Below are 138,582 nucleotides of genomic sequence, written 5' to 3'. Positions count from 1 at the left end.
ACGGCCGGTGGAATCGGGGAAAGGAACGAGGGGCTGCGGCGCTGCGCGCAGCGGAAGTTGGATCCGCCGTGGAATGGCCGCGTCAAGTGTGTGCGGCCAGCCGGCGGGCGGGCAGGCAGCGGCGATCTAGCCACGACGCGCGCCTCACGTGGCTCCGTCGCTATGCGTTAGCCTTGTGGGCCCCTGGTGAGAAGTGGACTGGAGTTTGCGGCTCGAAGAGGCCGCGGCCCACGGGTGACTTCGACACGAAGTATCTGAAAGACTGAAACTGCAGTAGGAAACCACGAGCGTGCCGTGCCTTCGTGGGCCTATCTCTGCAGAAAACTAACACGGTAGATTCTTTTTCCATTTTATTATACATCTCAGTTTCTCAATTTCGCATATAGACCCTTTTTTTTGTTGTCACACACACAGAGAAAAGGAGACCTCTTTTTTTTCAAGTCTGTACAGGATCTAGTTAGTCTGGACACTTCGGTTCTCTGGCATGCTGAATATGACCACATGTCGCGAAGAGCTAGCACGACCAAGCCGCGCCGCCTATCGTTTCTTTGCCGGCACAGCCGACAACGAAACGTATTCGTTCAGTAGGCTCTTGAATTGCTCCTGCGCCTTCTCAAGCTCTTGCCGTAGATTCTGTTCCTGTTCGGCACAAGGACGCCAGGTTTCGTCAGACTCATAGTCGAGTGAAGATGCATTCTTATATATGTGGTCTAATGATCATCACCACACTGCACAGGGTGGGCAGAGAATTTACCTTGAGTCGTAGTTCCTTCTCTGCCATCTCAAATTCTGAGCACCTACAGAAAAAAAAATGCAAAACAAAACATAGGTATTTAGAAGCTTTGCCAAAACCACTATATAAGAAAAGGATGACACCAAAAAGATTGTCAGGCTCACTCTTCACGAAGCATCCGGTTTTCCAACTTCATGAATTTAAATTCCTTCAGCTCTCGCTCTCCCATATATTTGGATACCTGTTTTGTCCAGAAAAATCAATACAACATATACAGATTGCATAAGAATCAAGGCGACAAAGTACGTGCACCAACAAGGTACTAGCAAGGACGAACAGCAAGGTGGTTGTCTGTACTCTGTACTAACCTGATCAGTAGCGGAGCTGCTGCCAACCAAATCCTGTGTAGCCTTCTTTTTAGACGCAACCGTCATAGTAGCATCGTCGTTCCTCCTTTTTCTTGTCTCTACCGAATCGGTGCCAGGCGCCATGGAAGGCGATTTTGTCTGGTTGACTTGCATGGTCTGCACGTTTGGCGAGGAGGACGGGGAGTAGCCCATAGGCGATCCTGGTGCAACAGCCTCTGTTTTGACAGGTGCTGAGTGGAAACCAGGGGGCGCAAAGGCGATTGGAACTGCATTCACGTAGCTGCCGTGCGATCTCAAGGGTTGCGTCAGAGCAGGAGCAGGAGCAGGTGCACTCCTCTCTGATGGTTCAGCGGCGCCATTCGCTATAGGCAGCATTACTGGAGGAGGAGTGGGAGCTGCACTCACGCGTGGCATTTTCACGTATCCAATCTTCTCACTGTAAAGATCCCTGAGCAAGAATCGAGGCATTTACATGGTGATATTTGAGGCGAAGCAAAAACTGGTGCTAATAGATAGATTTGGGAAATTGGGAGGAACAGGTATCAAGAGCCTGGAACTTACCAGTACTCGTTAGTCATTTCCTTCAGGCGGTTGATCAGCCTCTGAAACAGCTGTGACTTCTCAAAGTCCTGTTTGTCATGAGTGGGCTTGATGAAGTCTACCTCCAATACTCCAGAGACGCTTCTACCTTTGCTGCTCGCAGTACTCAGAACTCTATGAAATGGCTGCAGTAGATTTTAAACAAAGATAATCATGTAAATCTTATTTTTATGTGTATGCATCCTTAAACAAAGTGAATCAATGCAAGGGTCAGGGAGCTCACCAAAATGAGGCGATTCTTATGATAGATATTAAATCCGTGCACGCTAATAGTTGGGGCACCCTTTAAGAATCCAATAGTTGTAAGGACCTCAGCCTGAGTCAACCAAAGAGAGTGCATGCAAAAAGGAGAAACAAGAACAAGAATATGAGACTCTTAATTCATACAGTATAAAGAGTAAACCAACAAGTTATGTGGTGAGGCTAAGAAAAGATAAACCAAGGCAAACCTCTTTTATTCCGCAACTTTGGGGTTTATAATTGATGCATTCAGGATATATTAGGTCAGCGGCAATGCGATGACGCTTAACTTCTTGCCCTCGAAGTATGATCCTAAAGTAATCTGGTAGCTGCAGATACAACACAGAAGCATACACCTGCAGAATGCTATGTCAGCAACCAACTCACTGGTGTTGTGCAGGAGTGTTAAACTATATGATACTCACCCTAAGAGAATAGCGTAGTCGATTTGCCAAATGGTTCTCATTAGCCCTTTTTACAGCGTTACTAATTTCTTCTGGATTGGGTGCTCCACTAATCATAATATCCTGAAATACAAACAAACAACAAGAACTTTGATGAGCAACCCAGCAGGGAACACCAAAAATCTGTGAGAACGCACTCTGACAGTATACAACATAAACAACTACAAGAAAATAAATTCCCATTTATTGAAAAACAATCAACAAAACACAGCAAATTTGATAAGATCGGTTTTACATTGTTGGCAACAGTATTCCAATAGACGCAATCATCAGAGTTAAGGATGTTACTTTAACAATAAAAACAATAATTAATTATGTTAAATCATTGAAGTGGTATATTTGATGGTTACCTCCGGATTCGTGTCAAAGTCGAGCTCCAAATTACCATCACCGTTGGACCATAGATTGAACACTATAATCTTGGTGCCATGTGGACCAATGTCACAGAACTGCTCATCAACCATAGATTGGAACAACCATTAGGATTTTAGATAACCTATATATTACTAACAAATACTAAATGAGGTTGTAGTAGCTACATCAAACTGTTGAATTTTACTATTTTAAATGTTTTTAAAACACGGTTGTCATGTATTTATATGGAAAACAATTTATCCAGCTTATACCTTCAAGTCTAAGTTTATCAGTTTTATAACCTAGTGTTTTCTTAGAGTAAATAAAACATTGTATCTCTAGACTTCAAACGGATGGCAGGTTTAGCATACATTCTGCATAAGCTCTTCTTCTGTTGCAAAAGGGGACCATTTCAACAACACTGACAAATTTGAGGAGAATTGCTCCGAACCATGACGCTCCAATCGTTGAGTTTGTCCTTTCATTAGATTGCATTTATAATCCACCTAAGAAGAGAAAATGTATCATCAGAAACAAGGGAAGTGGTGCCAATGCCAAAACAAATAAAAAAATCACACAACATACCATAGGAATTACAACATCTGTATGTCCAGTTTCCACCAAGAAAGTGTAAGAGAGGAGACCAATGGATTGTGTAGGCCCACTGAAAACAAGTAATAACTTGTATTATTTCAATTGACAAAAAAATGTGGTTCACAAAAGGAAAGGAATTTAAGTGAGGTTATATGGTACCTGCTCTTAGTGCAGCAAGTGAAAACAATAGCATCTGCCCCGAGCCGCATTGTGCTAGTCTTAAATCCATTTCCATCTAATCAAAGTGATAAATGCCAAAATGTTAGGCAATGGTTTCAGGGGATGACTTGCAGATTATAAAACAAAAGTTGGCAATACATTGTCCAATTGAAGATCCTGATTGTTTCTCTGAAAATCCAAAGCTCATGCACCGCCTCAAAGAATCAGGATCCATGCCTCCACCATCATCTGTATGGTAGCCGGAAATTACGCAGTCTGTCAGTTTTAAATTCATATATACGTGTATTATCCATATTTGCCTAATTTTTTAAAGTAAGCTTCATTATAGTGCAAGCATGAGCAAACTCTCTAGTTCCTACAAACTCCATAAAAAACCATGAAGTTTATAAGTTTGTATTTTAGTTTATTAATCCAATCAAATATCATTTAAAATAATGCTATCACATTAATTATAATATAACAATCAGAACCTTGAATTAGTAAAGCTGGTGATCCATTCCTTTTGTCGATGACTTTGTCCAATAATATTGTTGTAGCACCACCAGTTTCTATCTGTTTGTCAAAAAAAAATCCAGTCACACATTTACCTATGAATAATCAAAGTGTATGGCTCAACAATAAATCTGTTTAAAATTAAAAAAAACAATAAATATGTTTAATTACCTCATCCACCGCATTATCCAACAACTCTGCCACGGCTGTAACAAGGCAAAGAGAATAAGACACAATGCAACAATAATTAAGATTATAATCCAAAACCACACAAAAACGTACCTCCGAATGGCCATTTATGTGAAGTAGCGTTGGAGTGGAGAAATTCAGGGTGGACGCACATGCGATTCTGAAGACCTATAAGGAAGCAAAGTGATCAACATCGAGTGTAAAAGGTATACTACGGAGAATTAATAGAATTCACACGAAAACCTTCAGCATTACGACATACCCAGAGGCTGTGGCGCAGACCTCCGCGCCGCTGCATCATAATCGCCAGCGCCCCAGAACTTCCTACTCAGCCGTGGTGGTGGTGCAGAGCAAGGTCGACGAGCCGAGGTACCCTCGAGTGCCTCGTCGGCGCTAATGGACCGGTCGCTGACGCCACCCGATAGCTCCGAAGCGGCCTGGTTCAGGACGCATGCCGCTTGAGGCTGAGTTTGCGGTAACACTCGAGTGCCACCGCGCTCCAATGACAATGTTGTTGGCTGACAAGCGCAGGGGCCGCGGAGGTTCCGCTGGATGGTGGTGGCCACGATAGGGGAGGCGAAGGGCTTGATGTCTCTCTCCGCGTCCATGTAGTCCGTCGACACTTCCTCGAGACGGTTGCTGTTCAAGTGAGAAGCGGTGGGAGTGATTAGTGAGGACATGCACATGCGGTGCGGTTGCAAACCTGCAACCCTCAGGTACGGTAAAATCGAGCATGCCAAGAGATACATCATAACTACGACATTTATCTAGATAGAAGAAAAAAAAACAATTTCTTAATCATAACTACGACATTTAGAAGAAAAAAATAACAATTCTTATTAATAAACCAGAGAAAATTAAGAAAGCTAGCTCAGTATTGGCAGAAGTGTTCCATACAAAGAAAATTCGCAAAAGGTGAAGAAATATCCAGAAAACAAAATCAAAACAATGTCTCGCCGTTCAACACGTTATGACGAGTCCTTAGATCATGTCCCCACCTCCAAATCTAGGTGCCTAAATTTTTTGGTGTATGAATTGTTTGACCAAACTTTGTCAAAATTTAGCAAGAAAGTGACAAGAGAAATATAACTATTTCAACCATTAGCTACCAACTAAACGAGTACCAAAATCCTTAGAGCTTGCCAAATTTCAGCAAGGTTAAATTGTCACAAACCAAATAGGCCATTCTTTATTTCTCAACACTATTTAGTCCTTTAGATTAGATTTTTTTAGGCAAACAATAGAAGTAAAGCACCCCTACTGAAATTTTATTTTATTAAAAAAACAAAGCAACAATACCAAGAAATGAAGCTAAGAAACAAGAAAGAGAGAAAGAAAAATGAGAAAGAATACAATCGAGCTTCTAGCCATAGACTAATAAAGGGGAATATTTCATCTTCTCCCGATGCATAACCATGGCAAACTCTTAAGGGAGAGAATTGGGATTTATGACCAATATCCTACTTTCCTCTGCTTCTCTCCAATCTCCACTTCCATTACCAAATTCTCCATTACATGTTTGCTCAATCCACCTAATTTGTAACCACTGCCCCTTCACTTGATGAGACATAGCTCCGCTACCACGCACCCAATTGTGTCCCATGGACGTTCTCTTGCAGAGCCCACCGCACTTCTAGCCTTGTCGTCTCGCCCCTAATAGCCATCACAACTAGGTGGAACTTCTCTTCCCTTGTCCTTGAACCTAAAAGGTATTGTGAACTCTAATCCCTAACCTTAACCCTAACCCTAACCCCAAACCTTAAATTGAAACACTAACCTTGTCGTAGACGAAGGTGGAGTCACCGAAGATGGGGAAGATGGTATCAGATGTCGTCGGAGTTCGATGAGAGGGCTAAAAACCGTCGAAGGTGGAGATGGTAGGATCGGATCTCGCTAGAGTTGGAGAAGGGGAAAAGAGAGAGGGAAAGAGAGAAATAGTCTCAAGGAAGGAGTACTAGGATAAAATATAGCTTTCCCTTTTTGCCCCCGTGGTTCGGTCAGATAAAAGCCAAAATTTGCCGACCTATAAATCGAGTAACTGCAGTCTAACTGCATGTGTCCTAGAACATCCAAATAAGCATAAAGGGAATAAAGAAAGATAAAGCTAACATTTTAATAGTTTAATTTATTTATTAGCTAAGACATATTGTCGGGGACCAATACTAGGGTACCCGAAGAGGAGAGGCTAATGATCGTTATACGTTAATCCATCCAAGCAGTCAAAGGTGTGACTACAGCTCCAACCGACACCGAAGGCCGTGGGCTCCGCCTCGCCCGACCCCAATGTCGTGCGATCCGCCTTGCTCGACGTCTGGGGGCGGGCTCCGCCTCGTCTGACACCGAGGTCGTGGGCTCCGCCTCGCCAGACCCCCATGGGCGGCCACCGCCTCGCCCGACGTCTGAGGGCTGGCTCCGTCCCGCCCGACGTCTGGGGGCGGGCTCCACCTCATCCGACATCTGAAGGCGGTCTACGCCTCGCCCGACGTCAGAGGGCGGTCTCCGCCTCGCCCGATCCCTCGGGCACGGATCCTAACGGAAGCTTATGCCGTCGCCAACCACTACGGGCCAGAAAGTACAACCCATGGTCAAACTTCTAGCATCGTGCAGGGAGCGGTCACGTCTCAACACGACACGTCCCCGCGACATATCATTCTAGGGGACTCACATCGCCTATAGTGACGGACGTGTGGTCATTATGCTGCCTACTCCCTGTACGGCCACTGATCAGCATGTTGGTTCGCCGCGTCGCCCTCTGGGGCGGAGTGGGACATCACCACCCGCTGACAACGCCAGGGCATGGCATCATCAGCCTATCCCTATCACCACCTGCCATGTCAGCGGGGCCCGCATAAAGGAAAGGAAAGGCCCGGCGACTCTGAAGGACTTCCTCTTCCTCTCGTTCACCTTTTTTCTCCCGTTGTAACCCGTGCTTTCCCATGGCCTATAAAAGAGAAAATAGGGCATCGCATAAGGGGGCATGACACAACACCGCATCGCACCGCATTAGATCAAGACCACTAGCATCGAACCTCAAACACATAGCCGAGCAGCAACCGAGCTCTCGGTACCCATTCATTCTTTCCACCAGAGACTTGGGACCTGTCCCTCTCTCGCCCGTTTGTAACCCCTACTATAAACTTTTCAATGCTAGTAACACGAGTAGCAGCAACAAACTAGATGTAGGGACATTCTACTCGAACTAGTATAAACCTCGTGTCCTCTTAGCACACCATCCGAGTCATACGCGCAATATTAGAAATTTACTTGTTGGTGCTTATTCGAAACACTGACAGTTGGCACGCCAAGTAGGGGCCTTTGTGCGTCTCGACATCAACACCAGGCCTCGGATGGCTAGTCACGACATCACCTGGGTCTCGGGCACGCGCGTGCGTTTCGGAGACATGGACTTCATCATCATGACGGAGGGAGAGCTGGCGCGGGCACCCATCGACATTCAGCCTCTTCACTCCGCCAGCCTCGACGCGATCGCCGAGGCGCTTGAGGAGCTACTGCTGCACGCACCAGAGGCCCACGCCCCTAGGAGCAGCCAGCTCCTCGGCTTCGACTACGGAAGGCTAGAGCGCCATCTCGGTGCCTTCTTGGGACCTCGACCGTTGAAAGGTCCTAATATGGCTAGAGGGGGGTGAATAGCCTATTTAAAAATCTACAAACCAACTAGAGCAATTTGATTAGTATAACAAATAGCGAAATGCAAACTTGCTCTAGCTCTACAAGGATTGCAAGCCACATATCCAATAATTCTAGTTACTATGATCACTAGACACACAATTTGCTAAGTCACTACTCACTAAGAGCTCTCACACTTGCTACACCAAAGAGTTTCACTAGATGAACTCAAACTACAAAGCAAGCTCTCAATTCTAGCTACACTAAAGAGCTTGCTACAACTAGTTTGCAAGAATATAAATGAGTGAGTAGGGTAATTATACCGTCGTGCAGAGGAGTGAACCAATCACAAGATAAATACTAAATCAATCACCGGGAGAATACCAAAGGGCAAGAGACAACCAATTTTCTCCCGAGGTTCACGTGCTTGCCAACACGCTACGTCCCTGTTGTGTCGACCAACACTTGGTGGTTCGACGGCTAAGAGGTGTTACACGAACCTCGTCCACACAATTGGACGCCACAAGAACCTACCCACAAGTGAGGTAACTCAATGACATGAGCAATCCACTAGGGTTACCTTTCGGCACTCCACCGGAAAAAGGTACAAGTCCCCTCACAATCACCGGAGATGGCCACGAACAATCACCAACTCGTGCCAATCCTCCTCCGCTGCACCAAGCCATCTAGGTGGTGGCAATCACCAAGAGCAACAAGCGAATCTAGCAGCGAAACACGAACACCAAGTGCCTCTAGATGCAATCATTCAAGCAATACACTTGGATTCTCTCCCAATCTCACAAAGATGATGAATCAATCATGGAGATGAGTGGGAGGGCTTTCGCTAAGCTCACAAGGTTGCTATGTCAATGCAAATGGCCAAGAGAGTGAGCTTAAGCCAGCCATGGGGCTTAAATATAGAGCACCCATGAATAGAGCCGTTGGCTCTCTATTCACTAAAAATTCGTGGCGATTGGGCGCACCAGTCAGATCAACCGGACGTAGGACCCCAGTGTCCGGTCGTGCGATGCACGCCACATGGCCCCTGCTTCAAATGTTGATCGCCCGATCTCAACGGTCATCAGTACATTTAAGTTATGACCGGACGCGCTGCTCAAAGTGACCGGATGTAGGACCCCAGCATTCGATCATTTCTAGTAAAGTTCCACTCGTGATCGGACGCGTCCGTTCACCACCGACCGGACTCACCCAACGTCTGGTCACTCACTGTCTCCTCTGTGCGCCGCCACATCAGCATGACCGGACGCTAAACAGTGTTCAGCCTACGTCCGGTCGCCTGTGTCCGATCAAGAGATCGAGGGCGGCCTTCACTACACGCCACTGACCGGACATAGGACCAGCATTCGGTCGCTACGTAACCAGCGTCCGGTGCACTCTGTGAAACCCTGTCTTTTCAGTACATGGCGCCAGTGGCACCGTTGGACTGTCCACTGGTGAAGTTTCAAACCTATGCTCCCAAGTGCTAAACACAATGTGTATCACCTTTGTGCATGTGTGTTAGCATATTTTCACAAATATTTTCAAGGGTGTTAGCACTCCACTAGATTCTAAATGCATATGCAATGAGTTAGAGCATCTAGTGGCACTTTGATAACCGCATTTTGATACGAGTTTCACCCCTCTTAATAGTACGGCTATCGATCCTAAATGTAATCACACTCTCTAAGTGTCTCGATCACTAAACCAAAAACTCCTATCAATTTCACCTTTGCCTTGAGTTTTTTTTCTTTCTCCTTTTCCAAGTCCAAGTATTTGATCAATACCATGGCATTACCATCATCTTGTCATGATCTTCATTTGCTTCACCACTTGGAGTAGTGCTACCTATCTCATAATCACTTTGATAAACTAGGTTAGCACTTAGGGTTTCATCAATTCACCAAAACCAAACTAGAGCTTTCAACCGTCCCGGGAGGACCTGCGCCACCTCACCTTCTCGTTCGCCAATGTCATGGCACAGCTCGCTGGGGGAGAGCCCCTCCCCCCAGAATACCTCATTCGGAGTGCCCCGACAGTGCTCCTGTTCGGTCTCCGCAACGTCGCAGAGACCGTTGGCCACCTTGGGGCGCCACGCATGCCTCCATCCCCCGTGAACGATGAGTTCGTGGGGGTGACCAAATACATCATGGAGTCTTTCCATGACCTCATCGCGGGAGAAACGGAGTCACCCTCTAGCTCTGACTCTAGCAGGGGAAGCCATCACCCCTCTCGTGAATGCTTCATGGCAGGTACCTCCGAAGGACACATCTAAAGTGTCCACGAGGAGGAGGCTACCCCGATGAATGACGTCAATGACGAGGTCGAGGGTGATGTAGGGGCCCCACCCAGCCTACGGGTGGAGCAGCTGAAGGCCCAGCACCGAGAGCTCAAGGAAGCACGACTCTATCTCGAGCAAGAATGCGCGGAGCTCGATTGCGAGATCAAGCACCATGGAGACGGTGGACACGCACGCACCATGGTCCGCGACGTGAACCGGAGGATCATCGAGGATGATGAAGCCCTCCCACACTTTGCCCGAGCAAGCCAGAACATCACTGTTGTGGTAGCCTTGCTCTATGGACTTCCGGGGGGCCGCGACACCCGATGAGCATCGGGCTCATCGTGAGATTCGCACGCTGCTTGAGCGTGTGGCAGCGCAGCAGGCCGAGAGCTCGCTGTCTCAGCGACGCGAGCTCGACGCTAGCCAGCACACACCCTTAGAGTGACCTGACAAGGATGCATCAGTCCACCAGGCACCGTAGGGCGGCAGGCCACGCATCACGGTTCTGGTGCATGAGCATCTTGGCCACAACCATGACGCGCGTGACACCCTCGACGTCCGCAGTTGTACCCATGGTGACATAGGGAGGGGCTAGCCATGGCTACCACCCTCGATGGGGTAGACGCTACAACAGCGACGAGGACCGTAGCCCGAGCCCCAGCTTGCCGGGACCTCAGGCCTTCAGCCGACACATCCTCAACGCCGCCTTCCCGCTAAGGTACCGACCACCAACCAACATCCTGAAATACTCTATGGAAACAAAGCCTAAACTGTGGCTCGAGCATTATCGGCTTGCCTGCCAAGTCGATGGGGCGGATAATGTTGATTTCATTATCTGCAACCTTCCATTGTTTTTTGTTGATTCGGTGCGGACATGGTTGGAACACCTTCCGCCCAACAGAATTCAAAGTTGGGCGGACTTGAAAGAGATCTTTGTGGAGAACTTCTAGGGCACGTACAAGCGTCCTGGGAACCCATGGGATCTCAAGAACTACCGACAGAAGGCTAGAGAAACCCTTTGTGGGTACATCCGGCGCTTCTCTCGGCAGTGCAATGAGCTACCTAACATCGCCGACACCGACGTTATAGGAGCTTTTGTATCTTGGACCACTTGCGAGTCCCTGGTTCACAAGCTAGGACATAAGGGCCCGCGAACCACCAAGGAGCTCCTCGACATGGCCACCAGCCATGCCTCTAGCGAGGAGGCGGTCAGAGCGATCTTTGACCGCCTAAAAGGCAAGGCGAAGCGGGATGAGGATGTCAGCGAAGGCGCCTCCAATAGTCCCATCAAAGAAGAACAAGTAGTGGCATGAGGGCTTGCTCGTGGCCGCCGCTGATCATAGAGGGGGTCGGAAGCCCATGGAGGGTACTCCAAACCACTTTGAGAAGCTGCTCGAGGGGCCATGCCCAAACCATGCCTTCCCCATCAAACATCTGTACAAGGACTATGGCCTCATGAAGCGATTCTTGTTCGAAGGCTCCAACAAGGGGGAGCACGAGAAGGACCCTGACCCGACCATGGACGACGCCGAGGGGAAGGACAGTGGCTTGTCCGAAGGCTCCAACAAGGTTGGTAGCCTATGACTTCAAGTGCCGTCAGAAGCTCACGCACCGTGAGGTCTATACGACCGAGCCGGCCGCGCTTACTTTCCTCTGGTGGTCAGAGTCCGCTATGACCTTTGATCGGACTGACCACCCGGAGAGCATCCTAAAGCCGGGGAGATATCCGCTCATGATTGACCTGATCATCAGCACGAAGTGGCTCTCTAAGGTACTGATGGATGGAGGCAGCGGCCTCAACATCATGTATGCCGAGACTCTTGATGCCATGGCATCGACCGATCGCACATCCAGCCAACCGATGTGCCTTTCCATGGCATCGTACTTGGAAAGCAGGTCGTGCCACTTGGGCAGATTGATCTACCCGTCACCTTTGGGGATCCATCCAATTATAGGATGGAGACCCTCACCTTTGAGGTTGTGGGGTTCCATGGAACCTACCACGCCATCCTGGGATGTCCATGCTATGCGAAGTTCATGGCCATCCCCAACCACACCTACCTAAAGCTGAAGATGCTAGGCCTAGGTAGGGTCATCATCGTCGGCACCTCCTTCCAGCGTGCCTATGAGTGTGAGGTCGAGTGCTGTGATCACTCCACACCAATCGTCGCCTCCAAGGACCTTGCGTCCATCAGGAAAGAGGTCGCCGAAGAAGCACCTGACCCCAAGCGATGAACCAGGTCTTTCGAACCAGCAGAGGGCGCTAAGGAGGTCCTCATAGACCCCAACGGCTCCAAGAGCAAGGTGGTGCGCATTGGCCCTGCGCTCTTCTCCAAATACAAAAGCGCGCTCATCGACTTTCTTCGTGCCAACAAAGACATCTTTACGTGGAAGCCCTCAAACATGCTAGGCATTCCAAGGGAAGTCACTGAGCACACCTTGAAGATTAAACCAGGCTCCAAGCCGATGAAACAACGCTTGCGTCACTTCGATGAGGGAAAGCGTAGGGCCATCGGCGAGGAGATCGCAAAGCTTTTGGCAGCTGGGTTCATCAAGGAAGTATACCACCCCGAGTGGTTAGCGAATCCCACTCTTGTACAAAAAAAGAGTGGGAAATGGAGGATATGGGTTGACTATATGGGTCTTAACAAAGCATGCCCAAAGGATCCATTCCCTTTGCCACGCATAGACCAAGTAGTCGACTCCACCTCAAGGTGTGAAACCCTTTGCTTCCTTGATGTATACTCTAGGTACCATCAGATCATGATGAAAGAGTTCGACCAGCTCACGACGTCTTTCATCACCCCATTAGGATCGTTCTGCTATGTCACAATGCCGTTCGATCTAAAGAATAATGGGGCTATGCACCAGCATTGTATGCTCAAGTGTTTTGGTGGCCTCATCGGGTGAACCATTGAGGCCTACATAGATGACATCGTGGTCAAGTCCAAATGGGCTGACCAGGTCATAGCCAACCTTGAGCAAACCTTCACCAAACTCTGAGTGAATGACACTAAGCTCAACCCCGAGAAGTGCATTTTTGGGGTCCCAAGAGGTATGCTGCTGGGTTTTATCGTCTCCGAGCGTGGCATCGAGGCCAAGCTAGAGAAGATCTCAGCCATCACAAGGATGGGCCGATTCAGAACATAAAGGGGGTACAGCGAGTTACAGGGTGCCTCACTGCACTCAGCAGCTTTATCTCGCGCCTTGGTGAACGAGGTCTCCCCCTTTATTGGCTTCTGAAGAAGGCCAACCACTTCAAATGGATGCCCAAGGCCCAGGAGGTGCTTGACACAGTCAAACAGCTCCTAACGAAGGCCCTGATCCTGGTTTCTCTGATCGATGGAGAACCGCTTCTGCTCTACATTGCAGCCACCATGCAGGTGGTCAGCACCACTTTGGTGGTGGAACGAGAAGAAGAGGGGCACGCCCTCAAAGTACAACACCATGTGTACTTCATTAGCGAGGTCCTGTCTGATTCCAAGACCCGGTACCCCCAAATCTAGAAATTCCTGTATGCCGTCCTCATCGACAAGAGGAAGCTGTGCCACTACTTCGAGTCAGATCCGGTGCCAATCATGACATCCTTCCCCCTTGACGAGTTCATCCAAAACTAGGATGCCACGGGAAGAATCGCAAAGTGGGCGCTTGAGCTGATGGGTCAGGGCATTTTGTATGCCTTCCGAACAGCCATCAAGTCCTAGGTGCTGGCTGATTTCTTTGCAGAGTGGACCGAGGTCCAAATGCCGCCAGCAGTCATCGACCAGGAGTACTAGAGGATGTACTTCGATGGATCGCTAATGAAGAAAGGCGCTGGCATAGGGCTGGTCTTCGTTTCGCCTCTCGGAGTACACATGAGGTACATGGTTCGCATCCACTTTCCCTCCTCCAACAATGTGGCCAAATACGAGGCACTCATCAATAGTTTGTGCATCACCATCGAGCTCGATATCCGACGCCTCGATGTTCGGGGCAACTCCTAGCTGGTCATCGACCAAGTCATGAAGGAGTTGAGCTGCCACAACACCAAGATGGTGGCATACTGCCGAGAAGTCCACCAACTAGAGGATAAGTTCGACGGTCTCGAGCTCAACCACATCCCAAGGCATCTCAATGAGGCGGCCAACGTGCTGGCAAAAGCGGCGTCCGACCGAGAGCCGGTGCTGATAGGCGTCTTCGCTAGGGATTAGCACCAGCCCTTAGTCCATTACGAGGAGCCAAAACAAGCTGGTGGTAGACCGCCTGTCCTAGGCTTAGGAGCCAGTCAGCCATCGGCTCCATCCGACCCTAAAGTCATGGAGCTCGACAAGGATCCAACGATAGAGCATGACCATCTGGTCGATTGGAGGGCTCCTTACCTTGACTACCTCCTCCTTGAGGCGCTATCGACGGACAAGACAGAGGCTCGGTGGCTCGCACGATGCACCAAGTCCTTTGTCCTTATTGAGGGCAAACTCTACAAGCGAAGCCACACCAGGATCCTACAGTGCTACATCCCCACCAAGCAGGGGAAGCGGTTGCTAATTGATATCCACGGTGGGATTTATGGTCATCATGTCATGCCCATAACCCTGGTTGGAAACATGTTTCAATAGGGCTTCTACTAGGCGACCGTGGTGGCCGATGTAGAGCATATCATGTGCACGTACGAAGGGTGTCAGTACTATGCTCGGTAGACCCACCTGTCGGCCCAAGCACTCCAGATGATCCCCATCATGTGGCCGTTCACGGTTTGGGGGCTCGATCTGGTCGGACCTCTCAAAAGAGCGCCTGGGGGCTATACCCACTTGCTTGTCACTGTAGACAAGTTTACAAAGTAGATAGAGGCCCGACCAATCTCCACGATCAAGTCTGAGCAGGCTGTGTTGTTCTTCTTCGACATCATACATCGCTTTGGAGTACCGAACTCCATTATCACGGACAATGGCACACAGTTCACCACACAAAAGTTCCTCTGATTCTATGATGAATACCACATCCACGTCGATTGGGCCACCGTGGCGCACCCCCTCATGAATGGGCAGGTCGAGCGTGCAAACGACATTTTCCTACAATGCCTCAAGCCTAGGATCTCCAACTGGTTGAACAAGTTTGGCGCATGATGGGTCACAGAACTTCCCGTGGTTCTCTAGAGCCTGAGGACAACCCCTAGCCGGGCCACCGGCTACACGTCGTTCTTCATGGTCTAGAGCACCAAGGGTTAGGGTGTACGACAAACAAGGGGCCGAGGTGTCTCTCAAGGACGCCATGGACCAGCTAGATGAAGCGCGTGACGTCACCCTCCTTCGCTCAGCCAAGTACTAGCAAGCAATGCGATGGTACCATAGCCGTCGAGTGTGGGGTCGGGCCTTCAATGTTGGTGACCTGGTGCTCCGCCTTGTCCAGAGCAACAAGGACTGCCACAAGCTATCTCTGCCATGGGAGGGACCATATGTGGTCATGGAGGTGCTCCGACTAGGCGCCTACAAGCTCAAAACCAGCGACAGCGAGGTTTTCGTCAACGCCTGAAACATCGAGCAGCTACGTTGCTTTTACCCTTAATAAACGCACACCCTCTCTTATCAGTTTTGTCATCGAACTCCCTAATCTTTAGTGATGCCCGACCCCAGCAATGGCAAAGGGTTGGGCCTCACTCGAGGGCTAATAAGAGCATACCTGTCCGGTAGACATTCTCTACGCCCGGCCCTCTCTCACATTAAGACCTAGAAGCAAGGTTTGTGGAAACAAACCCTGAGTATAACTGGTCGGACTGCGAGAAACTTACGCCCCAATGGCTATGGTGCCTTTGCTCACCAGTGCGATCAGAGTTTTTTTGCATCCTGAGCTTTTTGGCCTTTGCTACGGCAAGAGTCGATGCCCATCTAAGAGTATATCCACCTAGCAAACATTTCTCTATGTCCAACCCCCTCTCATGTTAAGACCTAGGGGCTAGGGTTATGGGAGCAGACTCTGAGTATAACTAGTCGGACTACGAGAAACCTATGCCCCAACAGCTACGACGCCTTTGCTCACCAGTGTGATCAGAGTCCATTCAGCCGCACCCCAAGCTTCACAGCCTCAATGACGGAAAGGGTCAGAACGCACTAACCTTTTTATATGAAAAAGGGGAGAAAGGCTAAAAACCTGTTTGGCCATAATGAGATTTAAGAGCTTATCCATTTATTACAAGTTCGCCGCCGGGCTTATCTACCTAACTAAATTCTTGCTCGGGATGTTATCATCCTCTGTCTTCACAGGTAAGTCCCATCCCAACGGTTCACACAAGTTGACCGGATGGCTTAGCCGCTGTCGAGGGACGGGTAGGGAGCAGCAGGATGCCCCATGTGGGTTATGTTGACCCTGTTATGAACGATGGACCGATTTCCGCTCGAACATATCCGGTAAGAACTCTCTGGACCCGTCACTCGTGCCATCAAGGTAAGTCCTGTGCTGGCGGGTTGCCTAAGTTAATCGAACAATTCGTGCCGCTACCGAGAGATAGGTCACTCTTACTTTATGCGTGTTCTCTCTAATTATTTTCGCTATCGAGCCCCCGACCCAGCAACGGCAAGGGCTCTAGCCTCGCTCGGGGGCTGGCGAGAATATCTGTTTGCTAGACAGTCTTTATGCCTGACCCCTCCTCACATTAAAAAACTAGAGGCAAGGTGTGCGGAGACAAGCACTGAGTAAAGCTACTCGGACTGCAAGAAACCTATGCCCCGATGGCTATGGTGTCTTTGCTCACCAGCGTGATCAGAGCTTCGGTCCCCACACCCCGAGCTTTAGCCTCCACCTTCTCGGGAAGGGTTTGGAGGGGCCCACCTATGAAATCTCCATTGAGGAGAGACCGGTAGGTCACCCAAACTGATCGCATGGCTCGGGCCACTACCAAGAAATGGATAGGGAGTAGTGGGATCCACCATGTAGGTTACGCCAGCTTTGTCTCGAACATCAGACCCAAATCCTACACGGACATATCCGGTAAGAGCTCCCCGAACCCATCACTCGAGCCATCGAGGTAACTTTACCGACCCCCACCTTTTCTCTCCATTGCATGATCATTCATTCATCCATTCTCATGCATGCATTCATACATTCATTCATTCATCCATTCATTCATCCTATGCATCCAAGCATTGCATATGCAATTGCAACATCACAATGCTTCGTGTCACGTCACAAAGCAGTATACATCTCATTTGATAAGAGCGGTGACTGACTGAGGTTTGAAGGCCAGCCCACAAAGGGCTCAAGGACGCCTCACGTCAAACAAAGCTAGGGGAGAAAAACCGAGATGAGCCCCAGTGGCCTTACCCGACCCCGCTCAGAAGCGGATAGGGACATCTCGACCTTTCTCGTTCGATTCTAACCTCGAGCCAAGCCCACAAAATCTCCATCGAGGAGAGGCCAGTGGGCCACCTGAGTCGCTCTAAAGCAACACGGGCATCTACCGAGAGGCGGGTTAAGGAGCAGTGAAATGCCACATGAGGGCTATGCTGACCCCATCAGCGGATGACGGACCTGGATTCCACTCGAACATGCCCATTAGCGAGCTCACCGAGCGCGACGCTTGAGCCATCGAGGCAAGTGTCGTTAGCTCAGCCCCTCTAATTATGAAATCCGAGGATGGGGTGATGCATGAAACATGGCCGACCCCTACCGAGCCCCACGGGGCTCAGGGGCTCAAGCAACCCGACCCAAAATTGGGAGACCGGGGTTCAAAGGCTGGCCCGCGAAGGGCCTAAGGCCACCTCGCGTCGAACAGAGCCAGGGGAGAAACATAGATGAGCCCCAGCGGCCTTCGTCTGACTCGCTTAGAAGCATACAGGGTCATCTCAACCTTCTCGTTTAATCCTAACCTTGAGCCAAGCTCGCAGAATCCCCACTGAGGGGAGGCCATCGGGTCACCAGAGTCACTCTCCGGAATGGCTTAGGCATCTGTTGGGAGGCGGGTTAAGGAGTAGTGGAATGCCATGCCAGGGCCATGTTGACCCTGTCACAAATGATGGACCCGAATTCCACTCGAACATGCCCGTTAGAGAGCTCACCAAGCACATCACTCGAGCCAACGAGGCAAGTGATGATAGCTCAACCCCTCTAGTTGTGGAAACCACGGATGGGGCGATGATCACAAAGATGAGATGACCCTCGACCGGACCCCTGCTATGTGTGGGGGCTCGAGGCAAGTTGGACTCACAAGGAGACCGACTGCGCGGTCACAGAACGATGGCTTAGAACCTAGGGAGGGGGTACATGCGAAAACAAGAGACGTTTTCTCCTACAAATTTCACTATCCTCTCCTCTATCTTTAGTGACACTCATGCCCAGCAATGGCAAGGGGTCGGATCTCACTTGAGGGCTGATAAGGGTATAAATACACCCTTTTTGAAACAGTCCCACGCTCGACACCCTTCCTCACATTAAACCTAGTGGCAAGGTTTGTGGGAACAAACACTGAGTAAAACTAGTTGGACTGCAAGAGACCTACGCCTTGACGGCTACGACATCTTTACTCACCAGCATGATCAGGAGTTTCTATCCTATACCTCAAGCTCTACGGTCTTAACAAATGAAAGGGTCGGAATGCATTAACCCCTTTTCACACATAAAAAGGGAGGAAAAACAAATTCGATCAAATGAAACAAAATGATAAGTTTGTTCAGATAGTACAGAGGGGTCGGAGCTTGTTCGCTTGTTACATGAATGATTGCCCAACCTATCTGACTAACTAACCTCTTCGGGGGAGAACTATGCTCTCTAGTCTATCCGCCAGGTCCTGTGAAAGGGGAGTCACCGCCGTCTCCATCTTGTGGGCTTCATAGCCAGGCGCGAAGCCATGGCTCATCACCTCTAGATTGATGTTGTCCCCATAGTGAGAACGAGCAATCACAAAGGATTGGTTCACCCTAGCACAAAGCGTATTCCTCTCAAGCTGGCACACTCGAGCTGTGATCTCGACGGCATGGGCCGTGAGCGAGCTGGTCCCCTCTGATCGCACCACCTCAAGGTCGTCATAGACCACACCAAGGGCGGCTCTCAGGATACCAACCTCATCGCTCTCCGCCTAAAGATTCCTCCTTGCCTCGGTGAGGTCCACGGCCAGCCCCGCAAAGATGCTCTCAGCCTCTAGCTTCTGGGTTGTCATGTTTTCGAGCTTGGCCTAGAGGGAGCCGACCTTTTGCTATGCATCATCGTGCTCTTGGCAGGCCTGGTCATGCTCTTAGAAGGCCTGATCATGCTCCTCGCGAACCACGCCATGCTCTGAGTGGAGCCTCTTTGCGGTCTAGAGCAACTCATCCCACTCCTTACGTAGCCGGGCGAATGCCTCGGCATCCAGGTTCACCCACTTCTCCAAGGTCGCGAGCTTCTCCTCGGCCCCCAGCTTTAGCTCCCTTTCCTGCCCAACCTCGGCCAAAAGGTCAAGGATCTGCTGGCGGGTCTCGTTGTCCTTCTAGAGCAGCTCATCCTGCTCCTTCCTAACCTTGGTAGCCTCCTCATCGTCCCTCCATGACCTCGCCGATAGGGCCTCGAATGCCCTTTCGGCCTCATCAGCGTGCTGGCGGGCCTCGACCGCCCGCAACCAAAGACTATTTGCCTCCTCAGCAAGGGGGGTCAACTCGGTGACCCTCTACTGGGTGGCAACAAGCTGAGCAGTCACCTCCCCGCACAGTCGCGCCTCCTCGACGAGGTGGTCCCAGGTTTCTTTCTGCTCATGAAGGAACTGATACTTCTCCTGGCTACGAGCAGTGAGGGACTGAAAGAAGACGATGGTTAGAATACAAAAATATGCAGAGAAAGGAAAGGATCAAGCAAATACATGGCTAGCGGGAATGACAACGTCGGCTAAGGCACCCCGGGCATGATCCAGGGCTTTCGAGCATGGACGCGACTCCCACGTCTTGGCTCTCCTACTCCATGCTCTTGGCGGTGGCGTCGAGGGTGAAGAGTGTCGATGCTAGGTCCTACAGATTTGTCCACTAGAGCAGGGGCTCACCCACATAGGCGAGTCACCGCCCATCGACGTCAGGGCCAGAGACGACTCCCCGCCTGCTCCAAGCATCACCGAGCCCTCTCACCACGATGTTCCCCTCAGGATGCCCCCTCCGATGACGAAAGGGGTCAGTGGTATAGGCACCGACCTCTCTCCCAGCACCATGACATCCGGGGACCCTTCGGTCGCATCCCCCTCTGTCCAGCCCATGCCAAACTCTATCACCTAGGCTTCCGATGGCATGGGTCACACTGGTACATCAGGCGCCACCATGATAGCATCCAGCTATGACCCACCAGTCACAGCCACCGCCACCTCCTCCTATGTTGGTGGGGTCATGACCGGCCACATCACGCCCACTGTGGTCGGCGCCACAAGTGCAGCTAGCAGTCCTGTATGTCCCATCGATGGCAGTGGTATCACCACCATCGCCGGCTGCTCTGCGACCTCCGAGGGTGCCCCTTGGGCCCCCACATCCACCCGTCCCACCGAGGGCACGGGCACCACCGTAGGCAGCGCCTATCCGACTAGAGGCACGGCCACACTAGCACCGCTCCTGCCTAAAGGGCGACGCTCTTCTATGGCGCCAGCACCAATGGATTATGCTACCTTCTGACGCTACAAGAAACAAAAAACATAAGTCACGATGAAATCCACCCAAAATAGAGTAGGCAGGGGAACTAATAACTAACCTCAGTGCCTTCGGGTGGCATATATGTTTGGGGGATGAACCCCCCGACCTCTGCTCTGCCTTGTCGGGGTGAGGCCGCTTCGAGCCCACCGCCTGCTCCTGGGCAGAGGGGCTCACTCCCCTTGACTCTTGGGGGGGCGGTAGTGGAGCCGCTCGCCTCTGCTGGCATCTCAGGCGTGGCGGCAGGGCTGCCCACCCCTGTTGTCTCCTGAGGGAGACGGTATGTCCTACCTCCATCGAATCCCCGGACGTACCCCTCCCCTTCGTTTATTGGAAAGGGTCCTGACTCCTGCAAGGGCAAACCGCTACCTGTCAGCGCATCTTCATTCTCCAGGATGCCCCACTCGACATCATTGGCTACCTTATCGTCGTTGCCATCATCATCATCGTCATCGTTGTCGGTGTCCTCCCCCTGTTCCCACGCTTGCAGCTTTTGCTGCCTTTTCCTCCTTTTGTCCTCCATCACCTTCCTCAGTCGCTCACCCTCGGCGTGATTCATGGCCCTCACAGACAAATCCCTCGACAATGGAGCTGAGTGATCCATGAGGAAGAGGTCCCTCGGCTGGTCCCGTCCCCTCAAAGTTAGTATCAAGAGGTCAGGAAATCAACTAAAGAAAAGACACAGAAAGGGGAAACTTATGAAGATGATGTATCCAGGCTCCGGCCGCATTGGAGGATGCCCTAGCACTAGATAAATGAAGTCGATGAGGGCACCTGTGTCATCCCACGAAGGCTCCATCGCCTCCTTGATGCGTTGCATGATCTCAGATTTGGAGAGCGCCCCCTCGGCAAGCGTCGTTCCATCGGACGATGCCTTGGGTGCCATCACGTACAGTGGGAGAGCGCGCGCCATCAACGGCACCACCCTCCTTGTGTGGTAGGCCCTGATGATGCTTGACCCCTTTAGGATGCTCTCGTTCAGGATGTGGATGGCGGCGATGTGATCTCGGATCTTCTTTTTGTCCTTCTCCGGGACGCCCCACTTCCTCCACGACTCCGGGGCCTCCTCGATCAGGCACCCGGTGAACTCTAGCAAGGCGGCGGCATCGTTCTTGAGGTAGAACCACTGTGAGTGCCACCCCTTGTTGGATGTCGATAGCCGCATCAGCAGGTACTCACCGACCCGATTGTTCTAGAGCTGGATGCCGGCGTACCCCATCGGCATGTGCAGCTCCTGCCTGCCGCTTTTCTCCCTCTTCTTCTAGAGGGTGATGGCAAAGAAGTACCTCTAGAGATCGAAGTGGGGGCTGATCCCTAGGAATCCCTCGCATAGGGCGACAAACGTCGCCATGTGCTGGATCTCATTGGGATTGAGGTGTTGCAACTCGATCTTGTAGTAATGCAGCAACCCCTAAAGAAATTTGTGGGCAGGGGTAGCGAACCCGCGCTCATGGAAGTGAGCAAACAACACCACGTAGCCGTCGGGCGGCGACGATAGCTCCTTCTCGCCGGGTAGCAGCCACTCCTCGACCGAGGTCCACGCGCGGAGAAGGCCACGATGGATGAGGCACTCAATGCGCTAGAAGGTGATGTCAGAGTGGCACCACGAATCCATTGGAAGATGGGGGCGAGAGGATGCGAGCTCGACGGCGGTGGGGATGTGGATGTAGGAAGCCTAAGCGATTGGCGGTGGCAGTTGCAAATGCGAAGGCAAGAAGGCAACGTATGAAACCCGGGGGGTGAACCCTTTGGTTTTATAGGGGCGACGGGCGTGAGGAAACCAACCGTCCGGCTAGATCTCCACGCCTGCCATGATCTACCACAACATCACACCATGGGATATGCGCACACAATCTCTATCTGTTCCCTCGGAAAACTCGCCGAACATTTCGCCTTTCCGGACGGGTCACAACTCATCGCAAATACGAGGAATACGGATCTAAAAACACCTCTACGGCCCATCTAGGCCTAGGAGCTCAAAGGTTGGCCCATCGACGGGTTCGACAACCACTCTGGGAACCTTCAAGATAAGGAAGTAGAAAGGGGTGGTTCCGCTAGCGACCAGCACCTAGGCGCACAAGCGCTACGGGCATCCTGACCCACATTCAAGTCTCGGCCAGATACGATCCATGTTTTTTCCCTAAGGAAGGCAGAGAGCCCTCGGGACCGGTCGAACGGACCCGAGAACTATATGGATTGACCGCTAAGAATCTAGAGTCGGTCACCAGCTAGCCCTAGCCGGATCCCCGTGAACAAGATACCGGGGCCCCAATCAGGAAAGACCTTTTCCAAACCACCAAATCTCATGGCCATACCCGCGAAGGGTCTAGTCTCGATGAAAGGGAACCACCGTTCCAAGGTTATGTCATGGGCTATAGAAGAAGGCCAAAGCCCTTAGAGTTCTCCCGTTCGAAAAAGCCTCCGAAGGAGTATTCTACTCCTCCAAAAGCTCAGGGGCTATTGTCGAGGACCAATACTAGGGTACTCGAAGAGAAGGGGTTAATGGTCGTTATACGTTAATCCATCCAAGTAGTCAAAGGTACGACTACAGCTCCAACCGACACCGAAGGCCGAGGGCTTCGCCTCGCCCGACCCCAAGATCGTGCGATCTGCCTCGCCCGACCTCTGGGGGTGGGCTCTGCCTCATCTGACACCAAGGCCGTGGGCTCCTCCTCGCCCGACCCTCATGGGTGGCCTTCGTCTCGCCCGACGTCTGAGAGCTGGCTCCGTCCCGCCCGACGTCTAGGGGCCGGTGAAAGGTCCTTGTTGGTTTTGGTAATTGAGTGACAACCTAGGTGGACTAATTGTGTTTATGTGAGATACACAGGTGATTAGTCCACAGGTACATGTGTGTGAGTAACATATGCCATGAAGGTGAAAATGGCTTGGAGATGTTGCAAAGCTCACACATATGATGATGAAGGAGCTTAAATGCACATGAGACATGACATTGAGTCATGTGATCAAGGTGGAGAAGATCAAGACAAGACTTGGCTTGATGGACCGGTTGCAAGCGTGAAGGGCAAGTCGGAGGCTTTGGAGTGATGGACCGCGTGGCGGTGAAGCTTGAGCAAGACTTGGCGCCGATGGACGATGGCAACGGTGAAGAGCAAGTAGAGTCAAGATCGATGAACCAATATGATCATGTGATGATATGAAGTGGATCATATCATTGTTGATCGTGTTGGTGCATGTGTTGCATCGACATTAAAGGAGATGGAATGGAATGCGCAAGGCAAAGGTATAACCTAGGGCATTTCATTTCACCGGTCATAGGTGTGTAGAGAAGTTTATGACCGGGTTTAGGATAGATGGCCGTACTATCAAGAGGGGCAAACTTGTTTGCATATCAGTCATCTAGTGCCACTCGAGTGATCTAACTTTGCATTGTCGCTAGGATCGAGTGGCGTGGCAAGTTGAGTGGCTAACATCCTTTGGGAAATGATTGTGAAAATGCTAACACACATACACTTGGTGGTGTTGGCACATTTACAAAGGAGGTGGTGTTTGCAGGGGTGAGATGGGTTTGGGTCCCTCTCTCCCTCCCGCCGAGCTTGTGAGGCAGGATTCGGCGCTTTCGGGAAAATGGAATGTCTATTTTCTATTGCGCCGGATGCAAATTCTTGTGGTTAGCACACTTGAGCAAGGGTGAAGAGAATGGAGAAGATGCTGGCGTCGGTCAACTGACCGGACGCTGGATCTGAATGCACCGGACGCTGGCAGGCTGCGTCCGGTCGCGCTGTCGTGAAGTGTAGCAGTAGCTGGAGAGTGACCGGACGCTGGCTGCGTCCGATCGCGTTCGACCGGACGCGTCCGGTCATGCTCGAGAGCTTACTGGAAACGACCGGACGCTGAGGGTCCAGCGTCCGGTCAGTTGAAGTGCTGCGTCCAGTCGACAGATGACCGTTGGGATCGGAAGATGACCGTTGAACGCAGGGGACACGTGGCGAGTATCGCGTGACCGGACGCTGAGGTCCAGCGTCCGGTTGATCGGACCGGAGCGTCCGGTCGGCCCGAGTTTTGCCCAGTGAAGGGGTAACGGCTCTATTTGCCCATGGGGTTATAAATAGAGGCCATGGCCAGCCTTGGGCCGGTAGCTGAGCACACTAGAGCCTTGGTGGCTTGTGTAGTAGTGCTTGAGAGCCCTCCATCTCACACATACATGATAGTGTTCATCCGACAGTGTGAGAGAGCGATTCTAGTGCGATTGCATTGTGAGGTTGCATCGAGTGGCACTAGGTGATCGTGTTGCAAGCCGGTGGTGCTTGTTACTCTTGGAGGTTGCCACCTCCTAGACGGCTTGGTGGTGGTCTCCGTCGAAGCCCGCAAGAAGATTGTGCGGAGCTCCGGAGAAGAGCTTGTGAGGGGTACTTGTGCTCGCCCCGCGGGAGCCGCGAAGAGCAACTCTAGTAAAGCGTGTCATTGAGCTACCCTCACTAAGGGGTGGGTTCTTGCGGCGCCCGACGTGCGGGCTTAGCGGGTGATGCTAATTAGCCGCCGAACCACCAAGTGAGCGGTCGACACAACGGGGACTAGCGTGTTGGCAAACACGTGAACCTCGGGAGAAAAATCATCGTGTCAACCTTGTTCTTCCCGTTGGTTTGCATCCCCGTTACACAAGCTTGCGTTTACTTTCATATACATTAAGCTTGTGTTGTTGCTCTTGTAATTAGATAGCTTGTGTAGCTTGCTAATTACCTTCTTGCTTGTGTAGCATAGAAGTAGCTCCCTTGCGTGGCTAATTTGGTTTTAGTAACCTTGTTAGTCACATTGCTTAGTTTGTGTAGCTAAGTATTTGCGCTCTCTAATTAGGCATTGGTTGCCTTGTTATTGAGCATTGCTAGTGAGCTTAGTTAGCTTTGTGCTTTTGCTTACTAGCATGTGTAGGAGCTTCCTTATCGCTTAAAGTACTAGTGGCATAGGTTTGTGTAACCTTGCTCCTAGAATTGTTTAGGAGAGCTCTAGCTAGCCCGGCACCTTTGTTGCATAATTGTTATCTTTGCAAGGTGCTAGTGAACATATATAGTGGGGTATAGTCTTGGCTAGACCGATAGTTTTAATTCCGCATTTGTATCGGTTAGCCGACGCGATTAAGTTTTAGAAAAGACTATTCACCCCCCCTCTAGTCGCCATCTCGACCCTTCAGCCGGCTCCGCCTCGCCCGACATCTGAGGGAGGGCTCTGTCTCGCCTAACATCTGGGGGCGGTCTACGCCTCGCCCGATGTCTGAGGGCGGTCTCCGCCTCGCCCGATCCCTCGGGCACGGCTCCTAATGGAAGCTCACGCCGCCACCAACCACTACGGGCTAGAAAGTACAACCCAAGATCAAACTTCTAGCATCATGCAGGGAGCGGTCACGTCTCAACATGACCCGTCCCCGCGACATGTCATTCCAGGGGACTCACATCGCCCACAGTGACGGACGTGTGGTCACTATGCTGCCTACTCCATGTACGACCGCTGATCAGCACGTTGGTTCGCCGCGTCGCCCACCGGGGCGGAGTGGGACGTCACCACCCGCTGACAGCGCCAGGGCATGGCATCGTCTGCGGACAGGCGCCCAACGTGGAGCTGTCCCTGTCACCACTTGTCGTGTCAGCGGGGCCCACATGAAGGAAAGGAAAGGCCCGGCGACTCTGAAGGGCTTCTTCTCCCTCTCGTTCTTCTTTTTTCTCCCGTTGTAACCCGTGCTTTCCCTTGGCTTATAAAAGAAAAAGCAGGGTATCGCATAAGGGGGCATGACACAACACCGCATCGGATCAAGACCACTAGCATCGAACCTCGAACACATAGCCGAGCAGCAGCCGAGCTCTCGGTACCTATTCGTTCTTTTCACCAGAGACTTAGGACCTGTCCCTCTCTCACCCGTTTGTAACCCCTACTACGAACTTTTCAGTGCTAGTAACACGAGCAGCAGCAACGAACTGGACGTAGGGACCTTCTGTCCGAACCAGTATAAATCTCGTGTCCTCTTAGCACACTATCCGGGCCAGACGCGCAATATTAGAAATTTACTTGTTGGTACTTACTCGAAACACCGACACTATATAATCTATAAACTTTTAAGTGGGCTGTTCAAGAGAGAGCATGAACGTTACATCATTGAGCATTTAAGTAAGAGAGTCCCAAACTCCATTGGAAACAATTATTCCTAGCCGCTTAATAAGTATCTTCATCAGGTTATTTAGAGCCCAGCTAAGCGTTCAACAGCAACTCAGCACCCAATGCATAGGCTCCAACATTTTTTTTCTTTTTTACTTTGTTAGCCATTCTAAATTGAAAACTGAAACGATAACAAAAGTCGTATTTCACATAGATTCAGTGCTACAGTACCTCATGATAGGACGGAAAATGGCAGGGTGCTGCAGCTCGAGAAAGGAAAGAGGCCCAAAGTCCGGCAATTTATTATTATTTTTTACTTTAGAGACCATCTTTCATCTTTCATGAGAATAATCAGATCACAATTTACCAATTAGCTCAGATGACAAATGTATTAGATGTCCATTCAGTTAGCAGGGTTAATATTGGTTAAAAAAATCATTCAAGCATCGGCCGCTCGACCTCCAAAGACTGCTTCACGCCTGAAGAACTATCGTCGTTGGGCGAGCGCGTCAACTCCGACGCGGAGCGCCGCGCAACCGCGATGGCAACCGTCCATGCATAAAGAACAGTTGAAAATACAGAGATCCTAAAGAAGCGGAAGGGTCCTAAATATAGATTAACTTTGAGGATGGAAGACAGAGAGAAGCAAACATGAAGAAGGAACACAGCCAAATCATGTCTCAACTTGAGGATGGAAGACAGAGAGAAGCAAACATGAAGAAGGAACACAGCCAAATCATGTCTCAACTTGAGGATGGAAGATAGAGAGAAGCAAATATGAAGAAGGAACACAGCCAAATCATGTCTTTCAAGAACAGAAGAGATAAAAAAGGCAAACACACTCTAAAAAAAACTTACCTCTGGAATGCAGTTCAATCTTGATCTTTTCCCTCTGGAATACAGTCTTTTCTTTTATCCTTCCAACTGTATGTAGTTTGGTATAGATTGCTAGATCAGATAAAAGAAAAGACTCCAAGGCTTTGAATGGTCTTAGTATGACTAGATCTTCTTTCTTCTTGCCTTCCAGATCTTACTTTTGATATGGATCAGATGAAACAACCCCAAGGTTTTTAAGGGTTCTTGATATGATCACTCCTTCAATGCCAATTTGCTTTTGGCACTTCACCTTGATGGCAATGACCAAACAAAACCCTAGGAACCTGCTAACATGTAATTCTCTAAAGAAAGGGCACCAGGGAATCCAAGTTGCATATTTATAGGCTATCCGAAACCACCCCTAAGTCTTTTCTTGGTAGGAACTAAATATAGATCTGTTGGGAGTCCTATACTAATTGGAATTAGTATCAAACCTGAAGGAAAAATATCTTCAAGAATCTGATGGGACAAGCAGAGTCCAAGTCTATCCCACATGAAGAAAACTTAATTACCAAGAAAGCCAGTCCAGTTAGTTTCCTTTATGTGGATGTCAACTATACCATATATATTTCCCTCTCCCTGGCATGTGCAGGTTGTTTTATGCTTTCATGACTTACCCCTATATATACTTCAAATTCATCTATCTATATTTGACAGATCTTGTACAGCAAGGACACGTATTTCGTACCTGACTCGGAGACCGAAATTCGGTCGAGATCAACTGAAACTCCGCTGGGAGATAAACTGACAAATCAGATGAAGAGCACTAAACGGACCTCTCTTCTGCAGCAGTGTGCCCTTGTCGACTGGGCGGCCCACATGCGGCCCTACCGTCCCGACCCAATGCCAACGCTGTGGGCCGAGCCACTGGCCACGCCTGCCCTGACGCCAATCCGAATACGCCGCGGCGGCCGGCGGCGCCGGCGCGGGCCGCGCCACTGCTGTCTCCCCATGTCCCTTACTCACCACCTCACCGCCGGCGACATCCTCAACGCCCTCCGCGGCGCGTCCTGCCCGTACTCGGCACTCCACCTCTATTCCCTCCTCCGCCTCCGGCTCTGCCCCTCGGAACCATCCTACTTCGCCTGGCGCGCCGCCGTGTTCACCTTCAAGCCGCTCTCCGCCGCTTCTTCCCTCCCACTCCTCTCCCATTTCCACGGCCACCTACTCAGGTCCAATCTCCTCGCCTACCCCCACGTCGCCTCCTCGCTCCTTCGCTCTTACTCGCTCCTCTCCCCGCCCGCTGCCCACCAACTGTTCGATCAAATACCCTCCACCACCTGCAACCTCTACGTCCTCAACGTCATGCTTGCGTCACTGTGCCGCTCCTCTGACCTCGATTCTGCGCGCACATTCTTCGATGGCATCCCCGACAAAGACGTTGTGTCTTGGTCGACCATGCTCGCTTGCTATTTCTCCAATGTTCAACTCGCTGATGGGCTTGCATTCTTCCGTACAATGACATTCACCACCGATATTGCTGTGGATTGTGCCATGCTCGCCACCCTCCTCACGTCCTGCGCGTCAGCTGGCTTTCTACCGCTGTTCTGCAGGGCCATTCACGGTTATGCTGTACGCCACTCCATCCCTGCCAGTATGCACCTTGGAACGGCACTCATTGATTACTATGCCAAGACCAACCGCATTGAGTACGCTACCCGTGTGTTTGCTCGGATGACTAAAAGGAATGTTGTGCACTGGACCATTATGATCTGTGGTATGGGTTCACAATTGCACAACATCGAGGCTGTTCATCTGTTTGAGGAAATGTGTCAAAGAAGAGTGCAACCAAGTGAGATGACATTTACAGCTGTGCTCAGCGCATGTGTGAATGCTGGGCTGGTGGATAAAGGGAAGGAGCTGTTTAAGCTTATGGTTGATAGATATCGCCTTGAGCCGAATATACATCATTATGGGTGCATGGTTGATCTCTATGCGAAGGCAGGGTTGTTGGAGGATGCTTATGAGGTTATCAAAACCATGAAAGTGGAACCAAATGTCATCATATGGACATCATTGTTGGCGGCATGCAAGAAGGCCAAGAATTTTGAGATTGCCATCGAGGGAATGGAGAAAGTATTGGCATTGGAGATATCTGATGAAAACGTTGGATTATATATGTTGATATCTGACCTTTATGCTATGGGTGGACGGTGGGACAATGTGTTGAAGATTAGGAGGCTGGTGGAGGAGCGTGATGTGTGGAAGAACACAAGGCCACTGTCAACACGATGGAGTCCTCCGGCTCCAGGTATGCTGAAGATCAACTCCGATGGCGCCTTCCTGCAGGATCGCGGTACTGGAGCAGCCGGGGCCGTGGTCCGTGATAGCAGCGGCAACTTCTGTGCGGCATCAGCCCGGTGGCTGGGCCCTGTGGGCTCGGTATTGATAGCTGAAGCAAGAGGTGATTCGAGATGGCTTGCGTCTGATTCCACAAGGAACCATGGAACACATCATCGGGGAGACTGATGCTCAAGAAGTGATGACGCTGTGGAAGAATAGGACCAGGCAACGGTCCGAAACTGCAGCAATCCTGAAGGAGATAGAAGAGATAGTTTCAGCCTTCACTTCTTTCGAGTTGATTCATGTAAGACGGGAGGCAAATTTTGTAGCGCACATATGTGCCCGTTTTGCGTCTTCTTCTCTAGATTCTCATGTTTGGTCCCCCCCCCCCCCCCCCCAAGCTTCCTGCAGCGATGTCTGCAGTCCGATTGTAATGAACTCTCCTAAGTAATGAAGCTTTTGTCTCTCTCTCTCTCTCCCCCCCCCCCCCCCCCCCCCCCCCCCCCCCCCCAAAAAAAAAAAGTTTGAGCTCTGTCAAAGTGGACGTTCCATACTTCTAAATATTGGGCGGAAATAGTGAACACAAGACTCTTTGATTTGTTTAATTGTGGAGGTATTCATAGGACAGGTCTGCTTGTTGTTTGATGTAACCCAAAAGTGGAAATTAACAAGATGAATACAAACTTCCACTCAAATTTTGGAATTATATTGAGATGGATTGTTCTTCTATGGTCCAGTGGGATGATTGATACACTGAAATATTGGAAGAAGGATTTAGGTGTGCATACGAATAAACACTCGAATTTATTTAAGCAAGCCCAGCTCATTATTGAATTCCTTGGCATCTGGATGACTTTGAAGTTCAAATGCACTTTCTGCAGTCGCAGTTCTGTGATCTGGGTTTCACTCTTCTTATTAAACTGAAGTTGATAGATGAAATTTGAGCTTGAAATTTCATGTTGCTGATATGGTCTTCAAAAGAATACTCAATGGAAAGTAAGTAAAATTTGGGTTCAGCTCCCACTATTGTTTTTTTATGCACGACCGTGCTAAGGCACGTAGCTCCCGCTATTGTCAATAAACTATATTGACGTGGTTTTGTTGCTAACAGTTTCCAGCTCCAGCCTCAGTAATAGTACTTCTGTCCAGGTGCCATCTCTGCCAGTCTTTTCTAGTTTTATTGGACTATATGGGATTGGTTGCAGATTCTGTGTGCTACACTCAAAGATAGTCGTATGTGCCTACTGGAAATTACTTTGTACAGTAGATTGGTAACCTGGAATTCTCTTTTCTATACTTAGTCGTTGTATCTGTATCAGAAGCGTTCTCAGTAGCAGGTATATAAACTGAGGACGTCTTTCTCTTTCTTTTTGGTCGAGAATCAGCATTGGCCTCTCGGTCATTTTTTTGGGTTCATGGGCAGTTCAACTCATCTCATCTCAGCAGAAAAAACAGCCATCAGTATATCTATGCATATCAAGAGATCATTATTTCTTGAGGTTTCCTCGTGCTTTGGGGGCACAGTCTTGTCAGTGTAGCCCTGTTAAGCTAACAACCTGTATAGAGTAGTTTGGGCACAGGATTATTGTGGGAATTTATAGGATCTATTACTTCAAGAATTTGGATAAAGGCATTTTCCTCCTGATACTTGAATTATTATTATTATTTTTGAAACGAAAATGTTGCTTGAGTTATTTCAAATCTGTGTTAACTGTCACTTTACTTCGATGGAAATTTGATTCGATCGGAACGTGACCTGAAAATTTGTGACATCCTGAAACTTGGCCAGAACTCGTTCGATTACTACTGAACTAACGAAACTTGCTCACACATGTTTGATGGTTTACCTCAAAACCTGATACCCCCTATCCCAAGAGAATGCGGTGCAGTAGCAGCTCTCTAATGGATAATGATTAATGCGATCAGGGCAACGTGGCTGGCCAGTTCTCTCTTATCTCTGTTCATACTGATACCAAAATTATCGCTGACTCCCTTCGGATAATAAGGCCCCGTTTAGTTCCGAAAATTTTTGGCTTTTGGCTACTGTAGCACTTTCGTTTTTATTTGGCAAAAATTGTCCAATTATGGACTATTTAGGCTTAAAAGATTTGTCTCACGATTTCTCGGCTAACTGTGTAATTAGTTTTTTTTTTCGTCTACATTTAATACTCTATGCATGTGCCGCAAGATTTGATGTGACGGGGAATCTTGAAAATTTTTGGTTTTTTGCTTGGAACTAAACGGGGCTTAAATCATAGTAGCTTGACTACACGATGGCGTGACGCCCTGGTGTTGTTCTGCGCTCGTACATCACCTCCTCAGTTGATATGTACTGGTGGACAGCGTTCACGCTAAGTCGTTGTTTTAATTTCGATCCCCATAACCGTAGGTTGTTTTCAGCATCATGCTTGAAATATTCCGAGAGATCGAAGCATGCGTATATGAGAATTCGTGCGCGTTGAGTGCACAAACAAACCACCTGTAAGATTATTTTGGGTTTTTGCACTGTCGATCCTGCTCTGCTCCCAGCCTCGCGCGGAGAAGCATATTCTGCAGGATCGTCGAGCCGTGCCAAACCGGTGAATCCGCTAGCCAACGAGTACTCCGCCTTCAATCGTCCCCATCTGAAAACCACCGCCTGTCGCGACGACAAATTAATGCGCCTCTCGCCCTCTCGGCTCGTTTCGCCGCCTAAGGTTGGCACGCACGAGTTCTATCTGCGATCCGCCTGCGCCTGCGCGTTCGGTTGAGACGTTGTGCCATCCTAAAGCGTACACATTACACATACAGACACAGATGGTCCCTCATGCCTCATCGTGTACTCCTAGGTGCCATTTGGATATTGGAATACAGGGGTGATAAGGAAAGGGAAATGAATGAATACCTAGGATTAAATGTATGGCTAAGATATAATATTACTTTTTGGAGCGTGGGATATTATTTTTCTATCCCGTTTGCCAAACATTGCGCTAGTAGTACTTACCAGTCCGTCACCATCAAACTACACAATTAATTAACGCAGTCTGTGCACAAATCAGACTACCCCTCTTTTTCCGTCGTCTCGCCGGTTACCATTTATGTCGGTCGCCGTTTAAGACGATGGTACATCCATCAGACGGCAACGTACGGGGACGTCGGGGAGCAACGCCAGGGGAAGGCTGGCTGGCGACTGGCGTAACTGGTTCGTATATAAGCCCGGCCGGCTCTCTCTAGTGACTGATCGCGACGCCCGGACAAGGAGAGGAATCGGCAGCTCCGCCCGTTCCCACCGTGTTCGTGTTTTTCGTGGACGCAGCAAGGCTGCAGGAGGATAGATCGATCTCAGTCCCTCCGCTGCCCTGCCGCTGAGAGATGCGTTCATCGTCTGGCTAATTGCCGTCCACACGGGCCAAGAGGAGACGTGACGGTGCCTCCGTTGCCGTGGGTGCGGCCCGGGCCCGGCATATAACCTTCTCCGGCCGCTCCAGGCACTCCATGTTTTTCGCGCGCGGCTGCACGAAGCCACCACACGCAGGCCGCGGGCGCGCAGTCGCAGTCGCTCGCCATGGGTTTCTTCCAGCAAGGCTCCTGCAGCTCCCCGCTGCTCCCCGTGCTGCTCGTGCTCCTCGGCCTGTACTGCGCCGCCGTCTCGTGCTGGGCGGCGGCGCCTCTGCCGGCGCCGGAGACGGTGATGCACGAGAGCTACGCGGGCAAGTCGGAGTTCAGGACGGTGAACCGGAAGGAGCTGGACTCGTGCCTCAACCCGAGCCCCTACCTGGCCATCAATGTCAGCATTACCGGCGGCGGAGGGGCCGGGGCGGCGCTCCCCGACGAGGCGTTCCTCCAGGTCACCGTCTCCGGCGTCCGCAAGCCCGACGCCTCCGACTGGGTCGCCATGATCACGCCTTCTAACTCCAGGTACCGATTTTAATTTCATCGTTGTTGCATGTTCTCGTGGATCGTTCTCTTCTCTCCGATGCATCGACTTGCATTGATGCAATGATGCGTGCACGCGCGCAGCGTTGCTGGATGTCCTCTGAGTGGAGTGAACTATGTGGAGACCGGCGACCTGGCGAATCTCCCGCTTCTCTGCCACTACCCTGTAAAGGTGAGTTTCTTCTCCACCTTTCGTTTTTGTACTCTCGTTGCCTGCTCCTTGCTCCCAACTGTCTCCAACAATCATCTTATATGCGTATCCAAATTCAAAATAGACAGTAAAGATCTAAAATTAGCCTCCAACAGAATATCTATATGGAAGACATATTTTGATTGTCTAAGAGGTACAATCCAAATATAGGCATCCTCTCTCCAGAAAATCTATTTGCAGAAAGGATTATCTACATCCTCTCTCTTGAAAACCCATTTGCAGAAATGATTATCTTTTGGGTCTTGTTGTTGGAAAAGATGTCAAATAGATATTGAATATTTAGTCTGTAGCGCTACCCAAAAGACGAATAAGTCTTGTATTTTGGGCGTTGTTGTTGTTACTTGAGATAGCGAAGCTACTAAAAGTACTGGTGGTTGCGATTTGCGATTTGCTTTGCATGATATATGAACCTCTTCCTCCTATCTCTTCAAGTACAAAGATTTGGCTTTTTAAGAGGTTGCTGAGTTTATGGGAAGACAGATGCTAGCTTAACTAAGTATTGACAACGACATAAAAGATATAGCGTGATAGACAATCCGTTCGTGCATGGTTCAAACGGGCAAACTGGTAAATACATTTTTTTTAGAATCAACCCGTAAATACCTTGCACGTGATCTTTAGGGATGTTCTCATCTATTGGGCCTAGAGTGTACATCGGCCTTTTAAGCCCAATTCTGATCCAGGAATAACACTTGGAAAAAAATCCATTTGATGTCCTCCAAATTTTAGCAAAGCATAATTTGCTTCCCTCAATTGAAAAACGTTTTTTTTTACCTACTCCGACTTCTAAAACAATCCAAATTTGCTCCCCCAAATGGTTTTGACAACTATTTTGGCCAATGCGACGCTATGCCAATCATCTTACATGACGCCACATCATCATAATTCTTAATGGAGCTAAATTAGACTATAGGTTGATAGTTTAGGGAGATCAATTAGCCTTTATAAAAAAAAAAGGGTCATAGATACAATTTTAGAAAAATATTCAAATGATTTTAGAAAAAAACTACGCATTTAAAGTTTCTAAGATTTTTGAAATTTTGTTTTAGCTTAGAAAAATATGAGATTAGTTTCAAATTTCTCAAAATCATGCTCTATCTTATCATACGAGCATGAAATTATTTGAATAATATTTATGCATTCTTCTTTTGGTGTTTATTTGTTAGTGGATGCTCTCGTTATCTGGTATTTAGTCTGACAACACAAATATCACGTAACCACCTCATATTTGATCTTAGTTAATACAAACATAAGTGAATGCTCGGCATCTAAAGATGGATATGCATGGTTGTATCCTTTTGTGTTTTGGATAGGAAATGAACAATCTAGTTAGTTCATGATGCTAACTCAGGCAGGCCCACTAGCTAGAGCATCCTTTATTTCCATATAATATTCATGCAAATGGATTTTATTTGGTGAGATCTGAATTATTAGCACAAAATTGGCACAGTCTCACAAAGAATAATGTGAAAAAGTTGACAAAATATTGTGAATTGTCAGCATCGAGATTTCTGTTATGACTTTATCAATCTCAAAATATGTTTGCTCACAGAGGATGAATTTGTGTTCATAGACGTGAGTATGGATGTGTGTTTGTAAGCATGCATGTACAAGTGACACATGTGTTCATACAAAATAGGACCAAGTGTGAGGTAGTTACATGACGCGTGTATTGTTACACAAGTTGCTTCAATTTTAGTCTAGGCCATCAACATAGACCGATTACAACAGATAATGGTCATCAACATAAACTGATTATAACAGATAATAAGAGTATCTATCAGTGAATAAACACTAAAAAGAGACTTTTCATTTAATTTCAAGCTAGGCATAATATTAAAGACCATGACTATTAAAAAAAGTTTGAAACAAGATTTATATTTTTTTTAGTTAAAACAAGTTTTCTATAAAATTTATAAGATAAATTAGATTTTGGGACTTTAATTGCATAATTTTTTTAAAAAAATATTTGGATATTTTTTGAAAACTTATTATAATTTTCTTGATAGTCTATTTAACTCCGAACTACTAATGTAATCCAATTTACTCCCTCCACCCCAAAATATTTGACGTTTTTGGTTTGGACACAGGGATTAAGAGGAGTGAAAAGGCGTGGTGCAAAAAATGAGAGAGATGTATTAGGAAAAAAAAGAAAATATATATTTAGAAAAGAGAAATGTACATTAAAAAATAAAAAGGTGAAATGTTTTAGAACAAAATTTACATCATATAAAGTTAAGTATTTTAGGATGGAAGGAGTACCTCTATTGCATCTAACGTGGCGCCATATAGGACGGTCGATGTGACATCATGTCGGCCAAAATCGCTATCAAAATTTTCCTTTCAAAAGTTGAAAAAAAAACTGGCTTTTCAATTAATAAGGAGCCAAATAACGTTTCAAAAGAAATAAAGGAGTTGAATCGAACTTCCGCAAAATTTTGTAGAGATCAAATGGATTTCTTCCATGATACTCAACTTCGAATCTTTCTGACGCGGAAGTGCAGGCCCAGTACCTGACAAGCGACCCCGGGTACATGGGCTGCAAGAGCGCGGGGTGCGGGAAGCGCGACGCGTCCGGCGCCTGCAAGGCCCGGACCTGCGCCGCCACGCTCACCTTCCACGTCGTCAACTTCCGCACCGATGTCGAGTTCGTGCTCTTCTCCGGCGGCTTCAAGACGCCGTGCCTCCTCAAGCGGTCCGGCGTGCTCCGGTTCGCCAACCCCGCCAGCCCGCTCTACGGCCACCTCTCCAGCATCGACTCCAAGGCCACCTCGGTGAGCAGAGCCATTCCAGGAACCCACCATTCGATTCTATTCCACCGTTGCTCTCTGCAACAGCTGAACAGCACCCCTTACCTGGGCGTTTATTGTCGCAGATGAAGCTTACCTGGGTGAGTGGAGACGGGAATCCACAGCAAGTGCAGTACGGAGACGGGAAGTCATCTACTTCTGAAGTCGCAACGTTCACGCAGGATGATATGTGCAGTGAGTAATCCATACTATGTTATACCTTATCTTCGGATAATGGAACTGTAAAATGAAATGTCGCGTCGCCGTGTCTGATTCCGCGTTTCCTCGGACAAAATTGCCTGCGTGCAGGCATCGCCGTGCTGCCGAGCCCTGCGAAGGATTTCGGCTGGCATGACCCCGGCTACATCCACTCGGCCGTCATGACTGGGCTCCAGCCATCTCAGTCCTACACTTACCGCTACGGAAGGTAGATCTTGAATTCTTCAAACATGACTAAGATCCTTGAAAAAAATGCTCTACAATTAGTGGCTTTCTTATTTGTGCAGTGATTCTGTGGGCTGGAGCGACACAGTTAAGTTCAAAACTCCACCAGCTGCTGGTTCAGATGAGCTATCCTTTGTGATCTATGGTGATATGGGGAAGGCGCCACTAGACCCATCAGTGGAACACTACATTCAGGTAGATGGAAATATTTTTTGAAAGTGAACTGGCAGGATCTGCCGTTTATTTTAATCAATAAAGGGGATAAGGTAGATCAAAATACAGTGTTGATGCAAACTGCTCTAAGGCTGGATCTTTTCTGCGAAGACTGTACATTCTCGTATGACATGCTATGGTTGTAGTAAGTCTGCGAAAATATGAACTGGGTCTGGTTCTAATGGTCATGGGACGCCTTTGCAGCCTGGATCGGTTTCTGTGGCCAAGGCAGTGGCTAAAGAGATCCAAACAGGAAACGTGGACTCCATTTTCCATATAGGAGACATCAGCTACGCCACAGGCTTCCTTGTTGAGTGGGACTTCTTCCTTCACCTCATCACACCACTCGCCTCTCAAGTTTCCTACATGACAGCTATTGGTAATCACGAAAGGTGATTTTCTTTATTCAGAACAATTTTGCACTTCCAGTGCAATTTTCAGTAATAGTGAACTTACACGGTGACATAAATAAATATATAATGCACAATTGCTATCATGAACTGATGGTGTTTTCCCCAGGGATTACGCGAACTCTGGATCTGTGTATGTGACTCCTGATTCAGGGGGTGAATGTGGAGTCGCCTACGAATCATACTTCCCCATGCCAGCTGTCAGTAAGGATAAGCCATGGTATTCTATTGAGCAAGGGGCCGTTCACTTCATTGTGATGTCCACCGAGCATGAGTGGTCGGAGAAGTCAGAGCAGGTATGATCTTATCTGTACATTTTCTACTTCTGTTTGAAGTCTTGGAAACACCAAAACCTTCTCTGAAAACTTTGTTGTTTGAGTAGTACAATTGGATGGACGAAGATTTGTCATCAGTTGATAGATCAAGAACACCATGGGTGATCTTCATTGGGTGAGTGAATTAGTCATTTCTCTCCTGACAATAGCCTGGCTAAAGACTGATCAGGTGGGGAAAGAAAGGCTGCAGCATGAGACCGGACCCTTTTTTTTCTTGTAGTGTTTATGTTGTACTCTGGATTCTGGAATCTGTTCTGCAAGATGCAAGAAATAACAATTGGCATTTCACTGGCCATTGCAGACATAGACCGATGTATTCCTCCCATGGTGGTATACTGCCCAACGTGGATTCCAACTTTGTTGCCTCTGTTGAGCCACTCCTGCTCAACTACCAGGTAAGAAATCACACTTAAAATTCAAAAAAGTTAGAATGGACCACACCACATTATTACTAAGAAAAATGACAATACGGTGCCTATAGTGACATATTGACATGTTTGGGTTCTGCGGGGTGAGTAGGTGGATTTGGTTTTCTTCGGCCATGTACACAACTATGAGAGGACCTGTGCGGTATACCAGGGCGATTGCAAAGGCATGCCAACGAAGGACAAAAGCGGAATTGACGTCTACGACAACAGCAACTATACCGCGCCTGTTCATGTCATTGTTGGAGCAGGAGGGTTCAGCTTGGACAACTTCCCTAACAATGTAAGAGTCATGGTAACAATTAACTAGGCCTGTATGTTGAAAGCAGGCACCGCATAATCTTGAAGATGTAGGGTGTTAACAATGATTCCGTTAATGTTAGGAATCGAGAGAAGATTTGGAATTGATTATCTTGAATGATGTTGATATATGCTCGTTAATGTTCTTTCCCATTGTCCAAATATTTAGGGGGAGGCCTGGAGCTTATCAAGGGTTTCGGAGTTCGGCTATGGCAAGGTGCATGCTACAAGAACCGATATGCTGGTTCAGGTGAGTTCCTCCAGGTGTTGTGTTTCCGTCCCTCTATTTTAGCATATTTAAAAGTACTCCCAATATTGAAGTGGTTGAATAAAGAAAATGCCACAGTTAAGCGTTAACACAGCTAACTCCTAGAAAATGTTGGAAAAAAAAGAAACGCCACTTTAGTGTTTTAAAATGGTTCTGCATTTGCATTCAAGTCTGAATAATTGTTAACCTCTTTTATTCAGTTTGTAAACTCAAGTTCGACGGAGGTACGAGACCAATTTAGGATTGTGAAGGGAGCTACGGTAAACAAGACACCGAGCCTGATACTTCAATAATAGCTGGTGCTCACAACAGAAAGAAGATTTAACTGGACCTTATTCTCCCTTTTTTTGGAAGAATACTATTTTTTTTGAAGGAGAAGAAGACTACTTTTTTTGTATACTGTAAATAGGTGCTAAATAACATATTATTGTATATTCTACAGATACCTGTGTATCTACAACATTTACATCAATAGATGATCCTTTTAAATTAGTCCCTTACTAGTCCATCAGCTCGTGCGAAAGGAGACATAAGTATTATCTAATGTTTAATGCCTTTGACTAATAAAAAATTACTTATATTAAATTGAATATTTTTTCCTTTGTTCATTTCCGACCACAGTAGCCATAATTGATACTTTGTAGTCTCTATTCGGTTTTATTTTTAATCTTATTAATTGTTGCAGATTTTTTTAAATTACATATTTTTGTCCTCAAGTTAAGTTGAAACTATTGTGCTTATTATATATTTTTATTAAATTACATATCTTGCATTTATTACATCAAAAGGCTTACATTAAATTACATATTTTTTAATATTAGTAATTGTTGTAAAATTTTTATCCTCAAGGTAATTTGAAACTCTTGTGCTTATTATATATTTTATTAGCATCTCTTTTGTAGTTTTAAAAATAAGAATTTTAGTTCAGAGACCATAGCCTTAAGCACTAAGATATCATAAATCCAGTCTTAAGTACTAAGATATCATAAACAATCATTTAAAACCTGCATCATGTCGTTTAGGGTCGATGGTAAAGCTTGGGGGTGAGATCTAGAATGGGTTAACGACGCTAATCTCAAGAGAATATTAATGGTCATGTTCGCTTCTCTTATAATCCGTACTTTTCAGCTTGTTTTTTCAGCCGGAATAGTATTTTTCTCTCACAACAAATCAGCCGGAACAGTGTTTCGGCTTGTTTTTTCAGCGAAGCGAACGGGGTCAATATTTAATTCTTATAATGGTTGTTTACTTAGTTTGCTTCATTTGAAACTTCTTAGAGTGACTAAATCCTCTGGCCTAAGATATATAGGTAACAGGAACTATATGGTTGGATAATGTAGTTCAATAATACAAAACAGAAGAACAAAGAGATGAAACTACAATTTGGTGCATCATCAATTTTGTTGTCAAAGTGGTTATCTCTAGAATCCTTTTACTGCTCAAACTCTCATGAGTATAGAAGCTCTAGATATTTGATTGTGCCTCTTTTACAGATTTGGAGCTTCAAAGGGAAGACAGGTGCGTGGGGAAGGTCACATTGGTGCTAGAGGCAGCTGGTGGATGGAAGGAAGTTAACGGTTCCGTTGGGGGGATACCTCCCCATCCGTGTCTTTGTCCTCGGGAACACTTAGGCCCCGTTCGTTTCCCGGGGAACAGACACCGCGAAGAATTCCTGGCCAGATTCGTTGCTTCATTTATATACGAATTTTCTTGGCCGGAACTATTCCTGACGTGATATGCCCTAATCGAACGAGGCCTTATAGGGGAACTTCTCCTCCTATCTCCATTCCTGCGCGGGTAATTTATTCCCACGGGGAACCCATCCCTGTTATGAAATGTAGCATTTGAAGAGGAAAAGCTAGTCCATGGTGTCAAACGAATATAAATTGAACAAGTAACATTTCATATTACAAGAGACATCTAGTTTAAGAGTTTTTCTAAAACTGACTCTCTAAATCCTCTAAATCATCATTTGGAGAACAATTTGAATAAAAATCATTTTCCATAACTTTTCGCTATCCAATAACTTTTCTATATCATGTGTGCACTCTAGAGAGTCAATCTCTCTATTCTATTTTTGGCTAGCAAGAAATCTAGAATGGAAGATGTCTATATTTGGATATATAATTAAAAAAGTTGTTGGACAATATTTTTTTCACCAAAATCTCTATTTCTAACAATTAGGAAGGATACAGAGAGACTCTTGGAGATGCTCTTATATAGGGTATAGTTTGCTATTTGTACCAGGCTATATGTTGACCTTTTCAGTAAGATTTTATAGGCCAAAGATGTAATTCAGAGTAAGAGCGTCTCGCAGGGCGGACACATGGGAATGGGGTTCCCCATTCCCATCCCATTGAACCAAATGAGGATTAATTTTCCACATTTCAATCTCCGTGAGGACTAAATCTTTCACATCCCTATCCCTTATAATAGGAAAAAAATTTTGTGATGAACCAGTGATCAGGGCCAATTATCATCTCTAGGTGGGTGGGGCGGGTGGTGAGAGAGTGCCACAGGTCTGGACGAGGGAGGATTGCTGACCAGCAGGGTCAAGGCGGGGGCAACTTGTTCCGACAGGTTAATGGGTAGTAGACCTCTCGGTGTGGAGGGGGGGGGGGGGGGGGGCTCTAAAGACAATGTGAGATGGGTGGAACAGGGGCGAGCATGTAATGGTTGTTAGTTTGACCTACAGACGAGAGAGCGAGATAGTGAAGAATACAATACAACAACAATTGGATCTAGATTTAATGGTCGAAAATGTTGTTAGCTTGACATATAGAGGAGAGGGTGAGATAGCAAAGATGACAATATGATAGCAATTGGATTGAGATCTAATGGTCAATTTAGGTGTCTAGAGGCAAAATGCCCGTGTGTATGTATGGACACTTTGGAAATTAGCTACGTACTCTTAATATCGCACTCCAATATCAAAAATGCGAGTGTGACACCCTATGGATACCATTCCATTGATATGTAGAAATAAATTATCTAATGCACAATATCATGTTGTTGTTTCTTGCTTTCCAAAGTTAATTAATTTTTGTGCCCTTTGTGAAAGAATTGTCCACATGCATGCTCCACCCGACTCAAAATAAATCAACCTCTATAATTGCTCTAGTCAAACTATTTTTCAGTTTGACTAAATTTATAGAAAAGGGCACTAGTATTTATGATATTAAATTAGTATATCACTAGGTATATCATTGAATAGATTTTTATAATGTATTTATTTAATGTTATAAATGATGTTAGTCTTTTTATATGTTGATCAATGTTAAGACAGTTTGACTCTAGGTGACTTCAGGAATTGATTTATTTTAGAATGGGGGTATACAACTCAATGCAAGCTAAGGAATTGATTTATTTTGGAATGGGGTATACAACTCAATGCAAACTAAGCAATTTGTTACTGGATATCGAGTCAAAGCTATAAATGTCAATGAAGATACAACATCTAGTATCTTTTTTCTTTTTATATTCAGTCAAAGCTATATCCCCACGAATATAATAGTCTAATATTAGGAGTATTATTATATACATACATAGGTACAAGCTGTAAGCCTGTAACTGTCCTTTGAGACCCAGCTCATGGGCCGAATTACGGTTGAGCCAGGCTACTGTAGCACTAGAGTTTAGTATCATACCGTGAATTCATGGTCCACCAAACCAACTTAAATAGCCAGACCAAGGACACGTAGTAACCTTCGGTTAACCGTTTTACGTGAAGTGAGGACGAAAGCGCAGATAAGTTGCTACGTAGGTGGAGCCCACCCCTCGACAGAGTGGGCCTGGGTCATGTGTCGGGCCTGAGGTGTTATAAATGGTATCAGAGCCAACTCTCGTGGTTTCACGCTTCGTATGGTCTAGAAGCCTGGACAGGCTGTGCATGGTTCCAGAGAGGGCATGGCGCCTGGGCCGGGGAACTGGAAATACGAATGTGGCCAAGCGAATCGATCCTAAGCATTTGTTCCGTATGGGGTAAGCTGGTTGGATAGCTCGACGAGGACGTCGAATCCATTAAGGGTGTGTGGATGTGAGACTTAGCCCATGGGCCGAATTGCGGTTGGGCTAGACTACTGTAGCACTAGCGTTTAGTAACATACCGTGAACTCAAGGTCCACCAGACCAGCTTAAATAACCATGCCAAGGACGATTTGTAACCTTCGGTTAACCGTTTTGCGCAAAACGAGAACGAAAGCGTAAGCGAGTTGCTACGTAGGTGGGGCCCACCCCTCGACAGACAACATGTTCGCTTGGTCGTAAACGATCGTGGATTATAAGACAGAATAATATTTTTCTCTCACATCAAACCAGCCAGCAGTAATAATCCACTGTTTGTTTCAGCCAAAACAAACATGCTAAGAGTGGGCCTGCACCGTGTGCGACCTGGGGTGTTACACTGTCCACACGGGACAAGGAAGACATCCTTGTCAGTGCTGGTGTGGCCCTAATAGTCTCCTAAGCGCCGAGCCGCACTCGCGCCTCCTCGATCGATCAGCTCCTCCCGGTGCTTATATATAATCATAGCTTGAGGCACATTTCCTGCGCGGCCGTAGCCACACGCGGTGCGCACTTTGCGATGGGTCTCTCCGGCTCCGGCGTCGCGTTGCTTGTGTTCCTCGGCCTCTGCACCGCCGCCGTGTCGAGCTGGACGACGCCACCGCCGCCTCCGCCGGAGATGCTGCACGAGAGCTTCGCCGGGAAGTCGGAGTTCAGGACGGTGAACCGGAGGAGGCTGGGCGTGTGCTCCAACCCGAGCCCGTACCTGGCGATAAGCGTGAGCACCGGCGGGGCGCCGCTCCCCGACGAGGCGTTCGTCATGGTGACCGTGGCCGGCGTCCTCAGGCCCGATGCCGATGACTGGGTCGCCATGATCACGCCTTCCAACTACTCCAGGTAAATTTAGAAACAAGTTCGCAATATTTTGACTGACTGCTAGCTGTTTCGATCGTTTATTTATTTTTGATGATAACGGATCGATCGTCGTCGATATCTCCGTGAATTGGTGCATGCGCAGTGTCGCCGGATGCCATTTGAGTGGTGCTAACTACGTCCAGACCGGCGATCTAGCGCATCTCCCGCTTCTGTGCCACTACCCTGTCAAGGCAAGTTTCACATTGCATATGCACGTACGGCTGTTTGCTTCACCCTTCTGTTTTCGCTGGTCCATATCCTTGCCTACGTACTAAGTGTACTAGTTGCCACGAATTGCTATACAAATTTCTTTCTGCCATGTTCAAGTCGTTGTCGATCTTCATTAAGAGGTTGCTGAGTTTACGAAAAGGAAGCTCTAGGTGGTTAAGTATTTGATCATAGCGACATTTTTAGGTACCCAATGCAACATGTCTCACAAGAATGGGCATCCATGATGAATGAAGCAAACCTAAGCTAGCGTGCAAACATTGGTCATCCGTATGGTATGGTACATCACTACATTGCGTAACGTGCGTTGCATGGTTCAAATGGGCAAGTTGTGTAGTTGGAGCTTAGAAAGTAGTAGTAGTAGTAGAATCGTCGTTGTCGTGGCAGCGTGTAAAGAGTCTTGCACACCCATGATCTTCAAGGCCGTCCCAAATAATGGGCCAGGAACACTCCTACACAAAACTTTACCAAGGCGGACAAAAGCGCTTAACCGAGGCGGGCAAGTCAACCGCCTCAGCCCAAAGGTCATGGTTAATCGTGGCCTTAACCGAGGCGGTCGGCATAAGACAACCGCCTCAGTTAACGCTATTAACGGAGGTGGTTGAGTTAAGTAGCCTGCCTCGGTTAATAATTTCACAAAATAAAAAAGCCCACCAAGTCCGGTAGCCCATCGAGCCAGGTACCACGTGCCGTTGTTGCCCGTGGTATAGGATCCGTGCCGCCGTAGCCATCGGTGGCCGAATCTGTTCGGTGGTGGCCGGATCTGTGCCCCCACCGCTGCTGGTGACTTGATCTGTGCCCCTGCCGCCTCGATCCGCCGCCGGTGGACCGTTGGAGGCCGGATCTGGTGGCCAACGCACGAGGGACAGGGAAGGGGTGTCGTGCTCGGAGGAGAGGGTGGGGCGCTGTCGCCGATGCGGGCCTCCCCGTGCGCCGCTGCTACGTGTGGTGGCCGCCGCCGCCGGAGGGGGCTGGCCCATGCGCCTCCTCCTCCCCATGCGCCTCCTCCTCCCCGCCAGTCGCCTTCACTGCCTCCACGCGGGAGAGGGAGGCGTGCGTGGAGGGATGGATAGGAGGCAGAGACCGAAGAGAGAGACGAGAGAGAGAGAGAGAGGGACGGACGAGGAAGAGTTATTTCCGCTCCACTGCACGCGTGGCAAGCCACGAGTGGCCACCAGCCCCGCTTCCAGATCGCTGACGTGGAGCAGCACACGGATCATCCTAGCGTGCAGCACATTTGTGCTTCTCACTGCAACCGACACGCGGGCCCCACTCCCACTCCCGTTCCTGTGTGCCCGTGCCTCGAGGTCTGAACGCAGCGCTGATTAACCGAGGCGTATATTTGGAAGCAACCGCCTCCCGCCTCGGTTGCATTATAATGCCCGCCTCTGTTAATAGACATTAACCAAGACGGATGCATTATAATGTCTACCTCGGTTAATGTATTAACTGAGGCGTTTACGTTATAATGCTCGCCTCGGTTAATAGGCATTAACCGAGACGATTGCGTTATAATGCCCGCCTCGATTAATAGGCATTAATCGAGGCTGTTATATTACATTGCCCGCCTCGGTTAAGCATTAACCGAGGCGGTTGTTGGGCCGGCTGCCCGCCCGCCCGCCTCCGAGGCCATTTTGAAAACGCCTCGCAAAAGATGTTGTGTAATAGTGGAAACGAGTTTCAAGATGGCACGTTGAGGTTTTGACTCATCGGCTGGATGATTTGGAAGGAGCGGAACGAGAGGACTTTTGGTGGGCCATCCACGCCTCCTGCTCAGTTGCTGGTAAAGATTATTGAAGAGGCCAAAGAGTGGTCCAGGGCAGGGTACGGTCATATCCGGATGCTACTACAGTTGTTGTAATGGGCTGCGCTATGTAGCTAGTCGTTAATAGTTTTGCGTAATATCGCTAATTTGTTGTCAAGCTAGGGTTCGGTTTGGTAATCATGCAATTACTAATATGAACTTGTAGTGTATATTGGACCGTTTCTGCCTCCTCTTAATGTGCCTCGCCACGGTCGGAACTGAGCTTGAGCTATTTAACACGGTCCTCCTACGGGGTGTTGTGCGTGCAGGCCCAGGAGAATTTTTATTTTTTAATTATTTTTATTTAATATTTTAATAATAACCGTTTCAATTTTTTTTTTGACCCTTTAGGTCGCGCCAGTCCTGCTGGCGTGACCAAACAACACTGTCGCGTCAACGCATGTGGCGCAACAACATCTGCCATGTTCGATGGTGTCAAAATAAAGATACATTTTATATCAAAGTTGTAGTCCTTAGTGAGATCTACAAGTTTATAGTTTTGAGTTTTCATATTTGAGGTCATTAACATACTCTAATAACTAATATAAAGTTTTAGCAGCATATTAATCGTGTATCAAAGCCTATCTTTTAGAAAAATCGTATATTTCTTATTTGATGTCACATAAAAATACTTTTTAAATAAAAGTTGTAGACTTCATTGAGGGCTCCAATTTTGATATAAAATATACCTTTATTTTGACACTATACAAAAACGATATTATTTTTCTAATGCGACAAGCGCTAGTACGTGATTATTGTGCTACTAAAATTTTATATTATTTTTTTGAGCATCTTAACGAGTTATAGATCTCATTAAAGTGTCTTTATTTGACAACATACAAAAAAAAAGATATTATTTTTCTAATACGACAAGTACTTGTACGCGGTTGTTATGCTTCTGAAATTTTATATTATTTTTTGAGCATCTTAACGACTCCAAATGTTAAAACTTAAAACTAAAAAGTTGTAGATCTCATTGAGAGCTACAACTTTCATGTAAAAAGTATCTTTATTTGACAACATACAAAAAACATATTATTTTTTTAATACGACAAGTAGCACGCGGTTATTATGCTCCTGAAATTTTATATAATTTTTTGAGCATTTTAACATCCTCAAATGAAAAAACTCAAAACAACAAAGTTGTAAATCTCATTAAGAGCTATAATTTTTATATAAATTTCATCTTCATCCAACGTCGTATCAAAGAGTTACGATTTTTTAAAGGTTTTGTCTTATCACGCCACTCCCAGTGACGCGACAGTACGTCGCGTCAGCAGGAGTGGCGTGGCGTGACAGCGTTTTTCACGTCGGAAACGCCGTCTAACGTGGCGGATGTTGCCGCGCCATTGCACGTAGCGCGAGAACGTTATTCGGTGACAAAAGGGTTTAATTCACAATTTTTTTAGGAGCAATTATTATTAAAATATTGAATAAAAAAGATTTAAAAAAATCCTCAGGCCCAATACCTGACGCGCGACCCTGGCTACCTGGGCTGCAAGACCGCGGCATGCCAGAAGCGCGACGCGTCGGGCGCCTGCAGCGTCCGCACCTGCGCCGCCACCGTCACCATCCACGTCGTCAACTTCCGCACCGATGTCGAGTTCGTGCTCTTCTCCGGCGGCTTCCGGACGCCGTGCGTCCTCCAGCGGTCCGGCGCGCTCCGGTTCGCCAACCCCGCCAGCCCGCTCTACGGCCACCTCTCCAGCACCGACTCCACGGCCACATCGGTGAGCACGAGCAGTCCCACCGTTGTTTCTTCGTTCATTCTACGGCGATTTTCTGCAAAAGCAACAGCTTTACGGCAACTGTATCTGAGCGCTGGAAGCATGCATTGGGTGTTGCCAGATGAGGCTTACCTGGGTGAGCGGCGACCGGAGGCCGCAGCAGGTTCAGTACGGAGTAGGCAAGTCTGCTACTTCTCAAGTGGCAACGTTCACGCAGAATGATATGTGCAGTAAGTTGTGATCGTCCATTTATCAGAGAGCAGACGTTACTTAGGGAAATGTGACACTGTTGGATTCTGGAATTGCTTCGGCAAACTTATCTCCGTGCAGGTAGCCCCTTGTTACCAAGCCCTGCCAAGGATTTCGGGTGGCATGACCCTGGCTACATTCACACGGCCGTCATGACCGGGCTCCAGCCTTCTCAGTCCTACACCTACCGTTACGGAAGGTAAAGTCCTCCTGTGACTAAGATCCATCCTTGCAAACAATTGATCAGCAACGCTTCAGAATTAGAAAATGCCATGGATGTTAGTAAGGTTTCTGACTTTAAAATGTCAACCAGTTCTGCAGTAACATTCTGGCAACCAAAGGAGATGGACGTTTCATGTGTTCACTCAGCTTTTGAGTTTGTGTTTGTGCAGTGATTCTGTAGGTTGGAGTGACACAAACGAATTCAGAATGCCACCAGCTGCAGGCTCAGACGAGACATCATTTGTGATCTATGGCGATATGGGGAAGGCTCCACTGGACCCATCAGTGGAACACTACATTCAGGTAGACCAAAATGTTGCCTCGAGCAACAGAATCGCTTAACTCTGGGTTTTGTATTCAGATTGCAACTTTCCTTCTGAGGTTTCTGATTGCATTAATTCCAAATTACGAATTTATTTAAGTAGTAATTCTCATGGCATGCATTTGCAGACTGGATCGATTTCTCTGGCCAAGGCAGTGGCTAAAGAAATCCAGACAGGAAAGGTCGATTCAGTCTTCCACATAGGAGACATAAGCTATGCTACGGGCTTTCTGGTTGAATGGGACTTCTTCCTAAACCTCATAGCACCAGTCGCTTCTCGAGTTCCCTACATGACCGCTATTGGTAATCACGAAAGGTAACTGCTACTTTTATGTTTGCAGTGTAATCTGAACAGTTGATTTGCGTCGTGAAATGCACCATCGTTGACCATGAACTTGCGTTGTCGTCCTCAGGGATTATGCAGAGTCTGGTTCTATATATGTGACCCCAGATTCAGGTGGCGAATGTGGAGTTGCATATGAGTCATATTTCCACATGCCAGCTGTCAGTAAGGATAAGCCATGGTATTCAATTGAGCAAGGGAGCGTTCACTTCGTCGTGATGTCAACTGAGCATAAGTGGTCAGAGAAGTCGGAGCAGGTATACAATCAATTGGAACTTTTCATGTATTGTTCAGACTTAGAAATGTATGTATTGTCTCTCTGAAAAGTTTATTGTTTGAATAGTACAATTGGATGAATCAAGACTTGTCATCAGTCAATAGATCGAGGACACCATGGGTAATTTTCATTGGGTGAGTACATAAGCATGTTTGTTTTGAAGTAGGTTGGCTATGGACAGATCATGCCGACCCAGTAAAATTACAAACTTAAGTTCTTTCGTTTTATACTTTGTTTCTCTTGAATCTGTAATATGTGCTATTCAGATACAAGAAACAGAATCACCATACTTCAATGAAAATTGCAGGCATAGACCGATGTATTCATCCCATGTCGGAATACCAGTTAATGTAGATCCAATTTTTGTGGCCTCCGTTGAGCCACTCTTGCTCAAGTACCAGGTAAGAAATCACACTTGAAAACTGAAACTTAACTACGTCAGGCTGGTATGAAAAGAAATGACCAGCTGATCTGAATATGCTAACCATAGTAGCATGTTTTGGTTTTTGGGTGAGTAGGTGGATTTGGTTTTCTTTGGCCATGTACACAACTATGAGAGGACTTGTGCAGTATACCGGAGCATATGCAAAGGCGAGCCAAAGAAGGATGCAAGTGGAATTGATACTTATGACAACAGCAAATATACTGCGCCTGTTCATGCCATTGTTGGAGCTGGAGGGTTTAGCTTGGACAAGTTCCCTAAGATTGTGGTAAGTTATAGTAACAAGTCTTTTGTAGTCCAAAGCAAGTAGTGCATGATCTTGAAGAAGTATGATATACATGAGATTTCTTGTCATAATTATTCAGTGAACATTAAGATTTGTGAGATAGTTTTAAGTTTATAACGATAAATTGATATCCAATACTATACATGTTTGTTAATAATCTTGCCTTGATTTCCAAATAATCAGTTGAACAAGTGGAGCTTATCAAGAGTTTCAGAGTTCGGGTATGCCAGGGTGCATGCCACAAGAGGTGATATGCTTGTTGAGGTCGGTTTTTGTACTCCCTCCATCCCAAATTGTAAGTCATTCCAAGAATCTTGGAGAGTCAAAGTTTTTCAAGTTTGACCAAATTTATATAACAAAATAATAATATTTATCATACCAAGTAAGTATCATTAGATTCTTCATTAGTTATATTTTCATATTATACCTATTTGATGTCATCAATCTTTGTATTTCTCTCTATAATTTTAGTCAAACTTAAAAAAGTTTGACTCTCCAAGATTCTTGGAATGACTTACAATTTGGGATGGAGGGAGTATTTCCTTTCCTTTTCTCAATGTTTTCTATCTTCTCACATGTTTGATTGAAATAGTACTTCGGAGATTAAAGTGGCATTGAATAACAAAAACTCCAGAAATTTCCGAAAGAGCGCCATTTTGGCATTTCTCTCTGAACAATTGTTACTCTGTTTTTCTTCAGTTTGTAAGCTCAAGTACGATGGAGGTTCGGGACCAATTTAGAATTGTGAAGCCAGATCCGGCAAGGAGGCTACGGAACCAGCCAGTTCAACCGTAGCTGCAGTTTATGGAAAAGAAGATGGAACTGGAGCTACTTATATTTTTGTTATGCTATAAAAAAATGGCGCTGAATTACATATAAGCGCATTGTCTAATTAAGTTCTACAGTTATCTGTGTAGTGTATGGTTTTTTATGACATCGCTACATCGATATAGTTCCATCTCCCTCTGTGGAGTATATTGATCCACAAGTGCCATTTTGTAGTTGTAGCTAACAGCGTAACACGGGCTCCTGAACTTTTAAGTTTTAATTTACGGTTTTGTTACTTCTGAATTTCTGAAACTTCAGGAATTAAAACCAACGTTCCAAACTAGTCCTAAACAAAACTTTGAAGGTTAGCCGTTGTGTATTGGCATTGTATACACAATTGAAGAGAACACACGGGAAAAGAAACCGACATCTTGGTACATCGTAAACCTGCACCGCGTCATACTGCCATCCTGCGACTAACACCGCTCGGCGCTCGCCGCCATTCTCCCTCTAAACCCAACTGTTACTAGCAAAGTTCTTATAGAAGTCCCTTTGATTTTTTCGTTACTGCATTTTATTCTCGACGTGCCTTTGATTTACAAATATTTCATTTGACATAAGAGTAGTGGCGAAGCTAGAGCAAATGGGTGAGGGGTGCACAACTTCATCACGAATATTGTGACCCATACGATGTTCAAACAAATAGCATAACTAATTCGTAATTTTTAACAACAAAGTTCAACTTTCAGTAATGGCAATGTGATTTTTGTCAAAACAATTGAAAACTGGTAGGGGCAAAGATAATAACAGTCACCATTTATAACAAAATAAAGACGGCATTCATCGCTGTAGTGTAGTGATTGAAAGAATGCCAAAACGATGAACAAAAGATATCCTATATAGCAAAATATGTGATCCAGCCTAACGAAAAGCGAACAAATAGGTCAATAATTTAGCAAAAAAATGTATAATTATCCATTGAAAATAGATGCATTGCATTTTGCATTACCTCTTAGATATTATATTGTGCCATTTTCCTTCCACGGTCATGAAACGACGAACCACAACCTCAACGCTAACTTTCTTCATTCCTCTAGATAAGAAACAATGAAAGCAATATGCTCTATCCATGATTATCTAGAATTCATTCATTTGCATAATCAAATTGTAGTTCACAAATTCACATATAAATAATTTGATTGAGGATGAACTTGAGGATAAACAAAAACACTCACTAGCAGCAGCAGGGGGCTGCAAATTACAAATATATGTGACCCCAGATTCAGGTGGCGAATGTTCCATTGTAAGGAACTGAACCAGCTGACCTTGGCTCAGTTTGGAATCATTGAAAGTAGGGAACCAAAATTTGTTTCGACATCAAGTATGCTAAAGCATTACGGCAACATCTAAGCTCTGCCTAATATACGCCAACACAGTTCGACTGTCGTCCAGCTGCGCTGACAAAGAAAATGAAGCGAAAGCTACATCATGTCTCCTGGTCCCTGGAGTGAACTGAATTCAGTGAAGGAATCGACATACGCCTCGTAAATATAGCAGATCTTCCATCATCTGGTCACCAATTAGTTTTTTTTCCTGTTCGGAGTTGCAACGACATGTTAGTGTCGATTTCTGGAATTTAATTTGGACAGATGACGTATTAATTAGTTTTCTGTGAAATGGTGGATAATTCAATACTCTTCACTTTCTGAGAGAACGGAACACTGTATTTCAGAATATCATAGGACTGCTGGAGCCATGGAATTAGTTTAGTCATATGCCTCAATGGCATTACCGTACGAGCCTGCATGATGGGGATATACCAAGGTAGTATAGCTAGCGTCGAGACTCGAGTCAAGCGTGATCATCGGCTCTGACGATTTTTCTATATACCTCCGGCTCCGATCTGTGCTTTGCCGTGGCAGCTGGACGGCTGAACTTGCGGTAAACCAAAGGCATATGCGACGCAAACACCATTGTACTGTCTCTTGTTATACGGGCCATGATGCCTATATAAGCCCAGTCACTCATTCGGCAAAACCACACACCAAGCTAGTGCAGGCTAATAGTTACAAACTGACACTAGCGGCGGTAGCAGCAGCAGTGCCCGTAGCAACCATCAGAAGCATGGCAAGGCTGTTCCTGGCGTGCATGGTTCTGCTTGGCCTTGCAATGGCCGCAGCGGCGGCGAGGCCGGCGACGACGACGGGCAGCTGCAACCAGGACCTGCAGGACCTGATAACCAACTGCCAGGATTACGTCCGCTTCCCGGCTGATCCCAAGATCCCGCCGTCGGCGGCCTGCTGCGGCGTGGTCCAGAGGGTGAACATACCGTGCCTCTGCTCCAAGGTCACCCCGACGGTGGAGACGCTCATCTGCATGGACAAGGTCGTCTACGTCGCCAGCTACTGCAAGAGGCCCCTCAAGCCTGGCTCCCAGTGCGGAAGTACGTAGCCTACCGTGTGTATAACAGTAAAAAGCTTATATACCACATCGATCTGACTTGAGATTATTGTGCTTGTTTTTTTGAAGGCTATCACGTTCCTGGTGCGCTTGCTTAATATGCTCGTGTATTGGTCCACTATGACGAACATCGGTGCTATTTCTCCATATCTGAACAAGTGCTGTGTACATCCTCTGTACCTTCGGCGAAGAGACTTGGTCTGTTTGTCATACTGTCTCCTAAATAAGTTTGTATGTGTTGCATTTACACTTGTATAATATAATATAATATGATTTATATTTATATTATGATATAATATGTATGAAGTGATCCTGGCCCTCTATTTCCCTACTCTGCTTCTCTTCTCTACTCAAATTCTAATGATAGAGGGAGGAAGGTTTCAGAACCACCCGATGAGGATCTGACAGATCCAATCTTTCTCGATCCCTACGAGTTAGAGTAGCGTATCCAAAAACGGTGCAATGTTCGATTCTAAAATGAATTAGAATACAAAGAGTGTCCATGGTCCGAAACAATTTCCCGTACACATATGAGTCAGCGCAGAGTGTACAGCAATGTTACAAAATCCTATCCCAAAATAATTGAAGTACGTGACGCAATCATTGATAAATCTCTAAGCCTCTTGTAACCATATGAGTTAAAGCAACACACTTCTAGGTACAAAACGTGGACGATTTTGAGATGAATTGAAAAACATGACGTGATTGTTGAATAAATCTCCAAGCCACATGTTGTACGGGTGATCACGCAACAAGTTGTGTGTCCCGTTGGAACGCATGGGGATGTTTGCGAGCTATTGCTTATATGTGAAGGAGTGCTTTGGCAAAGCTCCCAGAATAGCTTCTAAGGCCTGTTTGGTAGAGCTCAATTCTGTGATTCTCTGATGGAGTGATTTTGGTATAGGAGCGGGGTGGAGAGCAGATTTGAATTGCTCTAGCTAGAGTGATTCTGGTGAGGATTAAACAGAGAATAGTGGGGAGCGGTTTCTTAGCTCCCAGCTTCTAATATAAATGGAGAAGTGATTCTTGTCTAATCCCTACTAGAATATTATACTATTTAGTAAAGCAAGAGTGATTCTTATGGAGAATCTGCTCCATGGAGCGCTGCCAAATGGAGCTAAAAAGAGCCTGTTGATAGGCGGGTAACTGAAAGAAAGAAAAAATAACTACCATGCTGACAGAGAAAATAGATATTTCTCTTTGCATGGAACTTACCAATATGGCTGCATCTACCACCGCTGCTAGCTAGTACGATGACTACCATGCTGTTATTCAGTGACCAGTGATTTATTCAGTTTTGAACTGATTTAGTCGAAAAAGTCATTGAACCAAAATTGTCGTGGTCTGTTCTGTGATCGGTGATTTATTCAGTTTTGAAGTGTTGTAAACCAAATTAACTAATTTAACCAAATTTCTTTATGCTTATTACATCAAACAGTAAAATTATGCTCATTTGTATATTTAAATTTATGTCCAAGTGACTTTATTTGTTAGAAGCATTTTTTGTTGCTTTTTCTTTTGTTTTATTCCAATGCATTGATGTTGTTTGTATTATCTCTTGTAGAGGTATATAATATATATTACCGTAATAGTAACCGATTAACCAAAGCCAAATTTGCTTAGTTTTTAGTGTTTTGGCAACAAATTTGATTAACATTTAGCAAAGACCCCCAAAAATCTTTATACCCTTTGATGAAAGAAGATCTTCCCCTACGGTCGTATCTCTAGTTTGAAGTATACCTTTTGTTTTCCAAAAGATATTATGCGCCGCACTCAAAACAAATGTATGCAAATAAACACTTGGAGTCCAAAATATAGGTGAAGTGCCATTGTCTCCATTTTTATATCATCATTTCTTATATTGGGGTTCACATTCCGCACTCAAAACAAATTAATGAAATATGTGATTCTTGCGTTACATTTATTTTCATTTATGTCTTACTTCTGTTTTCACCCGAACAACTTTTCTACATGTCATCATTGACCTTTAACACTTGTGAATATAGAAGCCCTAGTTGTTTACACTTGTCTATACAGTAGCAGTAGTTTTGACACTTGTCTGACATGCAGCTCTAGATTGACACATGTATTATATAGCATATAATGTAAAAAATGACACCTGCCTCACATGCAACACTAATTTTGACACTTGTATAACATGCAACATAAATATTAACATTTGTCCATATAGCTCGACTCCATGCCATATCAATATATCGAGCATGCAGCATAAAGTTGACACAAAGTTGGGTGACCCTCCCTCACCACATCTATAAAAACCCAGGTGCTCTAAAATCATCTCACAACACAGTTCTTTTAGTAACCTTCAACAGGCACCCCCAAGAACTAGTAAACATGGCAAAACTTCCGACCTTGTTCTTAGTCCTCTCTTTTGTAGTAGCCATGTCCGTCGTAGGCTCTCAGGCTGATGGAGGCTGTGATAATGACCTCCAAAGCCTGATAAGTGAATGCAAGCAGTACGTGATGTTTCCAGCGAATCCAAAGATCCCTCCTGCAGATGGCTGTTGTGGTGTCATCAAGAAGGCAAATGTTCCTTGCCTGTGCGCCAAGGTCACCAAGGAGATTGAGAAGGTCGTGTGCATGGAGAAGGTTGTGTATGTTGCTGAGCAATGTAAGAGGCCATTTGAGCATGGCTTCCGGTGCGGAAGTAAGTGTTTTATGTGTTTATTTATATGATGAGTATAGTGTAAATTGTGAACTTTAAATGTGACTATCCATGGTATTTCTTTTAATTTGAATTATTTTGCAGGCTACACGGTTCCTAGAAAATGAACAGATCACAAGAGGGAAGTGCTGGACGTAGTCCTTAGATCTCAACAGCCATAGCTGATCTACCTTCCGATGGTTGTACAATATGCGGTCATGTTGAGACTAATGTAAGGTGTAAGAGCTCCATTGATGTAACGAAAATATTCTGAGCTAATAATAAAGCCTTCTCCACAAATTTCGTGATTCCTCGGGAACTGATTTGTGACCCATATTTTTTCACGAATAGGAACAGAAAGATAAATTAGGAGACATAAGTGGTACGCTGACATGCTGTGCATGATCACTCGGCTGCAAAACAGCGTGGAGTACTTGTCACGTTGTCAGCGTACACCGCTCTCTCGGCGCGCTCCGTTCGAAGGCTTCTCCTCGCACGCCACGCGCCTAGCGCACGCCGCGCCACCGTGATCCTGCCCGACCACGTGTGCTCCACCCGCGCGCGCGCACCGCCCCGCGCCCCGCACACCCTTCTCCCATTGCAACCCGTTCCTTCCCCGCATGGCCGCATCCCTTGCCGTACTCCGGCGTCCGTACGCTCTCGGCCTCACGCTGAACGCTGATATAATAAACGCAGTGACCGCGAGAACACCGAGCTACTTACGAATACGAGCTCAGCCAGCCACCCAATCTGAGATGCACGACGAGGGCGAGGCGATAGCAATGCCGGCGCCGCCGGCGCCACCCCCGTGGGAGGCGCTCCCCCTCGTCGCGCCCTTCCTCGACGCCGCGTCCCTCGCGGCGGCCTCCTGCGTGTCCACCTCGTGGCACGCCGCCTTCGCCGCGGACTACCTCTGGGCGCGGCTGTGCGTGCAGCACTTCCCCTCCGCGCTGAGCCTCCTCCCCGACACCGACAGCAGCGCCGCCGGCAGCGACGACGACCGGCGGTGCTCGTCCTCTCCGCACCGGCGCCTGTTCAAGCTGTTCCGCTCCGCGTCCGTCCGCTGCCGCGCGCTCCCGGCCCCGCGCCTCGCCCTCGCGGACGTCTCCTTCGCCGTCGACATCGTCACGGCCGGCGGCGACAGCACGCTGTCGTTCCTGGTCGCCGCGGACAGGGCCGCCCCCGCCCATGTCAAGAACTCCGCGGCGCTGTTCCTGTTCGGGGTCGACCTGAGCGACCGGAACGCGGCGATCGGGCCGGGGGAGTGGCGCGTCAGGTGGACGGCGGTGCGGACGACGGCGCGCCGCGGGGAGGAAGAGGAACCCGCGGCGGCGGTCCTGATGATGGACGCCAAGGTGCCGGCGGCAAGGGCGGCAGGCGCCGTCGCCTTCGGCGGCAGAGGCGAGGCGGGGGTCGCCGCGAGGCTGCCCGCGCCCGGCTGCGGCGGCGCGAAGCTGGATGCGGAGGTGGTCGTGGAGCTGGCTGGGGAGGAGATGGTGGTGGAGAAGGTGAGGCTCGGAGTGATGTGCGAGTGTCGGTACGTGTGCGCCGACGAGGGGCTCCGATATCTGCAGCATTTCCTCCTGTAAAATGCACGTGCTTCTCCATGATCTCGTGCACGGTCGAATGGGAATTCCGGTTCAGAGAAGCAGAGTGTAGAGTAGAGTGTTTTTTTTTTGGGTTAATTTGAACCATGCCATTAGAAATATCACGGATTGGAGATCTACCATTACTATTCGTCTATTTATAAATATACCATTATAATTCACATTTTACTTGAAGCATGCCATTTTCTACATCTTAGATGTCTTTGGACCCGGTTGCAGACCACTATTGCCTGAAATGCCCCTTTCTTCCTCATCTGTTTCTTCTCCTCAATACAAGGCATGGAGGTATTGTCGGCGGCGAACATGGTGGTTGCAACGTCGGCCCTCATCCCCAACACCCTCGCCACCGCTTCCCATGGCATGGTTGCCGTCGAGCTCAACCACCACTACCGCTCTCCTGGATCCAAATTGCCATCGCACCAATCGAGCTCGTGGAACCTCGCTGGCGCCGGCGATGGCCTCCGCCCTGTTGGGCGGCGGGGGTGCACTGCAGCCCACCACAACAACTCTGCGGAGACAACTACCTCGCTCGTCCCTATACCCCTGACCCTACCACCGAACATCCCTAACCACGCGCCGACGGGTCCAAGCAGCGGGTGGTGCCCTCGCCGGCGGTCGGCTACATACGTTCCGCCCGACGTCCCTGGGCCAGCATGAGGCCCACGTGCTCCGGGACCGCCTCATGGAGCAGCTAGGCTAGGCTCTTGTGCCCTCCTCTCCCGCATCAAGTGCTCGGCAGGCTGCCATGGCGCTGTCGGCGGACTCAGCCGCACTGGCGCCCGCAGATCCGGCCACGCCGCCGCAGTAGGGTGGGGGCCCACACACACGAAGCGCCGCCGCGACCGCTGCAACACCGCCGCCCTCCTCTGGTGCGCCGGATCGTCGGGTTCACGGCCACCCTTGTGCCGGCCCTGTTGCTTTCTTCATCGACGGCGAGGGAAGGGAACGAGATGGTCCGCCGTTAGCTGGTGGCATGAGCTATAGAGAGAGAGCGAGAGAGATGATGTACGTGGAGGACTGCTGCACCCGCGCTTCACCGGCAGTCGCCCCCACTCCCACGCCTTGCGCTGTCCACACACCTCATGACGCCATTGTTTTGAGATTTTAGCTTCTTGACTGAGGAAGAAGAAAGGGGCAGTTTGGGTAATACAGAAATACATGCGTATATAGATGGGCCCAAGGGGTAGTCAGGTGTATAAAATGGCACGGTTCAAGGAAAGTAGAAATTGTAATGACAGATTTCCAATATCGTGAATAGTAGTGGTAGATTTCCAAAACGTGACATTTATAATGGCATGGTTCAAATTAACCCTTTTTTTTTCGACATTAGAGTAGAGTAGGCAGTGCAATGAACTGAACCGAACTCTCATTTGTTGTTTCCCGTTTAATAATGGTTTCGTCTTGTGTTTATTAGTGTGGTGATTGTCGAATTACGCTAGCCTTTGCACCATCTTACCCTTTCCGCTTTGTTCGTCGGCTCCGTTTTGTTCGTCGGGCACTCGGGCTTAGTGGCGTCGGAAAAAAAAATAGGGACGTAGCCACGGAGGCCGTAAGACCTATCGCAGATTCACGTGTTCCATACACATCGACTCCACTGTCTGTTTGTGCCTCTACTTTGCCTATGACATTTTCTCCCTTTATAGAAGGAAATCAAGAAAAAGGAGTTGGCGGATGGCTCATGGTTGAGCTTATCGGCGGCGTATTCCGTATTGACGTGAAGTCGTGAACGGATCGACTGAAACAGAGTTTCAGGCAAAGTTTTAAAGAGGGAAGTATTTTGAGTTCTAGATGAATGTCGGGAGGGAAGATAGACTTGTTTGGTTCTGAACCAAGCTGTTTGGATTAGATCATGAGAAAACTGTCTGGCCCACGCATGGTCCAGTCAACAATCTCATGCGTCTAATTTTTAGTGATCTAGAGTTGAATAATGTTGCACAACTTAGGTAAGTTTTTATTTAGGGGAACAGTTTAGGTAGTCAGGCTTCCAACCAAACAGGCCTACAGTGCTGGGCTTGCCAGGCCGGCCGGGATAGGAGTGCAGCCCATCAGAGCGGTACTACCACGCCAAAACGCGCCGCAGAGTCGCCCTCGCCGGCTCTCGCCCGCACGGCCACCCGGGCGCCCACAGGCCACAGCCCACTTCGGCACTTCCTCACGCCGAGCCGAGCGCAGCGCACTCCTTTTACCGCTCCACGTCCCGGCGTCTTCGCGCACTCGCTCGCCGACCGATGCCGCTGCTGCTGCGCGGCGCCTCCCTCCTCCGCCTCTGCCAGTACGGTACTCATCTTCCCCCCACCCTCTCTTGCTCTCTTCTCTCCTATGGCGCATTTTCTGCCTTCTAGTCGGTTCATCCCATCTGGTCTGCGTTACTGCGTCGATTCGGTTCTTCGCGATCCAAGGGGCACCCTCAATAGGGGGACGAGCCCATCGAGGGTTTGGCCACGAATGGAAATACCCGTTTCTTTTATTGTGCGCTTTGAATTGTCAAGTGTCAACAGCGTCATTGATGTGGATTATGTAATTTAGTCAAAGAAAATATGGTCAGGGTCTCAGGGAACATATGTCACAAGCGCGGGTGCGCTTAAGGCTTTTTCTTTAATAATGAAGAACTTATTACTTCAGCTCAAACTCATTTGCACATAATGTGAAACCCAAACCCTATGTCAACCTTGAAGTATCCATCAGTGCAAGAGGATGTTTGTCCACAGTTATCTCATACCTGGATTCATTGTCACAAGAATCGTTTAGCTTGGAATGGCGCAATTCTACATCAGTAGATGTTAAACATTGGCTTTTCTTCTCTAATAGGTATACCTGTGGGCTCCGAAGTGCGAATTTCAGTTCAAGAGTACCTGCACTAGTGAATCTCATCACCACGAGGGACAGAATGAGGGCTACATATTCGCGTAGAGCTGCCTCTAAGAACAGTGAGGTCAAGAAAGATGAGCAGACAGTCATAGAGAAGGTTGGTCTGTTTCCCTTGTGCTCATACTCTCTGACCGTTGTATTGTAGTTTTGTTTCATACCTTTCTGTTTGGATCCTAGGAAGATGCTGCTGAAAGTGACTTGGAGATAGAGCGAGTGAGGAGCAACCCTAGCCAGCTCCAATCAATGACTGTCAAGGAGCTTAGGGAGCTCACGAGGTTTAAACTTTGTCACTCTTCCCTTCTTGTCCATTGGTGATAATTGATGTGTTCTTTTAACTCTTTGTGCACTAAAATCTTGAAGGAGGATGGGTGTTTCTGTGAAAGGTACCAAGAAAGATTTAGTATCAGCCCTGATGGATTCTCTGGGCGTGGAAGCAAATGGTATGTGTTAGTTCAGACTTGTAGTAGTATCTTTGAACTAAATCCTTGTTTTTTGTGTTAGAACTCTTTAGTTTCATTCATTATGCCCTTTGCAGCAGTAAGATAAGACTTTGGTCAGATTTGCCCCAAACTTACCATGTCGTTAGCTAGTGAAATAGTGAACCAAATATGTCAATTCTGAAAATTTTGCTTGCATGAGATCTTCAAGCTCTTATGGCTTCTCTATCGACGTAGCAAGGTTTTATGATGCAGGAACAGGAAATTCAGGGGCGTGGATGGATCCTTTATAGACCATAGTCACTCATATATGTCCTTGTTTAAATAGTGTTTGAATGAAGCTTATTAATAGCCAGAAACTTGTTTTCTTTCCACAGGTGAAGAGGGAAAGTCATCCATTGAGCTGGTTAGCCCCTCGGAGGTACCTTTAAAAAGAAAAGGTGGTGCTTCTGTTGTGATGGAACAAAAACTAGAAAGTTCTGAAATTATTTCTGAAACACCTAGCAAGAAAAGAAGTAGAACAAAACAAAAGTCAAGCAAGTGCACCACTCTTGAGGAGAATTCTGTGACTAATGTCAAGCTAAGTAAGACTATTGTCCAGAAGGAAACATTTGTCGGTATGCACATTTGTTGACTTATCTTTACTCCTGTTGAAAGATCACTTTCCCCTTGGCTAACTGTTTGTTACTCTACCACACAGTCCAAGGTGCTGTTCCTAATGATGATTCAGAGCCTTGGACTGTACTCGTGCATAAGAAACCACAAGCCGGCTGGATTCCATACAACCCTAAGACTATGAGGCCTCCACCTCTTAGCAAGGATACACGGGCTCTGAAGATTATGTCATGGAATGTCAATGGATTGAAAGCATTGCTCAAATCAAGAGGCTTCTCTGTGCAGCAGTTAGCACAGAGGGAGGACTTTGATGTGCTATGCTTACAAGAGACAAAAATGCAGGCAAAATCTTAGTTATTTTTGCTAAGTTCATTTGGAGTTATCCTAAAAAATGTTAATGACAATATAATTTTTCTAACATTGCACATTCTATCCTTTCTAAATTATTTTCTGACAGTAAATTCACTATATTTGCTTTGTTCTGGGCAGGAGAAGGATGTTGAAGTTATTAAGGACACTTTGCTTGATGGCTACACAAATAGTTTCTTTACTTGCAGTGTGTCAAAGCTTGGCTATTCTGGCACTGCAATAATTTCAAGAGTACGCATCACCTACCCAATGCCTCATACATGTAACTAGTAGAAACAGAACATCTATGAACACCTATTGGTTTGTTCTGTTTTAGTTCTTTAGAAGCAACTGCACAGAAACCTGAAAGAAATGGAAAGAAGGAGCAAAGTGCCATGATGCGCTCCCTCACCTAGGAACCATCACACCTATGTCTCTTCAATTTTGAGATTTCAGGGTTTTCCATTTCTGAAATCTAAAGCAAGCTTCACTGTTTTTTTTTCTCTCGAACAATGCAGGAGAGCTGCATGTCATTTTATTAAGAAAAAGGAGTCGCACAACCGGGAGTGGCCAGAATAAACCTTCCCAACACACCCCACTCACACTAAGCCATGGCTAGAAAGAAATTTGTGCCACTCACACTAAAGCAAGCTTCACTGAGATATACTTTAATAAAAAAAGGAAAGAATCATTTAAAATATATGATTAATCACTATTACTTTCCTCTTCCCTTGGGCTATATTGCAACCTGGTTAACCACTGTTCGATTTCTTCTGATATTTAGTCCAATACTACACAAATATATTTATTGTATTGTGATCCTGGGTCCTGGGCTCCTGGCTTGATCATTGTTAACCTTTCTTCTGCTCCAATTTGTTAAATGGTAGCCTTAAGCATAAACTTCTTGATTAACAGGATATGCTAGCATCCTGCAAGATTTTTGTGAACATTTTTGTGTTTTATATTTTCTTTCTATCCATCATGTGTCATGCGTTGCCTGTAGGTCAAACCACTCTCGATCAAGTATGGGCTTGGTATACCAGACCATGATACAGAAGGGAGGGTTGTGACTGTAGAGTTTGATGACTTCTACCTGTTAACTGCTTATGTACCAAACTCTGGTGATGGTCTAAAAAGATTGGTAAACAATTAGTATTTTTCTTTCTAGTATAAATCATCTGAGGTTACAATCTGAAGTCCATGAGCATGTATTTCTGTGCAGACTTACAGGGTCACGGAGTGGGATCCATCCCTTGGTAACTACATGAAAGTATGTGTCTTATTTTACTCCTATTATTATTTTGAAGTAGCTTGCTCATGCTACTTATCGTCTATTCCTCTTCTTCTGTCAAAGCGTTAAGTATGTTTCTACTGAAACAGAAGTACAGAACTAATTTTGCGTGCATTTTGTTCATGTCATTTTTTCATTGCATTGATTCTATTTGATATGGGGGATTTGGATCCAAAATTTCAAATACATAGGATTTAGCACTGGTTGGACTAAATTTCTAGAGCAATCACTTCATCCAAACACTCTTTTCAATGATGGGTCACCCTTGTATAAATTTGCACATAACAAAGCCTTAGTAAGAACTAAGATTGAAAGAAATGTTCTAATTAGGGGCAGACCCAGAAAATATGTATCAAGATGTCCAAATTTAGTTAGAGTGGCAGTTTTAAATATTTTAATACATTAAGCTCTCCGCACTGGGTACGCCCTTTAATTTTGGGTCTATTTTAGGGCACATCCTATTTTCTTTATTGTCTATCATCAATATCCTTTTATTTTGCTTTGCCCTTTACCAATCAAGCTAGCATATTGAAAGATTCCCTTTCAAATCAAGGGGATTTTCGAAAACCCCTAGTGTACTTTTTCATAGTAATGGCCATCTAATTCTTGTGTTTTCCTAGTTACCAAAGTAATGACCATCTAAAGTTCTAAACCCTAGTATTCTTCACGGCTGTTGTCCTGTGCAAAAAGACACAACATGCTACTCAGATATGCATGATTTTTCAGACACAATCACCTCCTTCATTTACAGGCTTCAGTAGTGATCGTTGCACCGCTAACAACAAATTATTTTTTAGATCTCGTGCTGCTAAGTTCTGGTATGACCATACACATCTCTTATGATTGTGCAGGAATTGGAGAAATCGAAGCCTGTCATACTAACCGGTGACCTTAATTGTGCGCACCAGGAGATTGATATACATGACCCTGCTGTGAGTAACCATTTGTTTGAATTCTTTTATGCTGAATGTATTGTAAATTTGTAGTCTTACACTTATCTTCTCTAATACGATTTACGCACCAAAAGCGAGCCAGTGAGTGTGGCCACGTCGATCGCCGTTCCCGACCGTCGGATCGGGCACGTGGACGGCCCAGATCGAGCCGCGATAACGCAGGCGGGTGGCCAGCGGCCCCAGCGCGAGCGGGGTGCGGGCGCCTCCTGCGCCGTTGCTGTGGCATTCCCGGCCATCCCTGGCGGCCTTGCCACGGTCGTGACCGAGCTGCGCCGCTGCAAACACGCCTGTGCACGTGGCCAGCGGGCCACGGCCCCGCCTGGCATCCGCACCCTGTGTGCGTGCTGTGCTCTGCTGAGCGCTCGTGGATGAGGAAAGGAGAATAGAAGCTTTTCCAGGGTTCCCAATGCTAAACTCCTGACTCATTAAAACAATTATTGACACATCAGAGCATGTTGAGAATAAGGAAAAGTACAGGGGCCTAGGTGCAAAACGTTTGTCCTATTAGGTTTTCCTTTTTCTTTCAGGTTTTAATCAGCTAAAAGTTAAAAAATCTATATAAAATCAAATAAAAATCATAAAATAAAATAAAAACAAGTTCTATTTTGTTTCTCATAAATAGAACTATGCAATAGATATATACGTAGTAATATCGTACACATTAGTGCAGCTTCAAATATTCAACACTAACAATTCAGTTTCTCCATCTATATCCATTTCACATATTGAAGTATTTTTATCATTTACCTTCAGATACTCATGCTCCAAATTTCAATTGGCATCTATATAATAATATTTGAGAAACCAAATCAACCAAAGGTTTATTACCACCGGTTAAAATCCATGCATGTGTTCGTACTCTTAAATAACCACGTCTATGAACGTTGTTGAGCATTTACAAAATTCGAAAAAAAGCTTGCAAATTCTATACTTCATATAAAAATTGCTTATATGACTAACACAATATATATCAATAACATCCATTGTTGTAGGGCTACACAGATAATTTAAATACATACAATAACATTTGTATATATTCACGTGTACACATAATTTCCACTGATAATCTTTTCACGTACGTTTTGTTGCAAACCATGACACCTAAAAAATAACGAAGCCAAGTAGCTTAAAAAAAGTGTACTTCTACCTGCATACAATTATTATTACTCCGTACATGAAATAAATTCTGTATCAGCTATAATACTTCGACATAATACAGGCACTGCGCGGCAAGGCCGCGCGCCTTTCTAGTTGTGTCCTATATTTGGCTATTTGTTTTATGCTACAAACATCATGATCCTTGTAATAAAGTAGAATTACAGAGAAATTTAGCCTTGGTTTTAGACCCTTGTTGTTAGATCTGAGAGTTCTTATCCGGTTTAATTAGAAAGCTTGAAGAGTAAAGCAAATTATTGCCCAAGTTGTGAGAAACAGATACCTTAAATTGCATTGCCATGGTGCTGTTTTTTGAGCAACCTGTACTCCCTGTTGCTCATATATATATTTATGTATATGCTTGGTGCCCTCCATCGGATTGGAATATGTGGCAAATGTTACCACTTACCAGTTTTGCTTTAGCTGCTTCACCTATCTTTTCTACATGGTCTTAACCCATTTTTAATACCTTTTTTCCAGGGAAATCGTAAAAGCGCAGGCTTCACAAACGAGGAAAGAGAATCATTTGAGACCAATTTTTTGTCCAAAGGGTTTGTTGATACGTTTCGGAAACAGCATCCTAGTGTTGTTGCCTATAGTTACTGGGGGTACAGGCATAATGCGCGGAAGACAAACAAAGGTATGTACTATGACTGGTGATTTGGGTTTTGCCACCTGTTATTGTGTGTTTATGACTTTATGTGCTGTTTCAGACACATCCTTGAGATTATGTGCCACTTACAAACATACCTATGATTTTAGCAATTTGTGCCACAATACATGGAAGCTTCTGTAATTTAGCATGGTTTCTGAGCAATCTTACATCCATCATGCACAAGCACTATGTCAAAATTGGTATATTCATTTGTTGTTCCAACATAACTGACGATCATGCTCATCATTTCACCTCTGTTTTGATTTGTGCATTGGATCCAAGTATGTCAAAATTGGTATATTCATTTGTTGTTCCAACATAACTGACGATCATGCTCATCATTTCACCTCTGTTTTGATTTGTGCATTGGATCCAAGGTTGGCGCCTGGATTACTTTCTTGTGTCGGAGTCAATCGCTGAAAAAGTCCACGATTCATATATTCTTCCGGACATCTCTGCCAGTGATCACAGTCCCCTTGGCCTCGTACTGAAGCTGTAGGCTGTATCACATCACTGGCTATGCCAAACATTCAATCTGAAGCCTGTGCCCTAATTCTCAGACAGCGATGCTTATTCCAGAGGGTTTTTTTTTGGTTCGTGCAGATCCATGGCAGGATCAGCGATTTTTGTATCAGACTATTAGTGAAACAATGAGGCTTTGTAATGCACTGAGCAGATTTGAATATCCATCAAAATGACTAGTGGACGACTACTGTTAGTGATGCTGCACCTTTGTAGTGTAGATATGCAGCCCGATCAATGGATCATATCTTGTGCTGCAGTTGTGCAGCTTAGCATGAGCAGCAGGGAAAGCTCATTATCTGGTTATGAAATTATTATACTGACCTTAACCTGTTGAGCTCATTAAGCTATCCTGTCATGTGTTGTGCCGCTGATGGCGTCAGAAAAACTGTGCCATGCAGTTTCACGCATAGCCGAAACTGTTCTTCTGACGTAACCTAGGACTTGAATGAAGTGTTACTATGTGCTTGGTAAAACTAGCTAAGCGTCACAATTAATCATTTTTTTAGTAGAACACAATTAATCAATTATGTTGTGTATATGAGCTCACGGACACCGCAAAATGGTGAACGTTTATCTGAACATCAAAATGCAGGTCTTTTTTTTGGTTATACAAGAATTATTAAGCAGCACTTTTTTTAACACGGGTCCAAACCGAGACAAATCAGAGGATGCCGCTGGCGTACTCTTGTTGAACAGATCTCAAAGAGTAGGCAGCAAGGCAGGGCCCCTCTCGGCTCTTAACAGATTTTCTGGGAAAAAAAACAAACAAACTTGAGTCGGTTCGGGCCTCCGGCGAAAGAGACGCGCCGAGACCGAGCCTACAAATATCCGCGAGCCACTTTCGCCAAGATCCCCCATAGGTTAAAGAAGGCGTTAAGCCCTGCGGGTTTTACAAAACCAGAAAGAAATCACCTGCTCGACGGCATCATCGGCAAGACGGGTACCAATTTCCTCCTGTGCGTCTTTCCTCTCTCTCTCTATGCGATTGCTTGCTTGCTTCCCAAGTTCTGTGAATTCTAGATGGGAAACGATGGCGATGGATTTTCTTTGTAGCCTGCTACCTATATAGAGCCCGATCGGCTGTGCCACTTGCCTCGCCCGTCCCCGGTCACCCTGCCTCCCTCAGGCCCAGGACCGCCACCGCCTGCTCCGCCCCCCGCCACTCCCGCCGCTCGCAACCCTGCGCGCGCGAACACACGCCGCCGGAACCTCTCGCGCAGACGCCCGCCGTAGGACTCGCACCTGTGCCCGCAACCATGACCATGGCCATGCACGCCGCAGGCCTGCGCATGTTCCGTGGCAGCCATCTCGCCGCGCTGCCCTGTCTGCAACGTCTGGGCTGCGCCGCCGCCTTTGCCCGCGGCCTCACCACTGTCGCCTATGGACGGTTGGGATTCTATCTATGGGGCTGTATTTGGTCAATGGGATTGGGGAACTGGGTAGCAGATGCACACCTTTGTTCTGTATATGAAGTTTGCCTTGTGCTTCGGGATTCTTCTGCTTAGGTGGTGTTTAGATGTGAAATGGGTTAAAACTTTCTGCAAAATGTTTTTAAGGTGAAAATCTAATTCTGCAAAAAAATTTCAAACCCTGTTTAGATATACCTGAAAACTTTTGAGCTGTAATAAAAGATGACAGATTTATCCATAATAAATGATGCTTTTGGACCATTCATACCAGCCATGCACATGCATGCTATGCATGCTGCTCGGCACATTTACATGCACAGAATCACTCATACACAGAAACCATATAACTCATGTACAAATGTTCAATGTCACAAGTCCATTACAACTGAAGGCACAAATCACTCATAAGCATTACAACATATAACAATCACTCATACACAGAAACCACATCACTCATGTACGAATTTTATGTCCTATTCATCAAAGCAAGCGCAATTGAGTCACGGAAAGCATTCATCAACACAGATTCATTCCTTGACGACGAGGCCTGAGTTTGTGGCTGCGATGCCAGAGCTTCGGGTGGCACATAATTCTCATCACAATCACAACGATCAAAATCCTTGTCCACTATGCCACCGCTCCTAATAAAATTATGCAATGCCATGCAAGCTACTATTATTTGGCTTTGCACATGAGGTGGATATCTCGGCATACTCAACAAAATCCTCCACTTTATCTTCAAAACCCCAAAAGATCTCTCGATGACATTTCTAAGAGACGAATGTGCAAAATTGAAGATTTCTGTTTTACCTTGAGGTTCCTGGGCATGACGATACTCCGGCAGATGATACATGGTTCCCTTGTAATGTGCAAGGTATCCTGGCCGGTTTGGATAGCCGGAATCGACCAAGTAGTATTTACCTGCACATCACAACCAGTTAGTTAGTGACCTCGATCACAAGTAATCTGGCCATTCCATCTTGATGGGTGCTTACCTGTTGGTGGGTGTGGAAAGACATGACCGAAGGTCGTAGTGGCATCAGTGAAAACTCTCATATCATGCACTGATCCAGGCCATCCAGCAAGCACAAAGGTGAACTTCATGTCGAAGTTACAAACAGCCAACACATTTTGGGTTGTCATTCCCTTGCGACATATGTGTTGAATCACCTTATGACTTGGCACAACACAAGGTACATGAGTGCCATCAATTGCTCCTATACAATCCTTGAAAAATGGATAGAACCGTGGACTCATCAGCCTAGGATGGATTGCTGTAAAATCTGAGTCCTCGGGCTTAATGATGTCCTTAGCTAGTTTTGTCAGGCATTTCAACACCTTATAGAAATTGGTATGGACTGTGCCTAGTGACTTCTCTAACCTGTCCTCAGCTTGCCTGACTGGCTGGGGTGCACCAACCATCCACAGAAACATTCCTAAGGCTTCAATTGAACTAGACTTCTTACTAGATTTCAGGCCATATGACTCTGTAAGCAACTCATGCAACCTATAAAACATTGTTGGGCTTATCCTAAATATTTTGTAGCATCTATCTCTATCTTGTAATTTATTTTGCACCCACTGAAGCCTAGACATGAAAGGTTGCCTATATGGGGCCCTAGTACAGTATTTATCATAATGCATGGCATACATAAGCATACCAAACATAAATTCTGAATTGCCATCCTCAGCAATAAGTGACAATATCTCATCATCACTGGAATCCTCATCTTGATCATCACAAATGACCTATGGCCTCACTGAAATTCCAGCCTGATCATATAAATAACAATAATTAGTACAAGTCACTGGAATATACCAAATTGGAACCATATAAGCCACTGGAATAAAAGTTCACTCATATATCAGCATAATATAAGTCACAGTTCATTCATCACAGATTTCAGTATAATAAAACTCACAGAAACCACATCATCCATCACAGATTTCACATAAACCACATCATTCATGACTTCAAGTTCAACCGATTAAATAACAGAACATAGTTGAACTGATTAAATAACACAACATAGTTCAATTGATGGAACTGATGCTAGATAAATGAAATTGCAGCCTAGTACCCTAAACCCTTGCAAAGGACTCAATAACCGCACGTCTCCCCTCATTAGTATCAGTTGCAATGAAGAAGTCACGGACTATTGGATCCTGGCAGATACGAAGCACAGCCAACCATTGAACAGGATCTGACTCCTGAACCCCACATTCCTTAGCTAGACGCTAAACTTGCTTAATCTTCTCAAACATGACATCTTCCTTGGATTGTTTGGCACTGATCTTTGCTTCCACAGCCGCAGCAAGGTATTTGTTCCTTTCCTCTTGTATCCTTTCATTGTTTGCCATGAATCTGTTTATGGTCCTCAAGGCTGGACTCTTTAACTTGGTCTTCTTAGGACTTTTGGCAGTTGTGCATATGCTGCTAGCTCTCTTGAGGCTACCATTGCTGCTAGGAGTGACTGGTGTCGCTGGGGTAACTGAATCATCATTGCCATCATCTTCTTCATCATCTTCTTCATCATCCATTTCCAGAACTTCTCCTTGTCCAGGGACATATGCAGTGGATCCATCAACAGCTACTCCATGAAACATATGCTCTAGGTCTTCCAAGTAATCTGGCCACCCATTCTTCAACTTTTTCCATTCTGGGTGGCCCTGCAGATGGTACTCAAAGTTTAGAAACCTACAAACATATCACTACTGTCTACAAATCTAACAAAGGAGGGTACAAGTACCTTTGTATTATTTTCCCACCAATCTTCAGTTGCTATGACACTCCCATCCTCTTTACGGCCAAGGCCTGATTGAGTCTTTAATTTCTTAATGAACCCATACAAGGATTTCAGTTGCCTGTACCTACTACCAAGCTGTTCCTTATCATGAACCAAATTGGTGGCTGCTCTAAACCGAGTTAGAACCTCATCCCACCCTTTTTTGGTCATGTTCCCTCTCACGCAATTGCCCTTATTGATCTGTTGACACCACAGGGTGCACAGGACACCTGTGTTTGGCCCATTCCAATTGCATTTATCTTTTTTAGCCTAAACCAAATTGGAACATAGATACGTACATACACATCATGCATTCAGCAAATGAAAACACGTGAAAATGGTAAGCCAACGAGGGAGGATATGGTTCATACCGAGGCTCGAGCGTTCCTAGTGGGCGTCGGAATCTCTTCGAGGTCGTCTTCTTCACCATCTGCGACCGGATCCACGTTGAAGTTGTCATCTGCCATGGCTGCCGGATGAGTTGCCGGAGAATGGGACCGGCGACCGCTACGGGGAACCGATCCAGAAGGTGCGGTGGACGAAGATCCACGCGTGCCGCTGCCGAAGAGTGGAGGCGGCCGTGGGGCACGCGGAGCGCCGGAGTTGAGGCCCGCGCAGCCGGCCATGCCACCTCCTCCGCCGCCGGATCGAGCCGTCCGAACACCAAGGGTACGCCCGGAGGCACGGACGCGCACGGGAGAGGGGGAGAAGCCGCCCTCGCCATCTGCTTCGTCCTGGCCGTAGCGTAGGAGGTTCTCGTACCTCCCCATTCCGGACCAAGCCTCGCCGTTGGAGTTGAGATCGAGGGAGGAGAGGCCGGCCCGTTGAGCGCTGATGGAGCTTGAGCTAGGGAACTGCGCCGGCGGGTCGGAGTAGAGGTTGAAAGCCGACGAGTGCTCCGGTTGGGAGAAGAAATCGCGGGTGCCGTCGTCGTTTCCGTACCCGTCGCCGTTGCCTTCGAATCCGTCCATGAGCGCTCGGACGCGGCTTGAAAGCCCGATCTACGCGCGGAGAGGGCACGGCCGGCCGCGGTGAAGGAAGTGTGGGGAAGAAGGTGAAGGCTGGCGATGGAGGAGGTGGGGGAGAGACCGAGAGGAGTGGCTGCGAGGGAGATCAGCGCGGCGGCGGTGGAGGAGAGTGGCGGAGATGGAGATGGGGAAAGGAAGAAGGAGAGTGGTGGCCAAGCGAATGGATAGGGTAGGGAGGGAGCGGGCGAGGGGTCCAGGAGCATCCAGGCCGCGGACCGAGGCGAAAAATTTCGGATTCGGGAGTCTGGAGTCCAAAATGTGAAATTTTTTGGAGGGGAACTTTTTGCACTTTTCACACCCATGTTTAGTTACATTTTGCAAAAAGATGACCCAGAATCCAAAATTATTTTGCAAAATAGAGGAACTAAACATGGCCTTAGATTGAATCACTTGATGTCAGATTTACAATGTTTCCTGATCAGCTGTCACCTACATTCTTGTTTTTATCTGTGTGCCTTGTTAATTCCAAGGTCCTGAACTCCTGTTTCTGCAGTCCTGGAATCAAGCGCATCGCGGCGAACATGAGCTCCACATCTTCTCAGCGTGGTTACCCTGCCCAGAGGTCTGCGGCGAACATGAGCTCCACATCTTCTCAGCGTGGTTACCCTGCCCGGAAGTCTGAGCCCTGGACTCGCCTTACCCACCAAGAGAGACGACCACAATGGGTTGCTTATAATCCAAGGACAATGAGGCCTCCGCCACTTAGCACTGATACCAATTCTATGAAGATTCTGTCCTGGAACGTTAATGGACTGCAAACTATGGTACAGTCAGGGTTTTCTGCAGATGAATTGGTTGGCAGAGAGAACTTTGACGTCTTATGCCTTCAAGAGACACACTTGGAGGTAAGTTGTTTTCGTGTTTCCATTACTACTCCCTTTTATGTACAGCTTCATCCTGGGCAGTGGGTTGGTTCGATTTAAATACATGGGGTTTCCAATATACCATGATATGTTGATCTTTCATTATGATGCACATATCTGTGTCATGACCAGGTTTTCATTCTCTTTTCAGGAGCGCAATGTTGACCTTTTTAAGAACCTTGTACCTGAATATGATTACACCTATTGGTCATGCAGTGTTGCAAGGTTTGGTTATTCAGGAACTGCTGTGATATCACGGGTATGTTCTCTTCTTGCTGTGGCTAATGCCCAGCACCTCCCTTTTGTACTGACTAAAAAGTCAGTGGGAAGCAGCATTGCAATAAATCTTTTGATCCGAATACCATCAGTTGATACATAGTATATCTAACCTCACTTTCCATGTTCTTCCGTATGCATTAACAGGTACAACCAATCTCAGTCCAATACGGGCTTGGCATACCAGAGCATGATCAGGAAGGCAGGCTTATTACCTTGGAGTTTGATGATTTTTACTTGGTCAATGCTTATATCCCAAATTCTGGCCGTGGTTTACGTAGACTGGTAAAATCTATTATTCCTTTATATTGTTAGTGTTCATTTATGTTGTGCTGCAATTGCTTAGCATATCTAATTTTGTTTTGTTGCCTCTTGGTCTTCAGAATTACAGGGTCGATGATTGGGATCCATGCTTTAGCGACTTCATAAAGGTGCATCCACTTATCTTTCCAATGTCCTTATTTAGTATGACCCATTGTTATTTTTTATGTCAATTGAGGAGCTGTACTGTGCTTTTTATTATTATTCTGTGTTGTTCTACACCATGGCTTGTACTCCAACTTCTCAATTTGTCCCTCGAAATATAACTTTGCAAAGTGCAACTGAGATGAGCTTTTGGTCTGCAGAAACTGGAATGTTCCAAACCAGTAATTGTTGCTGGGGATCTAAACTGTGCTCGCGAAAGTATTGACATTCACAATCCTCAAGTAAGTGTATTTGCTCACCCTTTCCTTAGAAACATTGTCCAAACGTTTGAACATGCTACTGTTCTCTTTTCATGGTTCTCAATGACAGGATACCATAAAAGACTAGTGGAACTTTTTTGGGAATCTATATAATATATGTACATTGTTATAGGTGCCAATTTTTTTAAGGGGAAATCACAAAAAAAAATTAAGGGGAATTGCAGATTTTTTTTCTCCCTTTCTGAGGAGATATGCCTCCTGTTTTTTAGTACATACTTTCACTTAAGAGCTGTTATATCCTCTAGAGAACATGATAGGCAGAGGCAGGTATACCATGCTGTAGTTAGAAGCAAGTTTTTGTTTAGGATGTTCTTGTGTGTCGTGTCTAAATATTGTTATCTACTAAAAGAACAATTAGATATGAAACATAATTGCCTTTCAAGTCCTTGTGACTTGTGAGCATTGTTCTCTTTTTTTTTTTTTTTTGTCGTCTGACATGTATGGTTCCTCAACAACAACAACAACAAAGCATTTAAGTCCCAAACAAGTTGGGGTAGACTAGAGTTGAAACCCATCAGAAACAATCAAGATTCAGGCACGTGAATAGCTGTTTTCCAAGCACTTTTATCTAAGGCTGTCTTTGGATATATTCCATCATTTCAAGTCTCCTTTTATTCCATCCTTTCAATGTATGGTTCCTCATTCTGAGAAAATTTCAGAGAAACTAAAAGGTGTTTATTGGCATCTTCCCTTGTTAGGGTTACAGTATAACTTTTCTAATGTGCTAGGAAATACTTTTTTTATATCAGTGCTAGGAAATATTTTTTTTATATCGGTGCTAGGAAACACTTTGAGATCTGTCCATGAGCATGCCAGTACTTCATAGAATCATAGGCACACAAAGCTTATAATCTTTTTCAGCAAAGACAAAAGAATAAACACATAACAGAAAACTCTGAAAGATGTACTACAAAACAGGCATATCCAGAACCTGACATCAAAACATATGAACTTGTCAGTTCTCCATAGCTTGATATTGAATATGCACTGTTGCTAAAAGTTAAACACGGAAGTCTCCTGTTTGCTCTAGGATAATATCTGTGCATAAAACAGTCTATTTGAGTCCCATTTACTTCCCAGTTTTCTTTCTTGTTGTACCAGTCCCTTGCTCTTGCCTTTAGGTGGATAACTCATTTCAAATCTGTTTTTTCAGGCAAAAACCGAGGCTGCAGGTTTCACAATTGAAGAGAGGGAGTCATTTGAGGAGAACTTCACTAGCAAAGGCCTTATTGATACATTCCGCAAACAACACCCGAATGCTGTGGCCTACACTTTCTGGGGTGAAAACCAGCGCATTACCAACAAAGGTATCGTGTAGTGTGTTGGGGTGATTATCCAGCAACTTAATTTCTCAAATTTGGTTGTCTTTGCATTTCATACCCTTTGTTTTTTAGACTAAATTACAACGACGGAGCAGTCCCCTGGCCTCATTATTTTGGGGTGACACTATCAATCGTAATTATTATAGCAGCTAGCATCACCAGCCTCGCCGCCGCCGCCGTCCGGGCCTCGCCCACGCCGCCGGCTGTCGCCGCCCCGGCCTCGACCACGCCGCCGCCCAACAGTCATCGGAGGGCGCCGCTGGATCTGCTCACGACCGGGGCCATCCTCCGTCATCCCGCTCGGCAGCAGCAGCATCTCTGCTCGTGAGCCCGGCGCCGCATCTCTGCTTGCGAGCGGCCCTGCCATCCCCGTCCGCACGCTCGGCAGCAGCAGCACCACCAGCGAGTTGGGAGCAGCGCACCCCGATGCGTTTGCCGCCGCCGCCGCCGCCGCCTCGCGTCGCGCCCGTCGCCGCCCCGACCGACCGCCGTAGCCCGGATCTGGGGTCTTGCCCTCTTGGACGAGATGTAGAGCCCGCTGGTGGAGGCACACGAGGCGGACCGTTGTGATCCGTCACGGAGAAGGCCGCGACGTAGTCCGTCGCCACGGAACCCCATCGTCGACCGCCGCCGTCCCGACCGCCAGACACTGCCCTCATCTGCATCTCTTGCACGAGGGCTGCCGCTGCCCCGAGGGGGGCTCCCTAGTCCCTACGCCCGCTCGTCAGCCGAGGGGATCTCTGACGACCGCGACGCCAGCAGACGCTGCACCGAAGGGATCTCTGGCGTCCACGCCGCCGCCGTCACGAGGGGTACCTGCTGTGGCTGAAGCCGAATCCTGCTGCACAAGCTGCAGTCGGGGAACGCGGCCTGCTGCAGGATCCGGCGCCGCCTCCTTGGCGGAGGGTCTCGTGAGGCTCTCCACCGCCCGCTGCGCCTCCAGGTCCTCTGCCGGCTGCCACCTCCAGGAGTTTGCTGCTGGCATGTGAGGAGCCATGTCGTCGCCACCGTCGGCCTCTGGGCGTTTGGCGCCCAGTGAGTCCCCGTTTGCACAACTCATCCTCAGGCTGCAATGTGCAGCCGTCGCCACCGTCATCCAAGTCAAGAAAGGATGGTTCACAGAGTCACCCTTCGCACAGCTCATCGTCGGGCTACAGTGTGCAGCAGTTGCCACCATCGTCCAGGTCAAGTAAGGGGGTGGGTGTTTGGTTCTTCGGCCTAAAATTTATTTCCCTCCGTTTTCCTTTACTTGTCACCAATCTTTTACTGTAGCAAATTTGACCGTCTGTTTTTTTCTGCAAAAGATTTCTAGATACATCAAGTTTTCACATATATGATTCTTTATTGAACATACTTCATCAGTGTTATATACATTGAAGTATCTAAGATTTTTTAGAAGAAAAAAACAGACGGTCAAATTTGCTACAGTAAAAGGTTGGTGACAAGTAAACAAAAACGGAGGTAAGTATGTCACATTGAATATTTAGATACTAATAAAGAATATTAAATATAGATTAATTATAAAACCAATTACATAGATGAAGGCTAATTTGCGAGACGATTTTTTAAGCCTAATTAATCTGTCATTAGCATATGTTTACTGTAGCTCCACGTTGTCAAATCATGGACTAATTAGGCTTAAAAGATTCGTCTCGTAAATTAGTCGCAAGTTATGTAATTAGTTTTGTAATTAGTCTATATTTAATACTCCATGTATGTGTCAAACATTCGATATGACAGGAATTTTAGGTGGTCCTGTAGAAACCAAACACCCCCGAAGGACCCTAGCCTTGCCTTCAAATCATGGAAATGTGGAAGATGCTACCGTTGTCTTGCTCGTGATCACTAGGTCAGCTCGTGTCGGGACTCCTTCCGCTGCATTCGATGTCATCGCCCTGGGCATAAAGAGCGACATTGCCACCTCCAGTCCCCCTCGGCTTCACCACGTTTTGGCTCTCCTTCCCACCATAGCCATCTTCAAAATGCTCGGAGATGGGCAGATGTTGTGGCTACATCTCCCCAAATGGTTGTCGTGATCCGCTGTCGGTTTCGACTAATCGCCATCCTCGATGTGCTGCATGTGGTTGCCATTGTCACGCTGGACATGGTTCGTCCACCTCTGACCTTCAATCTTTGTTTGGGCCTTCGATGAAGTCGCTTCGTTCAGATCTCCAGGAGTTCTTCGTATCTCGCCTTGAGGAGGTGGTGCGTCCTTTTAGGGATGAGATATCAACCATCAAGTTGTGGCTTGCACGGATGGCCAACCATCTGGAATGAGGAGGGCCACCTAGCGAGGGTCATTTCATTGCAGACTTGGTGGGTCTTTTTGGTCCTTGTTCCCCGGTTCGGTAGTCTTCGAATCCATTATTTTCCACAACAAACCCTGTAGCCGATGAGTTGGAGTTTCACACAGTGTTGAACCCTGACAGTAAGGAGGTGGCCACAAGGACAATTGATGCAGAGATTCGCCAAAAGATGCCCTTGGACAAGCCACCGAGGGGCCTTCGGTGATGTCATCGATCCTTGCTTCTCCTGTGGAGGTTTGCACGCCTGCTGCCTCCTTGGTGTGTGAGGACACATGTGATCTTCCATCAATGGTGAGATGACCATAGAGAAGGTTGTTGCTATGCCCTCGACAGCCTTGTTGCTACAGACCATCACCCATGTTGAGGATTTTGTTCTGGTGGGGGATGTATCCGATGATGAGGAAGCTATCTCAAAAGTGATAGTTGAGGACCCCGTCTTTCTCATCACTATTGAAAACAACCCTACGCATTCTATGACGGACGTCAAGGAAGAAGTCTTCACCATCAAAGACAACCCATTGCATTCTACGACTGAGGTCAATGAAGAAGTGTCTAGATCGATAGAGGATCCATCAATTAATGCAACATCTTCTTCAATGGCCACGGCTATGGAGGAGAACGAATTGACATGTCCCCCTATACACCCACCTTCACCATCGGCTACACCTGCAAGACGCCGACGCAAGTCCTATGATAGAGCTTCGCTTCGTCGAAGTGGCCGCATTGCACAACGCAATGTGTTAAAGGATTTGGGTGTTGTTGGGAAGGATGGGAAGTTCAATGAGGGTGCAATGTAATACATTGTAGTTTGCCTGAAGGAATTGTTGCCACCAGACCTCCTCAAGCCACTGATGAGTTTAAAGGGTCGTGCCTTTTGGGACTTTGTGGCGGAGGCCTCTCTGTCTCTTCGTTAGGAGTCATGAGCGATGACGCAAGTGCGACTTTCGTGTTCTAACGACGACTATTGTCCATGTGATGGGTGTCACTTGGCTGGCTATTGCGGAGGAGTTTGTGGAGGTTTGGATCTTTGGTGTCCAACAATGTTTGTTTTAGTTGTTTCAGTCGCTTTAGTTTGTGTTGTTGTCGTTTTTTGTTGTGTTGTACTACCCAGTCTGGGTTTTCTTCTTTTTAATATAATCGACAGCTTTGCCTGATTCGTTTAAAAAATCATAATTATTCTTATTTTGAACAGCCTACTAGTAGTAGTAATAGAACTATCTCCTCTTTACTAGGCTTTTTTGTTCTTTGCTGGAAATATATAATGATCTGTTTTCACCTTTTGATCTAAATTTTAACAGGCTGGAGACTGGATTACTTTCTTGCGTCAGAATCTATTGCCGACAAGGTCCATGATTCCTACACTCTGCCAGATGTATCGCTCAGCGATCACAGTCCAATTGGCCTTGTGCTGAAGTTGTAGGCTCCGATGCATCTCTCAGCTACTTGACAACTGAAGCATGAAGTTTAAGCATCATCCTAAATAAAAAGACTTGTAGAAAGATTTTGCTTATGTAGGCTGAAAACTATTCAAATTCAGGTGGTGGTACTTCGCGTGGTCTCCTGTGGTCTGTGGAGGTAGTGGATCACCTATTCACGTTGTGTTCGTGAAGTTAAAAGATAGCCTAGAGCAATTAGCTGATGTTCTTATACGTCGTGAATACATCCCACCGAATAACACATCGTTTTACATTCACAATTTGGCATCTTGAATTTAGAGTGTTTTGCGAGGGAACTATCTTTGTTCTACTATATTTGTTCTCCTATGCATATATGTCTACTTGCATTTACCCGTATTCATGACCACCAGACAAAGGGTCAGCTTAGTCCACATAACTGATAACTCCGCATTTTGCTCCACATGGCGTTGCTCTTAGTCCACATTTTTTAGATAATGGATTCATTAGTATGGCCTCTATACCCACGAAGGGTATACATAGCTAAAAGGATACAAGAGCACTTAGCTCATACTTCAACAAAGAAGAGAACACACGATCAAAAAAGGAAAAAACTATGACCTCGACATATCCTGCTTCCTGACATCCTCTGCTGCATTATGCTCCACATGGAGTTGCTATTAAAATTATTGTGTAAATGTTGGGCACACAGATTACACCGCTTTCCTGTCATGTTTGTGCAGTTTCACAAGGGTTTTGCCCGTGTTCATATTTAACTCTTTTTTTTTTTTTTGCGAAGGGCGGGCTGAAAGCATCTAGGCCTCTAGTTGGGTTTCGGTGATTAATGACAATACGCGATTACTATGACTAACGTGTGTTTTACAGAGGCAATTAAGTTAGGTCATGGTAATGGAGATCGATTGGGCTATCATGGTGGTCATGCCCCTACGATGAAAATCGTTTTGGTTTTCAAAGGATGGACGACAAGGTTAATGATTGACTAGTTCTAAGTGTCTATTGGAGTTGAAGAGATACTTAGAGTAGTTTAGGACTTTGTTTTTCCTTTGCCCGTACTATTAAGGGGGGTATGGACGGATAGCTTGACCTAGGTGAGTCTAGTGAGTTAGGTGTGGTGCACACTTACTAAACCTAGCACTAGGTAGCTCCTAAATTGCCCTTAGATCCATTGGAGCAAACTTTATTCACGTATGATCGAGAGTTGAAAGTGAATGGAGGGTCAAATACTGACCGGACGCTGGCTTCGATGTGACCGGACGCTGGCGCAGAGTCCGGTCAGTTCATTTGATCAAGGTGAAGTCGTCTGGAAGTGACCGGGCGCTGAGAGGTGAGTGACCGGACGCTGAGGGCTAGCATCCGGTCGACTCCAATAAGGTTCTAGAGAGGAAAAATCACGACCGGATGCGTCCGGTCAGTGCTGACTGGACGCTATCCAGCGTCCGGTCACCACTTAAACACTGGAGTTCGAGGAGAACTGACCGGAGTGTCCGGTCACCCCGCAGAGGCACATAACGGTTCGTTTTTCAACCATGGTTATAAATACTTCCTCCATTCGTGTATGGGGGCACTTTTGCTCATTTCAACAGCTGAGAAACACCTTTGTGAGTGCCAAGAAGAGCAAGGTCCTAGTGAAGTGATTGAGATTTGAGAATCCCAAAGAGAACCCTCATTAGTGAGATCAAGAGTAGCAAAGTGTGCATCCACCCTTCTCATTAGGCTTGTCGTGGTCAAGTGAGAGTTCATGCTTGTTACTCTTGGTGATCGCCATCACCTAGACGGCTTGGTGGTGATTGGGAGCTTGGTGATCAACCGGCGGAGCTTGTGGATGACCCAACTCAAGTTGTGAGCGGTTGTGGGTGATTCACCGCGACGGAGTGTCGAAAATCAACCCGTAGAGAGCACTTGATCCTTGCGCGGATCAAGGAGGAGCTACACCCTTGCGCGGGTGCTCCAACGAGGACTAGTGGGGAGTGGTGACTCTTTGATACATCGGCAAAACATCGCCGCGTTCCTCCTTCTCACTTTACTTTGAGCATTTACTTTGAGCAATTCAATTCTTGTCATTTACATTTATAAAATTGCCATGCTAGAGTAGAATTAGAACTTAGGTTGCTAAACTTTTGTGCGGAAGATCAATAAAAACACTTTCTAGACACAAGGGGTTAATTGGGCTAACTATAGGACTTAATTATTGCAAAGAAATTTAGAATTAGCCCAATTCAACCCTCTCTTGGGCATCTTGATCATTTCACGGGCCTGGTGCAAGCGGTAGAGTCTTGCCGCATGTGACCGGAAGGTCCCGGGTTCGAATCACGGTCTCCTCGCATTGCACAGGCGATGGTAAGACTTGCCACTAACACCCTTCCCCAGACCCCGCACAGAGTGAGAGCTCTCTGTACTGGGTACGCCCTTATATTTAATGTTTTTTTGCCTGTTGTATAAGATAATAACATCGTAAAGACAAACGAGTGCATAGCTTTAGCATCGCAAACAAAGTGTATCTTAGTTCCATGCAATGAACAGTTTAACCCATAACTTTAAGCTAGTAGTAAAAAATTGACATAATTCGCCATGCCACGACACCGCACAATTTTTTACCGACAGCCTGTTTGTATAATGAAGTCATTATTATTAACATGTGATAACCCCCTCAATTTTTGTAGCCAGATAAGTAAATCTTGAAATCAACACAAATGGAAAACCGTTGAATTAGTCATCAACTCTGCCTTTCAAGAGAAAGAGCAAGGAAAACCCTAGGATTCTTGGTAAGTTCATTTTGTAAGAGAGCTTGACTGATGAACTTCTCTGCTGTGTTGACAAATTCATCCATAAGATCTCCCGACGAGCCAAAATGGTCCAGTATTATTGGCTCAATCCCAGCCCTAAGCGCATATGCCATCATCTTGGGGCTGATCACTGCTTTGTTCACACCAGCTATACTGTCATGAACTTGAATTTCATTAATGGAGAAAGATCCCTGCTCTTCTATTATCTCCTTTACTTCTTTCTCAGACGGCGAATATAATGGTATGTAGAAAGCCTTCAATTTTTGCTTATCAAGCACACCCTGCAGCAAGAAACTTAGGAATAATGAAACATCGAATTGAATTTTCCTGTAGCGAGGTCCAAACATCCTTTAGGATATATAAACCAGCAAATTCATACCCTTGATGCCTTGTCGTCTAAGATACGGGCTATGAACTCCCATATTTGTTGAGCTGATCCATCGCTGGCTGAAGCCGGAGATTGTGTTCCAGTCAAGGAAACAATCAACCTTCCTTCAGGAACCATCTCCTGCGCCCTGCACTCCAAGAACAAAAGGAGGTCCTTCCTAAATTACCGGGCATAAGCATCAAGCACAACGGGCCGTGTTTTCCGCCATAGTTGCTCGTCGCTATGGTACATCTGAATGCCATTCTTCAGTAGGTCTTCAGGTACCTACCAGTTACCGCATCTTAAACATTAAGCTTAAATAAAAGTAGTTGATACTACCGTAACGGAACAGAGAATACGTGTGATTAAGTTTGTAGGAACAAAAGTGTGGATACTACCTTTGAAAGCCAGTGCAAGCTATTTGATGAAAGAACAAGATGCACCGATCCAGTAGTGAGCAGTCTTCCATAGAAGGACCCAGGCACAATACTAGTCATGACAAATGGTGAGAAACCGTGCTCACCCTTGTCAATGTTTTTCCTTTCTTGGAACGCTACCAAGTGCTTGAGTGTTGAAATCATTGCTGGGAAGATCGTTGAGGAGCAGGCTCAGCTCAGGCGGTGGCTGTTGGAGTTCAAGACACTGGCGATGAATGGCATCGACAGCAGCAGAGACCTAGGTGAGTGCGCTGGGGCCACGAGAGCAGCCAAGGTCCGCGATCACCATGCTTCTGGGAAGGGGTGTGGAGTTGCCACACAGTTTCATGATGGCCTCTTCTATCTGTGGCTTCAATCTCATCTGCTCTGCACTCTGTGTGCACACGAGTTGTTACCTTGGTCAAGTTTTTCTGTTCCATCTTTTGCTTATCAAAATCAGCAAGTTAATGGCTTGTTCTGTCTAAATCAGTTTATGAACAGGTCGAAGTTAAATTGTTTGTTATCAACCAGGGAATTCGAAATAACACTGATTTTGAAAAGGGAGAACCTAGATGAGCTAATTAACCTCTAACCTTAAGAAATAGATCAAGTTGAAGAATATCTTACCCAGTTCTACTTACTGATGCCATATTAATTGACCTCTAACCTTAAAAAATTCGGGCTGCGGGGTAGACACCTCGAGCTATTTAGCTTAAGGTAGAGGACTTCTCACCCAGCCCGAGAAAACCCCCGAACCCCATGCCCCGTCCGTACACAGTGGCCCGTTACCCGGTGAGAGAACCAGTCCATTTTACCTGATTTGGTATTAACTTCTAACCTTAAGATTTGGTATTAACAAACAAGTTCAGTCGACTACGACGCACACCTAGTACCAGTTGGCACCAGGGTTCATGTTGGATCCCAACAAGAGTAGTAGTAGTATCAGCTCTTGGAGTCGTGCTTGGTCGCTGACCGGCGGGTCTAGTTATTTTCATGTTTTTCTTCAGTTTCAGTGTGGGGGGCTAGTCTGTAGTTTGTTGCCTAGGTGGGCGTCTAGTTGGGAAGTCGGCCGGGGTGCAGTGGTGACGGTGAGATTGTTCCCCCGTTGTTGTTTGTAATCCTTTTTTCTTGTTTTTTTTTCCTCGACTAATAAAAATCCGGCAAAACTCTAGCCGCCTTTCTAAAAAGTCTCGCAGCTGCCAAGAACTTTGCGCTGAAGAACCAATGTGTCGGAGTCTAGTTTATACGCATTCTTGCCAACTACTACTCTACTATATGTATTAGTTAGTGATGCCATATTAGTTTATCTGACCCTGTGGATGAATTTAATTTCATTATCACAATTGTAATGGACCGAAGCTGCAGATTCATGCATTGAGTTAACAACCTGCAGAGCATTCAACTAGAGAACCTGGACCACGTCCCTCTAAGAGCCATTAGTCAACGGCCGGCTGCAAGCAATTATATAGAGCTAATCAAGTTGCAAGGGCAACACGTTATTAGCAATCAAATAACACGGTTAACAACAAAGGCTGTCGTACATACAAACCAGTGCTAATTAACCATCCTCTGTATGTTAATCATAGATGTGAGACCAGCTAGCATCTGTTTTTTATTTGGCACCTGAAGGATAGCAATTCCATAGATTGTCACGAATTCCAAATAACAAATCTGTTAGTTACAAAGTTGTAAATCCCATCAATCTCTACAAACATGACATAAAACATGTCTTCGTCCAACTTGTGTGTAGCAACTATTCACAGAGACACACCATTACACGTGCCTCTCGAAACAATGCTCTCCCGATACCTTGCAAACGACTAATTCAACTCAAACCGATCGGTGTTCGAGAAAAAAAACTCAAACCGATAGGAAAACGTTGGTAGTTGGCATTATAAGCAAGCATAGCATGTGCCAAACCAAGGGACACAGCATCTTATATACTTAAATACGACTAGCAGCTTCTCAATTGAACTACACAATCTGCAGGCGTTGAACATGGCCGTTTCTTCAGAACACAGAGCCACAGGAAATTGGTACAAAGAGAAAATCACAATACCATGTAGAGGATATAAGCTTCTACTCGTGCCATTCGACACCAACATACAAATCAGTCAAAACATTTGTTCTTATAACCACAGAAGATGTAAATTAAAGTAGCACCATCCTTATTCTCACTGCTGCAACAAAACTAAGCGTAGTGGGCAGTCATCTGCAAACTACAGATATCGAGACAGATAAATACACAAACAACGGCCGCTAATGGCTAAACAAAACAATCATTAGGCTGATAATTAGTACTATCTACAGCAGCTTAAGGGGACTAGGGGTAGGGGGAACATAACCTACAGATGATCTACTAACTCTACTCTACCTCATCTGAAGATGTCCACCATTACTATTGTTGGTGTAAAACTGCTGACACCTCCAAAGCATAGTGGGCGGCAGAGAGGGGCACTTGTCTTCTCTAAATGCCGTAAGCCCCTTAGCTTCTTACTCACATAGCCCCCTAGCTTCTTACTCACATAGCTAATGAATGCTTGGTATAATCAGCTTGCTCATAGGAGTAATAATGCATGTCATTCCTTACTCGGCAGTTCCTCCAACCATTGTTTGCACCATTGTGTTCATCCGTTTGGTACTTTGATTTCATTGGCTTTGAGCTGATGGGGCCTCCTCTATTCCTGGTGTTTCTTCTACCCAAGTCATTGTTTCGCCTTCTCCAGTGAGTCCAGTGTCCATATGACACACCCTGGCTGTCAGGCACCTCATAGCTACCTTGATGGTTGTCCCATGGATCAGTCTGAATAGCTGCAGGAGCCCAGCTGTAATCATGCTTCCAAGCACCCTGGGAGCCATCCCTCATGATCCAGTTGGTAATGCAAGGATTCGTCTGCTCCCCCCAGCTGCTGGTTTGATCCTGCTGTTCCTCATACACTTCCCAGTTCCCTGAGTTTTGCTGATCAATTGTTTGAGCAGGTTGCTTGACAGAATAATCCCAATTTGCCGACATCTGCTTATTTGCTTCAACTGTGTGTTTTAACTGATTGTCCCAGTTTGCAGAGAGCTGCTGGCCATGAGTGAAGCTGGTCTCCGTGTCACCCCATCCTGTAACTGGAACTGGCTTGTCAGAGAAAATAAAAGAGTCCCAGACATCAGGAACACCATTATCTTTTCTGGGAACACAACGACGTGATTTCTCCAGATCAGCCACCAATTCAGGATCAACATATTCATCTGGGTTGACTATATCGATAAACATGTTTGGGTCAGGCAAAGGGATATCATAATGTTGACCATGATATACAGCACAGAAGCGCGCTTTTGCATCATTGAAGGCTTCTAATGCAGCTGAGTCATCCCAATCAACCACACTTTTGTACAGAGACATCAATCTCTTGGTCTCACACAGTTTAGCCCAGGGGATAGCACAAGCATCACTGCAAAATTTCTTTTCCCACAACGGAACTGAAAATTTTCCACTGCCTGAAATAACACATAAACTGTATTTAGTGAGTAAATAAAACTAATCTACGCGGAGAAAAAGAACCTCTGTTTGCTCCTAGACTTATATCACCACAATACTGGTGGTTTTCTCTGTATGAATACCAATCAGAATTCAGAGGAAACACTACAACAAGAAGACTGATAAGAAGAAACACTACAATAGGAATGGGGCAACAGCAGATAACAGAACAAAATAAGTAGCTGTCAGAGAAAGGGCTAGCAGTAATTAGTCTGCGTAATAGGAAAAATCAAGGGATACTTCGTTTAAATGCTAGCAAAATATTGAAAAAGACAAATTTACGATGAAAACACACACACAACAATTATGTAGTTCTTATTTGTAAAGCATCGACTAGGGATTATGGGTTATATGGAAAACTGAGTACAGGTTCAGCTTAGTCAGTCATAGATATCAAAGTAAGCTAAGAAACTTTTACCAATTAATTTGGCTCAGAAGTGTTAACTTCCATGAATTTAGGCATGAATAATAACTAACATGGTCCGATATCTCCATAGATGTGTACAAAAATCATAACACATCAAACTTAGCACCTTTCCTGAATTTCAATGTCAGGCAAGAAAAATATTGTTTAATATTTAAAAGTATTTCCTAAAGCTTTGGCACGGGGTGTAGGTGTACAGATGACCGTTCACCATTGTCCGGTTTAAATACTCACCAAGCCCTTTCAATGTCATTCACCAAATGGTCTCCAAAATCGCTAGTAAAGTGTGCTATTATGTCATAAGCATTCTTGCTAAAATGGAATAGGTTGTCCTTTACATACAGAACATGTAATGATCAAGTGCATAAACTGATCAAGATTACTGCCATGGAATTAGGAAAATATTTCATTCCCACGCGAAAAAACATACAGGTTAGTTTTTTTCTGGATTGAAGGCGGTGCAGGTGGCACACGTAAATGGAATAACTAGGTTCTTTCGAGTTTCGATGTGAGTTCCCTGAAGACGGTTGGTACCCTCGCATGTCATTTTCAAGAGAGAGAGGGTAGCAAGCCGCAGGTGCCACCCACACGAACGCATCACCAGAAACGGCATCAAATACTGACACCGTCACACGAGAGCGAATTGTACGCGGACTGTCGCTGCTCGCCAGCATTGGCATTTCGGCAGGGACACTCGGACCAGAAGGAAGAGGAGGATTTCGGATTCGCTATCCAACCCCGGACACAATTTACATGTGAACCGTGAAAATCCAGAAGAAACCACTCGACAAAATCAGGAGCCGAGGAAGGGCGCAACCAATCTAACTCAGTCCAAACCAGAACGCATGCTAAGACTGTAAACAGGACGGGCAGCGATCGAGGAACGTACCCTGAGAGCGCGGCGGCCGCCGGGGCTTGCCGGGCTCCCTGTAGATCGGCCGCCTCTCCGTCATGGACGGCCGCTGCAGACCTCTCCTCTCCTCCCTCAGCCCAACCCTCGGCGGAACACGCGAGAAGGCGCCCGGACCCTCCCCTCCAGCCTCCAACCCCAGCGCGCGCGGACGCGACCCGCGGAGCAACCCGAAAGGCGCAGGCTGCCGCCCACCGGATACGGCGCGCCCGGTTAAGTCGGCGTGGAGTGGGCACGCGAACGAGTCAGGCGAGCGGCGGAAGGCCCGTGGGACGGGAGGGAGGGGAGGAGGCGGTTTGCCGGTTTGGGTGGCGTCGTTGGTTTCGCTCGCGGCCGGCGCCGCCGCCGAGGGGCGGGGGGAGATTATTAAAAGAGCAGGAAAAGCTGGGATTTTTATTGTGCGTCCGCACGTTTTTGCCGGAACAGGCGGCGCGTGTGCCGCCGCCGATAGCTCTGGCGCTGGGATTTTCTCCATGTGCTGCTACCGTCCGCCTCCGTTTGACGGTTCTGTTTTGACATCTTCTTTAGATCATGTTTCAACCATTAACCGCTAATAGTTAGCTCATACTGCGTCCAATCCAAATTATAAAAATCATTTTGGCTTTACCTACATTGTTTTTCTCTGTATTTAGACACAATTGTAAATAAATGTATAGCAAAAAAGTATGTACTAAAAAAATCAAAATGTTATAATTTAGAATGAAAGGAGTAGATAATATTAGGCATCATTTGGCATAGTTCTATTTCACTGGTGAAGCCATTTTTTAGTTTCAACTCCAAGCGGCTCTATTGGTGGAGCTAAAGTTGTTTTGCTGAATCGTTGGGCAAAAGAAATAGATGTTACGTGGCCCACGCACGTCAGTGTTTGTCAGTATCAAAGCAGGCAAAGGTGCCACAGATGTACAATTGCTATGTAGATGACCAATAGATACTCCCTCCCTCCAAGAAAGTGTACAATTCTAGCATGATATCATGTTTTATTATCTTAATTTGATCAATTATGGATAAAAAATATGAATATTTATGATATCAATAAATATCATTAGATTAATAATAAAATGTATTTTCATAATAAATTAATTTAGAGCCATAAAAATGAATATCAGTTACCAGAAATTTAATGAAACGGGAACCATTTTAACTGACGTGCAACTTGACGGAGGGAGTAATAAACAACATGGGTCCATGTGTTTTGTACAGCTATGTGGCGAGGTTTGGCCGTTGCCATACCTAAAATGTGTAGATAATTCCAAATTCCATGCTGGCGGCTAGCTGTTGCCTGTTTTGGGTCTGGATGTCCGACAGCTAGGCTGGTGGGCTTCATGGTCCACGTAGCAAGCAAACGACGGAGGGAAGCTAATCTGTCCGGTAGTCTTCAGCATGATATACGTCTCGCAGTTCTTTCCTTCCTGCTCAATTGACCGCGTCTGTTCGTATCAGTCTATCTTTTCATATTGATTAATTTACCTAGGGCTGTATATTGATATGCATGTAGGTTCAATAATGAATACTTCAATAGTTCAATGCTTTACTTTTAGATTTCTATTAGCCCCGTTTAGCAGCCTGTTCGTTTCGGCTGGATTGGCTTATAAGTCATGACTGAAAGTACTGCTGACCGGTTTGGTGTGAGAGAAAAATATTGTCCAAGCCATAGATTATAAGCCAGATACGAGCAATCCAGCCGAAACGAACAGGTTGTAGATCCTCGATATTGAAATTTATATCCGATAATCATAATTTAGACACATATTAATTAAGTTGTCTTTGGAATATATTTTTACACTACATTGTAGGGGAGCGAGCCGAAGAACGTGCTATAAGTTACAGAGTAGAAACATAACACGGTGATCTATAGAATTAACTTGTATCTCCCACTCTACGAATTTGAGATAGTCTTTGTACGTGAACTTTGAAAAAGTTGTGGAACATTAAATTCCTAATCAAATAGCCTAATCCATCGAGTAGATTCTAATTCCTCCTAAATAAAAGGATCCTAATGTCTCCTTATATTTATTGATCACAAATAATATATATTTATTTTCTCCTTAGAATTTCATCTTAATGTAAAGCCGCCACACTTGAAAAATATTTCAGCCTCCGCCACTGTTTGCATCATGTGATGTCTCTGCTTCTACCCGTAGTACTTCCTTGGTCTAAATTGCTATGAGATTTGTATCGGTCAAACTTTTTTAAACTTAACTAAGATTTGCAATAACAACATTAGCATCTCAAATAATTTTATTATAAAAATATATTCAACGATTTATCCAATGATATTAATTATACAGCACAAATATTAATATTTTCTTATATATGTAATTGGTTAAAGTTGGAAATATTTTTTTTATAGAAAATGACACTCTTTGTGAGGACGATAGATTTGTCGACATGATGAGAACTGCTCAAGCCAAAGGAAACAGGGACTTTTTCTTTGTCCACGCAATAGTCGAAGAGAATTAATGCAGCACAGTGTGATGAACTAACCTCTTTTATTAAAAGAAATGAAACAAGACGCAGTCCCCTGAAAGTCAAAAATCTTGAGAGGAGGAAAGGCAGAACTAGCCATGGTCCAGTCGTACTCGCGTGCGCGCCACCCGATAAAGCAGGCGATGTCTGACTGGGCGACAGCGATGGTACTTGCCCTTCGAAGAGAGGGGAGCGGCAGCCGACGCTCGGCGGCCCCCGGCGGGCAGAGGTAGAGAGGCAGAGAGCCTGCGCTTCCTAGGCTAGTCCCAGCGTCTGGTTCCTTCTCAGCTGTTGGCCGCCCATTCGTTGCCGATCCTCTCGCCGTAGGCCGAAAATGGCCTGTCCATGGCACTGGAATCGTACGCGCCCGTTAATTCGCCGTGGACGTCAGTTGGCAGCGTTCAGTGCGACTGTACAAGACGAAGAACTGGTAAAGGCAAGGCAAAACCCTGTGTGGTTCAGCTGACGCGACCAACAGTGAAGCTTTATTTATTCAAGGATTGATGGATCGACGAAGCTTGAGAGACTAGTACAAGCCGTGCAAAGCCTATGCTCGCTCAATCGTGCAACTGTGGCTCTACAGCCTGTTCGACTGGTGCTGATATAATCGTATACGATCGTGTATTATTACTACTGACTGGTTTGATGAGAGAGAAAAATACTATTTTGGCTGAAAATCTACGATCGTTTACGACCAAGCAAACAGACCGCTAGTTAGCACTATGATGAATGAATAGTCCTTTCTCCCAAAAAGGAGCAGTAGTCCTGCTAGGATAGTAGGGTTTTTCTCTTTTTGATTTGGAAGGGCGTAGTAGACCTGGACAGACGTGACTACGCTGGCACGAGTTTGCCCACACGGCTACAGGGGTTTTGTGTGTGTGGGCGTGCGTTTTGAGAGCGGCTGCACACACTTCACCAAATGTGTGAGGCCGTGGCCCATATTGACGCCCAACTCGTGGGATAACGAGGCCCGTAAATGTAGGGCCCAGTTACAAGGGTAAGAGGCCCAGTTACACGGGTAAGAGCGAAATGGTGTCGCCCGTGTATCATAGACAGCACAAATACACACGTTGATCTGTTTCAGCATTTCAGGTGCGAAGTCGTCAACTGTCGGCTGTCACCAAATTTCTGTAACGGGCACTATATATATGCAGTTATACAAACAAACAAAAAAATCCAGAAAATTTCTCCAAGCAGCGCATAAAAAACTATCGTAACAATATATGCAGTATTGCAGAGTTACTGACGTTGATTCATGCTTTAAGACGCACTCATCATATAGTCATAAGTGCAAATGCCACCAATCATCGCCGATCCAACCATTCGATGAATCCTACTGGTACTAGCTGCGACTAATCATCTCCTAATCCTAATAATAGTCATAAAGCAGATCATGTCGATGCGACAGTACATAAACGGAAAAGCTAAAACACACTCGGGTCTAAATAATTTTTCTTTAAAAATGCCAATGCGTCCTTAATCCATGCAGCGTACGTAGTTCGTTGTTCGTCTACGAGGAAGATGCCGCCGTGAAATCGACGTGGTACACCTCGGTCATGTCGGGCTGGAACAGGCCGAAGTGCTGCTCCACGCCCTCGGGCTTCTGGTTCTCGTTGAACATGGCGAAGACGAAGGCCTCCACGGCCTTTCCGGGCCGCCGCGGCGTGCCGCGCCCGCTCCCGACGTGACGCACCACGTTGTTCACGTACGCCGCCGCGTTCCCCACGCTGGCGCCCGCGCCGCCGCCGCCCGACGGCCACCCGGTCTCCGACACCACCACGTCCAGGCCCGCCGGCGCGCCGGCCCTCTCCAGCGCCGCGTACACGGCGTCCACGATAGCGTCGAACATGTTGCCGTACGACGCCCCGCCGTCCGTCACGGCCGCCGACGCGGACTGCAGCAGCGCGTAGTCGAGCGGCACCGACGACGGGTCGGCAGAGTAGGCGAAGTAAGGGTACACGTTGACGAGCAGTGGCGTGGACCTGGACGCCAGGAACGACGCGATGGGCGCCATCGACGGCAGCGCCGCCTCCGAGAAGGCGCCCTGCGACGGCGGGTACGAGGACCCCAGCACGGACGTCGACACGGCCGTGGTGACCCGCACGCCGCCGTCTCCGCCGAGCCCCGCGGCGCGGAGCGCGGACTCGAGGTTTTGCATGGCCGGGAGGAAGTAGGAGGCGAGGTCCCCCGGGATGACCTCGTTGCCCGCGGCCACGTAGCGGAAGCGGACGGCGCCGGCGAAGGGCTGCACGTAGGCCTGCACCCACGACGCGGCGAACGAGGGGTCGGAGGCCAGGCGGGCGAGGTCCTCGTTCAGGGTGCCGAGGACGACGCCCAGGCCCGAGCCTTGGAGCGCCGCGAGGACGGTGGTGTCCGGGTGGAACAGCCGGACGTCGGTGATGCTTTTGGCCTTGCACAGCCCGATCACCTTGTCAGGGGACGGCAGGTTGTTGGCGATCATGCCATAGTTCACGCCGATGCCTTCGACTCCTGCACGAGACAACTCCTGAACAGTAAGTAGAGAACGACTGATCAAAGCATGCATGGATTAACCTTCGAGCTGTTAAAACTAACTCAACAAAAAGACAATGCAATTCATGGACGGAGTATGTTATCACTAGTTAATCTCGTTGAATCTAACCTTTCTTTCTCCCAACATGGTACAATACAACTCCTACCAGTTTGTTGGTAGATTTCTTGCAAATTGTGTACTAGGTTGGGGAAAATTAAAACTCCTTTCAATTCCTTGACTTGCTCTGAGGAGGAATAGCTTTTTTTGAAATTGGAAGTGCACAGGCTGAAATAGAAATTGTACTTTTGGATCGCTCCTTTGTGGCTATCGCCAATTAAGGCGTGCATTGTAGTACTGCTGATCTTCATGAAGGGCTATATATACTCTGTTGATGTTTCACTATCATAATTGAACACATAACTTCAGATTGACAGGCGAACGAACATGGCAACAAGAACCCGTACAGAAATTAAATTAAACCAACCATGGCTAGCTGATCCATGGAGGAAGGAGACCATCTGTCAAGAGGGTTAGACGAGAGAGCCCGACCATGCATTAACGTGAAGTCATGAAGAGCAGAACAGTGACAGCAACACTCCAGCAGCAGCTTAGAACAAATAAAATAAAGGATGTTTACTGCGTAAGGGCCTGTTCAATTAGCTCATTCCAGGCAAGGAACCATTCTAGGTTTACTCGCTTAGTATCACTCCGTTCTAAATTATAAATCGCTTTGACTTTTTTTTAGTTCATCCATTTTGCTATATATCTAGACATATTATTATAATATCTAGATGCATAGCAAAATGAATGTACCAAACAAGTCAAAGCGACTTGTAATTTGAAACGGATGGAGTACAAATTAAGCTAGTTGTTCCAGCTGGATTTTTTCCGGAGAGTGATTCCCTGCTAACCAAAAGGGGTTTCTCGACGGGTATACCAAAACAGAGGTACAGTCACAGGTAAGAGCAACAGAGCCAGAACAGGCTGTAATGGCTAACAATCCACGCTAAAAGGTTATCCAAGAGCTCTCGTGAAACGGAAAGGTACAGGTGAAAGTAGACACTAATCTTTAATGCCTCGGCAGAACTCCTGCCGCTTCTGTTCAGAAAGAAAAGATAATAAAAGAAACCACGCAAACAGTATCTGACATTTGCAAGAATCAATTACTCGCCGAAAGAAAAGAAAAAAAAATCAGCCTATGTAACGTTGGGTCTGTTCTCATGTTCCTACCAAGAAGCAATGCATGTACTGCTAACTACGGCACCGTATACCGAAGACGGTTGATATCGCAACACCTTAGAATAGATGTACATATACAACATGTTCGCTTGTTGGTTTCAGCCATGACTTATCAGCCAGTCAACAGTGTTTTCCTCTCACAACAAACCAGCACTAGCCGAGCTTATCAGCCCAGAAACTAACCAGCGAACAGGCCGACAGTAAGAACGAAATTAACCTCATAATAATTAAATTATTATGTGAACGAAAGTAAGCCAAATTCACCAGCTAGCAGCAGCCAAGCGATGCACTCATCACCTGAGAAGGACAACGAGAGTAGCAAGCTGCAGGCGGTGATCCACAGAGCGGCGGCGGCCATCCTCATCGCGGTTCCTGGTCAGGCTTGGAGCAGCACAGGCAGTTTCTTTCTTTCTGCAAAAATCTCTCGCTTCCTTCTGAGGCTTTGTCCCCCAAGCTCCACCTCGGCACGCACGGCTCGCTATATATAAGGCCGGGCCGTGCAACCACCCATTGGCCACGACTCAATAGGCCCGTGTGTCAAGGGTCAAGACTCAGGCGGGCACCGAGACGCACGGCCTCAACGTCTACGTGAGTCGCGATGCGGTTGATGCGATGACGCCTGATGGAAACTGCACGTCCGCCGTCGGGACTTTCCCTGCCTGGTCTCCCTCCAGATTCAGCAGGTTCGGTGCTTCGACGGAAACCTTACTTCTCCATTATGGTCAACAACAACAGTCATTTGGGATGCAATCTGCTGAAAGGAAAAATTTCCCGCTTCTTTCGTGCGTGTGCCTTATTTGGACCATATAAGGATTTATATTAACGTGAAACTTACGAACATCTTGAATTTTGGAGAAACTTTAAAAGGAGGTCTGCTATGGTTACAGCACTCAACACATCGACTCGAGCCACTTCGACACGCAGATCGCGGAATGGTCCGATTTTGCCAACTAAACTGTGAATGTCAGTGCAAATTTTACACAAAAACAGTGTCTTCCAGAAGAAAAATGAAAACAATAGAGGGAACTTCCTGGGCGTTTTGCCATTTTCATAACACGTTTGATCAAGAAGAAAAAGCACTTCTGTTGGCAAACCAACGACCCAAATTTCAAAAAAGAAAAAAATGGCCCACAAAGATGGGCCGATGCTCTTTCATTTTGCCTCACCAAAACTGTTGCGAAAATCAAATTTATTACCTTCTTTAATTAAAAAACAGTTTTAAAAAAAAAACTCAATCCGCGGTAGCTAGACAGCCCCGGGTATTCTGGTTTAAGAAGAAGAACTTCTTACGCAGATCGAGAAACCCCCCACGCAGATCGAGAAAACCCCCACGTAGATCGAGAAAACCCCCCAAACTCTTGCCCCATCCATACACAGCGGCACCGCAGCCCCGTGAGATGAGCTGGCCACAGACATGTGCTTTGGACGTGGGGCAGACGAGGGAGTTTTTTTACCTCGCTCGGAGAAAATCTCCGAAAACAACGTGCGGGTGCACCACACCTGGGGTTCGAACCCGCACCGCGAGGGTGCTACTAGACTTCCCAACTTTCAAATTGGGGACAACAACATGTGCAACTTTACGAAGCAAAGTGGCACCGCGGGGTTGCTTCGTAGGGCCTCTTTGATTATTTGGGACGAAGTTGCCATGACCAAGCGTAAGTGCGTCGAGACAATTGATAGGTCCCTACAAGATATTATAGAATGTGCTTTACCATTTGAAGGAAAGATCATGGTATTTGGTGGAGACTTCAGCCAGGTCCTTCATGTGGTCCCACGTGAGACGAGAGCACAGATAACTGATGCTACAGTGCAAAGATCTTATTTGTGGGAGAAAGTAAGGAAAATAAGATTGTCACGTAACATGAGGGCACAATCTGACCCTTGGTTTTCAGAGTACCTGCTACGAATTGGAAATGGAACTGAGGAAACAATTGGAGATGACTATGTTCAACTCCCTGATGACATTGTCATTGGTTATACTGACATGGAGGTGGCAATCAACAAACTCAGGGTGCGTTTAGTTCTGAAAATTTTTGGCTTTTGGCTACTGTAGCACTTTCGTTTGTATTTGGCAAAAATTGTCCAATTATGAACTATTTAGGCTTAAAAGATTCGTCTCGCCAATTACAGGCAAACTGTGCAATTAGTTATTCTTTTTACCTACATTTAATGCTCCATGCATGTGCCGCAAAATTTGATGTGATGGGAAATCTTGAAAATTTTTGGTTTTTGGGCGGGATCTAAACAGGGCCTCATTCAAGATGTTTTTCCATCACTTGAAGAACATGCAACATCAGCCGCATATATGAGCTCTCGTGCCATTCTATCGACAAAAAATGAATACGTTGATAGGTTGAACACAATGATGATCGATAGGTTTCCAGGTGAGGAAAAGGTTTACCACAGCTTCAACACTGTTGTTGACGATCCTCAGAATCACTTTCCAATTGATTTTTTGAACTCGATAACTCCAAATGGCCTCCCCCGCACGAGCTAAAGCTAAAAAACAACTGTCCTATCATCCTATGATTCTTCTCCGTAATCTTGATCCTAACAACGGATTGTGCAATGGAACAAGGTTTATGGTCAGAGCATTGCAAGACAATACAATTAATGCCGAGATCGTTGATGGACAGCATGTACGAAAAATGGTTTTCATACCGAGGCTCCCATTGGCTCCCTTGGGTGATATTTCCCTTCCTTTCAAGTTCAAGAGAAAACAATTCCCACTGCGGTTAAGTTTTGCCATGACCATAAATAAATCGCAGGGACAAACCATCCCTAACGTTGGGATCTACCTTGGGATCTACCTTCCAGAACCTGTGTTCTCGCATGGACAACTTTATGTTGGTTTATCAAGGGGGATATCAAGATCAACAACAAGAATTTTGGCTAAACCAAAAGAAGAATTGGATCCTACAGGGAAGAGCACCAAGAATATTGTTTATAAAGACGTCCTGATCTGGTGATTAACGGTGGGTATGATTTTCCGGCCAGATGGTGTAGTCATACTGGGAGGACAGTGTTGATGTACTGAGCATAAATATGACATTCACATGGTGGGGGTGAAGATGCCAGCGAGATGATTTATATTTGGGTGATTTGGAGATGAGCTGCATGCATAAAGTGTTGTTCTCTTCACTCTGTAGCTTCAAATGATTTTTCTTGTGCCAGGTTCCCAGATAGATTCTGCAAAGGCTTTTGCTTCACTTGTAAACCTTGCCCTAATTCCTCAAGTGCTCATGTACCTCCAGACCTCCAAGTCCTACTTAATGACTTAAGCAGATTGTAAAATACATGGTTCAGGCTAGACATAACTTTATTATGCCTTGTTATTTACCAGTTGCATGAAACCTGTTGCCCTAAAAAAATGCATAAAACTTGATTATGAAATAATATCAATAAAGTCGTGACGTTAGCACATGCACTGTACTAGTATTTCTATAAGCGATGTTGGCTGACGTAAAATCACGTCAACCTTACTACACATGTCAGCAACCCTTGCAATAATTCAGGAGTCAATTAGACTCTATCAAAAGAGTTGTAGAAATAAATTTTCATAAAGAATATGCAAATATAATTTTTTTCTGAAAATATGCATTTAAAAATACTGAAATATGATTTAATCTAAGAAAATTCATAGAAAATTTGTTTTGACTCAGAAAAAAAATGAAATCAGCTTTTTTTTTCTAAAATCATGCCCTGCGTCATACAAGGCTACTAATATTTACAAGCTAAATAAATACCTTCTCAGATTTTACTAATGTTACAACAACAATTACAGCGTGCATAAACATAAAGCAACTCACAAGATCGTCTAAGTTCTAACCGATAAGGGAAAGGGAAAGAAAAAAACTTCTAGGTTTTCACATCTTTTGGTTGACCAAGAAGAGATGGTCGGTAGAGTGAATGGCCTTGTGCCATCTCAATTCTTTCGCGTGGATCATACATTGTCTCATCTCTTATAGCCTGAAGAATCGAATCAGCAGGACGGTCCCTGTGAATATATGTAAACAGACAAACTCAGTCAAATATCAGAAAACCTTTGAAACATAAAGTAAAATAGCTGGCACACAGGCAGGGGCAGAAAGAACCATGCCAATCAGTATGCAAGGGTTAGTAATATAGGTTACTGACATAGGTAATCCAATGAAAATGTAACTGGAATAGAGTATGTGGCGTTGGTCTTAGGTCCTAACCTCGTGATCAAAATCCTATGTAGTGCTTTTAGGATTGGGCACATCTCAACTGGCGCAACAGATCTGTTGGCTTCTGGATGCATGACACTTAAGCTATCCTGACTAAGAAGCTCATAAAACGCCTCAACTGCAGAGACACCCTGAAATGAAATGGCAAGAGGATAATTCGTTACATGAATCATTTAGGCATATTCATGCAGTTCTTTGAAGTTTAGATGTCAATCAAAATTAAAAGGGCATACCTGAATGGTCCCTTTTCCTTTAATGCTGTCACCCATTTCTAATGTCAATTCGCCTTTAGCTAACTTCTGCCCATACCATGCATTACGACCTTTCAACAATGTGACATAAGTGTCAGCTAATAAGGGTCCAGCAAGTTTTTCAGGTTCTTCTGACAGAAGGTGTGTGATGTAGATCATCTCAGATGTGCAAAGTGCAAAGTAAACGGATTTGCTGGTTGCACTCTCGTTGGTTAGTGCAGCTACCATACCTGCAAGATATCAGAATGTTCAGCAAATTAATGAAATCATAGGTCACTTGGGGGTGTCACTGAGCGCCAAGCTATGTGCATAAAATAAAGTTCACTGCACCATGCATTTCTCATCACTTGTTGCCTATTGAATCTTTCTTATAAGTGACATCAGTTAATTAAGATGCTATGACTTACATTTTTTTTAGTTTCCTTAAGGCAACACATTCGTAGGAAGCAGGGTATCAGAAAATTCTACGAAGCAAAGCACTGACTCAAGAACATTAATTCAAGTTGGGAGGAAACAGTAAAAAATGTGGTGGGGTGGCATGTTGGTGTTGTAAGGGTTTCCAGCATGTTCGAGAAAAACAGGAAACAGTGAAAAAGACAAATAGAAATTACCAGCACCAATGGCATACACATTTTTTAAGCCACCCATGACTTCATGAGTGATGAGATCACTGTTATCCCACACAATAAAATGAGGCTGCCTCAAAAACTTTGCAAGAGGTTTCCTCCATTTGTCAGCTCCACAAATACGGGCATTTGCATATTCTTTGTTGTAAATTTCAGAAGCAATATTAGGCCCACCGAGATAAAGTATGTTCTCCAATGGAACTCCAGCTGTATTATACCAACAGTCCATAATAAATCATACAAAGTCAAAGAGGGGAAAACAAATATTAGAAGGAAGCATGAAACAAATATATATCTGATTTGATATGGATAAATACGTATGAAACACTACAATGTTTTGTATGCAAAAACAGGAAACTAGAATATGAGTCAGGCAGCTTCTGGTTAAGCACTATCAATTGGCTCACAGGATTGCTAAAGCAATAGAAAACTTAAATGGGCCTAAATGCAGGATGATTGGACAAACAATTGGTTTAATCAAATGCCTTTCTCAAATTGTTGAAGAAACTTATCGAGAATATCATGTGAAGTCTAGCCATAAAATGAATGTAGCTGTTTGTAGATGTCTAGATGACTCTACAGCACTCTGCAGAGGTTATCAGGAACCATTGTTGCAATTACAACTTTCTACTGGTAGACACCAAATGAAGACAATTCCATTCACATGTGAGTTGTCTTTGACAACATAACTGAAATACTAGTTCTAATGAAATTTGAAGCGAAGACCTATAATTGCAATTGAATATTGAGGTACCAGACTGAATAAGCTAAGGGCAGAGCTCCAAATTCGATATAACCGAGGAGAGCCACAAATAAAAACAGAGCCCGGTTTGAATTCAATAAAGAAATAGCACGATTTAATGGTTAGTTAGACGAAAGGTCGAGGAACCTCACTTGCATTGCTAATCATCTGCGTGGGAGTTATGATCCGTGGCAGTGGATCCAGCGAGGCCTCTATTCCCTTGGCGAGGGAGATGATGATGGGGGCAGTGATCCTCTCCTTCCAGTACCTCCCAATCTCCCCGAACACCTCCCTGGTGTCGGTGGACGGCACGCCGTTGACGACAATGTCGGCGTCCCAGACGGCCTCCTGCAGGTTGGTGACGACCTTGAGCGGGCAGAGCGGAGTGTCGATCATGTTGAGGCAGAAGCCGTCCCTGAGTATCTCGTCGGCGTAGAGCGTGCGGTCGCCGAGGCGCGCCTCGACGTACTTGAGGTAGGCGCAGCGGCGGATCAGGCGGCGCAGGACGTCCTCGCGCGCGTTGATGACGTCGAAGAGGTGCTCGGCGGTGGCACGGTCGACGGCGCGGCCCGGGCGGCGCCAGATGCGGACCTGCGCCTTGTCGCGGAGGTGGCCGTACGCGTCCTGCAGCAGCGCGCAGAAGACGCTGCCCCAGGCGCCCGCCCCGACGCCGACGATCCGGAGCGGGTCGCCGTCCGCCTTCCCCAGCTGCCGCCGCAGCGCGTCCAGCTTCTCCTCCACCACGGCCGCCCCGTTCGCATGGCCGTCCGGCTGGCCCAGCCCCTCCGCCCCGCCCATTGCCTTGACCTCCTCCTCCGCCTCTTCCACTCTCGCCTCTGGCCTCTCGCCGCAAGCAAAGGCAGGCTACATAACCCGCCCGGTCTGACTCGTTCGGCAGAAGAGACGGGGAGGGCTGGATCACGCGACGCAAACAAACCCAGGGAGAGAAAGGAACGGACGGCTTTTCTTTTAGCAGAAAAAACGAGCTCGGATCGACGCGAATTCGGGTGGGTTTGGCCGCCGAATCGCAGCGAGGTGGCAGAAACAAAGCGTCGGCCGGAGAGCCCGAGGGAGGCGGGGCTTGCTGCCGGCCCGGCCGCCTCTGTCGCGGTTGCCGGTTGGGTTCGTGCGCCGGTACACGTCGCCTTCGCCTCGGGCACTCGGCTCGGCCAGATCGGCGCCTGCACAGTGCCCACGAGGGACGAGGCAGAGAACAGTGACCTCGGCCGTGCGAAAGCGAGTTGGTTCTACGGCGAGGTGGCACGGGTGGGGGTTGGTGGAGTAGACCGGTTCGATGATTTTGAATTTTTTATTGATGATGGATCATCATTCATCACCACGGTTGGTGACGGCGGCGGCAGCTGCCCAGCTCGGCGCGGGCGCGTCGGGCGTGTGGCGTGTGGCCATCACGTCACAGGAAATGATGGTTCTGCAACAGTTTTTTTACAGTCATTCTGGTCTGATTTTCTCTCTTGGGCCTTGATTAAATTGCAAATTTTTGCAATCTGGACACTGTAGCACGTTTCATTTGTATTTGACAAACTTTGTTCGATCATAGACTAACTAGGCTCAAAAGATTCGTTTCGTGATTTACAACCAAACTGTGTAATTAGTTATTTTTTTTACCTATGTTTAATGCTTTATGCATACGTCCAAAAATTGATGTGATGAAGAGAGAGTGAAAAAATTTGAAACTTTGATGGGATCTAAACAAGGAGGCCTTCAAGAAATTGAATTGCTATGTCAATCAGCTAATAAGGCCATGTTTAGTTCGCCTCAAATTCCCAACTTTAACACTATGTAAAAAGAAGATTCCCCGTCATATTAAATTTGTGGTACATGCATGTAGTACTAAATGTTGACGAAATCAAAAACCAATTACACAGTTTGGTTGTACTCTGCGAGACGAACGTTTTAAGCCTAATTAGTCATCGATCGGACAATCATTACCAAATACAAATGAATGCTACAGTACGCTACAGTGACCTACAGTGTTTTCGGCGGCGCCAGATTCAGGCAACTAAACATGCCTAAAAAAACCACGAAATGTCGTGCGTAAACATCTGTCCAACAAAGGCGAAACTTACACGAAAACAGGCAGCGGTTCCACACTCAACTGCACCGGAGAGGTACGAGTACGATTGTAATAGAAATTTGGAGCCAATAAGCGCCCTGTTTTTTTTTTTTTTTTTTGCTTGTTAAGCTTATAAACCGTATTTGTTTTAGCCGACGAAGAGTATTTTTCTCTCGCACCAAATCAGTTCAACAGTCCTTTCAGTTATGGCTTATCAGTCAAACAAGCCTAAACGAAGAGGGCGATGGTCGCTGCTCGGGGTCCATTAGTTGCATTAAAAATGCAGTACGAACTTGATCCAAACACTGATATATAGGCCACGTTTAGAGGGTGTTTAGTTGGGTGAATTTTAGATTTTGGGCTACTATAGCATTTTCGTTTTTATTTGGCAATTAGTGTTCAATCATGGTCTAATTAGGCTCAAAACGTTCGTCTCGCGATTTCCAACCAAATTGTGCAATTAGTTTTTTTTCGCCTACATTTAATGCTCCATGCACGTATCGCAAGATTCGATGTGATGAGTACTGTAGCACTTTTTTGGAATTTGGCCTGGCAACTAAACACGGGCTTAGTTCCAAAAACTTTTCCCAAAAGTGCTATAGTAGCCATCACATCAAATCTTGCGATACATGTATGGAGCATTAAATGTAGACGAAAAAAACTAATTGCACAGTTTGGTTGGAAATTACGAGATGAACGTTTTGAGCCTAATTAATCCATAATTGAATACTAATTACCAAATAAAAATGAAAATACTGCAGTAGCCAATTTTTTAAAATTTGGCCAACTAAACAAAAGGCCATAATATCGCGACATGATTCGGATAACTTTTGTACAAGGAGCGGCATACACCTACTCCCCAATCTCGGTCGTCAAGACAAATTTGGTGAGCCAACTCTACGGCCAAGTTCCAAGAGTGGTTGATACTTGATACTGATTGTACTTGATGTACTCCTGATGGGGAATTGACTTCGCGAGAAAACGCAACCCATAAACATCAGAGCTAGGGGTGTTTGGTTTCCCTCACTAAATTTTAGTCCATGTCACATCGGATATTCGGATGCTATTTAGGAGAACTAAATATGAGTTAATTATAAAACTAATTACATAGATGTAGGCTAATTTACGAGACGAATTTATTAAGCCTAATTAATCCACCATTAGCACATATTTACTGTAGCACAACATTGTCAAATCATGGACTAATTAGGCTTAAAAAATTCGTCTCGCAAATTAGCCACAATCTATGCAATTAGTTATTTTTTCGTCTATATTTAATACCTCATACATGTGTCCAAACATCCGATGGGACAGAGACTAAAATTTTCCTGTAGGAACCAAACACCCCCTTAATTACCAAACTGTGTGATAAAGTTTGCTTGCAGGGAACAAAGGCGAAGATGAAATTTCGACTTTGCTCGGAGAAAACTGACTTCGCTCGAAGTAAATAAAAGGCTGCAAGAATTTGGGAGCCAACACTACCGGAAAAACGTCCTTCGCCGAGATCCGAGTTTTTTGCCGAGAGCAAAAACGCGGGCTCTCGGCAAAGAAAACGTTTGCCGAGCGTGGCTCTCGGCAAACACCGGCCGTCGGCAAGTGACAGGATTGCCGTGGGCCTGCATCTCGGCAAGCAACAGCTCTCGGCGAAGTGGGCCGTTTTGCCGAGAGCCGCGCTCGGTAAAAAATGCCCGTCGGCAAAACGGTCCTTTGCCGTAGGCTGCGCTCTCGGCAAAATCAGGCTCTCGGCAAAACATTGAAGCGGACCCATAACCGTGACCTACCCTGACGGCGTCACCGCTTTGCCGAGAGCCCCTCCGTTACTGCTCTCGGCAAAACTCTTTGCCGAGCGCCGCTCTCGGAAGATATTTGATGTGGTTTCTATATTTCATGTGCATGTGTTTCTCTTCTCCTAACTCTCTCCAATTAAATTATTTTTTCTTTCATATGCTCCAAACTTTTTTCTCTATAGACATACTACAGGTTGTACTCAATATTAAAATTTTGTGTATTTTTATAATTATTTGCTATATATAATTAATTAATTGCATTTCAAGGAGTTTTTTAATCGATTAAAATTTGAACAGCGATTGATTTAAACACGGGAAAAAATTAAGTAGAAAATGATATTCATGCTATTTATGCATTATTGAGGGCAAATAACATCTTGTTGACGTTTTTTTTCACCTTTTATTTTACGAATCGAAGACCACGAACATATGTCGCCCAACGATTTAAAAATTCTTAAAAAAGGAAACGAAGTCGGAAAATTGTGATATTTGCAATGAAGCCATGGTATCACACTTGGAGGCTGTGGTAAAAAATTAAAAATGTTTCGCACAAGTGGTTGCGTATGATTCTTACAATCTGAGACATCTCCGAATAAGTTTTATAAAGTTGAGAAGGATCCATTAGGATTTTTCAAACAATGTCACGGTCGAATTAGTTCTGGAGTTCCAAACTTTTTGTATAGCCATTAGAGAGCATAAGTTGTAACACGGCAAAATTTCGTATTTTCCGGAGCCATTTGCTGTTTATTAATTTTTTTTGGATATTATTTGCCGAGAGCTTCAGGGGATTGCTCTCGGCAAAGGCTCTTTGCCGAGAGCAACTAGGCCCGCTCTCGGCGCATATTTCTTTTTTTTTACCTGGCCTGGATCAATGGTTTGCCGAGAGCTGGCTCTCGGCGAAGAGGTTTGCCGAGAGCTGCTCTCGAGATTTTTTTTTAGAAATATCATTTTTTGTTCAGTTTACCGAGAGCTACTCTCGGCAAATAATAATTTTTATTTTATTTTAATATTTTTTTGTGCAGTTAGCTAGTTAAAAATTCGAACGAAATTTGAAAAAAAAATAATTTTACCGAGAGCCGGATATGGGGGCTCGGTTTGCCGAGAGCCTCCCAGATCTGGCTCTCGGCAAAGTGGCTTCACCACTTAACCGTTTCGGCGCAGCCCCGCAAGGTGAACCGTTTCAGCCGCAGCCCCGCCGCCGCCGCAGCCCGCCACGCCCGGTCGCGCGCGCTACCGCCGCCGCTCCGCCCGAGCCTCGCCGCCGCCGCAGCCCGGCCAGCCCGCCACGTCCGCCCGCGCGCGCCGTCGGCGGCGGCCGGCCCGCCCCAGCCCCGCCACGCACGGCCGCCGGCGTCTCGCCCCCGCACGCCAACGACGCAGTCATTCGTCCCGCCCCCGCAAGCAGAGGAGCGAGGAGGAGTGGCGCGCCGTCCTCTCCCCCAAGCAGTTCTGCATCCTCCGCCAGAAGGGCACCGAGTCAGTACTCTTCCTCACTCCTCCTTTTTCCCTAAGCGACTACGGCGGTCTGGTGCCTTGTTCTTCCGTCGCGGCCTGCGCGAACCCCCGGCTGCTGGAGGCTGAAACCATTCCCCTCCCGCGCCTAACCGTGGTACAGCTATTACCGCGTTTCCTTGTAATGGATTATTCTTTCTTCCTCTGTTGTGGAATTTGGTCGCCATGGATAACCCCAGTTCCCCACACTGCATGAACTGGGGTGAGTGCGCCTTAGGAGTCAGGAGGGGTGGAGGTGGAACAATAGACTGTCAGAGGCAAGAACCTGAAAATGCTAGCCACTAGATTAGGGTGGTGTTTTTTTCCCCAGTACTCCTTCCGATTTCTGTGCGTTCAGATTATACGCATTGACGATTTCCACAATGAACATTTTGATATCACATTATGAGAATATGAGCTGTTCGTGCCTTTGATCTTGGAGGAACGCCTACTTATAACATTAACAACTGATGCTTTCTCATCATTGTTTTATGACTTCATCCTTGTTCTTACCTAATATTTCCATAACTGAACTTGATGAATCTAGCTTAGGAGTTGAGTTTTGTGTTTCTAGTTGTATGTTACTCCTACATGTTAAATGCTATGATATGATAAATAATTTAGCTCCAGTTTACTAATTATGGTCTTCAAAGTAGTTGACATAGACCTCGTACTGCTTTCCTATTTGTTGTTCCCCCATAAACCAAGATTTACTTTGGTACGATCATAGCTATACTAAGAGTAAGATTGATTTGAAAACTTCTGCAAGAACCTGATTATGGCAAGAACTATGTCAGTATACAACAGTGTGTGTTTTGAATTAAAGGACCAGGAAAATATTTTTCAATCATAGAAATGTGTTAGTGACGCTCATTGATCTAGTGTGTGTGTTAATTTTCTGCTCTTTGGATAGCTGGATCTAAGGATTTTTCCCCCTGTATTTTGATTAGTGTTTGTTGCACTATTTGTTGGGAGATTTAAGGTTTGTGGTGTTCCTTTCCTACTGTGTTGGTTTATGCCAAACGGTTTCTGAAACCTTAATCCAAAGATGACCTCTTGCTTTAGTTCGGCTACACGCTGCCTCTTGAGAAGCTGTAACTCCTTGTACTCTTCCTTGGCCGAGATGATGGCCTTCACCTTGTCAATGACGTCTTCCTTCACCTTGGTGCAAGGGTTCACCCCTTTGTTGGGGATCTGGGATAGGTGGAACTTGAGCTTGCTGATGCCGCCGTTGAGAACCTTGTGACAGAACCTGCACCTGACCTTGTTTCCATCCAGCTTGTCGCAGTACTCCCAGCAGGCGTCTCTCTCCCGCACTGGGGCAGTGGACAGTGAAGAACGTGCAGGAAACAGGAACGCAGCACATTAGCATTGATACATGAACGTTTTGGGTTATAGATGGTGCAATCAGAGCAGGGAAATTACTTTATGGTGTGGCAGCAGGGCTTCAGACTGGTATCTGCAAATGAATAAATGTAGGGTCCATAAATGTATTAGTTTTCACGTAAAAAGAAAACTGCTCCTGATGAAATGCAGGTATCGTAACTGATACAGGGCATACTCGGATCAGCGATTACTGTGCCGTCTACGAGCATCGGAAGGTAAAGAAAGAAGATAAGATTAATGCATCTGACCAAAGAGCAGTACCTGAAGGTAAATACACAATATCAATGTTGATTTCTTCTGAGATTGGGTAGGCTTAAATTATTCTTGTATCTGTCAATGTACTTGATGTCGTACAGGTGCCTCCTGGCTGGTGCGCCAATAAAACGCGGGCCTGGCAGATGATGGTCGACAGGTGGGTGAGTGGCAATTGGGCGGATAACCACACCGTCCTCCGGGAACGACGTTTCCTGATGCCAGGTGTATCACACCACCAGGGCAACCTTAACATCCACGAATTCGGGGCTAGATGGGTACGTGACTTGGTGTAGCTTCATTTATTCTTTCAGACGTTTATTCCTGCATGATTTATGATCGTCTTGTTGTTTTTCTTGCAGTTGGCTGCACATCAAAACCAGCCATGCGGAGAGCTCAAGTCATGGGTTCTGGCCCACAAGGGCAAGGCGACAGACAACATCAACTGGAACCCAGACGACCCAGCCGAGTCGTTCACCAACGAGAGCATCCCCGAGCGCATCAGTCAGTACACCGAGGTGGCAAGGGGAGTCCATGGGGCAGACTGGGATCCGCACACTGCGGACATTGACGGCGACATCGTCATGAGGGTGGGAGGAGGCAAGAAGCATGGGCGGTACCTCATCGGCAACAGCACGCTCGACCCGCACACCACTCCCACTCTCTCACAGGTCCGGACAAGCAGCACAAGCGGTAGCGTGCCCATACGCCCAAGGCAGGACACTTCGACGCATCGTGTGGCAGTACTACATGTTATTTCTGTTTTATTCGTCGTTCATTGGTTTTACATTCCTCGAAATTGCTTGTAACAATGCGGTGAAAAATTATAGGCCCAGGTGCATGCGCTCGAGGAGCATAAGGCTAGGGTGGAGGAAGAGCGATAGAGGGAGCGGAAGGCTGAGCGACAGAGGTGGGAGGCCGAGTGGGCGAGGTTTGACACCTTGGCTCAATACGTGGCAAGTCTTGGCGTCACGATGGGTCGTCCAGCGCCACTAGAGCTGTTCGCTCCTCCACCGCCTTACCCATACCCACCTTACTCATACGTGAGTTCAACTTCTCTAACAAAAGCTCTTTTACTGTACATGTCGGTCATCGTGCCGTTGATGTGATGGGAGGCCTTCGTGCCGTTGATATATATGTGTGCCGGCCATCGTGCCGTTGATATGTGGTGGGCGGCCATCGTGCCGTTGGTTTTCTTGCAGGTTTTGGAAACCCCACCGTGCAGGGGAGGTGCTGCCGAAATTTTGATGTGTCTAGGCTTAGATTACAATTTTATACCTAGTTCAGCAAATTTTGACTTGTCTACGCTTAGATTACAATTATATGCCTTAGTATTACTATAATTACTAATTTTTCTTCTCCTTTGTGTAGAATCAATCGGCGGGTTCGAATGATGTGCCTGAGCAGCCGTCGTCGGGAGGGTCGTGGCACCAACCGTATCCACAACTTCCGCCGCATCAGCAACCGTCGGGAGGGTCGGGGTACCAGCCGTATCCACACCTTTCGCCGCAGCAGCAGACGCCATCGGGAGGGTGGGAGCCTTGGGGGTGAGCCTGTTGTTCTTCATCATGTATTAGCACTTTGTGACATGAACTTGTGTGAGATGAACTTAGCACTTTGAGATGGACATGTGTCGTTGGATTTGAGATGTTTAGATGGATTATAATGTGAGACATGTGATGTGGATGACATATTTGTGATATATGTGATGTGGATGATGTGTTATATTTGTGAAATATGTGTTGTTGAAGCTGGAAATATAAACAAAAATAAAAAAATGCTCTCTAGACTCTTTGCCGAGAGTAGGGCTCTCGGCAAACCTGCCTCTTTGTCGAGAGCTTGGTGGTCGGCTCTCGGCAAACCTTTTTTTTTGAAAACCACCTCGGCCGTAAATCTTTTTTTAACAATTCTTTGCCGATGGTCGCTCTCGGCAAAGAAGTTCTTTGCCGACGGTCGCTCTCGGTAAAGAAGCTGTCACACCGTTAGCGGTCGTTTGGCCGTTACTAGGGCGCGCCAGTTTGCCGAGAGCTAGAGTTTGCCGAGAGCCTTGACATTAATCTCGGTAAATATTTTGCCGAGAGGGGCTCTCGGCAAAGAATCCTTTGCCGGTAGATGTTTTGCCAACGGCTCTTTGCCGAGAGCTGCTCTCGGCAAATAGTTTGCCGAGCATCAACTCGTCTTTGCCGAGAGCTTCGGGCTCTCGGCAAAGGCCGGGAGTCCGGTAGTGGAAGACATCTTTTCGACTTCGCTATAGCCCACGAAGTCAGAAGAAACTAGTACAAGAGTTTGCAAAGATGAAGATACAAAGACATGATCAACGATGATGGCTTTGAAGTATCAACAAGGCAAATTGAAGAATGAAGTATAGAATAGTGGAAAAGACAACTTTGTCCCTGTAATTTAAAGGGGTTGTATTAATCTAGAGAGGAATATAATGGTCATTTTATATAAATTACGAAGGCTATGACCTATATAAATACCCTATCTGAGTACGATCATAAAATGAATACAACTTTACACTTGTGTTCAAATTCGATGTTTGTGTGATTGTTTTACCCAACAACTCCATTGCAACTACTCACAAGAGACACTGGATGTCCCGTTTCAGTAAACCAAAGATTTTCCAATTTCCCAAGTCAGTTAAAGTTTTGTTCACTAAATTATGTAGTTGGTGGTGAGAATACGGATACAACATTTCAGTTGGGTGACTCTTTTGATGACACCAATAGGCGCTTTGTGCGGAGAATTCAAGAATCCGATGTCAGAGAGGCATTAAAAAGGATGAAAGGAGGTAAGGCGATGGGATCGGATGATATCCCAATTGAGGTGTGGAGATGCCTCGGGGACATAGCTATAGTATGGCTAACCAAGCTGTTCAACCATATTTTTCGATCGAACAAGATGCTTGGCGAGTGGAGGAGAAGTATATTGGTACCGATCTACAAGAATAAAGAGGATATTCAAAGTTGTACTAATTATCAGGGAATTAAGTTGATGAGCCATACTATGAAGCTATGGGAGAGAGTTATCGAGCATCGCTTGAGAGCAATAACGTGTGTCTCTATGAACCAATTTGGTTTCATGCCCGGAAGGTCAACCATGGAAGCCATTTTCTTAATAAGACAAGTTATTGAGCGGTATAGGGAGAAGAAGAAGGACCTACATATGGTTTTTATTGACTTGGAGAAGGCTTATGATAAAATACCAAGGAATGTTATATGGTGGGCTTTGGACAAACATAAAGTCCCAACGAAGTACGTCGGGCTCATTAAGGACATGTACAACAATGTTGTGACTAGTGTTCGAACAAGTGATGAAGACACGGATGACTTTCCGATTAGGATAGGACTACATCAAGGGTCGGCTTTGAGCCCTTATCTGTTTGCCTTAGTGATGGATGAGGTCACAAGGGACATACAAGGGGATATCCCTTTGTGTATGCTTTTCACGGACGATGTAGTGCTAGTTGATAAAAGCCGGACAGAAGTGAATCAGAAACTGGAGTTATGGCGGGAGACTTTGGAGTCCAAAGGTTTTAGGCTCAGTAGAACTAAAACTGGGTATATGAGATGTGACTTCGTCACTACTAATCGGGAGGAGAAAGATATTAGTTTGGAATGTCAAGTAGTGTCTATGAAGGATACCTTTCGATATTTAGGATCAATGCTACAGAGAGACGGGGATATTGATGAAGATGTTAGTCATAGAATCAAAGCAGGGTGGATGAAGTAGCGCCAAGCATCTGGTGTCCTATGTGACAAAAGGGTACCACAGATGCTAAAAGGCAAGTTTTATAGGACGACGATTAGACCTGTTATGTTGTATGGTGCAGAATATTGGCCTACGAAAAGACATGTTCAACAGATAAGTGTCGCGGAAATGCGTATGTTGCGTTGGATTTGCGGTCATACAAGAAGGGGTCTAGTTCGGAACGATGATATACGTGATAGATTAGGGGTAGCACCAATTGAAGAAAAGTTTGTCCAACACAGGTTGAGATGGTTTGGACATGTCCAATGGAGACCTCCAGAGGCACTGGTGCCGGTGCGTAGTGGAATCCTAAGCCAGGATAGTAACGTGAAGAGAGTCAGAGGAAGACCGAAGTTGACTTGTATAGAGGCAATAAAATGAGACTTGAAATGATGAAATATACCCAAAGACTTAGCCTTAGATAGAAGTGCTTAGAAAACATATATTCACGTGTCTGAACCTTGATTGCTTCTGCTGAGTTTCAACTCTAGCCTACCCTAATTTGTTTGGGACTTAAAGACTTTGTTGTTGTTGTATAGTTTCCTAGATTATTTGATTATCACAAAGAGCACTTGCCGCTTTAAACAAACATGAAGATAATTCTAAGCTGAGGGTATGCCCGTGAAGCTGAAACGACACAAAACAATATTTTACATAAAGCTATTCACAGGGCACAAGAAAATAAATCTCGAGTTTCAGCTTATGAGAAAAATGTCTATATGCTAAGTGTTTTGCCTTGCAGCTCCGGCATCGAAGCACGTGGCTTGGAAATGTTGCTCGGCAATGTATAGAGATGGGAGGAACGCCAACAGTTCAAAAGATGATTATTCAGCTGCCTAAATGTGGCCTTGTTACAAAATACAATATTCGACAAACTGAGGTTGTCCATGTCACTTGTATGGTGCAATTATCCTCCTTCGCCGTTTTGGAGTCTCCCGCTTAACATACATCTTCTCCATATCATTTAGTGGACGGCTTGATCCATCAGGCAAGCTGATGAACTTCCAGCCCCCTCCTGCACCACGCTTTCCCTGAGAACCAAGCTTTTCGACCATGTAGCTCCATCCATTGTCTGGCCGGCGCCGGCTGTACTTGTGGCACTTAACCTCCCCTGCCACCTGCAGTCCAACATATGATTTGTCTCATCTTACCATTCAAATTTTAATTATGAAGTCGTATATGCAATCAACAACAGCGAGACAGTTTCAGCTATGGTTTTTGTGGCCATGACATAGATAAATAATAAGATCCAGGTGTGTAACGTAACACATTCGCACTGAACTATAACAGATCAGATTGCTCTTCAGAAACGTAAAGCTGGTCCTATACATGATGGAGATCAAAAGTGTCTACCTTCTTCTTGTTGAATTCCAAGCGCTGAACAAATTCCTCATACAACATTTGATCTTCTTTCACTGAAATTTCATATAGAACCTCATCAGGATCTCGTGTTGTGCCATCCCAGCCCTCTGGCATCACTTTGAAGTCAGGTTTATATGGAAGGGTAGCTACATGAAATTCCCTGTCATGAGAATTGAAGAACCTGCAGGAGAAAAAGAAAAGAAGGTTCAGATGTTGCATACTGTTGACATTCAGAAAAATTATTACTTCCTCAGGTCAAAAGATATGTTGTTTAGAACAAGATTTAGTTAAACCATAAAAACAACAAACACCAATAACTTCTTCTTTTTTTTAGTTTGGAGACATGCATGATATATGTGTATATTTGTATGAAAAAACACTTCCAAAATCTCATAAATTTGGAGGATTTTAAGAACACATTCTAGAAGATATTAGCGGTCAAAGATACCCATGGAAGATCGTGCAAAGTCAAACATGTATTTGTACGTATGGCAAACAATACTGTACACATTAAGGGTGCGTGTGGATAGACACCCTCGCATGCCTGGCCATAAATTGGTCATTGACCGTAGGCTGGATAAGAGTTTGGATCCCAGCCACGTTTTGGCTTGCTCAGCACCGCATGGCCAACGTGTAATTCACTCTGCAGCCGACGCGCGACCCAATTCCTGGGCCGATGATTCGGGCGCCTAAATTTGGCTAGCCAACTGATAATTAGGGCACAGAACGGCAGCAACCAAACGCACCCTAATTGCATATGTTGATATCATTTAGAATAAAAAATACAAGGAAAGATACTCGTGGCACATCAATCACGTGCAATTACCTCTGCACAATCTTAATATTTCAAATGACTACGGTTAGAAAATACAGATTTATCTTCCACAATGATATATTGACTTTCACTTCTCATTAGAGACAACAACAACAACAACATAGCCTTTCACTTCTCATTAGAGAAATACAAAGAATAAATATATTGGAGAAGTTGATATGACAATGTCTATCAAGCACTAATGACAAAACTTACATGCACATCACATGACAAATGAAACGCTGCAGAAATCCAATACTTCCATTAACAACTCCACAATATGATCAGATATGTACGGTTTGTACAGAGACATTTTAAAAATTAATTTGACAAGATTGAGCGCATCAAGTTTTTATATATGCCAAATACCTAACTGAGTGCACCTCATACCCTGAAAAGAATTTGTCAGTCACTTCATTTCTTTGACTACACATCTAATCATATATTCAAGACAGAGTGCCAAACTACAGCGTCCATTTTGAAGAAGTTACAGGTTTGTTTTCCTTACCGTTTAGTTCTAAGTTCTAACCTAAGCATTGCAAGTGTGGTTATGGTTTGGAGCAGTTGATAATTCCATCGATGGAAATTTGCATCGTGCAACAACTCAGTGACCTTACTCTCTTTGCATTTCTAACAAATTGGTGACGTTAACCGATACCCATGAGTTTATGTATGTTTCTAGCTTATTTAGCACTTTCAGTTGTTCCTACTTAAACAGGCCTAAACTATAAGGAACTGGACTATATATATAAAACAGAAAACCAAATCAAACGAACTATTTGACGTACTCTGGGCAGCTGTCGAGCAGGATTTCGATGGAGTCGTCGAGCGGCTGGCCCCTCTTCCTCTCCTCTTCCTCCTCCATCTCCTTGAGCCAGAGGATGGCGTGCACGCGCTGTCGCATGACGCGGAAGTCCTTCGCGAGCCGCTCCACGGTGTAAGTCGCGGGGTCCTCCTTGTGCAGCCGGTACATCTCCTGCTTCTCCGAGTCCTTGAGGTACGAGCCCCGAGCGCCCGGCTCTCGCACCTGCTTCAGCAGCGCACAGGTCTCCCGCATCCGGTCGTCCCATGAATCCACGAACGCCTTCGCCTCGACATTGCTACGCTCCAGATCCCGGATCATCTCGTCCCACTCGTCCATGGAGCGAACGGCCGCCTGCTCACGGGAGACGGGCGCGGACTGAGAAGGGACCGGGTGGCCGACGGAGGGCGAAGGGACTGGGCGGCCGACGGAGGGCGAGGATCCGTCGAAGTGGTCCTTGGTGAGGCCGGTGGACCAGGTGGAGCCCCATTCGTCCCCACCCCCGCCCCCGCCCTCGCCGCTGCCTCCTCCGGGGAAGGAGGAGGCGCCCCATTCGTCCCCACCTCCGCTGCCCCCGGAAAAGGAGGCCGAAGAGAGGAGGCGGAGGAGGGAGGAGATCCGAGAGGACGCAGCCGCGGCCGCGGCCGGCGGCGCAGGGAGGTGGCCATGGAGGAGGGTTTTGCGGAGGACGAACATTTTGGGGTTCCTCTGGCTCGAGTGGGCTGTTGCTCTTCCACGGTTTCAATGGTAGGCGAGTTGCCTGAGCAGAGCGAATCAGGCAGAGGCCTGGCCTGGCTTGGGAGGCCCAGTTAATTTGGTCCACATCAAAATTGCTCTCTTCCCTGAATAAAAATTTCGCCCACTTAGGAACTAATTCATGTTTAAACATATAAATTTAGAACCGATATTGATAAATTTTGGTTTTAGTCCTTTCTCCATCTGCGTTCAAACAATTCAAAAAATTTAAATTCCAAAATATAAGAAGTCCAAGCAGAATTTAAATGATTTCAAATGAAAAAGGCATCAACTACAAAGTTGTATATCTCATCGGGATCTACAACTTTGGTTTGGTTAATTCACCAACCAAGTTCTTTTGAACAGTTAAAAATATTTGAATTTTGAAACATGAGAACTTTAAACATATAAATTATATTTTAAATAAATTTAGATTACATATAAATTAAATATTTATCAATAAGTAAATTTAATATATATAATTTGTTCATAAATATCTAAAAACTAAAATACTTGATTAAGTTCATTTTTAGTCCCTCAACTATTGCCTTTGTCTAACTTTAACACCTCAACTATAAAAATCGTTCAATTTTGACTCTCGAGGTGGTTTTGAGATGGCCCTGTGGTCAAAATTTAATAATTATGATAGGCGAGCGTCAAAGTTAGATGGTTTGGGCGAACTGATCCTAGATCAGTTGGTTGGGTTACTTGTGGTGGAACCTGTTCACCCAGGTTCAAGTCCTCGATTTGTCTTTCGTGCTCACATTTTCCTGGATATGATTTTAGTGGTAGGCGACGTCACCGTCGACAGCGAGGCGCCTGCGGTGATTTCGTGAATATCGAGATTTGCCGGCTCAGTCTTTCGGAGATGCTTATAGGGGTAGAATTTGGGTACATGTGTTCATAGGGGTGACTGTGTAATTCTAAAAAAAAAGTTAGGCGATTTAGTTGTTAGAGATTAAAATTAGATAAAGCCAAGAGTTGCGGGGCCAAAGCTGAGCTTTTAATCCCAACAAATAACAAAGTCACAGTTTTAGGACACACAAGACTCGCAAAGAAAAAGTTCTTGAATACACAGGCCACCGTCGTGTCCTATTCATGATCATTGGCAAAGAAAATCTAACAGGCTAGAAATAGGGTTTACTTGGATTTGTGATAATTTGGAAAAGGACAAAATGTTACTTGAACATTAGTGCATTAATCTAAAGTTCCCGCCGAGCATCTCCAAGAGTTTCTTAAATTTTCTTTCTAAAAACATCATATTTTCTAACTCCTAAAAAGATATTAGGAGAAAAAAGAAGTCCATCTCTAATAGTACCTAATATTCCACTCTAAAAAGTTAAAATTTAGTGCCACTTGGATTTTTTTTTCTTCGACGCCACCGCCGCTCCTCCTTCCTTCGTCGTGCGGGGCTTGTGCCCTAGCCCTGCAGTCCCAGCCGACCGTGACCACCTCCTAGCAGACCGGCACCACCAGCAGTCATGCGCGTGCATCGGCTAGATATAAGCTAGTAGCGGGAACAAGCTAGCCATCGGCAGCAGCAGCAATAGTTGCCGGCCATCTACTAGGATCACAGTAGCATGTAGGATTTTTCAGTTCAGTACAATCAGCGAGAAGAAGCTGAAGCACACAGCCGGCCGGCTTGCCCCTTCGACTCTGACCACCGCATCGCGGAGATGGATCATCGATCTGCATGTCGCTACTCATGCCTAGATGTACATCAGTACATGTACTACTAGCACGCGCCTGTAGCCGTCGCGACTCGCACCCGTCCTTCGTCAGGCAATCTCGGAGGCAACTGGGCTGGACACGCATGACGCTAGCTAGCAAGAAGCACACAGCCGACTGCGGGCAAGGCGGCGGCGCAGCAAGCCCACAACAAAACAAGGAAGACGTCTACCCTCGACGGTGAGCGTTGGACGACGCGAAGGAACTTGCGAACTGGTGATGGACGAGGCGAAGGAACCTCTTTCTGCGCGACGAGAGTCCGCGTAGTTTTACGCGGACGAGGAAGATTTTTTTGTTGTAACTTCTAAAATATTAGGAGATTGTATTAGGAATTGTTGGAGAGGGATTTTTTTACTTCTTTCTGAAAACTCAGGATTAGAAAAAGGCTCAGGGAACTCTCGGATACGCTCGAATGCTGGCTGAATCCATCGGGCCAAATGTTGCAGTTGCAGACCGAAATGAATAGGGAGAGAATAGTGCTGAGAACTAGGATGCGCTCACTTTCTATCCTCTCCGCCGCACCCGATCCGATAGTGTCACTCTCCTAGTCTCGCCGCTCCCTTGCTCTCTGTTCTTGAGGTTCTCTCCTCCCACCGAGATTCCGGAAAGAAAAGGAAAAAGGTGAGCCAACGCCAAGAATAAAAGATTGGCCGGGGGGCGAGAGGAGACGGAACCAAAAGCGAAACAGGCAAGAGGACGCTTCCTTGCAAGGAGCAGCTTGTCTCTGGAGCCTGGAGGTCGTTCGCTCGGTTCCGCTGCTTCCTTCATCAAGATGAGATTTTGATGCGGTTCGTCAGACTGGGTATTCTTCGAACAAGTTCATTCTTTAGGGTTTAATCTGTTATATCAGATAATAATGATCCGGGTGCTGATCACTTATGCAGGAGGTTTTTTTCCTGGTTGGGATATTGTGCCTATTTAGTGCCTAGAGTTGTCCATATGTTCATTCTCCTGGCCACCATGGATATTTGGTACTTGCATGTTCTCTTGACTATTCAATCATTAACCAGTATTCTAGGGGTTACTTGAATTTTTCAGCTACCGAAAAAAGCTCAAATTTCTTTCGATTTTGTTGGAACTTAGAGTCTTGAGTTGTTGAAGTGCTTTGGCACCTCTGTTCGACTTGCCCAGTTAACCATAGACGAAGAATTTTACTGGCACCTTTTGTCACAAATGGACGACGGAGTAGACCTTCCAAGCCACCTTCTGTTACCACACCCTGACATCTCTCATGGATTCGACGATTTCCTGAAGAGTACAGATGCATGTACTCACACACACACTTGCAATCCGCCGGCTCCATCGGTCGCTATACATAGCCACACATGCCTCCACACGCACAGGCAGGTCATAGCCTCTAGCGAAGAGCTGAGGACGCCTCGAAAACCTCTCGGAAACAGAGAGGCTGTGCGCAAGTACAGGGAGAAGAAGAAAGCGCATGCGGCCTTCCTAGAGGAGGAGGTCAAGAAGCTGCGCGCCACCAACCAGCAGCTGCTGAGGAGACTGCAGAGGCATGCGGCACTTGAGGGAGTTGAGGCTGAGGTGGCGAGGTTAAGAGGCCTCTTGTTTGATGTCCAAGGCAAGATCGATGCAGAGATCGGTGCCTTCCCGTTCCAAAAGCACCGGAGCTTTGGTTCTGTTATTTGCACAGATCCTACTCTTTGCTTTATTAATGATGATGCAGAGGTTGCAGTTGCAGCCCGGGAAGAGAGCTCCGGACCAACAAATTTTGATTTTGAGATCGATGAAAGTGGCAGTATTTCACGTGAATTAGATATCCCCGAAGTGGTTAATTCCATGGATGCTGCTGCAAGCTTGGTGAACTCAGCCTCACTGGCTGAATGACTTTGGCCAAGCTGCTTTAGACCATTTTCAGATACATCCCAGCTTGGTTTGCTTGCTGCTGTTACCTTGTTGGTATAATTTTGTTACTTATACCCTAGTTTTGAATAATTAGTTGCTGTGGGTAGGTTTGTGAAGTTGATATACCCTGTCTAGACGCCTGCTGGTTGCAAAGTTCTAATTCTACTTTGTAACTGCTCAGTGTGTACTGTGCTTATCTGATACTGGTATATGGAGGAAGTTCTATTCTGTGTTCTGCAGAATTGCAGTGCTAATGCAGTATTGGCCCAAAATGTTTCCTGATCTGAGACACTCGGTATGTATGCAGCTATTGTCTTACTGACAGCAGCACTTCATTGTTAGAATAGTATCTGACTTGCTGCAAGGAGATGGCAATGAGCATTTCAGCATCGTCTTTCAAAATGTATTTGCTTCGAAATTTTGTTGTTCAGACATAGTTCCATATAGGTGGGCGTTGCTGCTACCATAGTTTGCTTAAATAAAGCACAATGCACCACTGTTTGTCAAAGTGTTTGCTGTGTCTATAAATTTAAGTGATTTCGGAGCCGTTAGAGCATCTTCGAGAGTTTCCAAAAATTTTCCCGAAACTTTGAGTTTCTCAAGCCACTAAAAAATATTGGGAGAAAAAAAGAAGAGTTTCTCCAACAGTTTCAAAAAAATCACTCCCAAAACATCGAAAACTTGGTCCCACACAAAATTGCTGCAACGTCAGCTGCATCCAGGACTGCATCAAACGGCCAGCCGCCACCGTCGTCGTCGACCAGATTGCCTCGGGAGCAGCATCGCGCATGGCGCATGGAGCTCGTTGGCAGCAGCATCGCGCACGGCGCATGGAGCTCGTTGGGAGCAGCATCTTGCAAGGCCGGGAGTGCGCAAGACGTTCGTGGACTGCTGCGCTGTGCCTGCGCGCAGCATCCTGCGCAGCTACGGCGTGCGCCTGGACGAGCGCGACGTCTCCGTGCACATCGTCTTCAAGGCCGAGATGCGGAGCTCCTTGGCCCGGGTTCGCAGGCGCCGCGCTCCTACGCGTGTTCGTCGACGGCCAGCACCACGCGCGTGCGTGCTCGTGGCGGAAGGCATGCTGCTCGGTGCCGGCGGCAGCGGTCACGAGCTCGCAGCAAGAAAATTGCCGCAGAAACTGTCGCGAGGAGATTTCCCAAATTGTGAGAGCGCGCGTATTTTTACGCGCAATCGGCGGTTTTTTTTCTAAGTGCTAAAACATTGGAACGTAGGATTAGGAGTCGTTAGATATGCATTTTTTCAATCTTTTCAAAAATCTTAGATTGTGAGTTTTTCTTTTGGGAACTCTTGAGATGCTCTTACATTTCTATCTAGCTTTTCTTATCTCAGTCTCACTGTTCTGTTAATATTCCGTACATTCTGAAACATAATTGTGGATGGCTCGTTCGGCTGGTTGAGCCGGATGTGTCTGGGGATGAAAAACACTGTTCACTCTCTCACAGATTTCTCCAGATTTATTTAGATTCCTCTAAATTCTTCCCAGCGAACATGCCCAAAACATGTAATTGTGGATGGCACTTGTTTGTCTTATCTTTGCATAATGGAAGCATACATAACCCTTTATTTTCATTCTTGTGCTGACTGTAAGCAGATGGTCCTCGCAAGTCAAATACCACATGGTGCACCATGTATCTTTCGTCGACTAATCATATAATGCATAGCATCAACAATACTTTGTAGCGTATTCACGTACACATATCAAGCAACTTTTCCCTAGATATTCTTTCAGGAGCACCCTTTTCAGGGGTGTTTGGATTTAGTTCCTGTCACATCGGACATTTAGATGTTAACTAGAAGAACTAAATATAAGCTAATTATAAAATTAATTGCACAGATAGAGACTAATTGACGAGACAAATTTATTAAGTCTAATTAATTCATCATTAGCATATGTTTACTGTAACACCACGTTATCAAATCAGAGACTAAGTAGGCTTAATAAATTTGTCTCGTAAATTAGTCTTCATCTGTGTAATTAGTTTTATAATTAGTCTATGTTTAATATTTCAAATTAATAACCAAGTATTTGATGTGATATGTACTAAAGTTTAGGAGAGGGTATCCAACATCCTTGGCCAGGTTGGCGAGGCAAGTAGATATTCTTTCAGGAGCTACCCTTTCTAGCCTCAAAGCGCTAGGTCGTTCTTCACCGATGTCGAGGTTCGTCGTTCGGCGCACCTGTTACATATTTTATGGCCTTGGCCCACATAATATTTAATATATCAAATAAACTCTAAGAACCATATAAATAATGTGCACGTGATGGTTTAATACCATACGAAATTGTTAATGGAAGTGAAGCGTGGCGTGGCGTGCCTGTGATGATTTGCCTCTTAAGTCGAGTAAATACAGGAGTTTCTCTAATTAACGCTGATTAATATGGGAGTTTCGGAAGTTATAGAAGTTTCCAATTCTAATGACGTGAGTTCTGGATGGGAGTTTCTCCTGTCGGTGTTAATTCCGCGACGTCTCTCCCGTCTCCTGATCTCTTGTGTTCGCTCGTCTTGCCGGGCTACGAGATAAAAGTCTCATCCCATCGTCCATTCATTCTTCTTCAGACACTTGCAAAAACTACAGCTTCCGCTGATCATATAGCTTCTCCGTCCTAATCCTCTGCGCGCATGGAGAGCTGGGAGAGCAGGCCTCCAAAACCGCTGTCCGTGTAGCGACACTTGCTCAGGTGTGCTGGCGATCAGGTTTTTAAGGAGCGTCTCCGCGACTGCTCGCTTCTTCGAATCGTCTCTGTCTTCTTTTTGGTGGCCGCCGAGGTCGTCGTCTTCTTTTTTCTTGGATCGTCTTCTTCCTGGTGGACGTTCAAGGGACGTCACTGCGAACACCTTCCTACATCATCTGTGGTCCATGATTTCGAGCAACACACTATGTCAACTAGTGCGAATGGAGCCACCGGTGCCTTGAGCATCCGCATGGTATAATCCAATCCTTCTTGAATTTGTTAAATTTCAATATTTTTTCTGCTATGACCAGTATGTTGTTCATGTTCATCTTTGCTACATTTGTGAGTAGTATTTTTACACATGTGCATATACATGTTGTCACAAATTTACTATGGTGTTTCTAGATTAAATTTAACTTGAAAATGTCTAAACTCCTAACAACACTTCAAGCGAGGAGGGACGAGGGAAACCGCAGGCGGCAGGCAGCAAGGGCAAGAGGCGTCTCTCTTAAATGTGCTCCGTCCTGTTGCTAGGTTTCGTTGGCAGGACCGCAGGAGCTTGCTTGTAGCTTTTGAGCATAGTATGCCTATCAAGTATCAACTGTTTGTGGAAAAAAGACAGTGCCAATAATGTGTTTGTTTCCTGATTTTTTCCTAGAATTTTAACTACATAAATTTTTGTTGGTTAACGAAAAAATTTCCAATCTGAAAGGTGTGACATCAATTCCGTTTTAACGAAAAATCTCCAAAGTCGGGTGTCGCGCACTTTCGTGCAGCGTCGCCCCGCCCGATGCACCCGAACGGCCAAACCCCATCAGGCCGGCAGTTTTCTGCCCCAGCCGGCCAGCCCCTAGCAAACGTGCCGACGGACGGTCATCTGACGGATCCACCCCCACCCCCGAATTTTTTACTTTTTAGCCCTTTTTCCGAAAGTTTCTCTCAAATAGACCCCTGGCGGAAAGAATTCCAGAAATGGACCCTTGGCTCGGCGCCAGAGTGAGTGGCGCCGAGCTCGGCGCCAGAGTGAGTGGCGCCGAGCTCCTGGCCATGGGCAAACGGCCTGCAAGGGGCTCGGCGCCAGAGCGGATGGCGCCGAGCTCGGCGCCGTAGATCTTGGCGCCGAGCTCGGCGCCACTCACTCTGGCGCCGAGCTACCTGCATTTAACCCCCGCCCAGCCTTCTTCCCTGAGCGTTCTTCCTCTTCTTTCTCCTCGGGTTTTTTTCTCGCCACTTCATCCTACCTCACGAATCGACATATTGGACCTTGAAAACCTTGATTTGATCCGTAGATCTTCGAGAGCAAGGTATCCTCGCTCCCCTCCTTGTTTTTTTCGCATCGATTCGGTATATATTAGTCGGATTTTTGAACCTAAGAATCGTCATCACTTAGGGTTTCATTGTATCCCTTAATATATGTATTATACAACTGTAGGTTCATTTCAAGGCGTGAAAAATGCTAGCAAACCAAGCCGAATGTAGTTATGTTATGGGTTTTATTGTTGTGGATGAAATGAGAAACCCTAGGTTTAGGGTATAATGTTAACTGCTTTTGGTTCTTATAACGAAATTGATTGTATTGTAGTTATGGTTCTCATTGATATTTTGTTGTGATGTTTTTATTTATGTTTGCTAAATTACATCCTATTTGTTAGATGCAAGAAATGTTTCGGGAGGAGTTTTGGCGAAAACGGGGTCGTCCTCGCGAATTATACCCCGACGCGTCTAGCAAAGATGCCCCTGTTCCCCTGACCTTCCTGTCCCTAACTGTGATTGTGGTTTCCTGGCCCATGTTTTTCAATCGAAACATCCGGACACAGCCGCGCGTTGCTTCTACACATGTAGTCGGTTTAATGTAAGAAATTATTTGTACTATCCTTTTTCTTTATTTGTTTAAGTATGGTACTAATATATTATTAGAATCTCGTTGTGTAGGACCATGAGAGGTGCTTTTTCTTTCAGTGGATCGATGGTGCAGAAAAGTTTGATCCTAGGTACCTGTTTTTCGACGATTGGTTTAGAGGGAGACATCCACGTGAGCACTTCAAGCGGTGGGTTCCACCCCCCCTAACCCTCCGGCAATGACGGCTAAGGAGAAGCACCTAGCCGCCGTTAGACGACTCGAGGAACCTCCTCTGTGCGATTGCGGAGATCGAGCTGTGATAAACCCTGAGAATACGTTGGAGTTTGTGTGTCCAAACAAGCATGAAGTAAGTGCAAAGTGTATGTGTTAAAATCTTGAGCTATATGTGTTTATGTACTAATGTCTCATTATTTAGGTGTATTCAATGGCGAAGTGTCATTTCAAGGAGTGGTTGTATGGTCCTAAGAACAAATGGCCGGAAGAACCGCGGAGGGTTAAGGAAAAGAAGAAAGAACGTGTAATCTACAAAGCACCTCCTGTCATGTGCGAATGTGGAGTAAAATCCAACTATGGCCTAGTCCCTTCGGAGCTTGGAATAGGTCATTATTGCGGCCATATGATTGAGTATGATGAGGTTTGTTATAATTCTGGTAAACATGAAATCGTATTTTGTTTGTTTTCCTAATACATATATGATATAATATTTGTTTTGAACAGAGCACTAGGAAATGCAGTTGGGAATGTTATGATGGTCAAGCTAAGTTCTTGGATGAACTGAAGAAGAGGCAACTAATTGCACGGAAGAGGGGATATGGACCTGACTACGTCAACCTATTCGTTAAACATCACAAAGAAAAGATGTGTGAGTTTGCTAGACAGCGCGATATTTGTAACCCGATCGATGTTGGGCTTAACAAATGGGGATTGGAGAGGCGAACGACGTTAGAGGAGGAGAGGGCAAGGAATGAGGCAAGGGAGGAGACAAGAGTACAGATGCAGGTCTTGGACGAGCATGTTGCTACATTATGTGCTAGTGAGTGCTTGAAAACCTTTTTTCGTTGCCTGGTTTTAAATGTAATATTATCGAGTTGCTAACTGATTGCATTTTATACATCAAGGGATTGGTTGCAGCGGGGAACATGCTGCAGAGGTGGCTCATGCAAGATATGAGGAGAAGAAGTTAGATGCCCATAGATCACGAGCTGGTCGCACTGTTCAATCATCGATTGTGCTGTGTGATGATGGAGACGAGGATGAGGACGACACTGGCAGACTGAGTGAGCTCATTGCTTTAGCAGAGGCGGGCATACAGGCGCAGGAGGCTGACGACGACACAGGCAGACTGAGCGAGCTCATCTCTCTAGCAGAGGCGGGCATTCAGGCGCAGGAGGCTGACGACGACACTGGCAGACTGAGCGAGCTCATCGCCCTAGCAGAGGCAGGCTTACAGGCAGAGGAGGATGACGACGCGTTCTTCACTCAGGCCACAGCGGCCGCAGACGAAGCGAAGGCCGCTTACTACAGGCGACAGGCAGGTGAGAGCAACGCAGTTGAGTCTAGCCGCAGCAACAGGGTTGTAGTAGAGGACTGGTACTCGGATGATGAGTTGCTTACTCAGTACGTTTCAGATTGAGGATTTGGAGGTGCATTTGCCCCTTTGTCTACTGTCGGCACTTAGTTATACTATTAATATGTTGTGTAATATGATATAGTATCTAACTTTTCATTATGTGGTTGTTTTCATTATCAATGGTCTTAATATTCCGCTTAATAATACAGACTTATTTCTATTTGAACACGTGCTGCATAAAACAGTTAACGACATACGATATTATAGAAATCAACACACGGAACACATTAAATGGCATGTGACTACAGGTACCGAACCTGGGTACATAGTTTTCTTTGACTAAACCTAACATGCCTTAGGTAATTAAACCATGCCTTCGGTAATTAAACCTAACATGTCTTAGATAATTAAACCTGGGATTCTCCACAAGAAAAACATAAACTTATCCTAGTAGTGTGGCCACATAGCAAATTGTGTTGCACCTTCTCCATAGTAGCCTCCCGTTGTTGGTGGTGGTGGTGGCGGGGGTGATGGGGGAGACCCCTTTTTCTTGTGGTTAGGGCAGGTGCAATATGGATCATTGCAGAGTGCCTCCTGTGAATCGGCACCATTGTTGTTATCGTCCTGTTCGTCGTCCTTGTAACCGCTGTTAACTTCCCTTTCTAGATCGAAGATACGGTCTTGTAGGTAGTAGATGTACTCCGCATGCGGATAAATAGGTCGAGGATCGACCCACCTACTGAACCCACAGTTTTCTTCTGTCAAGGAAGACTACAAAAAGTATGTCGTGTAAGTGATATACAAGACAAACATAATGAAGAAACAAATAGTAAAAGAAATTACCCATGCTCGCGGGCATTTGAAGAAACGACGACCTCCATCTATTCCCTCGGTGAACATCTGCACTAGGCAGTCCTCACCATGCATGCATTTTGGCCACTCTTCTTTCCTTTCATCGTATCCTGTCAGTGGTGCCTCTTTGGTGAAATCACTTTTGCTCTCAACTGGGAACCTCTCATAAAGAGCTTCCTCAAAGAAATCGGGACCAAGAGGACCCTCCCACCCCCAGGTAGTTTTCTTCCCCTTTCCTCTCCCTCTGGACGACCCTCCAGACATTGGTACTACAACGAAAGCAAATGCTGAGGAGTGTTCTTCTTCCTTATTGTTTGTGTGAATGAGAGAGAGTGAGTGGTTATTTATAGGTCAAGAGGAGGAATGGAGGCCTGTCAATGTGCCATGTCAGCGATCCGTGTGCCGCTTTACCTCAGCCCTTGGATCAAACAGTCATATGATGGATGGTGGAGATAGAGTTTAGTTGTGCTTCCTTGCATGTTGTCCTTGCAGCTGAGAGGTCTATATCAGTGATGTGATAATTCGATGATGTCCGTGTATCTGAAAAGTCTATATTTATTCTATGAAAATCATAGATTCTCTGAAATGCATAGGTTCTTGTACACAGCGTATGTACAAATATTCCTGGATTATAAACGTAATAAATTTATAGTTAATCTGTGTACTATATTTGTGTATTTGTACAAGTATAGTATGATTAAAGATTCACGAAAAAAATTCGCAAGATAAGGTCTTATATTAGAAGCATCCACAGTTACAAACAGAGACATCAATATATATTCTAAACATTTACTCATCCAACAAGCATAATGCAACCACAACGAATATCACAACTAACATAATATGTCATGCAAAGTACAAATAGTCCACAATATTCATACGGTCCCGAATAATTAAAGATAAGTAAATACAATAGTTCATAGTAACATCTACCACGTCCCTCACTGTCTCCTACTCTTGCCCCTACCCTTGTGACCCAGAGCGCTGGTGCCTGGAGTGTAAGGGTCACGGGGACGGCGTCGCCTAGTGCCTAGAGGCGGTGTAGGATAAGTCGAAGGAGCGTCATGGAGCTGAGAGGGCCCAAGCTCATCGTGCCTCTTGTCCATGTCATCGTCGTCCTCGGCGTCCTCGTCCTCCTCCTCGTCCCCTGTAGCTGCTTGACTAGAGGAACCCAAGGCTCCTCTTCCTGCGGAAGGATCATACACGTCATGCATCGTGTTTGTCCTGCAACCACAACGACCAGCCGCACGGCGTAGACGACGTGACAGCCTCTGTTGTACAAAACAATGTTAAGTGAAAGAATATAACGTATTAATGATTTGTTTGAAAGAATATTTGTAATCTTATATCTAGGAAGCCAAGTATGTAGTCATCATTGACTCTAGGCCGAACGCGCTCGATCTCTTCAACTGAGCTTCTCAGTGTATTGCCCTGCAACAATGTTTTCAATATTAAGACTTCTGAACACCTAATGTATTACAAGGGTTATATAACTACAATAGATAACTCCTAACGTCGGTCCAAGAACACCTAATGTATTGTTATGTAACTAAACGTAACAAAATAAGTCGATTGGCTTACCACTCTGTCCAAGATCGGTCCTGCCTCCACCTGCCTTCCTGCACGAGTGGACCGGTCGTACGTCGTGTCCTCATCGTCGGAGGACTCGATGTCGGCGTAGTCAGCTTCGGTCCACTGTAGTCTGAGCCTGCACCTTGTCGAACGCTGGTACCAAGCTTGGTACCGCCTGAACTCACGGTTCGTGTGTGGCTCGTTGTTGTCGTCCAGGTTGTCGTGCATCTCCTCCCATTCCTCAATGTAGGACTGGTGGTGCCTCTCCCAGTCAAAAATCTTCTTGTTCCTCTGACGATCCAACCTGCACGTATGTCATCGTTACATTAATCCACGTACGTGGCACCATATTATAATAAATGGACCATCATCATGACTCATTTGAAATATCAAAACACTTACTTGTGTAAGTCAACGCCAGTTGAGAACATAGGCATAGACCAAAGCTGTCTCACTCCAAATTGGCGTGCAACCCTATCTGGCAGGTGGTACTCGATAGCATAAAAGCAGATTAGAGGACACCTCATCCTATAGAAGTAGTCGTCGGCCCCACATACGGTGCTCAGCTGAAAAAGTAGTGCGTCCTGTCCACCATATGGCTCCCACTCAACCTGCATCATGTTCAAATAAGATGTTAGATGGTATACTAATCCTTTTAATAGGTGCATGGAAAATAAAATTTACTTACACTAGACGCCGTCAGCGAATCTAGCTCGTTCGTGTACTGAATGTACGCCCGGTCTATCCTCGTGTGCGAAACCCTGACCTGGTCCCAAAGGTACGCCCACGTCGGCTGACGACTTGGAGGCTGACCTTCGAACCACTCACGACGAGCAAGTACCTCTGGACGACCAACTGGAAAACGAGCCCACATCCACAGCTGTAACAGGTACATGCATCCACCAAGTGACGGGTTCGCCGTAGACCGACGACACCCCTCGCACAACTGCCGGTATAGAAAACACAAGACTGCAGAGCCCCAGCTGTATTGACCCACCTGGTCCCAGTTACTGAGGCAGTGGATCCACATCCAGGACGCATTATCACCCGTCGCGTCTGGAAAGAGAACACAAGCAAAAAGGTGTAGGATCCACGCCCGGCAGTAGTACACAACCGTCTCCTCATCTGCCTCCTCGGGGCACTGTGCGAACTCTGTACGTAGCCATGAGATGGGAACTCCAGAAGTGCGAGCCCCTTGCTCGCCAAGCTCACACCCAAGGAAGGCCTCCACTCGTGCTCTCCATCCCTCTGACCTGCACTACCCGGTGACTGGGTTCCCATGAATCCTTAGGCCTAGCATCTTCTGACAGTCCTGAAGCGAGACTGTCATCTCCCCGAAAGGTAGGTGGAAGCTGTGAGTCTCCGGCCGCCACCTATATTTAAGACCAAGGAAGATTACTTGTCAAACAGTCAATCGCATTAACAAATGGCCATGAATGGAGGCAATGATTCACTTTAATACCTGTCTACCAACGCAGTTATCGCCGCTGAGTTGAACTTGGGCAACCCACGACGAACCTGAAAGGAGATGACATCTAGGCCAGCTCTTTGCAGGAATGGAGTGTACCTATCTTCGTACCGAATGTCCAAGAACCCACTGTGGGTCCTAGAACGAAGGTGCGGAAGGTCCTGCATCGAAGATAACATAGTAACATGTTACTTCACGAACACATGTACGAATAAAACTTATAGATTATTACCTGCCCCAGCGTAATGAGACGTCCTCTGTGGGTCTCCTCGTACATCGGGTCGAGCAGGTGGAATTGCTCCATCCTACAAAAAAAGTGAATGAATTAAAATTGCAATGTACAATGAAACATGAACTTATAAATGTATACATAATTGACACAAATACAAGCATAAATTGAGACATGCATAATTAAATATATGATACGACAAAATATAAAATAATACTATAAACCAATAGTCCTACCTCACTAATCTGCCAATGGCAACTTCGTGAGTTGTGGCCAAGTCTACCGCACTTGCCGCACTCGTACTGCTCGGGATCAGTAACAAATGGAGTTCCTCTCCCACGCCTAGTTCTTCCGGGTATCTGATCCATAACCATCCTATGTCTCGTCCTCTGCCTTGATCCACGCTTGTTCCAACGGTAAGCTGGATCCGCAATGTACTTCGGCCCTTCATAAGGAGGCCACTCTCCAGGGTCCCAGAAAGGCACGAAGCGAGGGCTCCATGTGTTCACAAGCGTGTTGACACTGAACTCGTGAGGTATCCTCCTCTCGATATTATAGTTGCGATGCCTAGCTGCTGCCACCAAATGCGAACATACAAAGTGGTATTGCCTTGGTTTACCACAAGTGCACTTGAAATCTTGGAGGACAACCACATGTATCCTCGACTCTCGGACCTCGCCATCGGACGTTGTACCGCCCCTATGCTCGACCTGATAAGTCCCTGTGGCGTGGTCAAAGCATGCAACCTCATGTGTGCTAGCCCTTTCTCTTGCCTTCTCTAGGTGTGCCTTTGGTTTCGGAGCCCATATCTCTCCATCACTACTCAACTGCAATGCTTGGGCGTGTCTATCGTTGAACCAGGCAACAAGCTTATAGAAGGTGAATTGAACAATTGCATTCACGGGCATACCATGTATCCCCAATAGTAATTTATTGAATGACTCTGCCATGTTGCTGTATTGAAACTCGTACCTCCAGCCACCATCGTCATGAGCTCTCGTCCATTTCTCCAAATCCCTCATCAAACCCGTGAGCCATTGTCTACCTTCTGCATTTGATGTGGTTCTGACCTGCTCCAACTTTTCCCTAAAGTACTTGTCCTCAAGCTGTCGAGCAGCCTCCTGCAACAGATCAAAGTTTTTCTTGACACTATCCTTCCGTAGGAGATTCTCAGCAAGGTGTCGAGTACACCAACGATGGTGCAAAGGTGCATAACCCTCTAACTGCTCTCGCACGGCATTAAGTATGCCCTGATGCCTATCAGATATGACGCCAACCTCCCTGCCAGGGCCAACCACATGTATCCGGACTAGCCTTAAGAACCATCCCCAACTGTCATTGTTCTCCTTCTCAACCAAAGCAAATGCTAAAGGAACCAACTTGTTGTTCGCGTCATAGGATATGGCTATAAGAAGTGTGCCCTGGTATTTGCCAATCAAGAACGTACCATCAATGGAGAAGACGGGACGACAATGCCTAAAGGCCTCGACACACTGAGGAAAGCACCAGAAGGCATGGAAAAATATCTGCCTCCCATCCTTCCATGCATTAGGTTTTGGGATGTACTCATAATGCATGCCTGGATTCACCGCTTTGATTGCATTGAAAAGAACTGGCAGCTGCTCATACCCATCCTCCCAGTCCCCATATATCATGTTCCACGCTCGCTGCTTAGCCCTCCATGCTTTACCATAAGTTATCACATATCCTCCATACAACGCCTCAACGGTCCTGATAATTGTTCTCACCTTCATGTTGGGTTCTCCCTGCAAAATTCCCATCAACCGCTTGGCAATTAGGGTAGATGTCAACTGCCGATGCCTCAGTGTCAGCTCATGGTCAGCACAATTGTGTGGCCCAACTACTTTTGTGATCTTCCATTTTCCGGTCACCTGTTGCTTCCTTGCACAAACCCTACATGGGCAGCGTTCCTTGTCACACACAACTATGTAACGACGCTCCACATATGAATGCAATACCCTGTAAGGCCTCTTTCGTATCACTGCAAAAGCCTGCAACCACCTCTTCAAAGCAGGGAGGTCATTGAACAGCCTTCCCTCCTCAATTACCATGTTAGAACCAGCCTCAGGAGCTTCTAGGAGCTCATCATCACGTCCTTCTGCAAACGCCAGATCAGAATGAGCAAGATCACTAAACTCATGAACTCTAGGATCACGGCGGTCGGGAAAAATACGTCTCATCATCTCAACATCACTCTCCGTCAGCTCTCCAACAGGACGATCATCATCAGAATCAAGAGCCCTAGCCATCTCATATGGCTCCGAATCATTCATAATTTCAACATTATTGGAGCCACGAAATCCATCTGAAAAGTGCACTTGCGCAGCAACATGGGCCACATCGATATTCTCAGGAATGTCTCCTGCAACGTCATTACAGAAATCAGGAAAGAATGAAAAAATACCATGATTCTGATGAGCTCCCAAAAACCATGCGGTTAAGACACTTACTCGGATGATTCTGTGTCAAAGGGATCTCATAAGGAGGATCTGACACGAAAACATGAGTATGACAACCATCTCCAAATAACGCATTGGGGGCAGATTGAGCATCAGAAACCGTAGGCGCAATCTGCACATGCAGGTAAGGTTTTGGAACGGGAGGGTCGATGTGTGCCGGATGATCCATTGTAGGGGTAAACCCATGAGGGATTGGATCAACTAACACCCGACGAACAACCACGTCCAAACATTGCAGCTGGCTCTTCATAGCCGATCTCACATAGTTGTCCCACTGATCCGCACAACCAATTGAGATCATTCGCCTGAAGATGTTGGGAGGACAACCTAGGTGCAGTACACCATCAACTGCAATGTCATCATCTCCAAAGCAATGCAGCTCCTCCTGAGCCCTTGCAACCATATCACTAAATGAAGGCCTATCATTGAATAGCACAGGCACACTTTGCATGTCAAGAAACTCAACATATCCATAACGATCGCTTTCAACCGTGCCTCCATGATATATGGTCACTAGGTTGTCCATCTATTTAAAAAACGTAACAAAACACATGTCCTTTAGTCCAAATTATACGATAGATAGTACCTAATAAGTACTTTCTAACTACAAACTAAGTAATCATGATCATAACTACGTATATATTTATAGTGTACTCACTAAATAGCAAGATCATATGTAGTTAACTACAAATATAACTACATATCTAAGTAGCTATCTAACTATATCTATTTATCAATGTATCTATGTTTCTATCTATCTACATATATATATAACTAAATCAACTAACAAAGTCATCACAATATAACTAGTCAATAACATACACCAACTAAATAGGTACATTGCATATTCATATTTTATACCTTTCCGGGTCGACGGACGATGGGCGTAGGTCTAGGCGAATATCCGGGACTGCGGTGGCGCGGCCAACGACAGAGGTGGCGCGCGGCGGTCGCGGGGTGGCCGGCGCTCCGCGCTGCGAGACCGGCTCGACGGCCGCGGGAGGCGGGGCGAGGCGAGGACAGCGGTGGACGTCGGCAAGGCAGGGCGAGGCCCAGGCCGGCGGTGGAGACAAAGGCTACGACGACGGTGGAGGGCGTGGCGGCTCGGCGCTGCAGAAAACCAACGGCCAACAGCGCGAGGACACGGCGGCGCGGTGCGGGCTCGGGCGAGGGAGCGGAGGCAGCGGCGCGGGCTCGGCCCGCCGGAGCAGCAGCGGCTCGAGACGGGCCGGCGCGGCGCGGTGCCTCGGGGAGGCGGTGCGCGGACCGGGCTGGCCGCAGGGTCGAGCAGAGCGCTCGACGGGCCTGGCGCTGCGCGCCTTGCGTAGCCGCCCTGTCGCCGTAGTGGCGGCGGGTTTCGACGCGGCGCGGCGGGCAGCCAGGGGGCCGGTCCGGCGGCTCGCGCGGGCGGCGGGGTGCCGCGGCGGGCGCGCGTCGGCGGGCGCGGCGTGGGCGGGGCGGCTGCGGCGGGGGACTGGCTAGGCGAGTAGGAGGAGAAGAAGGCCGGGCGGGATAGATATTTACGCCGAGATCGGCGCCAGAGTGAGTGGCGCCAGTGGCTCGGCAGCCAAGATCTACGGCGCCAGCTACGGCGCCATTCTCCTCTGGCGCCAGAGCTCCTTGTCAGGCCGTTTTTGCCCGTGGCGCCGAGCTCGTCGCCACTCACTCTGGCGCCAGAGCCAAGGGTCCATTTCTGGAATTTCTTTCCGCCAGGGGTCTATTTGAGAGAAACTTTCGGAAAAAGGGCCAAAAAGTAAAAAATTCGGCCCCCACCCCGAGCCCATAACGGCGCGCGCCCGGGCGTGCGGCGCGGGAGGTGCCACACCACCTCGAAGCTTCGGGCACGCCACAACCCCAACGGCGCGCGGGGCCCGGTGCGCGCGCCCACGCCGAGCGGCGCGCTGCCCACTCCGGCTCAGCGTATCCGACAGTTCTCTGAATATTCCTCTAAAAAATTTATGTTTACCAACTCCTTAAAAGGTTTTAGAGAAAAAAAAAAGTTCATCTCCAATCCTAATATTCGTCGGCGAACTGCTCTGGACGCGGAGGCCACACATGCGCGTGGCAAGCTGCTCGTCCTGCTCCATCTGCTTGCGCACGCGCTGAATCTACTTGGACACCACTCGGAACCGTGGCCGGCTTCGGCTCCGTGCCTCCGTGGCGGCGCGGACACGTGCGAGCTGTCCTCATCGGTGGCCGGGGAGCGCCGGGAGGTGCGCGACGCGGCCGAAGCCGCTGCAGTGCAGGAGATGCGGCGCGCGCTGCCCCTCCACGCCGGCTGCTGGAGTCGGCCCGCAGCTGCTGCAACCTCGCACGCTGCGTCTCTGGAGAAGATTGCCGGGGAAAAAGGTCGCGGGAAATCTTTCCTGCGGTGTGCGAATGAGGAAGACGCGCGACAGGGAGGATACGCGGACGGGGAGAGCGCGGATCTTTGCGCGCGTTGGCTTATTTTTTCCCAAGTCCTAAAAGATTAAAAGATTAGGAGTAAATATTAGGAGTTGTTGAAGATGATTTTTTTTCTCATATTTCTAAAAAAAAAAAACGAGGATTAGAAGAATGTTTAGTGAGCTCTTGACATGCTCAGCAGCACACCTGCACACGCGTTTGCCGCAAGATTGCGGGATTATATGAGAGCGAGATCTCAGCGGCCGTTTCACTCCCACTGCACTTGTGGTGTGTCAGTGTCACGCCCCTCGCCACCCTCCCACAACCCCATCTCCCATCCTCCCCGACGGCGCTCCTGACAGCAAGGTACTCAATGACCTACCCCCCGATGCTGTCGTCCCTTCGTTCTTCCTCGGTGGATTGATGTGTGCGCTGGATTGATCAATCGATCGAATTTCCGTGTCCGATTGCTAGCGATTGGAGGGGATTGTTGGGGAATTGGTTTGGTAGATCCATTCATGGCCCTGGCCGTTCCCGTACCCTCGTAGTTGTTTTCTCGGCTCTTCTGGAGTCGAGGGAAACCCTCAAGAAATGTGTGTCAGTTGTGATTCCCGGACTGAGTTCTGGGATCTTATTAGGTTCTGCCCCCCTTTCTATTGCGCTAGAAGAAATGTTTGTTTCTGAGATTTGGCACACTCCGCAAGGATGTGTTGCCCGTTTGACTTCCTCTCTCCCCTTATTTTATTTTATTTTATTTTATGCGATTATTAGAGGAGCACCGAAAGCTGCGATTTGCAAGTGAAATTAACCTGGTGCTAAAAAAACCTATTTCCATTTAGCTTCCAGTAAAATCCAGACGATTCGCATAGGATCAGCAGTCGATTAACTGGTACATCCACCTCCTGCTTTGTGCCAACATAGGAAACTCAAGCATGAGTTAGCTCTATGAGTGAAATTGCAAGTATCAATTGGAAAGATCCACGTCGGTGGTTCTGGCTCCAACTTGTTGCTGAAGGTAACTGCGGACTGCGGTTTAGAATGAACTGAAATATTTTTGGTAGGAATTTCAAGAACCAATCGTCAATCTTTTGGAGATAATCAAAGCCTGATTGAAGTTTGGCCAAAAACTGGATTCACTTTGATTCAATTGTTTACAAGGGGAATCTTCGGATCAGCCGGCCTTTTCAGTTTACTCCTATACTGGGAGAACACCATGAACTAATCTCTGTTTAGTGCCACCAATGAAAATTTTGATCCGTTGCTGATAAATGAACCATGATAAAACTAATTCCTAAAGCATATTATTTATTACCAATTCCTGGGGTTGTTATCTGGAACTGTCCAGTTCAATGTGATAGTCCACCTCAAAATAAATAGTAATGAGCACCACACTGCATTAAGTTTTGTAAACCTTAAGTGCAATAAACTTTAGTCAGAAATCTGTGTTGTGCCTAACTGCAACCTCTTTTTTACCCCTGAGAAAATGGACCTCTATAATATCGTTGAAATATTATGGCCTGTTTGATTTGCGGAGTCAGGCCATTCAGGTCAAGTCAGTTCTGTACATGGTGGTGAGGCGCTTCTCCCTAGAGTGAGTTGGTCTGGCTCTGGCGAAATGAATCGCACTGCAGTGTTGGGCCCTGTTTGGTTTCTTTACTCGCCGCTTGCTTCGCCTTGCTGGGTGAGGTTAAGCATTTGGTAGTGTTGAGAAAGCTCACTTTGCTTGGCTCAACAAGGATTTCCTTGCCTATGGAGGAGAGCTGATCATGAGCAAGGTCTTGCTCGCTCGTGTTTACGTCGCTGCGCGCTCCGATCTGCCCTCTGAATCTTCTTGCCGGCCATCGGATTGAGAACATGCAAGTGAAACGAGTCATAGCACCAGCCAAGTTGAGGATGCATAGGATAATCAAGTTTTGATGTAGCCAAATAGAGGCCGAGCGGCCATTGGTATTTGGTAGAAGCACCGCACTGCCCCAAATCGACTGCTAATCCTCAAATTGAACCTCCTCCTGATCTAGATCAAGCTCCACGTGGTGCCCAATAGAGATCCTTGATGCCCAAATTGATTCTTCTCCTGAGATCTTCCCCACGTGGATCAAGCTGCTCATTCCATCTTGCCTTGAATCAACCTCGTCTCCTCTGGAATCAACCTCTTGTCAAATAGAATCGGCTTGGTAGGATTTAAATCGAGCTTCCTGCTGTTGTATCGAGCGCCTCTGTCCCAATTGTGCTTGTCAGCGTTGGTGTCAGGCTCTCCCATGTATGAGCTCATGGTACGTGGGGAGAAGGGAGGGAGGGGAGAGCAACCCAACAAAGGAACAAAACAGAGCAAGCAAATCTCATCTTCCTTTGTGGAGCAAGACGAGGCGAGGCTGGCTAAGCAAGGTGGAACTGGCAAAGGTTCCAAACATGCCCTTAATTACGGAGGATGGAACCATGTGCTGACTCAATCCAAATAAAATGGTAGGGTCTGATTTAGGATCGGATTACTCTGGAATCACTCTGTGCCACAATCCAAACATGCTGTTAATCTACCACTGCTGAAGGTAATACTATCTTACACCCTAATCAAGAGTAGATGCTTAGGCATTTGAAACACACACACGAAATAAGTAAAAATTACACCGTTCTAATTGGACAGCTCCACTTATTGCTAATATACCTTGTTGGCCAAACAATCTACTTTTCTATCTGTAGCAAGTTCAAATTATTAGACTCCTTTGTGAGATGTATTGGTACCAAGACTCCATGATAGTGTGCACACGGAGCTAGAAAACATAATGATATAGATTGGTTGGGATAGCAGGAAGAAACAACCAGTTAGTCGCCCTCCCTCTGGAGGCTCTGACTATTTTCTTCTTGCTTGTTCTAATGACTGCTCTGCCTCTGTTTATATAGAGGTGACACGTGACACCTAAAAGACTAAAACCTGATAACATCCTAATTAACCCTAATTTAATTGCTAGTTACTACTAGCATGCAGCTGACCCTAACAACTTGGGGACTTCCTCCTTATTTGGAGACACACCCATGACATTAATGTATCATAAGTTGGTATACCATTTGAAGCAGATATGCACCGGCTTCACCTCATGAGATGCATAATACTTATAAACGCGCTTACCAGTTTATTGGTTTCGTGGGTCTATGTGGTAGAAGCACTTTGTTTTATAATTGTTGTCCCTAGTGCTTTGTTTATGGAAACTTTCTGCTATGCTGAATGCTTAATTTGTCACAGGAACAAAATGTCCAATAGGGCCACACATTGGTGTTATGCCTGTCGGCGGCCAATTCGTCTCCATGGGCAGGATATCATATGCCCCAACTGCAATGATGGTTTTATCCAAGAAATCAGTGAGATGGGTGGCCAATTGAACACTTATGGGCTAATTGAACCAGACTTTGAAGAGCGTCGAGCTAGAAGAATTGGAATGATTGATGCCATGTCTTCCCTTATGCGGCAACGGATGGAAGAAATGGTAGAAGATAGTTTGTTTGATGTTCATGGTAGACAAGGGACAGGTAGTGAATATGGAAGGAGGCCAACTGCTGTTCCTACGCTGGTATTTGGCGGCATCCCTTCTCCTGGAGTTGGTAGCAGTGATGTTAATGTTGTCCTCAGGGGAGGCCCCAGAGTTGGCGCTGCCCATCCAAATTTCAGTAGTTTAGTTGTTGGTCCCAGTCTGGAAGCCCTATTTGAGCAGCTACTCCTCCAGAACAACCGTCAAGGCCCAGCACCTGCTCCACAGTCAGCTATTGATTCCATGCCTGTGGTGAAGATAAATCGCAGGCATCTTGACGATGATGCGCAGTGTGCAGTTTGCAAAGACGAATTCGAGGTTGGAGCAGAGGCACGGGAGATGCCATGCAAGCACTTGTACCATACGGACTGCATCATCCCCTGGCTGGTTCAGCACAATTCTTGCCCTGTTTGCCGCCATCCACTGCCATCACAGCGATCAGGCAGTACCAGCAGCACTCGTGTGCCTTCAGCTTACTACAACGAAGCCGCTGATGCTCCTGGGGTCACCAGAGCAGATCTTGAACCTGCTCCAAGAAACAGCGGCAGCGAAAGCCTGGAAAGGCACAGCTCCTTCTCGTTTCTCTGGCCATTTGGCTCGTCGAGTTCCAATTTCAGTTCTTACCAGTATGAAGAAAATGTTGTCGAGCCTGCGGTATACGATCCAAACCAGATAGCATATTCTGAGTGGCACTATGACCACTGACTGAAACCCAGCATTAAGTCCAAGCTATCTGCAATTCGTGCCTTGAACCTTCAGCTTTGGTGAGGCATTCATCAGCTGTAATGGCTGCTTGCGTATATAAAAAGATGGTTCTTGCCTGTTGTCTTGTGTTCAGTACATAGCCTTGCTCCGCATGTCCATTGTGGCTGTAAGCTGTGTATAGAACTGTGCGCGATGAACTCTGGTCTAATGCCCGTATATATTCCTGTTTGGTATATCAAGTTTAAAGCTATAGTAGTACATAATGACATAATCCCGTATGTGCAGTAATAAGTGAACTGAATGCATCCAGAATATCATGTCATGATGAACGTGATTATACTTACAGTACATTACATTACACGTTGCCCTGTTCGTTTGGCTGATAAGCCATGGCTGAAAGTACTGTTGGCTGATGTGTTGTGAGAGAAAAATACTGTTCGCTGATTGGTTGTCTTTTTAGACTAATCATAGCATCAGTCTTCTGTTCGTGACTATACTGAAACTGAAAGAATTCCAATACATTTAGTCTATACATTTTTGGGGGTCCTGTAGCTGATCTCAAGCTATCTCTGAAAGTCTATTAGAAGCCAAATCCCTCGTACTGTGACTATTAATCATTTGTCAGTTTACCTGTTCGAAAACGAGAAACATATGCTGTTGAATAGACCGGAGAACTGGGCTAGAAAACATATGCTGAGTTCCACCTTACACGAGAGGGAGAGGCCGCGATATCTCGCGTCCATTCCGCGCTCAGGCAAACGGGCAAAATCACCTAAACCCGTAGCAAAATTTCTAAATTTTCAAGGATTAATTGGATCTATGCCATTATAATTTTATCATTTCCGAAACACACCATTAGTATTTAAGAAATTATGTCACTGCTATTATAACTTTACAGATGTTTGAGATACACCATTACGTACGCTTGAAGGCGACTTAGGCCCACTGACAGACGTATGAAGGGCACGGTATATCTGTATGGACAAGATTGCCCCCTTCCTCTACTCTCTCAAAATCACCGACACATGGCGCCCACTCGTCGGTCTTGCACATCTTCTCTCTGTGTTGTCTTCTTCGTCTTCGGTCACCTACTGGCAGTGGGGGCGTGACTCCGCCGCCCACACGCTCGCCTGGCTGCAGTGCAGCAGCGGCGTGGTGGCCCACCTGCACCCTCCCCCGCGGCGACCCACCCGCGCGCCAGCCCTGCGGCGGCGCAACAGCTCGCCGGCGCATGCGCTCGCCGATGATTGCGCGACTGCCTCCTCGTCCGGTGGTGTCAGAGCAACGCGCACGGTCTCGCCCGACGAGGCAGCCCCCCGCGCTCTCTCTCGGCGGCAGCGCGGTGGGCCACCCGCGTGCGCTTGCAGGCCATGGTGCGGCCGCCTACTCGTCGGTGGCGGCGCAACAGAGTGCACGTGCTCGCCCGACGGCGGCTCGGCTGGACCGACGCGGCAGCCCACCCGCACGCTCGCCCGGCAGTGGCGCAATAGGGCGCGGCATCTCCTGGCGACCATGGATAGGGGCAGCCAAATCTACAGCACCGCGATGCCGGCTCGAACGGGAGTGCACGAGGGAGAGGAAAGGGTCGCGGAGTTGCTGCTGATGGCTCTGGGGCTGCGCGACAGGCCGGCGGTGGGGAAACGAGCAATGGTCGCGAAGCTCTGCTGCACGGCCATGGTGGTCGTGACTGCGCTCGCGGACAGAGGGCGAGGGAGGCGATGGGGAGCGGCGAGGGAGAGCAAGAGGGAGAGCGCAAGTGAGTGAGGGCGCTGGAGCTGGGGCACGGAATAGCAGCCGAGGCCGAGCTCCTCGACAGCGGCGTTGGACATCAGCAGCTCAGGAGAGAGGAAGGGGATGACATGGGAGAGGAAGGGGATAGCACATTGGGCCCACCTGTAAGTGAGATAGAGTGGAGGGGTATTTTGGTCTATACGAAAAATACAAAACTGTCCATACACCTGCACATGGGCCTAAAAACGCCGCATACGTATACATGGCATGTTTCAGCTTTCGCAAGAATTATAATGACACTGGCATAGTTTCACAAATAGTAGTAGCGTGCTTCAAAACAACATAGTTATAATGGCACAGATCTTAATTAACCCAATTTCCAAACACACA

The 138,582-nt window shown here is 46.5% G+C and overlaps 16 protein-coding genes, 1 long non-coding RNA gene and 1 pseudogene across 30 annotated transcripts in view; 11 read left to right on the top strand and 7 right to left on the bottom strand.

Annotated features, from left to right (window-relative positions):
* The window catches only part of LOC136453164 (uncharacterized), a 1,522-nt gene extending 1,388 nt beyond the window's left edge, over positions 1-134 (bottom strand). Inside the window, exon 1 of the mRNA XM_066453742.1 lies at positions 1-134. This exon is cut by the window's left edge and continues 1,388 nt beyond it. The gene's annotated coding sequence lies outside the window, so the exon portion shown is untranslated.
* A 335-nt stretch (positions 135-469) lies between these two features.
* Positions 470-27,937, bottom strand: LOC136453163 (protein MICRORCHIDIA 6-like). The gene is made up of 18 exons (XM_066453741.1): positions 27,684-27,937; positions 4,477-4,853; positions 4,308-4,382; positions 4,197-4,231; positions 4,004-4,085; positions 3,672-3,761; positions 3,513-3,588; positions 3,345-3,423; positions 3,131-3,265; positions 2,756-2,854; positions 2,367-2,468; positions 2,151-2,297; positions 1,925-2,017; positions 1,663-1,826; positions 1,102-1,549; positions 898-974; positions 755-797; positions 470-639 (listed from the first exon to the last, which is right to left on the bottom strand). The coding sequence occupies exons 2-18, from the start codon at positions 4,820-4,822 to the stop codon at positions 538-540; spliced, it is 2,193 nt and encodes a 730-aa protein (XP_066309838.1). The 5' UTR covers positions 4,823-4,853; positions 27,684-27,937; the 3' UTR covers positions 470-537.
* Positions 27,938-28,514: 577 nt separating this feature from the next.
* LOC136453162 (pentatricopeptide repeat-containing protein At1g33350-like) lies at positions 28,515-30,318 on the top strand. Its single transcript, XM_066453740.1, has one exon. It carries the CDS (start codon positions 28,521-28,523, stop codon positions 30,168-30,170), a length of 1,650 nt encoding a protein of 549 aa, XP_066309837.1. The 5' UTR covers positions 28,515-28,520; the 3' UTR covers positions 30,171-30,318.
* A 2,903-nt stretch (positions 30,319-33,221) lies between these two features.
* Positions 33,222-39,786, top strand: LOC136453161 (probable inactive purple acid phosphatase 27). Its single transcript, XM_066453739.1, has 13 exons — positions 33,222-33,881; positions 33,984-34,071; positions 36,615-36,884; positions 36,986-37,094; positions 37,209-37,326; positions 37,406-37,538; positions 37,761-37,948; positions 38,076-38,262; positions 38,349-38,416; positions 38,603-38,696; positions 38,821-39,009; positions 39,196-39,276; positions 39,495-39,786. Exons 1-13 carry the CDS (start codon positions 33,529-33,531, stop codon positions 39,585-39,587), a joined length of 1,971 nt encoding a protein of 656 aa, XP_066309836.1. The 5' UTR covers positions 33,222-33,528; the 3' UTR covers positions 39,588-39,786.
* Positions 39,787-43,657: 3,871 nt separating this feature from the next.
* Positions 43,658-51,169, top strand: LOC136453160 (probable inactive purple acid phosphatase 27). 2 transcript variants are annotated; one of them, XM_066453738.1, is made up of 13 exons: positions 43,658-44,193; positions 44,315-44,402; positions 47,704-47,973; positions 48,092-48,200; positions 48,301-48,418; positions 48,612-48,744; positions 48,892-49,079; positions 49,177-49,363; positions 49,450-49,517; positions 49,691-49,784; positions 49,902-50,093; positions 50,295-50,406; positions 50,811-51,169. In XM_066453738.1, exons 1-13 carry the CDS (start codon positions 43,877-43,879, stop codon positions 50,849-50,851), a joined length of 1,917 nt encoding a protein of 638 aa, XP_066309835.1. In that variant the 5' UTR covers positions 43,658-43,876; the 3' UTR covers positions 50,852-51,169. The 2 variants fall into 2 exon arrangements, with proteins under 2 accessions (XP_066309835.1, XP_066309834.1); XM_066453737.1 differs by having other exon boundaries at positions 43,659-44,193; positions 50,295-50,375.
* A 1,785-nt stretch (positions 51,170-52,954) lies between these two features.
* Positions 52,955-53,662, top strand: LOC136453159 (uncharacterized). The gene is made up of 2 exons (XM_066453736.1): positions 52,955-53,322; positions 53,409-53,662. Exons 1-2 carry the CDS (start codon positions 53,004-53,006, stop codon positions 53,435-53,437), a joined length of 348 nt encoding a protein of 115 aa, XP_066309833.1. The 5' UTR covers positions 52,955-53,003; the 3' UTR covers positions 53,438-53,662.
* A 3,082-nt stretch (positions 53,663-56,744) lies between these two features.
* Positions 56,745-66,645, top strand: LOC136450528 (DNA-(apurinic or apyrimidinic site) endonuclease, chloroplastic-like). Its single transcript, XM_066451009.1, has 12 exons — positions 56,745-57,541; positions 60,420-60,576; positions 60,657-60,754; positions 60,840-60,919; positions 61,294-61,533; positions 61,617-61,873; positions 62,021-62,131; positions 62,883-63,020; positions 63,102-63,149; positions 64,022-64,102; positions 65,759-65,918; positions 66,311-66,645. Exons 1-12 carry the CDS (start codon positions 56,760-56,762, stop codon positions 66,430-66,432), a joined length of 2,274 nt encoding a protein of 757 aa, XP_066307106.1. The 5' UTR covers positions 56,745-56,759; the 3' UTR covers positions 66,433-66,645.
* Positions 66,646-67,277: 632 nt separating this feature from the next.
* LOC136450526 (DNA-(apurinic or apyrimidinic site) endonuclease, chloroplastic-like) lies at positions 67,278-78,890 on the top strand. Of its 9 annotated transcripts, none has more exons than XM_066451006.1 (9): positions 67,278-67,398; positions 72,175-72,239; positions 72,294-72,526; positions 72,696-72,803; positions 72,968-73,105; positions 73,204-73,251; positions 73,447-73,527; positions 74,720-74,873; positions 78,493-78,890. In XM_066451006.1, the coding sequence occupies exons 2-9, from the start codon at positions 72,203-72,205 to the stop codon at positions 78,612-78,614; spliced, it is 921 nt and encodes a 306-aa protein (XP_066307103.1). In that variant the 5' UTR covers positions 67,278-67,398; positions 72,175-72,202; the 3' UTR covers positions 78,615-78,890. The 9 variants fall into 9 exon arrangements, 7 of the variants coding, with proteins under 7 accessions (XP_066307103.1, XP_066307101.1, XP_066307102.1 ...); XM_066451005.1 differs by having other exon boundaries at positions 67,286-67,414; XR_010758373.1 differs by lacking the exon at positions 67,278-67,398 and adding exons at positions 67,432-67,845; positions 74,961-76,072 and having other exon boundaries at positions 72,175-72,526; positions 78,493-78,624.
* A 2,845-nt stretch (positions 78,891-81,735) lies between these two features.
* On the bottom strand, positions 81,736-82,557 carry LOC136455167 (probable methyltransferase TCM_000168; annotated as a pseudogene).
* Positions 82,558-84,287: 1,730 nt separating this feature from the next.
* LOC136453158 (uncharacterized) lies at positions 84,288-87,449 on the bottom strand. Its single transcript, XM_066453735.1, has 2 exons — positions 87,015-87,449; positions 84,288-85,661 (listed from the first exon to the last, which is right to left on the bottom strand). Exons 1-2 carry the CDS (start codon positions 87,076-87,078, stop codon positions 84,697-84,699), a joined length of 1,029 nt encoding a protein of 342 aa, XP_066309832.1. The 5' UTR covers positions 87,079-87,449; the 3' UTR covers positions 84,288-84,696.
* Positions 87,450-90,757: 3,308 nt separating this feature from the next.
* LOC136453157 (putative glucan endo-1,3-beta-glucosidase GVI) lies at positions 90,758-93,694 on the bottom strand. The gene is made up of 2 exons (XM_066453734.1): positions 93,550-93,694; positions 90,758-91,991 (listed from the first exon to the last, which is right to left on the bottom strand). The coding sequence occupies exons 1-2, from the start codon at positions 93,614-93,616 to the stop codon at positions 91,012-91,014; spliced, it is 1,047 nt and encodes a 348-aa protein (XP_066309831.1). The 5' UTR covers positions 93,617-93,694; the 3' UTR covers positions 90,758-91,011.
* A 1,203-nt stretch (positions 93,695-94,897) lies between these two features.
* LOC136455166 (uncharacterized) lies at positions 94,898-96,221 on the top strand. Its single transcript, XM_066455304.1, has 2 exons — positions 94,898-95,263; positions 96,021-96,221. Exons 1-2 carry the CDS (start codon positions 94,898-94,900, stop codon positions 96,219-96,221), a joined length of 567 nt encoding a protein of 188 aa, XP_066311401.1.
* A 704-nt stretch (positions 96,222-96,925) lies between these two features.
* LOC136453156 (probable glycerol-3-phosphate dehydrogenase [NAD(+)] 2, cytosolic) lies at positions 96,926-100,337 on the bottom strand. 2 transcript variants are annotated; one of them, XM_066453731.1, is made up of 5 exons: positions 99,232-100,334; positions 98,323-98,544; positions 97,694-97,941; positions 97,452-97,591; positions 96,926-97,249 (listed from the first exon to the last, which is right to left on the bottom strand). In XM_066453731.1, exons 1-5 carry the CDS (start codon positions 99,875-99,877, stop codon positions 97,111-97,113), a joined length of 1,395 nt encoding a protein of 464 aa, XP_066309828.1. In that variant the 5' UTR covers positions 99,878-100,334; the 3' UTR covers positions 96,926-97,110. The 2 variants fall into 2 exon arrangements, with proteins under 2 accessions (XP_066309828.1, XP_066309829.1); XM_066453732.1 differs by lacking the exon at positions 98,323-98,544 and having other exon boundaries at positions 99,232-100,337.
* A 10,131-nt stretch (positions 100,338-110,468) lies between these two features.
* LOC136453155 (protein GAMETE CELL DEFECTIVE 1, mitochondrial-like) lies at positions 110,469-113,526 on the bottom strand. Its single transcript, XM_066453730.1, has 3 exons — positions 112,784-113,526; positions 111,173-111,362; positions 110,469-110,937 (listed from the first exon to the last, which is right to left on the bottom strand). The coding sequence occupies exons 1-3, from the start codon at positions 113,491-113,493 to the stop codon at positions 110,710-110,712; spliced, it is 1,128 nt and encodes a 375-aa protein (XP_066309827.1). The 5' UTR covers positions 113,494-113,526; the 3' UTR covers positions 110,469-110,709.
* Positions 113,527-115,897: 2,371 nt separating this feature from the next.
* On the top strand, positions 115,898-117,334 carry LOC136453153 (basic leucine zipper 23-like). 4 transcript variants are annotated; one of them, XM_066453728.1, is made up of 3 exons: positions 115,898-116,048; positions 116,145-116,231; positions 116,344-117,334. In XM_066453728.1, the coding sequence occupies exon 3, from the start codon at positions 116,434-116,436 to the stop codon at positions 117,103-117,105; it is 672 nt and encodes a 223-aa protein (XP_066309825.1). In that variant the 5' UTR covers positions 115,898-116,048; positions 116,145-116,231; positions 116,344-116,433; the 3' UTR covers positions 117,106-117,334. The 4 variants fall into 4 exon arrangements, with proteins under 4 accessions (XP_066309825.1, XP_066309826.1, XP_066309824.1 ...); XM_066453729.1 differs by having other exon boundaries at positions 115,898-116,062; positions 116,392-117,334; XM_066453727.1 differs by having other exon boundaries at positions 115,898-116,062.
* A 4,229-nt stretch (positions 117,335-121,563) lies between these two features.
* On the top strand, positions 121,564-122,694 carry LOC136453152 (uncharacterized). Its single transcript, XR_010758958.1, has 4 exons — positions 121,564-121,670; positions 121,751-122,025; positions 122,095-122,313; positions 122,397-122,694. It is a non-coding gene; the product is annotated as an uncharacterized lncRNA (long non-coding RNA).
* A 5,872-nt stretch (positions 122,695-128,566) lies between these two features.
* Positions 128,567-131,332, top strand: LOC136455164 (uncharacterized). The gene is made up of 2 exons (XM_066455303.1): positions 128,567-128,577; positions 130,741-131,332. The coding sequence occupies exons 1-2, from the start codon at positions 128,567-128,569 to the stop codon at positions 131,330-131,332; spliced, it is 603 nt and encodes a 200-aa protein (XP_066311400.1).
* Positions 131,333-132,507: 1,175 nt separating this feature from the next.
* Positions 132,508-136,830, top strand: LOC136453151 (probable E3 ubiquitin-protein ligase RHC1A). Its single transcript, XM_066453725.1, has 2 exons — positions 132,508-132,601; positions 135,474-136,830. The coding sequence occupies exon 2, from the start codon at positions 135,481-135,483 to the stop codon at positions 136,459-136,461; it is 981 nt and encodes a 326-aa protein (XP_066309822.1). The 5' UTR covers positions 132,508-132,601; positions 135,474-135,480; the 3' UTR covers positions 136,462-136,830.
* Positions 136,831-138,582: the final 1,752 nt, after the last annotated feature.

This window comes from Miscanthus floridulus, chromosome 5 (assembly GCF_019320115.1).
Source record: "Miscanthus floridulus cultivar M001 chromosome 5, ASM1932011v1, whole genome shotgun sequence".
Classification (NCBI taxonomy): domain Eukaryota; kingdom Viridiplantae; phylum Streptophyta; class Magnoliopsida; order Poales; family Poaceae; genus Miscanthus; species Miscanthus floridulus.
The sequence above is the reverse complement of the archived record's forward strand: the minus strand, read 5'-3'. Positions and strand labels throughout refer to the sequence as shown.

Coding starts and splice junctions, on each gene's coding strand:
- LOC136453163 (XM_066453741.1), bottom strand. CDS start 4,822: ATGGACGCGGAGAGAGACATCAAGCCCTTCGCCTCCCCTATCGTGGCC. Junction 3,589..3,671: donor AGGATCTTCAATTGGACAAT/GTATTGCCAACT, acceptor CACTTTGATTAG/ATGGAAATGGATTTAAGACT. Junction 3,424..3,512: donor ACTTGCTGCACTAAGAGCAG/GTACCATATAAC, acceptor ACTTGTTTTCAG/TGGGCCTACACAATCCATTG.
- LOC136453157 (XM_066453734.1), bottom strand. CDS start 93,616: ATGAGGATGGCCGCCGCCGCTCTGTGGATCACCGCCTGCAGCTTGCTA. Junction 91,992..93,549: donor ACTCTCGTTGTCCTTCTCAG/GTGATGAGTGCA, acceptor TGTCTCGTGCAG/GAGTCGAAGGCATCGGCGTG.
- LOC136453161 (XM_066453739.1), top strand. CDS start 33,529: ATGGGTTTCTTCCAGCAAGGCTCCTGCAGCTCCCCGCTGCTCCCCGTG. Junction 34,072..36,614: donor TCTGCCACTACCCTGTAAAG/GTGAGTTTCTTC, acceptor GCGGAAGTGCAG/GCCCAGTACCTGACAAGCGA. Junction 37,095..37,208: donor CACGCAGGATGATATGTGCA/GTGAGTAATCCA, acceptor GCCTGCGTGCAG/GCATCGCCGTGCTGCCGAGC.
- LOC136453153 (XM_066453728.1), top strand. CDS start 116,434: ATGGACGACGGAGTAGACCTTCCAAGCCACCTTCTGTTACCACACCCT.
- LOC136450528 (XM_066451009.1), top strand. CDS start 56,760: ATGCACGACGAGGGCGAGGCGATAGCAATGCCGGCGCCGCCGGCGCCA. Junction 57,542..60,419: donor GGAGTGATGTGCGAGTGTCG/GTACGTGTGCGC, acceptor CTTCTCTAATAG/GTATACCTGTGGGCTCCGAA. Junction 60,755..60,839: donor GAGCTTAGGGAGCTCACGAG/GTTTAAACTTTG, acceptor AAAATCTTGAAG/GAGGATGGGTGTTTCTGTGA.
- LOC136453159 (XM_066453736.1), top strand. CDS start 53,004: ATGGCAAGGCTGTTCCTGGCGTGCATGGTTCTGCTTGGCCTTGCAATG. Junction 53,323..53,408: donor GCCTGGCTCCCAGTGCGGAA/GTACGTAGCCTA, acceptor GTTTTTTTGAAG/GCTATCACGTTCCTGGTGCG.
- LOC136453151 (XM_066453725.1), top strand. CDS start 135,481: ATGTCCAATAGGGCCACACATTGGTGTTATGCCTGTCGGCGGCCAATT.
- LOC136450526 (XM_066451001.1), top strand. CDS start 67,715: ATGACCATGGCCATGCACGCCGCAGGCCTGCGCATGTTCCGTGGCAGC. Junction 73,106..73,203: donor GCCGTGGTTTACGTAGACTG/GTAAAATCTATT, acceptor CTTGGTCTTCAG/AATTACAGGGTCGATGATTG. Junction 73,252..73,446: donor GCTTTAGCGACTTCATAAAG/GTGCATCCACTT, acceptor TTTGGTCTGCAG/AAACTGGAATGTTCCAAACC.
- LOC136453156 (XM_066453731.1), bottom strand. CDS start 99,877: ATGGGCGGGGCGGAGGGGCTGGGCCAGCCGGACGGCCATGCGAACGGG. Junction 98,545..99,231: donor GCAGATGATTAGCAATGCAA/GTGAGGTTCCTC, acceptor GGTATAATACAG/CTGGAGTTCCATTGGAGAAC. Junction 97,250..97,451: donor CATAGGATTTTGATCACGAG/GTTAGGACCTAA, acceptor ATATATTCACAG/GGACCGTCCTGCTGATTCGA.
- LOC136453162 (XM_066453740.1), top strand. CDS start 28,521: ATGCGGCCCTACCGTCCCGACCCAATGCCAACGCTGTGGGCCGAGCCA.
- LOC136453158 (XM_066453735.1), bottom strand. CDS start 87,078: ATGACGGAGAGGCGGCCGATCTACAGGGAGCCCGGCAAGCCCCGGCGG. Junction 85,662..87,014: donor GCGGCCGCCGCGCTCTCAGG/GTACGTTCCTCG, acceptor GTGTTATTTCAG/GCAGTGGAAAATTTTCAGTT.
- LOC136453160 (XM_066453737.1), top strand. CDS start 43,877: ATGGGTCTCTCCGGCTCCGGCGTCGCGTTGCTTGTGTTCCTCGGCCTC. Junction 44,194..44,314: donor ACGCCTTCCAACTACTCCAG/GTAAATTTAGAA, acceptor GTGCATGCGCAG/TGTCGCCGGATGCCATTTGA. Junction 48,201..48,300: donor CACGCAGAATGATATGTGCA/GTAAGTTGTGAT, acceptor ATCTCCGTGCAG/GTAGCCCCTTGTTACCAAGC.
- LOC136453155 (XM_066453730.1), bottom strand. CDS start 113,493: ATGTTCGTCCTCCGCAAAACCCTCCTCCATGGCCACCTCCCTGCGCCG. Junction 111,363..112,783: donor CTGCTCGACAGCTGCCCAGA/GTACGTCAAATA, acceptor TTTCTCCTGCAG/GTTCTTCAATTCTCATGACA. Junction 110,938..111,172: donor TGGAATTCAACAAGAAGAAG/GTAGACACTTTT, acceptor GTTGGACTGCAG/GTGGCAGGGGAGGTTAAGTG.
- LOC136455166 (XM_066455304.1), top strand. CDS start 94,898: ATGACCAAGCGTAAGTGCGTCGAGACAATTGATAGGTCCCTACAAGAT. Junction 95,264..96,020: donor TGGCAATCAACAAACTCAGG/GTGCGTTTAGTT, acceptor AATAAATCGCAG/GGACAAACCATCCCTAACGT.